The sequence below is a fragment of the Tasmannia lanceolata genome, unplaced genomic scaffold (genome assembly GCF_043159265.1).
Source record: "Tasmannia lanceolata isolate RefF3 unplaced genomic scaffold, GAP_Taslan_0.1 ptg000015l, whole genome shotgun sequence".
In the NCBI taxonomy this organism is placed as follows: Eukaryota; Viridiplantae; Streptophyta; class Magnoliopsida; order Canellales; family Winteraceae; genus Tasmannia; species Tasmannia lanceolata.
In genome coordinates this window covers 30,358,459-30,502,637 of record NW_027518692.1, presented here as the reverse complement: position 1 = coordinate 30,502,637, position 144,179 = coordinate 30,358,459, and the positions used below count along the sequence as shown (strand labels likewise).

Sequence of the window (144,179 nt, the reverse complement as noted above, 5' to 3'; positions counted from 1 at the left end):
TGTAGTCCAACACATTAGGAGATCTGCCAACACTGAGGTTAATCTTTTGGCTAGAGACGGAGTGTTTAGGGCCAGAGTGGAGCTTTTTTGATAATTTTCCTCGAGATTTCCGGTTTTGTAGATTTTTAGTGTTTCTTCTTAGCTTGATTTGTTAGCTTGCCTTTTATTGTATTTACCCCCCCCCTTCAGGCAGTGTCCTCTTTCTCTTCTTTAATAAATTTCTTTGCCAGTCAAAACGCGAGAAAGAGAATAGTTTCTTTCTCTTCATCTCCCCTTCATCTTGAGCCTTCTCTTTCCACCACAGCATCTCTTATCTCAAACAGCTATTACTTTCTTCCGCCTCGTCTCAATCCTGATCTATCATTGGTTGTTGCCTCGTCGTTTCTCCACCTCCGACAGAATGGATCTAAGTACCCATGGTTCCCTGCGCCACTGCCCATCACCTCTCATGTTGCAATGCCAAATTGACCCCCATTGTTGCCGCCGCCACAGTCGATCAGCATACGCAACTGAATTTTACCAAAAGGTCCAGTAACACAACTTTCTTAATTTATAAATCTTATGGATATTGCAAATGCCTTTTACCGTTTTTAATAATTGCAATTGTACATAATTTTACAAACACACTCATAGCGTACAATGAGAATTTAAAATATAATTAATATATTGATAATACATTAGAATATTAAATAAGAGAGCTTTCATATTAATGATAGTTACATAGTTAATTCCTTATGGTTCTAAAGGATAAAAGTATCATTGTGGAGAATGCAAAGCAGCTACCATACAAAAAAAGAAAAGAAAGAGAGATTAAAGTATTACGAATATACGTGTATATGAATATGCATTAACTCTATATTTCTTGGAGTTTTTCTGTTAAAACATTTTATAAACCATTATCTCTTTTTTTCTTTTTTTTTAAACAAGCTTTATAAACCATTATCTTGTGATTGTTCAAAACAAAAACCAATATCTTGAAAATATATTTGATTTAAGTAAAGCTTCTGATTATATATAAATTATAAACCTATGAACAAGCTATAAAGAGAATAATTAAACAGTATTAACTTACCAACTTCTCCAATAGCTTAAGCTGTTGGAGAAAGGCGTTATTTATTTTTTTATACTTTAACACTCCCCTGCACGTGTGGCCCACTTGGCAAACACGTGGCACATGTGGTCCCACTTTGGGCTGACCATTGCATGTGGATTTTCGCTATCCGGGAGGTTTGAACTCGAGACCTTTGGCTTTGATACCATGTAAAATTTTCTAGTAATTTCACTAAACTTGGATCTCTGCAAGTGCTGCCACAGATTTGCCACCACCATTGGATTATTGTCAGAAATTAAATCCTTAAAATTCTCTAGAAATCCTCTATCCTCCACTAGCTCGGCATTTATATCATAAAGTTTAGCAACACATATCGATGCTGTCTTTCGAACATAAGGATCATCATCCTTAAGACATCTCTGAAGTGGATCGCATAAATATGCTGTAATTTTATCAATGCGGATGCATCCCATAGTCCTGACAGCTAATGCACGAACTAAGGGATTTGGATCCTGTGAATCCTTCACGAATGTATTTACAGCAAGTATAGCTAGGTCAGGTTGACTTTTCGCGTAGTTTATAAGATATAAATAGACAAGCTTCTTCAACTTCAAATTCTCTGTCTGCATGCAGTTCACCACGTCCGTGAACAATGATGAAACATCCTTCCCAACAGTCATTGCAGCAATTACCTTCTTCACGGCATCCTTTTTCTTATCCTTGTACTGAGAATTGAGCTCGTCTTTGAGTTCAGGGATTTCTCCCTTCTTGGTGGTGGAAAAGTACTTAGAATCGTGGCCACTTATCTTCTTCTTCTCCTTTGCTCTCGATTTTTTGAGGTAAATGGAGAAGAAAATGTGCACAAGACCCCAAAAAAAAAAAAAAAAACTGCATGCTCGTCAAGGTAAGGAGGTTAAAAAAAATAAAAATAAATACTCGATCCAATGGATCGGTGGGAACGAGGTGTGGCCGGGCGGACGGACAGCAAGAACGGCCGTCTGCCGGAGAACGGAACTTGAAGAGGTTGTGCTCATGCCAACAAGATCGATGGCTCTGATGCCATATTAACTTACCAACTTCTCCAATAGCTTAAGCTGTTGGAGAAAGGCGTTATTTATTTTTTTATACTTTAACAAACAGTTTTAACTTTTGTAGGTTAGTGTGTTGAGAAAGAGATACATCCCCATTTGATCCCTCAGAAAATTGCAAGAGATGTCTACATCTGGTCGTGTGACTATTAATGATTATTTCTACCCATTTAAAGCCCGCATACTAAGATTAAAGAAGCAATAAGCACACCATTATAAATATATTAATATGCACGATAAAATATTAGTAAAAATATAATTTATTAAAAGAAAGACAACAGTGAAATTGAAGAAAAAAAAAGAGAGAACCAGCCATAAATATATTGATACATTGCCAAACGTGTCATAATATAGGCAATAATATAAAGAAGGTGATAGTATCACCTTTATACTGGATAAAAAAACATATCACGGTATATTGTCGATATATTGGAAACCTTGTGTATGAGAAATATGTGGTTGCCTGGGAAAATGCTTATGTTTTGTAACAAAAGATTTGATTATAGGAATAAGCAGCAAGCGTCAGCATCTTTCAGCCATGTCCATAAGATCTAGAAAACATGTTAACCAGTTGCAAAAACCAAAAACAAGCAATGAAGTAGCCAAACAATACCTAGGAAGGAACATTTCATAGTTGACGTCATCACAAGCATGTGACAGGAAAAAGTGGGTGTTTTTAGTGGCCATACCGATTTCCATCCATCAGGATCCAAGCAAGCAGTAATCTTTGTGTTGATACCAGGTAAAGGCCCTGGCTCACGGGTGATCGTTCCCCCATATAGTTTAATTGCTTCGGCAGTTTTATAAACATCATCAGTGCCTATAGCGATCTGGTAAGATGCAAGAATCATTTACATAATAAGGGAATCCATTAAGATGAGCACAGTTCGTGCAGAAAACAAATTTACCAAAAGGGAAATGATATCAGCACAACCATGTTTTAATAGTTGCACGGTCCCAGCTCGTCTTTTCTTGTTTAATTGGCTTGTGAGAGCTTTTTGGGAACTCTAATAACCTTTTGACAGCTCTTCAAATACTCAGAGACAAGATGCTTTAGTGGAAATATCAAAACATGGTAGTGCTGATATCATTTCCCCAAAAATGGGAACAATAACATACTTGAATAATCAGTGATAGGAGTTTTAAAATAAATAAATTGCAATGTACTTGATGGAATTTAGTTGACAGAAATGCTACTTGGGATCTCCTAGACCACTAAACGGTGATAGAAGTTTAAAAAAAATTAAGCTTTAAAAAAACTAAACCTCAATGTACTTGATGGAATTTAGACGACAGAAATGCTACTTGCGATCTCCTAGACGACTAAATTGTGATAGAAGTTTAAAAAAAATTAAACTTCAATGTACTTGATGGAATTTAGTCGACAGAAATGTTACTTGGGGTCTTCTAGAGCACCGGTTTGAGAACAAAATAACATTTTACCTGTGCATAACCATTTCCTTTGTCATATTCTTTAACCCCATAGTTGTATGTCAACTCCAGTACTGCACTCTTATCTTCAGGACCATAGCCCATAAAAGCGATTGTATACTGAAAATTAGTACAACAAAATGTCAAAAGCAGGAATAGGCAAACAATACAAAGCGACATTCACATGATTAAGAGTGCGCACACACAAAAGAAAAATATGAGGACATTAAAAAACAACTTTGAAAATGTTAAATAAAATAATGAATCAACAAAGACCAGATAAAACATGTCGACACTAGAGGCAATCAAAGTCTCCCACATTCATAGCTAAAGACCAGATAAACATATCCGCACTAGTTTGTAGAATTTGAAAATAATTGGGGCCACAGATTTCATTGTCACTCATTGATTCGGATGCCGCTTGCACCTAGTTTCTGGAATTTGCAAGGTATTAAACAAACATATATTAAATATTCTTGAATAATGATAGGATCAGACTCGTCTAACTGGAATAAAACAAATTCCATGTGATAGGCACATACAGCAAGGCCAACCCACACGCAGCCAAAAGGCCCAAAACAGCTTACATAAAGTGCATAGGAACTAACCATATTTACATGAATAGTCTGACCATATCATTCCTCTACATATGTACACATGGCTTGCATATTTACAAAAATATGTCACATTTTAAAACAATAATATTTCAAGTAAATATGCAGCTGATGGTTTTGTCTTCCCATGCAAGCATAAAAGAAAGTTTCAAATAAAAAGATCCCAACATTTTTTTTCAAGCTTACACGTACAGAGAAAAAGAAGCAAAGGAAGCATAGCAACCACCACTCTTATTGGAGGAGGAACCTATACGGGTATGGGTGTACATTGATTGTACATATATACATGAATAGCTAGAGAAAAGATATGAATTCAGTTGATAGGTAAAGATGTAATGTTACCTTGTATTCAGGATTATCTTGTTTGCGAAGAAGCACCATGCCAAAAGCCTTAGGATTGAAAGTAAGCATGGTTTTAGAACCTCAGACAAAGAAAAGTACATGAAAGAAACCAGAAAACAAGCGTCTTTCAATCACAATGCATCAAGTCATTCGTAATTCCGGTTGATAACAATACTCACCTTTTCGTAGAAATTTATGGAGCGATCAAGGTCTCCCACCCGAAGCATTACTTGACACAAGGGCTCTGGTGAAGGCCCCCTTTCCAAAAGCTCAAATTTATAACCATCAGGATCTTCAATAAAAGCAATGACAGTATTGCCCCCCTTCACAGGACCAGGTTCTCTGGTCACTTTGCCCCCCTTAGCTTTTATAAGATCCACAGTCTTTGAAACCTACAAAGAGTAAAGGGACAAAAATCAAGTATCGAGCTATGGTAAATAAAAAACATTGTTGTGGTATATAGGATGATGATAATAATACTTGATTAATGGCAGATCGATATAAGAAAAACTTGGTTCCTATCAGTCTATCACAAGCTAAAGTTTGTCACCAAAGTAGTAGTCACCCAAGAATCTACACATGCTTTGGCAAGTACATTTCAATACCATTGTTGATTAGATAAAGTTTCATATCACTTGTCAGCAGGGTGTCAATGGGCCGGACTTAATCACGGAAAAATGAACATTCTAATTGTGCCCGGTTTAATTACAAGGTAGATTTTGTATCCAATTAACAAGTGGGTCCAGCACGTTGATACCCTACTCAGGTTCATATTCCTAGTTACATCATTTTTGACACAATAAAGAGAAGAATTTTATAAAGAAATGCCAGTTTCAGACAGGGCAAGATTTCCCCAGACACAAAGATTCTCCATTCACATTGCTTCCGGCTAAAATATCAGCCAGCTCGTTTGGACTAGAGTGTGTGATGAAAAGCAAATTGTAGTGTAATTTATTATAAATATTTATTATATAATATACATTTGAGTATATTATATAAATACAAAGCAGAGGTAAGGCTGTGTAAATCTAGCCCTCCCCAGACCCCGCAATCGCAGGAGCATCGTGCACTAGGCCGCCGGTTTTTTTATTCGAGTATAGTATACTACGAATAAATAAATATTTATAGAAATTACATGTGAAATATAACATTACTGAATTATTAGACATGTGTGATAGCATTTGTCACTAGATGTTTAACATTGTTAAACCATTATGGGTAGTTTTTTTCCCCGTGTGATCTTTGAGTGTGTATTTGTGCTTATTCTTGCACTTCTTGAAGTTTTATCTTAAATGTCCATCATTCCCAATATGTTTCCATACGTTTCTGTAATTTTACAGGATTTCCACCGAAATTTCATCTGAAAGCGACATGTTTTCATTTCCATCGTGACTAAAATGCATACCAAAATCAAAATCTGAAACCTTCTAAGTGATTGCAATTCTCCTCTTCAACTATGTATCTATTAGCCAAGAAGCATCTCTTTCGCTAGAGAAAATAGCCAGTGTTAATCTTTCCTTGAGCCACAGTCCATCCAAAACATTGGAACTCGGGTGGGACAGTCCGCCAACCAGATCCTTGACCAATTCCTAGAAGGACAGGACCCCTAACAAAACAACAGAAAAAACGAATGCGCGAAGATCTCACATATAGGATTCAGAGCTCAAATCCTACGGTCAGCAATGCAAGAAGCAACCCTCCCCAAACTTGCCCATAATGATCCTTCTCCAGAAAAGCGTTATTCCTCATACAAATGTTTCTAAAACCGAGGCCTCCTTGCAATTTTGGGATGGTATAAAGTTTCCCATTTCACAAGGTGTTTCATCTTCCCCTCTTTATCTTGCCAAAGGAAATCCCATTGAAGTTTGTTGATAGTATTAGCAAGCACCTTCGGGATCTTGAAGATGGACATAAAGTACACACGAAGGTTCACAAGGTGGCCTTGATTAAAGTTATCCTTCCCCCAAATGAAATGTAAGAACTCTTCCAATGACCATGTTTCTTCTCGATCCGCTCCAACATTGGGTCCAAAAGGGCTTTATGAGGGATCCCCATACCGGCGGGTAAATCAAGATATAGTATATAGCAGGGTTTTCAACCTGACAACCAAAAGAGACCACAAGCTCCCTAGTTTTCAACTCTCCCACATTAACTATCATGACGAAACCTTTGAAACATTCAGCTTTAAACCTGACACTCCTCAAACCACCATAGTGTACCTCTCAAAATGTGAAGCTGGATAGAGAAAGCACCACGGAAAAACTAGGTATCGTCTACGAATTGAAGGTGAAGGATGTATGGATTGTTCCAACCCATATGGAATCCATCGAAAAGGCCCGCCTCGATCGCTCTTAGGAGTCAACTCAAAGCTTCTCCCACTAACGTAAAGAGGAATAGAGAATAAGCATCCCCTTGTCTTAAACATCCAGAGTTCTTCAAGAAACCAATAACTTTTCGACTACTAATAATGGAAAATTGTGAAGAGGAGATGCATTCCATGACCCACATCTGCCACCTCCACCCAAACTTTATTCTCCCCAATAGATAGTAATGAACCCACAATCCACGTCATATGTTTTCTGCATATCCACTTTACAAAAGATCCCAAGGGTACCATCACTTTTCCTAGAATCAAGGTATTCATTAGCCATTAAAATTCTGCAGGCCCTCCACAAAGGCCCCTTGATTTTGAGAGACCAACTCCCCTCTAACCAAGTGATTTTTTTTTGCCTCCCCTATAACCAAGCGAATTATAGTGGCCAAAACTTCTGCAATAATTTTATAAAAGGCTACCTACCAAGCTAATGGGCCAATAGTCCTCCCTCCCTCCCTCTTCCGGCTGGCCCTGATTGGTCAATGCAGCCTAAAAACATTTGAGTTTGCTGGGGTTGGGCTTGTAGCTCAATGATTGAGGCATAGTGTCTCACCCTTGAGGTTGCAGGTTCGATCCCAGCTTACCTAACAAAAAAAAACTGTTGAGTTTGCTAGTATTTATAAGAGAAAACAGAGGGCGGGGACCACCTTGGGCATCACTTCTCCTTTTAATTTTATGAACGGATTGTGTGTGTGCATTGATGGATGGAGTCCGTAGGACATGTATTGGTACAATAGAAAGAGTGAAAAATAAAGAGAGACATAAAGAGAAAGAGAGATGTAGTGGTTCAGGTAGAAGTGTAGATGTAGCTTGTTTAGGTTAAATTTTGAGGACGGATTTTTTTAAGGGGAGAAGAATGAAATACCCTAAACTTGTGTTTAAGACCATAATCTTGTGATTTAGCCTAAATCAGAGTGATTAGTAGCTTAATTGTCATTGGGGTCCAAGGGAAAAAGAAGAAAAAGTAGTTTTTAAAGTAATTTTGGGTTTTCTGTGTCGCACAGTCGACCGTCCATCTGTGTTGTGTTTGGATTACTTTCTTTCTAGTTTGAGTTTGTGAATGCCGCTTGATGTGTATGAATCATAAGTAATATGGGTTGTGTTCTTGCTTTATTTGGGGTGTAGTTGAGCGTGTCCAGTTGTGAAAAGGGAAGGGGAAGGTCGTGGAAGATAAGTGATATAGCTGACCTTTAGCATGTTCTGCATGAGTATATTATTACGAGAGCACTGCTAGGAAAACAGGAATCCATTTTGAAAAAAAAAAAAATGGGCATCATTTAGTGGAGCCACGTCCACTAAAATACAAAAGGAGTTCAAACCCCCATAAAGCAATAAAAACTCTTTGAAAACGTCAAATCAACGGTCACATCCATCCCTTTTTATTTTCAACACGGAATCCCGTTTTCAAAGTGTTTTCCTTATTATGAATTGTGAAAATTGCATTGTTTCCTAGCATGTTAACTTAAATATTTGTAAGCAAAAGAAAAGGCAAGGGAACTTGAGCCAATGAACTGATGAGAAAGAGATAGAGATGTGTAGATGAGGATCAAGACGGAGGAAAATAATCAAAATATCTCTTCTGCAGTATAGATATTTTGGAGAAAAGGAAGTAAATAGAATCGGCAGTGCTGGACGCGTGGTAATCGGGGGGAGAGAGAGAGAGAGAGAGAGAGAGAGAGGCAACGGAATGTGGTGGAGAGAGCTCTACGTGTTAAATCCACAGAATTTAGAAATAAATCCAAAGAATCCCTGCTTTTTTTTCTCTTCTGATCTATAGTGTTGCATACTCTGATATATACCCAGAGAATTCTGAAGTCAGGATTCTAATTTTCATCCATTTTTCATCTTTAATAATTGCATAGACCATGCTCTAGTTGTGATATATTGCTTACGGGCTCTCGAGCTTATATGCGGTTTCATTAACTTTTTCAGAAATTGAGACTGGTCGTGATGAGGAATTCACCCTGTACTTGCGGGATTTTCTGGATTAATATATATGTGAGTATTTGTATTGTTAGATGGGTGTTGTAAATAATAAAGGGAGAGAGGATTGCAGACAGTGTAGATATATGTATATATTCACTACTTCAAGTTAATTCTTTTATTTTGTGTTTTCCTGCTTTATCTATATGGTGGTTGATATTGATTTATGCATGTTACTATTGGTATCTGACAGAGGCCTTGCATGTTTGTGAGGCTCCGCCTTGCAAGCGTGCGGCACCTGTCATGTGCCTCAGGTGAAGGGCGTGACATACGTTTTGATAGATTAAATGTACCCCTTGTGTTTGATTGGTTTACTTTAAGAAAGGGCGGCCCAGTGCACGAGGCTCCCGCCATTGCGGGGTCTAGGGAGGGCTAGATGTACGCAGCCTTACTCGTGCTTTGCAGGGAGGCTGTTTCCGTGACTAGATGTACGCAGCCTTAAGCAAGAGATAGATTATGGGTACGTTGGAATCATTTTGACCTCAAATTTATATGGATAATGATTATAAATGGTTTTTATTATTCCCTTCTCCCCCTCTTCTCCTTCTCTCTGTCATTAATGTACTCCCTCTGGATAGTTTTGCGAACAATTGTTTTTTTTTCTATTGAGAAATATTTATGTAGTTAGTTGATAAATAGTATTTAGAAGCCATTAAAAAAACAATAGGATTTAAAAATTGGGAGATGAAGAGATATTACGATCAACTGTCGAAACGGATTGAGGCATTGGACGCACTAGATGCTTCAACGTGGAGGACCCCAAATCATCATGCTCTTTCTAAGAATCAGTTTAGAGCCTTTTATTTCATGAGATGAAATAATATGATTCTATATGATACTATCACCCTAATACTCTGGAAAATAACCTTGATGTTGGTAGATTTTTTCCCAAATTTGAAAACATCGGTTGCTGATAATCACCATTTTGTTGATTCATTGAATTGCCCATAGATGATGGTGACCCTAATACTCTGGAAAAATAACCTTGATGTTGGTAGATTTTTTCCCAAATGTGAAAACATTGGTTGCTGATAATCACCATTTTGTTGATTCATTGAATTGCTCATAGATGATGGTGATTTTTCAATTGGGACAGAGAAAGAGATACAACAACTCAACTCAACTAAGCCTTTGTCCCAAACTAGCTGGGGTCGGCTAATGAATCCTTTAGAAAATTTTCATGAAGAAGATGAAGGATCTACCCGGCTCAAATTGACTAAGTCTAATCCTGACACTAATTGGGTTCGTCTACATGGATCATTTTCTTCCATTCAGAGAAAGAGTTAAGAGATACAAATGTCCCTGAATTCATCTCTTAGAACACCTTTGACTCCAGACAGACATTGGTCTTGGCTACATCTAGAGGTTCCATCAAAATTGAGCTTCACCGAGTTGGGGAGAGTAGGGATCCATCTCACCATCTTTTAGCATGACTGGATTTGTCACAAGCCACTTCATACCAATTTCTAAACATTTCTGAAATAGAAAAAATCAAGCTTGGGTCAGTATCTTTTGCCCAAAGAATGATGTCAATCTTGATATTATTTATGAGAGAACCCAATTCATTTTCCCTTCAAAAATCATAGAATTGCTTCCTTCCATATATCCCATCCACAGCATTTTCACATCTGCCTAGCGTCCTCAGCCTTTAACTTATTAAAAAGTCGCCAATATTTTCTAAGAATACCCACTTCATGCCGAAACATCTGAAATGAAAATGAAACACCGTTGTTGATTCAGATTCTCAGACACCTTCCAGCACATCACACACCTGCTGCCCAACCTGGTCTTTTTTCCACAGCACATATCACAGGTAATAATGTTACTCTGACTCCTTCAGATAGCTACTCTGTATAGTTGAAATTTCTGCAGTAACATGTTCCCTTTAATGCTAATATAACTTTTGCGGTCTAACTCGGACAACCCAAAATCTCAATTTTACAAAGATTGGAAATACTGATTCCGACAATACTTTGTTTTTTTTAATGGCCCGACAAAACTTTGTTTTTCAAGAAAAAAAATATGGAAATTGGAAATACACATCCCATATTGCATAGAAAAAAACATGCATAATAATCCACATCATAGTCACAAATATTTGTCTTGGGAGTTACATGGGAAGGCTGGTAGAAATTGAAATCGCTCTACTAGATTTCTAATTTCATTTGGATTCCAATTTCTAGCATGCCCCATCAACCTTCCATCATTTAGGGCCGTATACCATCTGTTTGAAGGAATTGTGAAATCAATTCAGAAGTTTAATGTTCGGTTCGGAAGCATACCACCTATTTGAAAAAATTGTGAAACCACTTCGAAACTTTATAGTTCAAAAACAAAGACGACGACTTTTGATTCTTCCTCGAGGAAACGTTAGACAAAGAAAATGAGTTCTTGTTGCCCGACAAAACACCTTGTTGGTGGATGTTTCTCCCTCACTGATACATGAGTTAAACGAAGAACTTACTGCCTCTGTAACATTTTTCTTCCATATTTTGTCTGCTCAGTTGCAATTCTCTTGTGGCGTGTGAAGAGTGAACAACTGGTGGGGATTCATAAAGTTAATGCTTTCTTGATCAGTGCATGTACATCCAATTCATCTTTGTTTATACTTAGAAATCTCTCCTCTTTTTATTAAGAAAAAAAAATTTCAATCTGTCCCTCCTCTTTCTCTTCTGCGCTGTAACTCCACATATTAAGATTCTCTATTCCTTTCCTTCTCTCTTCCATTCATGCTTTTTCTTCTCTTTTCCTCCACTCATGAAAAAGAAGGGTTAATTGCCAATACGCTAGAGATGTTTTTCGTGTTGTGTTCTAATAGATGCCTTTTCTTCTTTCCCTCTTTTGTGTTCAAATTTGCATCAAGGGGGCTATAGAATTGCAATATTAGAAGAGCTTTCTTAAATTAATCCTAGTTGATAAAGGAACATCCATCTGTTTCATATAAGTAACTTTTCCAATTTCACACCAAACTTTACCTTTTTTAGGGCTGTAGAATTATTGCCAAAACCAAGGAGGGGATAAGGGTTCTATTATTGTTGCTTTCATTTCATACATGGGTGCACTGGTTTCCAAGTGACATACCTTTATGAAAATTTACAGAAATAGATTTTGTGTGCTTTTGTTATTCATGTTACATACATTAGTTTGAAATTTGAAATTTCATATTATTTAAATTAAAATAATCAGATATTATTTACTATCTTTAGATTCTTTAATAGATTTTGGAAATTAAGACAATATTATAAGTCATTATGACATAACTCCATTCTCAATTTCTCATTTAAGTTCAAATTTCCAAAAATATGAATGAACTAACGAATTGGAGAGAACCAAACTAGGAAACCAAATAAACCATAGAAGCGAACCAAGAATGCGAATTGCCCATACCAGGAAAACCAACAAACCACGTAAAATAGACATGAACTTTTCTTCTTAATCAGTATTTATACATTTGATTTGTAACCATGGATTCCCTCAATCCGTAGCCATCATAATAAAAAAAATACTTTTCCCTTGGAAAGCAAACATCCATTGCATCAGAAGCATGCTGAGAAAAAAAATAATAACTTAAGAAGCATCCTAGTCAATCAATAATCAGTGTGTCAAGGGAAGACCTACACAGATTTAAATAGCTTAAAGCTTGAAAAGTAGTGTGCATGTCATATTTGTCAAAGGTGGCTTACGTGTGGGCAGAACCAAGTCGACATCCAAAAAACAAGAAAAGAAACCTCTACATTTATGCAAAAAGAAAAGGAAAAAGCTTTTTTAGAAAGTATGGCATTTTTCAAGTGATAGAACCTTACATCCTCGACTGCAATCCCAAAGTGGCCAAACGCAGTCCCAATATCATACTTGTCTTCTCCATAATCTGCCAAAATTTAAATGATGCACAAAGCCCATGAGATACCACCACAATCTTATGTTCATGGTTTAATTTGCAAAAAATGAAGTGCAATGCACCTTTGAGCATCAAACAAAGTTTGGCAAAACATTGAGGAAAAAGGGAAATGATATATTCGCCCCCTTTTCTTCAATGGGACACCCCCTTGTTTGTGTAAAAAGAATAGTCATAAATAGTTAAATACACAAGTGGGGAGTGGCCCACGGAAGAAAAGGGGGGAAATATATCACTTCTGAGGAAATAAAACCTGAAAATACTTAGCTTTCAATACAAGGTGGAAGGGTTACAGATAGCTTACTATAGGTTAGTTCAACAACGAAATGTGAATCTTCAGGACCGTATCCAAGGAAAGCATTTGTGTATCTTTCCTCGGGTATGTCACGTTTCCGTAACAACTTCATTCCCAAGCACTCCGTATAGAATCTGCAATCAACATAAACATAAACAAGCTCTGAAGAAAGCAATATGCCATAATTGCTATGATTTGTTGACACGGACACGGAGTGTCGGACACGCAAACCCACAAAATTTAGAAACGGGGACACGGCTAAAATAGATAGTATGTATAATACTGATTTGTCGATACGGATTTCTGTCGAGTTTCGACATGGATACACGTTGTATGACATGGCAACATCTAAAAAATCTAGAAATGGTAACACATACATATAAAATTACAGATTACTATCATAATTTGGAACAATATAAATATGGTATTCATTTAACAAACTAATAAATCTTAATAAACTATAAACTAAAATAGACATGAGATAACAACAAATATTAGTTAAAGAAGAGCTTATAATAAAAGAAGAGTTAATGATATTCAATAATAAAACAGAATCTCACACTTGACACGGTACAAAAACATGTCCACACGCTCACATTAAGTCTAACACTTCTAGCAATTCATTTAAAAGTATGTAAAGGAGTGTTGACAAGTGTGGACACGCGTGTTGTGTTGGACACAGCACGACACGTGTGTCGGCAATAAATTCAAAGTGTCTGTTAAATCATAGCATAAATGTAAGATGAGCCAATGAAGTTTTGATTCATATACTGAAGAGACTTACTTTATAGTCTTGTCCAAATCCCCGACACGATAAACAACATGGAGGAGTCTCCTCCTATCCTTTTTCACCCACTCTAAAGCACCTTCTTTGCTAACAGAAGTGCTTGCTTGCGCCATATTTCCTGCTGTGACAGCTTCTACACCATGTCCTGCTCTTAAAAAGTTAGATGTTTTGATTCCAAATGATTGTACTTTTGGAATAGCTGGACAGCGATAAAAAAGAAATGTACAAGTTAGTTTTTTTACTTCATGATCATTTTCCTCACTCAAGTCTACAAGAGAATTACAAATTGAACGTGTTGTCTACAATCTAATATAGCGAGCTATTGATCAAGCAGCAATGAGAAGTAACACATTTCATTACTATTATAAAAAAAATTGTATTTTTTGCTACTCATAAAGCCACCACATTCTCACCCTTTCAAAAGAAAATCTCATCTTCCCTCCCTCCTCTCTCTGTCAAGAAAATTGCATACAGTGCATATGAGAAATTTAAAATAAATGCAGTCTCTGATGCAGGAGCAAGCATAGCGGATAAATTGATGGCATGGATGTATTATCCAAAACGGAAGAAAATTCATTTGTGCATGTTACACACATGGAGCCATGGAATGACATGCAATGCTTTTCACATGCACTCCCTTGAAGCTTGCTCGATTATTAGGAAGTATCTTTATTAGACTTACCTTCTATGATTTATGGACATGGACAAGAGTGTCGCGTGTCAATACAGACATGAAGTGTCAAACACAACCCCCAAAATTTAGAAACATGAACATGGCTAAAATAGAAAGTATACATAATCATCATTTGTGGATATGGATTCGAGTGTCTATTTCGACACAGACACGAGTTGTTTGAAATGGAAACATCTAAAAATCTAGAAATGGCGACACACACATAAAATTATTGATTACTATCATAATTTGTAATAATATAAAAATGGTATTCATTTAACAAACTAATAAATTTTAGAATTAATCAACTATAATCTAAAACAAACATGAAATAATCAAATAACAAATCATTCATCAATTTAATCTAGTTCTCTTCTGTCTTGGAATAAGAGTTTGTTTAGGGTTTTAGGTTTAGGGGAGAGGATATAGCAGCAAATATTTGCAAGAATTAGTTAAAGAAGAGCTAGAAAAAGAGTTTATAATAAAAAATGAGTTTATAACAAAAGAAGGCTTAATAATAAAAGAGGTAAACACAATATTCTATAATAAAATAGATTGTCCCACTTGATACAGTACAAAAACGTGTCCACACGCCCACATTAAGTCTAACACTTCTAGCAGTATATTTAAAAGTGTTCAAAGGAGTGTCGACAAGTGTGGACACGTACGTCATGTCGAACACGGCACGACGCCTGTGTCGTGTCAGCAATAAATTCAAAGTGTCGGCTAAATGATAGCTTTCCTTCTTAGTTATGACAAGTTGATTTCATCAGCTATCTAGTCATAGGAAGTTTCTCATTTTACATAGTAGTTTTAGTAAGTTAGGACTCCATTAGATAATATACTGGGAATATTCTTATTTTAGTGGAATTGCTCAAAAAAAAAAACATTCTTATTTTAGTGTATAGTTGTTTAAATAACAACTACCCGGTGTGGTCAATTTTCTTTCTTAGACTACGAGTCCAATTCCCTTGTTGCAAGTTTCTTTAATTTCTTGCATTCTTTATTTAGAAAGTTATTTTGTAAAATGTAACGATAAAAGAGAATGGAAGGACGAGAAAGGGGAGATTTTCCAAGGCTTCTTTGTGCAATTCTTTGGCACTTTCACGCTCGTGTTATGTCTTGTGAAGGAGTTCACTTTTAAACCGTGATAAAGGCATTTCAAAGCCCCATGAATTTTTAGCAATTTCTTGCGAGATTTCTACTTATGTTGGTCGTATGCCGTTTCCGACATCAGTCTCCTTCTAAAACCAAAGTTTATATTGCATGGAACACAAATATATTTACGCAAATTGAAGTATTGCATAAGCCAAAGCATTAGTTTTTCTTTGTTTTTCTCAAGGTTGCCAGAGCGGGAAGAGAGAAACGGGAATCGAAGTCTCCCGGGATGGTGGGAAGCGTGAAGGGTCAGAGGAAGCGCCCGGGTAAGTACCGGGGAAGCGTGACGGGGAAGCGTGTTTCCCATTTTTGTGATTCCCATAAAATTAAAACGATGAGAAGCGACGTGGAAGCACGTTCCCATTTTTTGGATGCGCGATTCCCATTTTTGGGAAAGAGTGATTCTCATTGTTGGGGAAGCGGGATTCCCATTTTGGGAAGCGTGATTCCCAATTTTTGGGGAAGCGACGAGATTCCCGATACGGAATTGGGTTCCGGGGAATTGCGATTGGTTTTTCTTATACGCAAATCAGGCTTTAGTTGTGAATAGAAAAATAAATGCACATACATGCCTATTGGGTTTGCTTCTATAAAATTTCGCTATTGGCAACCAAAATTATTCAAGCTTTTATTTCAGTAAAGCTTTACTATAGCCAAAGAAAAAATATTAAAAGAGCAGCCTTTTCCATCCCATAGAAAGAGTTTGGAGCATGCAAAGACATAAACAAGTAAATAAGAAGTCATTTACAATTGTTACCAGAAACTTCCTAGTTGGTTGGGAAGCTCGTTTGCCCGGAATCTCGCTTTGGAAGCTAAGTACATCTCGCTTCCCATGTTTAGGGGAAGCGTGCTTTCCAATCCCTTCCTATGCGTTTCTTCTTAATTGAGAGTACATTTCCTGTTTAGGTGGTTTTTTCTTCCTAAAAGAATATTCTTCACCTTTTGATAACGTTGAAAGAGTGCATTTACTTAAGTTTCAAAGGAAAATTGTGTGAATCTTTTTCCAAAAGCTTAACATTAAATACACATGAACAAAACGTGAAACTTTAAATTCATAGAACTTATAATTCTAATTAGTCGAGAAGTCTTCTTTTCTACTTGTAATTCTTACCTATTTTAATCCTTCCTCCCTAACTTACTGCAAACCTACTCTTTCTATGTACTTCGTGTTCGCTTCCAATGAGACCTATTACATGCTTCATGTTGAGTTTCAATGATGATTCCCACAAATTTTCTATTTAGTTTTTTAGAGCTTTTCATTTCCCGCGTTCTCTCTTTTCTCACTTTTGCTTCCCGCATCACTTCTCGCACTCACTTCCCACTCTTTCAACTACGCATTTTACAACCGAATCGCCCTCATCAAACCCAAATATTAAAAGACTAATGTAAATATATTATTATCTGCCGTTATATTGTGAGTCAGCATTTAGCATTTCTAATCCTGAGCAAAGAACCCTTCAATCATTGAAAAAGGAAATTTAAATAGAGACGTTTCAAAACTAGTCATAACAAAACAGAAATCCAAAAAGCAAGCTCACTGAAAATGGATTTCTTTGAGTAATGAGACTATTCAAATTACAAGACTCGTAGAGAACAAATCTCGATAAATGCAAAAGAGGGAGCATCTAGTAATTTGTCGAATAATGTAAATATATTATTATCAGACGTTATTTCACGAATCAACAATTGGCAATTCTACTCCTAAGCAAAAAACCCTTCAATCATTAAAAAAAAAAAAAATTGAAATACAGACGATCCAAGACTATTGTAACAAGACAGAAATCTAAAAAACAAGTTCACTGAAATTGAGCATTGTGATAAAATCAAACCAACAGCCATAAAAAATAATAACAACTAGTGGCTCAAAGAGAAAGAAGAGAATATTCTCATGATAAAGAGAGAAGAAATAGGGTTATTTGAGGCCCTAAACAGGATTAAACAGTTCCCACACTCATAAACATAGAATCACGTTGCAGATTTATAGGTAAATAAAGGAGGAGACAGAGAGATCTAGGGTTTTGGAAAAGACACAAAAGCTAGGGATTTTTTTCAGAGAAAAGAAGATTACCGCTGCCGAAGAGAGTGAGCCTTCGAGAAGGATTGGGAGCGGCGAGAGAAAAGCCAAATCGAGGATTTGGTGATAGTCTGAAGGGGGCGAAAGAGGAAAAAGAGAGGGGGCGAAAATATGAGAGAGAAAGAGAGGAAGACGCCATGGGAAGAATCCTCACCATCTCTTTTGCGCTCCTTCCCTTCTTCTTCTTCTTCTTCAAGTCTTATAGTACTGTTATAGCTCGCGTGCGACTATTCTTATTCTCCTCTTTAATATCTATCCTAAAAAAAGTGTTTTGTTTTCTTCTGATTTTCTTAGCTGTTTCTATTGTTGTAGAAACTAGAAACAAAGATGCTAAATTCTTTTAAGAGGAAGTCTAAGCTGAAGGGAGCCCTTGCAAAAAAGAGATGAAAGGGCTCTCCCATTGGCTGCACATCACCATCATGTTTGATTTTCAGCCGTTATTAATGCATGATGGTGGTGTGTAGCCAATAGGAGAGCCCTTTCACCTCTTTTTTGCAAGGGCTCCCTTCAGTCTAGAATTCCTCTTCTTTTAAAGAACATGACAAAAATACCACTGTTTAGGGCTAAATTTAAAAAAAAAGATTTATGGTCTCCAAATACAAGTATAAAAAATTCATGATCATACCATCACAGGATATGAGAATCTTTTGGTCATTTAATATAAGATTGCTCTACGATTCTTTTATTTTTTAGGATTTTTTTTTTCCAATTTTATCTCAATCTTCCATGAGCTATGGGTATTCTAGTCATTTTTTATGCCATAAGAGTATTTGAGGATCCTTTCCTTTTTTTAGGATTTTTGTCATTTTTTGGTCATTTTCCATAACGAGTACAAAATTTTCATTTTAGAACTAGAAACGGTCGCTAATACCCCATAGGCTGAGGAGCAAAATGAGGATTTTGCTCGAGGAGGGGCTCGCATCTAATTAGCTAGTTCGTGAAGGGCTTGCTTCTAGAAAAGGGAGTGGATTCCCTAATCAAATTAGAAGTTACCAAGGAACCATGCATAGCATTGAATATGGACCACCGAATACACCAGCTACCCCGCAGGAACATGAAGGATCTTGTTGTGGCTGACGCACGCCTTTCTCTTTCGAGCCGGATAGGTAGCCATTCTTTCTATTTTCCACTTTTTCTATTTCTCTCCTTTTTATGAGATAAGGGCCCGTTTGGATGCCAAGAAGATTTTGATTTGGATTTCTCACATTTGCAGCCCATTTTGCGTTGTGATTTGGATCCAGATCAAATCCTTGGATTTCCAAATCAGCGGCTAACTGTGAAAAAAAATCAAATTTCCAAATATGCAGTGGAAATAAGTAATTGGAAATCCACAGGTCTGGCAGTTTCCTTCGTCCTCTTTGCTCCTCAACCTCTCCCCTCCGGTAGGAAGTAACCCCTTCGCTCTCTGTCTCCCTCAACATGAGCCGGCGGATCTACTCATTTTGTATTAAAAACTCAATTCCAAATCCAAATACAAAATATGAGGTATCCAAATGGGCCCTAAGGGTATATTGGTATTTTCATGAGGGAAATAACTGCCTATTAGAACTTTGAAGTTCTACCTATTTGAGAAGGATTTTCGGGTGAGCATTTTAACAAGAGAATGGGATTTTGGATGCCGGATTACTTGTTAAACTCTCCTTCCGTGATGAATTAGCGGGGCATAGAAACTTGGGTTGCCATGGATTGCATCCAACATTGATAATGCTTTAGTAGTGAAGGCATATAGAGACTTGGGTTGCCTTTGATTGCATCCAACATTGATGATGCTTTAGTAGTGATGACATTTGTTTAAAAATTTAGCTCTTATATAAGAGAATATTTTCTTATTTCTATCATCAGCTTTTATTACCACAATAGAATCATGCTTTAAAAGCATTTAACAAAATAATATCAAACTACTTAGAGGGCCTTTCTACCTTGCTTCTTGAGCGGGGGATGATGATCATCTTCGCTTCTAAGATCGCAAATGTGTAGGTCAGATTTCTTTTCCCCAAATTTCTTCTTTTTATTCTAACTAGGGTTTCTTCTGACAATCAAAATCTAAGAATAGGGTTTTAAGAGATAATGGAAATTTTCCAGAGAGAATTCATGGAATGTGATTCGTGGGGTTCTGATATCTCGACTTCGTCCAGACGCTAATTGACCTTCCAATCCCAACCTACTTTGTGTCGAACCAACCCCCTCTCTTGATCGTTGATCAAGTTATTTTTTGGTTATCTTGGTTTCTCGAATATGTTTTTCATCGTACATTTGGTCTTTGAGACACCATCAAATGTGAATTTGTATTGTTATATCATTTATTTATGGTTGCGGTTGCAAATTTATACATTGGATTCAAAGAGATTGACGACGACGATGATCCAATGGAGAATTTGGTTGATTTTGATGTCATTGATCCGAGCTGTCATATCAATGTGAGCATCCTATCGAGGCGATAAACATGGTATTTCTTTCTCTCTGTTAAAATTTCCATTTTTTTCTCGTATGTTTTCTTAAAGATAATGAAGTGATTAATTCCTTTTTGTAGTTAAAATATACATTTGTTCGTGATGCAGTGTAGCGCTGTAGAGGAAGTTCGGATTAGAGTTAAGGGTGGGTACAAGCAACAAGTGTGAATATTTGCATTGCAAGGTTACATTAACAGTGGAAAATGGGGCAGTCTTGCTGAATCATTTGATAAAAGCTTGCCTTGTGGTAGTTCTCCTTGTTGTTTTGTGTGTTGCATGTGGATCCAAATCATTCGGGCCCACCAAAAAAATTCAGTTTTGAACCCTCAAAAATAAAAATAGGGAGATGATAAATGCGCACCCCTGTAGGATAAGTCGCACCCCTTATAACGTGAATTGTGGCAGACTTCAACGCATTTCGACTCAAATCACATTAACAAGATTGCGAATTATCCTATGTCCTATAGGGGGTGCGAATTTATCATCACCCTTAAAATAATAAAATGAAAACTCTACCTTGGTGGCCAACTTTTCAAGAAGTTCAAACTTTATTTCTATCAACAAAAAGGGCGCTGACGTTGAACGTTAGGATATGTCACTCTCCCCCCCCCCCCCCCCCCCTCTCTCTCTCTCTCTCTCTCTCTCTCTCTCTCTCTCTCCACACACAACAGGAACAGTTGCTGGGCCCAACAGAAACCGTTGGTGGAATGGTGGGCCCATCTTTAAACAACATAGGCCCCGCCCATACCACCGTAGGATAATCCAAACCGCCCATTTGATGGGCCATAAACGTAAATAGGTTGCTTCCCAAAATATCATTTCCATAGGCTGATCCTAGCCCTCCGATCTAAATAGAAACTACATCTTATGCAACCTCTATAGATTGTAGGGTTGTGATCATCCTATGGAAATGATTTTTGGGGCACAACCTATTTACATTGTGGCCCATCAAATGAATGGTTTGGATCATTCTATGGAGTTAGTCGTAAAGTAACATTAAGGCCCGTCCACAACATAGGACGATCCAAGCCGTCCATGGTTTGGATAATGCTATGGAGTTGATTGTACAGTAACATTAAGGCCCAATCGTAGGCCCCACCGATAGTTTTTCAAATTGAAGCGTACCGTCCACAACATAGGATGATCCAAGCTGTCCATGGTTTGGATCATCCTATGGTGTGGTTCGTACAGTAACATTAAGGCCCACCCATATTTTTTAAAATGAAGTGTACCGTCCAGACCATAGGATGATCCGAGCCGTCCATTTGATGGGCCATAATGTAAATGGGTTGTGCCCCCAAAAGGGTTGGCCCATCAAATGAATGGTTTGGATCATCCTGTGGTCGTACAGTAACATTAAGGCCCGTCCACAGCATAGGATGATCCAAGCCGTCCATGGTTTGGATAATCCTATGGAGTTGGTCGTACACTAACATTAAGGCTCAATCGTAGGCCCCACCGATATTTTTCAAATTGAAGCATACCAACATAGGATGATCCAAGCCGTCCACAGTTTGGATCATCCTATGGTGTGGTTCGTACCAATTTAGGCCCCACCCATATTTTTGAAAATGAAGTGTACCGTCCAGACCATAGGATGATCCGAGCCTTCCATTTGATAGGTCACAATGTAAATAGGTTGTGCCCCAAAAATCATTTCCGTAGGATGATCACAACCCTACAATCTATAGAGGTTGAATAAGATGTAGTTTCTATTTAGATCGGAGGGCTAGGATCCGCCTATGGAAAAATATTTTGGGACGCAACCTATTTACGTTTATGGCCCATCAAATGGACGGTTTGGATTATCCTATGGTGTGGTATGGGCGGGGCCTACGTTGTTCAAAGATGGGCCCACCATTCCACCAATGGTTTCTGTTGGGCCCACCAACTGTTTCTGTTGTGTGTGGAGAGAGAGAGAGAGAGAGCGGTCAAATGGTGGGAATACGTTAGCCAGATGTCAACGAAAGGGGGGGGGGGGGGGGGCGCATAGCCTACAAGGGGGGGGGGGGGGGTATCAGCGCCCAACCAAAAAACTCTAAGACAGATCAACGGATGGAAATAAGCAGATTTTTTTTAAAAATCGCTAAACACCAACCATAATCTTCCAAATTTATGCATAAAATACCAAGATTAAAGAGAAATAAGTAATAAAAAATGGGATATTTTGACCATAAAGCAGACATATACAAAAACCAGATCAAATGGAGAAATAGTAATGCAAAATAGACCTAAAAATGTGGATAGAGAAAAGGTTTATCAGAAACTGAAAATCTACCACGATTCAGCAAAATATGCAACGAGATGAGATTGTTGCCCTCTTTTTCTTGGATCTGTTAGGATAGGAGATGATATCGGCTCAGATCTTCCTCTTGGATTCTTCATTTTCCGTAACCCTAGAGAGGGTTTGGCGTGGAAGAGAAGATGGAAAAGGGAGAGGGGTTGGCGCGGGAGAGAAAAAAGTGACTATTTAGAGGTGGTTTAGACCGCCTGTGTTTCCTTCCGCTGTAGCCAACTTACAAAAACCATGTAGCAATAGACCGCCTGTAAATATTACTTATAGCGGCGGTTTCTATGACCGCCGCTATATGATCGCCTCCCAAAAGTTAAACTTGAAAATATGAGATTTTATACGGTGTAAGGCCTTCTAACAATACGGTAAGGGTATCGCCCTTGATATTTGATCCAATAGCAGCTCACGAGGAACTGTTGTTTGATCAAATGTCAAGGGTGGTACTTCCACCGTACAAAGGTCTTATTGCTGTAAGGCCTTACACCATATAATTTGAAAATATGTTCAAAATGTTGGTTTATGTGTGGGGCCCACCATCTCTATCCGAACCATGCATAGGATGGGGCCATCATTTTACACCTCATGTTATTGGGATGGGACCACTGCACCTTATGTTTTTTATTGGCATGTTTTGATGGGGTGGGACCCACCATCTATAACAAACTCATGCATAGGGTGTGGTCCACTATTTCACTCCTATTCTTATTGATGGGTGGGGCCCACCATTTTACACGCATGCATAGCATGGGCATGTAATGCTAGTAAGACTATATTCATATAATAAAATTAGGTCACTGATATTTCCCTGCTCCTTGTAGGCTATTCACCTCCCCCCCCCGGCTTGACGGGTGGCTAACGTTAAACGTTAGGATTTAACGTATATGTCACTTTCCCACCATTTGACCGGTCTCTCTCTCTCTCTCTCTCTCTCTCTCTCTCCACACACACACAACAGAGTTGGTGGGCCCAACAGAAGGTGGAATGGTGGGCCCATCTTTGAACAACGTAGGCCCCGCCCATACCACACCATAGGATAATCCAAACCGTTCATTTGATGGGCCATAAACGTAAATAGATTGCGTCCCAAAATATCATTTCCATAGGCTGATCCTAGCCCTCCAATCTAAATAGAAACTACATCTTATGCAACCTCTATAGATCGTAGGTTGTGATCATCCTATGGAAATGATTTTTGGGGCACAACCTATTTGCATTATGGCCCATCAAATGAATGGTTTGGATAATTCTATGGAGTTGGTCGTAAAGTAACATTAAGGCCCGTCCACAACATAGGACGATCCAAGCCGTCCATGGTTTGGATAATCCTACGGAGTTGGTCGTACAGTAACATTAAGGCCTAATTGCCGGTATTTTTTCAAATTGAAGCGTACTGTCCACAACATAGGATGATCCAAGCCGTCCATGGTTTGGATCATCCTATGGTGTGGTTCGTACAGTAACATTGAGGCCCAATTTAGGCCCACCCATATTTTTTAAAATGAAGTGTACCGTCCAGACCATAGGATGATCCAAGCCGTCCATTTGATGGGCCATAATGTAAATGGGTTGTGCCCCCAGAAGGGTTGGCGCATCAAATGAATGGTTTGGATCATCCTGTGGTCGTACAGTAACATTAAGGCCCGTCCACAACATAGGATGATCCAAGCCGTCCATGGTTTGGGTAATCCTATGGAGTTGGTTGTACACTAACATTAAGGCCCAATCGTGGGCCCCACCGATATTTTTCAAATTGAAGCTGACCGTCCACAACATAGGATGATCCAAGCCGTCCACGGTTTGGATCATCCTATGGTGTGTTCGTACCAATTTAGGCCCCACCCATATTTTTGAAAATGAAGTGTACCGTCCAGACCATAGGATGATCCGAGCCTTCCATTTGATGGGCCACAATGTAAATAGGTTGTGCCCCAAAAATCATTTCCGTAGGATGATCACAACCCTACAATCTATAGAGGCTGCATAAGATGTAGTTTCTATTTAGATCGGAGGGCTAGGATCAGCCTATGAAAATAATATTTTGGGACGCAACCTATTTATGTTTATGGCCCATCAAATGGATGGTTTGGATTATCCTATGGTGTGGTATGGGCGGGCCTACGCTGTTCAAAGATGGGCCCACCATTCCACCAACGGTTTCTATTGGGCCCACCAACTGTTCCTGTTGTGTGTGTGGAGAGAGAGCGAGAGAGGTCAGATGGTGGGAAAACGTTAGCCAGCCGTCAAGGGGGGTGAAAATAGCCTACAAGTGTGTGTGTGTGTGGGGGGGGGGGGGGGATATCAGCGCCTCTAAGGATGCTTCGCACCCCTCAAACGTGAATTGACGGCATAATATATATACAAATAAGTTTTGGGCAGTGATAAATCGACTCCCTTTTATCTTAAATCGACTTCTTTTACGTTAAGGGTTCTCTTTTACAGCCGGTTACACTATGACTTATTACCGGGAACTCACAAAATCTCCACTTTGAAAGTTTTTTGGGCTCGAGTGTGTCTGCTCAGTGCTCACCATTCCTTCCTCAGCCCAGCCCACCTCGTTCCTCATCATCTCTGGAGAAGAACTTCGAAGGTAATCTCTCTCTGCAAAGCCTCTTCCCTCTGCAACGCCTCTAGCAAAGAAAGCCCTGATTTTTTTAAGGAAAACCCTAGCAAAGAAAACGAAACCCTAACTTGTTTTCAGTTTTTGTTAGCTTTAGGTTATGATTTTGGCAAAAAAGGGAGGGTTTTTGTAGGGTTTGGGGAAAATGAAGGACACATTTCACTCCATACAATTTCCCCCAATATGTATCCATGCAATTTTCCTTGATCTGTGTTCTTTATTTCCCCCAATCAGGGTCCATTTGATTTTCCCCAATCATTGTCCCAGTAGACAAAGCAATATTTACCATATCATTCCATACGATTTTCTTTCTTTTAATGGTGGCTACGGTTGGAATACCAACAGCAACAATGTAAGGGTTTTGGTTTATCTTGCTTTGGCTATTGGGAGAGTAATTTAGAAGTAGAACTTATGGATTAGAGATTTAAAAGCATGATTTTTGGTGAACACCCTTTCCTTCATTTGACCAAGCCAAGTGGGTAGTTTTGGAGCATCGGCAGTATACAAATGTAATATCAATTATTAGTAACGACTGAAATGACTGATATAGCTCGTTATCGATTTGTTGTGTTCTCTAATTTATGATACTTCATACTGATGTTCAATATTTTACAGAACAAGAACCAATGTGAATATACTTGTTTTTAAATTGGAATATATATATATATATATATATATATATATATATATATATATATATATATGATCTTGAGCTTGTTTCTTTATATACCCACAAAACAAATGTATGAAATAGATGTACATTATTAAACCCACTAAAGCAAAACAGAGTGATGTCACTATCTATGGTTAATAAAGTACGTACTCGAAAATACTGAGTGGACATTGATTTTCCTTATTAGTATTACGATGATGTTGGCATTCAACATGTTCCCCACTCAAAGGTGCATTCATCACAGCAGCCTACACATCTAGGCCTACTTGAGACGATGAAGAAGATGAATTTCTCAAGCCTTATGATGGGAGTGGCACTATAGTAAGAATGGAATGGATACCTTTGTTTAGAACTTGGCATCTCATTTTGCTATAGGGAATGGCTACCTTCTCTTGAGAACTTGAAGTTGGGGAACTGGGAGACAGACATCTAGAATTCAAAACAACAATAGCAATGATAAACTTTATTAGCAATATAGTATGGACTATGGACTATGGCATCTACACTTCAAATTATATCTGGACAAATCAAGGAAGTCAAGGGGCACATCTCATTTATGAATGCACATGTTCAGTTGTCTCTATTTCTCTTAAGAACTAAAATTTGTCGCTAATTTTCACCACTCACATTCTGTAATGGGGCAATAGTTAAGGGTGTCTCATACATGAATGCCCATTTTCATTTGCTGTAGTAGGTATATTAGGTGCATGCATGACTTGACTAAATGCATATTTTTTTAAATGATGCTTCTGTAACTTATTACAGGTTATAAAGTTCCACACCTTTGATGGACATCCAAAATCAAGAAGAATCCCTTGAGCACAAGGAAATGCTTCCACCTCCAATTACACACTTTCAAAGTCGAGAAGAGCTTATTGAACATGTTAGTAGCTTTGCAAGGTCTACATAATAACTATTAGGAGATCAAAAGAAGAAAAGAAACTTGTCCTTAAGTGTGATAGGGGAGGTGTTTACCAAGATACTTGTAAGGCCATCACGAATCAAGGTAAGAAGAAAACACGCTTACGTCTTACAAATTGTCCGTTTAGAATTGGCGGTAGAAGGAAAAGTTGTGGTTCATGGATATTGATGATAAAAAATTTAGACCACAACCATAAAGCTTCAACAGATATATCTGGTCATCCTTCTAGCCGTCTTCTTTCAAAGGAAGAGGTCTTACGGATTAAAGAAATGACTACGGCTGGTATACAACCACATCAAATGCTTACTTCTCTTAGGCGAAGTAACCCACAACTTTTAGCCATATCAAGAGATGTTTACAATTGCACAGCCAAGATTCGTAAAGATATCCTTGCAGGTCGCACCCCAATCCAAGCTTTACTAGATGAACTTGCTGATGGTGGATTCTACTATTCTGTTGAATATGATGAAGGTCGTTTGACACATCTATTCTTCGCTCACCCTAAGTCGATAGCATTAAGCAGGAGCTATTCGAATGTTTTTGTGATGGATTGCACTTATAAGACTAATAAGTACAAGATGCCATTACTCGATGTTGTTGGCGTGACAAGCTTTAATTCTTCTTTCTATTCATGCTTTGCTTTTTTACAAAAAGATGAAACTGAAAATTATGTATGGGCCTTGAAAATGTTCCATGACATGTTGGACAATGTTTCCAAACCTACAGTAATTGTTACTGATAGGGAGTTGGCCTTAATGAGAGCCATACAGGTAGTCTTTCCAAGAGCCATGAATCTTTTGTGTGTGTGGCATATTGAGAAGAATATTTTATCAAAATGCAAACGTCATTTTCAAGATGGAGACATTTGGGATAGATTCTTTTCTTCTTGGAGTACTTTGATAGAATCTCCAACTGAAATGGCATATCATAAAGCTTGGGAAGATTTTCAAGATGAATTTAAATACAAAGTGATTGCTCTTAACTACATCTCTTCCACTTGGCTTCCTTTTAAAGAATGCTTCATAAAGGCATGGACAAAGAAGTATCTTCATTTTGGTAATCGTGCTACATCAAGGGTAGAAGGAGCGCATTCCATGCTTAAAATATACTTGCAACTTTCAACTGGTGACTTTTATTTGGTTAAAACTAAAATATGCATGGCAATTGAAAATCAATTTGAAGAAATCAAGACCAAGCTTTCAGCTGAAAAAATTAAGGTTCCTAGTGACTTGCGTATCTGTGGACCCCGATCCGAGAGAGGCGCAGCGGTGAGGGACGTGCCCCCATGCGCGCTAACAGTCTCGATGGATCATCCACGTGAATGGAGAGCTCTACCAAGGAACTCTCGAAAGAAGTGCCCCTCACAGCATGAGTGGCGATACAAAAGGTGAGATACCTCTCGATTCGGGGACTAGCCCAGATTCGAGGCGTACCTTAAACAAAGAAGAGTCGCCATCCAAGGAAAAAGGCAAATGGGCCTTGGATCCCATACTATGCTCTGTTGCAACGGATAACCAGAGATATAAAATAAGGTTCGTGCCTGGTTACGAATTCGGAAGGTCTAAAGAGCACCTCATCCGCCCAAGTGCAAACACCTGGTCTCTTATGCCATTTACTTAATAATTTTGAAGAGCTTTGGGGGAAAATCATATGAAATGGGAATGAATATCTCCGAGAAGACGTCTATCTAATCATGCATGTCTCGGAGATGAAATCAAAGGCACACAAGATAAAATAAAAGAAACATGTGTCACCTAAGCATAGCTAGGTTATAAGTGACATGCCTAATGGGTGTCTAAGTTCTGATGAACAAACACATGCATGACACACCAAAAAAGTATAAGGTCTGCGCAATAAAGTAAGAAAACACTGCAAAACATAGAAAATGACTCGATACCATACAACCCTAAAACTCTAATCTATACCTAGGCCCGAGTCTTTAGATGATCTGATGTTCATCCAAAGAAGCCTACGTATCCCCGCCTCCACGAGAATCAAGGCAACGTAGTTCTTCGCACCTATTCTAAGCTATGATGCCTAAGACATCTAGACCTCTATCCTAGACTCGATCTAAAAGACCGGACTAGTTCTTAAAGCTTCTTGTATGATTATTTAAATTCCAATGGATTGTAGATTTTAGGACACCCTATATGCCCTAACTAAATGCAGGTTAGCCCTAAGCTAATGCAGGTGATTCCTATAATCTAAGTGTAGCTAGGCTGTATATCCTAAGAAAACAGTAGGATCTATCGCATCTTAGACCTAGTCATCAATTGGCGATGTGGATCGCCAACTGACCGGACGGAGGCGTAAAACTCCTAGCTATGACTCACTCCTAACTCTAACACAAACAAATAAAACACACAACAAACAAACAAATGAACGAGGGAGCAACTCCCGACTCAAAAACTCTTTAACTAGGACAAGCTCCTAACTCTAGAGGAAGATCCTTTCGAAGAAAACAATATTTTGAAAGATTTTTGTAATTTTAAAAGATTTAAAATGCTTATTTTTAAAGGTTTGGCTGGACTTGGGATGTGGATCCCAAGCTGCACTACGTACCCTGTTGAAAGGGATCAAGCCAACGTAGTTCGGAACAGATTTCCTAACTACTCCTAATGACTCAAGATTTTTGAGATTTTTTTGGTTTTTTAGATGTTTTTGTTGTTTTTAAGTATTTTTGACTCAAAGGGGACAAATCCTATCATCATAAGGGGAAGACAGACTCATATCCCGCAAAGGTTAGACAACATCCTATGCTTTGCGGAGGGAAATGAACAGAATAACAACTCTGCAAGGGTTGGACAGCATCCTATACCTTGCAAGAGTGGATAGAAAAACACATGATTTGATGAGAGGTTGGAAAGAATCCTGACCCCTAAGATGATAGAATTTGATTCCTGAAAGAAAGACAGACTCTCTAGCTAAGGACAGACTCCTAGGCTAAGGACTGACTCTGAAAATAGGATTCTAAGAAGGAGGTGCTAATGAGACAAAGCCTGTCTCCTAAAAGAAAATGAGATAAAGAAGGGTGCTAGTGAGACTATCAAGCTAAGATAAAACTCACAAGTAACAAGGAAAAAGAGACCTTATGCATATTTAATAAAGGTAAAACATCCAGCCGGGCCGGACAGCTACCTAGCCCTAGGGTGCAACAAATGTGCAACCCAATACCCATAAGGGTAAGGGGTATGTTGCCAAGCCGAGTAGGATGTTCTCCCAAAACCAAATGATGCACAAAGAGGAGGTTTAGCAAGAAAATGAGACTAGGTAAGTCTCTTAGACACAGAGGTAGGATAGAGAAAAATATTAACAAGAAAAAAAAGAGACCTTGTGCATATTTGGTAAAGGTAAAACACCCAGCCGGGCCGGACAGCTACCTAGCCCTAGGGTGCAACAAATGTGCAACCCAATACCCATAAGGGTAAGGGGTATGTTGCCAAGCCGGGTAGGGTGTTCTCCCAAAACCAAACGACGCACAAAAAAAGAGAGATTAAGACCTATGAGACTAGAGGTAGTCTTCTAGAGGTTAACTCAGGTTGATTCATTAATGAGACAATGCTTGTCTCCAAAGATTTGGATCTAAAAGACTAGGCAAGTCTTTTGAGAAAATAGAATGCTATTCAGACTGCGCAAGTCCCCTAGAGATGGGCTTGGGCTAGCGCTTTCATCGCCCTTACAATGAGAGGGGATTCTAGTATCTAAAGAAATTTAACAGAAATCTATAAGACTGTGTTAGTCTATCAAAAAAGAGAAGAAGAGGCTACCAGATAATCGCAAATTCCATTCTATTCTTATAAAAATAAATCAAGTGTTAAGCAAAGAAGAATTTTTAATAAAATAGCAATCATAAAATGGTAAACAACATTAATTAGTCCAGACCAGCCGCTGGATAGCCTAATAAAGTAAAAGAAAACAATATCAAACACTTCTATGCCCAACCACAAACACCACCCCAATATGGGGATTAAATCAGATGATGCTAAAGTAATCATCTGATATCATAATACACATGATAATATTTCCACATCCCGCCTTGAAATCAGACAGTACTCATGTCGATAACATCGAATAGAGTAGTCATCTGATTTCCTTCTTCCTATTTAACAATTTATTTAAATAAAAAGAATGAGTATAATAAGCTTCGAGATAAACTCACCTGAACAATCCATTTATTATTGAATTTAAGGTGTCCAAGAAGATTGTATAGAATATTTTAAAATGATCAAATGAGATAATGATATAAAATAAAAACTGCAGGAAGATCTCGTTAATATAAAATGAAATATCATAAACATTAAAATAATGAGATATCAGCAGTCTATACTTTTCTTAAAGAAATGACATCATCTCAGCTTAAAATATTATCAATGACAAGTCTCTTTTAGAACATTTAAACAAGCATGAATTATTACCTAAGAATTTAACCACTTACAAAGGTGGCAGCTATGTGCAATAATGGGCATCAAACAATGAACCACAATGAACACCAACTATGTGCTAGTGAAAAGAACCAATAGACAGCTTGTTTATACAAAATAATGGGCAGCAATTTATACAAGATAATGGGCAGCAAGCGGTGAATAAAAAATGGACAACAGCTTTGTGCTTATGAACCAAATCTATGGGCAGCAGTTATACACAAAATGAACAGCAAGTAGTAAGCAAAAAATGGACAATATCTATGTGCTTGTGAACCGAATCTATGGGCAGCAGTTATACACAAAATGGATAGCAATTAGTGAACAAAAAATGGACAATATCTATGTGCTTGTGAACCAAATCTATAGGCAGCAGTTATACACAAAATGAACAGCAAGTAGTGAGCAAAAAATGGACAATATCTATGTGCTTGTGAACCGAATCTATGGGCAGCAGTTATACACAAAATGGACAGCAGATAGTGAGCAAAAAATGGACAATATCTATGTGCTTGTGAACCAAATCTATAGGCAGCAGTTATACACAAAATGAACAGCAAGTAGTGAGCAAAAAATGGACAATATCTATGTGCTTGTGAACCGAATCTATGGGCAGCAGTTATACACAAAATGGACAGCAGATAGTGAGCAAAAAATGGACAATATCTATGTGCTTGTGAACCAAATCTATAGGCAGCAGTTATACACAAAATGAACAGCAAGTAGTGAGCAAAAAATGGACAATATCTATGTGCTTGTGAACCGAATCTATGGGCAGCAGTTATACACAAAAATGGACAGCAGATAGTGAGCAAAAAATGGACAATATCTATGTGCTTGTGAACCAAATCTATAGGCAGCAGTTATACACAAAATGAACAGCAAGTAGTGAGCAAAAAATGGACAATATCTATGTGCTTGTGAACCGAATCTATGGGCAGCAGTTATACACAAAAATGGACAGCAGATATGTGCATTCTTATTCACCTCAAAATCATCATCACAAAGTAATGAAACTATGGGACAATAGCTATGTATTGCAGGACAGTGGCTGCTCACTTATACTGATTAAAACCTATTTAGAACGACTAAAATGTTTGAAAGTCGACTAAGCATCAAAGCCACCATATTTTTAACCAAATTCAAGTAACATTGATAAGACTTTCCTCACAAAATAATTATTTTAAATGAAGGACTCTTATCAATCCATCTTGGCATACTGAACTCAAATCCTCTAATCCAAATGAAGTACAAGTTTGTTTCACCAAGCTAGAACCCTTTTAAAAGAGTATCTATGAAAATTGAGTTATGCCCACAGTCACAAAACGAATAGAGTAATAAACAGTCATGTCTGTATAGATATTGAATCCATGGATCTTAAGTCATCTCACATGATTCTGATAAACAGCGATTTGCTACAGACCATTTTGTTTTAACTGACATCAAATGAACCCATCTTCGAAGAGCATTAGAATTATCACAGCATAAAAACATTTTAATATTTAAGATATGCAACAATCCAAGCAATAAGGCATATGTGACTTTAATGGAAAAATTAGAATCAATAAGAAATACCTATCTGTGTAAATCATTGATGCAAATTTTAGGCTTCACATAGAAATCATTCAATGAATTTAAAGCTACTTTGTAACTTCTCTCTTACCTTTTGTCATAGGAATATATACATCTCAATAAAGCATTGCCCAGTTTAAAAGTATCAAAAGCATGCACTCAAACACCTAACTTATCCTCATATACTATGAAAATCAATAAGAAATTAAACCAGTCAAAAGCCGAATAGTATTTATACTATGACAATCAGTGAAGAATATTAAATATGTGCTTTTATCCTATCCACAGTTCTAAAAATTAAATGTATGGTTAATGAGGTCGCAGGCGTGTGCTTTTATCAAACAAAACCTAGGCTTGCAGGATAGTAGCCATAGTAAATGTTCACAATGCAAACAGATGGCATGTATGAACTAAAATATGAATTGATGTATGCATTGATGGTCAATTCCAACTACTATGAAACTGAAATGTATGGAATCCAAGCAATCAAATATTTAAGAATCTTGACAGGCATGACTCCAAACTATTCTAAGAATTAAAACACAATAATTGGGAAATACACATAGCAATAAAACGTACAGTAGACACTCATTTTTTTTTATAATTAAGACCATAACAAAAAAAATAAAAATAAAAAATAAATCTTCCCATAGATTGTGTGAAAAATTTCACACTAGCATATGACACTTCAAAAATTGAAATGAAATAAGGGAGAAGGAAAGTCAAATATGAGGATAAAGAAATCGAATTCGAGTGAAAATTTTTTAAGTTTTCACATTATCAAATCCATCAGTTGTTGAACTAAAAAAAAAAAATGATATGATACAGTACAGAATATCCCTAATACTTCTCTGTTATAGCATGCTTTGTGTGAAATAACCATTGTATATCCTCTCAAACCAGTCCTATGATTTTTCTATGAGGAACACAACATTATTGAATCTATGACTTAACATTATTCCCCCAGCCACCTATCAAATCTTATACACAGGCCCTAAAATATCCAACATTTTGAGCATTTCAATTGAAGAAATATTATCCAACCTCAAACATTCCATGCAGATTTTTTTCTAAAAAAAATTCTAATAAAAAAAAAAAACTTCTCTTAGCCACGAAACTAATGAAAGTAATGATAATACTACAACAGATAAATGAGCATCCTTCAGCATTATCATCACCTGTCTATTACCATTTTTTTTTATTGTCATTTTTTTTAGAAATTAGAGACTGATAATAATAATAATTATAAATGATTAGCATTTAAAAATTCAAAATCCTTCTAAAACATAGCATATAAGTAAATCAAACATAAGGATAACGAAAAAATAATAATAATAATAATAATAAAAATTAGATACATTTAAAGCTTTATTAACTAGAAATAGAAATGAAAATAAGAAGAAATCAAAGAATACTATCAAAAATACCTGAAATATAGCTTCAGCAGATCTCTTAGAGAAAAATTTCTGACTTCAATGGATCTTTGTTCAGATCTGAAGCCAATCCTTGCTCGTCATAGTAGGATTTAAGAGAAGATCAATCGATTAAAAGAGATTGGCCAGAATCTTGTTGTAATCGGAAATAGGCCTGCATCTAACCGGGATTTGATCGAAGAAGACTAATTGCTAGAGTTTTGGAACTAGGCCGGAAGCTTGACGGAGAAGATGACCGGAAGAGATGGGGAAAGCTAGGATTTCGATCGGCTCTCTCTTAGATCCTCTCTTTTTCTTAAAATGCTCTTCTTCGGAGAAGAAAGAGCTTGCCGGAGAAGTGAAATAGGCCGGATTCCGATCGGATCTTGGCCAGAGAAAGAAAAGGGAGAGGGTTAATGGATTTAGGAAAAAATCTCTCTTACTCTCTCTCTGTTAAGATCTGCAACCGGAGCTCCACCGGAGCTTGAGAGAAGACGAAAAATCAGAAACTAGGATTCGGATTTTCTCCCTTCTCGCTCTTCTTGATTTTCAGATCTAGAAAATAAAATCTTCCCCCTTTTACACGAATTTTTCTGATTTTTATAAAGAAATATAGGTGGTGATATTGGCACGCCAAAATGATGAGCGCGCTGACTTTTGATAGGCGCGCGAAATTGTGCGTCTTTTTCGGCCTAAACTGTATTTTCTAAAATAAATTCGCCCCCCCTCTCAGATAAATTCGCCCCCTTTTCTGATTTACACAACGTCCTTTCTCGGCTCGTTCTCTGGGCAAACGCACTCGGAATTCAATGAAATTTTGCAGGGGCCTTGGTGGAACCCTAAGCTAGCTCAGGGTGAAATTTGGGATCCTAGTTGATTGATTTGGTTGGGTTTTTGTTCAAACAAGGGAGGCTCAAGGTACGGTCAAAATGGGGTGTCTACAGTATCTCGTTTTTTGATGAGCTTATTAATCATGTATCAATTTTTGCATTAAGAGAGCTTTTCAAGCAATATAAGTTGGCTACAAGTAATCCAAATTTGCCTACATGCAAGAATCATTTTACTGCAACTATGGGACTTCCTTGCACACACAAGATGAGAAGCTTGTTGGATGAAGGCAAGGTACTACATCTAAGTGATATTCACTCACAGTGGAGGATAGATGATCGAACGTTCAGTGATATTGGAGTTGTGAAAAATAATAAAGAAAAAATGAAAATGATACTTGATGACTTCCAGGAGGAATATACAAAATGGCCTTCTTCTCAACAAGAAGCTGCCTTAAATCAACTTTCTCATCTAGTAGGTACTTCGATGCCTATGCTTCGTGAGCCTAGCATTCAAAATCCTAGAGGACGTCCGCCGACATCCAAGAATAAAAAATCAATGAGTAGCACAACAAGAAAACCTTCAGAATTTGAGATTGTGGGAGCAAGAAAATGTAGTACATGCAATGGCATTGGGCACAATAGACGAACATCACCACAAAATGATATGACCAGAATGACAACACCTCAGTTTTCTCCCCTCATCCCCACTAGTGCTGGTAGTGAAATTAACATTTCAGATTTCAATATTTATCCTAATGGGACTGCTAGCTTTTGCTAGACTTTAGATGTACCTCTAAAATTTTGTTATACGGTTCTTTATCGTATTTCCAATTGGTAGAATTGTGCTAGTAGTGAAAGGTAATAATAAATTATCATAAGCTTTACATGTTTTTTTATTTTATGTTTTTCATTAAGACATTGATTTGTTTCTTTTAATTATTTTGCAGGAATATTGGTTCATCAAAGTTACCATTTGCACCATAGGACTCCATCGTATATGTCGTTCATTTTGTTGTTTTTTTATGAAGTCTAGTTCTGTAAATGAACCTTTGGGTTGTTATTAGTTAATGAAACTTGATTTGAGTTTTTTGAATTTTTTTTAATGGAATGTCAATCAAGTAATTTACTATTCTGGGTCTGCACTTGGAATACGTAGTTGGAGAAGCAAAATAAGACCCATATTCATGTAGTTGAGAATACCGTGTCAGACAACATTTTCAAAACCTTCTTCAACCCTTTGTACTTCTGTTTCTTGGTGATCAGAAGATAAACCATCCATACATTCCAAGATTGAAATTTCCATGTTTGTTTGGTGAGTGCAATCTCTTCCAACCAATTATCCGTCTTTCTCTCTCTTGTAAATAAATGGAAAATGATTCTAAAAATTCTTTTTGGGTCGGGAAAGGGGCCTCTGTATTTCCCATTCAAACTGTACATGTGTACATTTTTACTCTCTATAGAATTCAGAATTCCTTCAGGATAGAGCTCCACGGCCAACATGCAAAAAACGTACCCAGTTTTTTTTTAATCTATTTTTTTGGGTTTCTTTAGGGCAGTTATAAATCGACACCCCTATTATCTTTCGAGCTCACTGTACTGTTCTTATGGAAATCCTTCTGATTTTCATTGGTTCGTATTGCAATTTATTTTTTTGCTTTGCTGATAGAAATCTTGATCATGAATTTTGCATCTGTGAATCTAGAATGGATATTTTTTAAAAGAGGAATGCTAATACCATTTGTGCATCGCATAAAATGAAAGGCTTGAAGAACCTTGAGCAATCTGGTCATTTTAAATAGACCTGGCAAACGGGTAACCCGCACGGGTACGGGTACCGGTGGGTACGAGTAAGAAATACCGACGCGGGTACGGGTAGCCTTTCATGAACCCGGAACCCACCCGGGCGGGTACGGGTATACCCGCGGGTAACCCGGCAAATTTAAAGAAGAAATTATATATATATTTACCAAAATAAATTATATGATGAATGGGTGTATGAACACATAAAGGTGGTACGATGGATGTACAAGCCTTGATATTTAATCCAACAACAGCTTCTTAACAAGTCAGCTGCTGGTGGATCAAATATCAAGGATGGGATGATGAGTACATGTTTAGACGCCCATTCATCATACAATTTTCATTTACTTAAGTGTTTGTTTTGGTACAACCAAAGATACCACTCACATAGTCTTATTGCTTTGACTTGTTTTGTTGGCCCACCCACATAGTCTATTTTTTACTGTTTAGTGTTTAGGGCTTAAGAATAAAAAGTTGAAAATTGAATGACGGGTAATCCGCGGGCACCAACGCCTGACCCAGACCCACCCGCGGGTCACGGGTACGGGTATTTTTTTTCGCAGGGAATGAAATTGGTACCCGTACCCCTGCGGGCCAGGTGTACCCGCAGCCTGTGGGTATGGGTCCCATTTTGCCCGGGTCTAATTTTAAAGCCCAATGTTGGCAGCATAAGAATTAGAGGAAATCCCCAATTTAGGTAAGGGCAATATGGTCATTTCATGATGTGGGTGGGCATTTTCGGGAGACGCATTGTGGGAAGACATGGCCCCACCCAGATTACATCTTTACGATATTTATCAGTTTTTGTAACCGACTGTATGGGTAGTGCTTTAACGTATAACGTTAAAGTGGTCAACGTAAAACGTTAAAGGAGTCGATTTAAGATATACGGGAGTCGATTTATCACTGCCCATAAGTTTTAGACGTATCCCAAGTGCCCAAGTATTCCTCATCATTCAAGTTCGATCGCCACATCCAACTTGGTGTATGCACAATGTCAACAACGTTAATGCAATGTGGAGGGTTGATATATCTTAAGGGTTTCAAAGTGAAAAATGACATATTCACCCCCTTTTCTTCCACACGCCACCCCCTTATAGTGGAAAAAGCGGATTCTTAACTACACTACCCCGGCTTGGGGAAGAAAAAGGGGCTAATATATCTGTTGCAAATTAAATTCATATATTTCTGCAGATCATAATAAATTAATCGAAAAATTTGTACTAGATTTAGATTCTAAATTAGAAAACCATGTAGTTTCATTCATACCTCAACTCAACTCAGCTCAACTAAGCCTTTGTCCCAAACATGTAGTTTCATTCATACCTCAACTCAACTCAGCTCAGCTAAGCCTTTGTCCCAAGCATGTAGTTTCATTCATAGCTGTTTAGAAAAATTTAGATTTGATCACAATGGCTAAGTGTAGAGTATGGACTGATAAAAAACACTAGATCTAATAGAAGATGAAAAATAAAACTACGGTGGAGGTGACGTGAGGCTTGCATAGTTGCATGAGATTGATAAGATACTATATAAATCTAACAGACATGTAGAACATAACATATGGTATGAATATGATTTATAAGAGACTGATGGCCACTCTATTATTAGTAGCATTTACTTTTATTTATTAAAGCTCGTGGAACGTGCTATCACTCACTATTTCAATGTCAAAGCCTTCCCCAAGTAACAACAACCATTGAAAAAAAAAAGGTAACTCATCATGGTGTAGTGGAGAATGGAGGGAGGGCCATTGGAAGAAAACCAAAAGAAATGAATAATGAAAAAGAAAGAAAGAGAAATCTCCCTCATTTTGATAATGACACTTCTTAATTTATCAAAAACATTGTTAATAGATAAGCCTTTAACAGGAACTGAAATAATTAGCCTTTAACAGGAGGGTGGAACTCGGACGGGAGGGTAAACCTAACCCAACCCACTTCTATTTCTCTCACCCTCACCCAACCTGTCTGACTTGTCTCAAATTGGGACGGGTTAAGTCGGGTTGCGTTCGGGTTTGCCCGAGGAAAAAATAGAAAAAGTACAAAAAGAAAAGAAAAAACAAGACCCTAAGGACATGCACGTTTTGGCTACCTTGATTTTTTTTTTTCATGATAAATTGGTGTCTCCAAGTGGAGCAAAAAACTCGACTCAAAATAGGTTCAATTTTTTCCTAATTTTTAACTTTTAAGCCACTTCTCAGGCACATTGAATCGTTCCCTCTCAAATTCCTCTCCTCCCACTGCCCTACCCTTCTCTCACCACTTGGAAATGAGAGAAAAAAAAAAAAAATCATGCTGCCCGGCATGGCCCAAGATTTTGAAAATTGGGATAAAATTTGTGGATGGGGCCAGGTTGAGTCGGGTGGGGTTGCCCAAGGCCTCAACCGTAACCCAGGTCAAAATCAAATCGGGTTCGCTTTTTCCAGCCCAGCCCAACCCAACCCAACCCAACCCAACCTACGCCTGTTTGGGTTGACCCCGGCCCAAGTTGCACTCATATTTAACAGCTAACAAAGAAATTAAAATAAAGAAAAACCCATAAAAAAAAGAAGAAAATAATAAAAAAGAGTATTATTGTAATGAGAAGGAAGTGCATATATCAATCAAGTCTCAAAAGCAGAATAGAAAAGTGAAGTGTGAAATGAACTACACGACAAACTCAACACTACACACTCATTAGAAAAAAGACATCCTTATCGAGATGCCTCATTATTCGGCTCTGCAGTCGTGGAGGAAAACGATGGTCGATGACTCGATGGGCATGATACTAAACATACCAACATCACATTACTTAGTACTTACCAATATGCTACTGTTAGTTTCACTACCACGTTTTAATAGTTGCGCAAACTCAGCTTGTCTTTTCCTTTTAAATTGGCTTGTGGGAGCATTTTGAGAAGGGTAATAATTAACCTTTTCAGCTGTTTAAATGATCCACTTTTTTTCTTTTTCTTTCTGGTAACGAAGGGTGTCCCCACCCCCTTCGGGGGTGGGACTATTTCCCTACAGATGCGCGCAATCACCCGGAAACCACGCGCATCGGGTAAGCAAGGGGGATTCGAACGCTCGTCACTGGGGGAGGAAACCCATGACTTTACGCCAAAGAGCCACACCCTTCCGGGTAAATGATTCACTTTTGACTTAGCAAAGAAAGACTAGCTACGAACTACGGCTGCCCTATCTCTAAGTAAAGGTAAAGTCTCATCCAGCAATGCAAGGAAATTGAAAGAAGCGGAAAAGGGCCAGACTCGGTTTCTAGCATCGAAGATTGCTGTCATATACGACACAGTGGGAGTTTGGACTTGGTGAACGAGCTCTTGCTGCAGATTGGTATCTCATTGATCCAATATGCTTCGTAGGGTCTTTTTTTTGGTGATTCTTCGTAGGGTCTTTTTGCCTAGGTGCAAGCAGTGGCGGAGCCAGGATTTATACATAATGGGGGAAGGTTATACATAAGGCTGGCCCCAATTGAGTTGGCCTATAAAGGAGTTTGGCCCAACTCAAGAGGGGCAGCTGCCCCCCTTAAGCTACATGTAGCTCCGCCCCTGGGTGCAAGTAGTTTGTATCTTCACAAACGTCTATTTCACTGAGTCTCTCTTCGAGACTGTGCCTAGATCGTTACACTTTTTGTGCGGGTCGGAACTTACCTGACAAAGAATTTCGCTAACTTAAGATTGTGACTGTTATAGTTACAACCGCTGCTCACCGGGGCTGCAGCCACCATCTCCTTGTCACTTGTCTTCTCCTTTAAGACTACGAGCTGAGTTTAGATAATTGCACAAACTGAGCTGTTCTTTCAAATTGGCTTATGAGATATTTTTGAGAACAATAATAACCTTTTTTTTAAAAAATGGTAATAACCTTTGGCAGCTATTTGAATAATAAAAGACAAACTGAGTTTGTGCAATTATGAAAACCTGGTATTGCCAACATAAGTATCCTACAAATACACCATATATCGAATACCGTGTGAATGTCAAAGAAATAGGCTAATGATATCCACACTGCTATGTTTTCATAATTTTACAAACTTGCCTTTTATTATTTAACCAGCTGTCAAAAATTATTACACTTCCAAAGAAGCTCTCAAAGGTCAATAATAAAAGGGAAAAGACCAGGTAAGTTAGTGCCATTATCAAAACATGGTAGAGCCAATATTAATATCCAAGGAAAATTGTTCTACTAAAAGTATAATTAAGTAGAGGCCACTTGTTATAATGTTCAAACCATTTATCTTCTAGCCCTTACCACATAAATGGTCATATACTAAAATTATTTGCACTTCAACTCTTGTATGTTTGTCTATAGGAGATTTTACATGATGAGCATCCGCTTGTATTCATCATCCCACCCTTGATATTTGATCCCACAGCAGCCCATTTACTAAGATGCTGCCGTCGAATCAAATTTCAAGGGCGGTACTTTTGTCGTACGCTGAATACGTGCATGTCCTCTCGTTCAGCATATACTTTATCTATCTATAGATCATTTACTCGTAATCACTCAAAAGGAGCAGTTGATCTAACAAAAAAGAAATTATGCTTTCACGATCAGTAAATTCTTTTTTCTTTCTTTAATTAAATTTGCTTTTGTGATTGTACAACAAAAGGATATGGATGGACGTATAATACTGTACTGATTCCCATATACACCCATCATGACTGTCGAATAAATGATATTGAATTATTGACTCAACTCAACTCAACTTAACAAATCCTTTGTCCCGAACTACTTGGGGTTGGCTAAATGAATCCTTTAGAAAAATTTCATAAAGAAGGTGAAAGGAATCTATGCGCCTCTAATCATAGCTCTAGTTGTGTGTGGATCATTTTCTTCCACTCTATCCTATCCAAGATCATGTTCTCTGTTATATTCCTAACTATCAAGTCTTTCATCCATTGGTGCTCTCTCATCTTTTCCTCAATTGGTGCTACCTCCACCTTTTTACGAATGTCTTCATTTTTAATTATATCTAACCTTGTGTGGCCGCACATCCATCTAAGCATTCGCATTTCCGCTACACTCATCTTATCCACATGCTGCTTTTTGGTGGCCCAACATGGAGAGTTGCATTATGTTAGAATAGATCAGATCTAATAGGGTTTCATCATCTTGGTTGTGGTAGATTAGGTAAATTGGATTAGGATAATGTTCTCCAAATCTTACCTTTATCGCTTTCTACAAGTGCTTATTTAAGCACATGTTATGTTAGAATATGTGGGATCCAACGGTTGGATTGTGTTAAGATCTCACCGTTGGATCATCTTGGAGGTAGATTTGGTATGTTGGCTAAATGAAGCAGCTAGATAATAATTTGATTTGGTGGCAAATTGATGTGGGTAGGTTTGTTAGGAAAGTAGATTAGATTGAGATTATATCTTTCCATGTTTATCCTTTTAAGTGTCCTATTTAAGCACTCATTACTTCGTTGTAAATCGTCCAATATTAGTGAAATATTCTCTGATTTTATCATGGTACTCTTGATGAAAATTATCCGAGATTAATCAAATTCCAAAATTTATCACTCTATGTGTTGACCCAGGGCTCTTAACATCCAAATGGTGGCCAACAACAAATCACTATCAATTTTTCTAAAGTTTTGGCAATTTCTGTAGTTTACCTAAAATAACAAGGGTAATTAAGTAATTTAACGCAAAAATAATTTACCTATCTCTAACAAAAAAATAAGCTACGGGGTTCGTGCAATGGAATCTCTGTACTTGTTTATAGATTTATTCTTCCTATATAAAGAGGCAGTAGGGGTGCCCCGAATAAGCAGTGGGAGATCCAATGGCCAGGTGAAACAAGCACTCTTTTTCAAGACTTGCTGAGTAATTGCGGGGTTAAAAGGATTTTTACTTGTTTGAAGCAAAGAAGAAGAGAGAGAGAGAAGATGGGGAAGATCGCGTTGGGAAGCACCCAAGAGGCTACTGAGCCGGACTGTCTCCGGGCCATCGTTGCCGAGTTCGTCTGCACCTTCCTCTTCGTCTTCGCCGGAGTTGGATCAGCCATGGCTGCCGGTATGTTCGAACTTACACCTTCTATGCGTACGCACTTAACCAAGGCTAAGTCCTGTTAAATGTTCATGACTTGTCATTGTTAGTGCCTCCATGAACAAAAAGTACTGTAAGGCCCACTTCATAGGATGATCCTAACCTTCTGATCTATATAGGGATGACAAATTAAGGAAACATGTACAGATTGGAGGGTTAGGATCATTCTATGGAGATGATTTTTGCAACATAACCCTTTTGTGTTGTGGCTCTACAAATGAACGGTTTGGATCATCTTTAAAGTGGGCCGTATAGTACTTTTTGAAAAATAATGATTTATACGGCCATTCATCCTATAAAATCTCTAAAGCTTATCCGCACTCGGGTGCAGACACTATTTTTCCACAAATCTGCCCATTTTTGAGCTAGGATGATCCTAAGCATCAGATATTTTGTGAACACCCTATATTGGTAAGCTCGTTATGGGCAGTTCTATCGTGCGCCAGGTGGGTTGACTATCTTAACCAACACCCCATGATCTAAGCTGTTGGAGGAAGTCGTCGGATTTTATTCATATTTCTGTTCAAGACACATGATAGGCAATTTATGGGTTTCCTAAGGATCTGTTCATTTTTTATTCAGTAATTTGACTAATCTTATTTGCAGGTTAAGGCCACTTTGAAAACTACCACCCTCTTTTTCTAAGGAACCCATAGTAGATACATAGATCCACTCTTGTTCGGATTGCAAGAAAAATATTTCTGATGGAAATTTTTTTCTTGGATTTTTCCTATGATTTAGTGGGGAATGGAATGATTATGGCCAATTTAGATGAATACCATCATACATTATAAGTCCCGAGCTATAGCTCAGATAAGCTTATCTGAGCTATAGGTTAGGATGATCCTATAGGGCTGATTTTTGGTACACACCCTTTCAAATGAATGCTTTGGATCCCTCAAATATGTAGGGCCACATGTGTTTTTGAGCTATAGCTCAGGAACACTTTCCTCATAAATAAAACTAGAATTGGGATGTTACAAATTATCCTTTTTGTGCACAAAAAAAAAAAAAAAATTGGAAAAGTTTAGAAATATTTTTTCCATTCCAAAAAAGTCGATCCAAATTGAAAAATATGATAATAGCGTTCGACAAATCCAACCTGTTCCACTCATTTCTCCATTCTTTTTGCGGTGATTTACAATGAGTTCTTCTATGGAACCTAATTTTTGATGCCCAACTTGTAAAATAAAGAAAATGATATCCGCACTCCATTGTTTTAAAAATGGCCTCCCTCTCTTTATTGTTATTTAAAATTGTCTATTAAAGGCTATTATACTTCCAAATAAGCTATAGAAACCCATAGAAGAATCAAGAAGTGTTAAATAAAAAATTGGAGGCTGGATAGGGAGATGATAGCTCTCATCCCATCGAGGACAAACCACCACGGCAAACCCTTGGGAACAAACCACCATAAGTTTGTAGTATTTTTGGATCATTCGAGTCCTTTATTTTCCCTATCTAATGTGCCTCTGATAGGGATGTTGGCATTCATACTTAAATGTGAGTTTTTATATGGTGCCCGACCGTCAAGTACCGTGAAAGCGGTACCACCCTTGATATTTGATCCAACAACAGTTCAATTTTTAAGAGGCTGGTGTTGATCAAGGGTACCTTCTCTGTATTTCACGGTAAGCCACCGTATAATTTCTCACTTAAAAGAACCATCTTTCTTTTCATTTAATAAACAGGTGGGATCCCGCCAAACCCAGCTCACCCACCACAAAAAAGTGTCAAATAAAATGAGTGTCGTTATCAAAACAAGTGGGGTGACCATATCCTTTCCCTTAATATAAGCATGCTCCTTAATCTAAGAAAAAAATTGAGCCTCTTAACTAATCAATTTCATATCCATTTTTTGTGTGGGAACAGGAAAGATGATCGGAGGAGCTGACTCGATAATGGGCTTGACGGCAGTGGCCGTGGCCCACGCTTTGGTTGTTGCTGTGATGATCTCCGCTGGATTACACATTTCTGGTGGCCATCTTAATCCGGCGGTCACTTTGGGGCTCTTAGTGGGCGGCCACATCACCATCATCCGTTCAATCCTCTATATCATTGCTCAGATCATCGGATCATCGTTCGCCTGCCTTCTACTCAAGTATTTAACTGGAGGACTGGTAAGTCAAAATTCCCCTAATCCGGTTCGTATTACTGTTGGAAATGGAATGGAAAAAAATTAAAATTAAAATTTCATTCCGACTAAGGTGGAATCAGATTACAACCTATTGGGGCGGGAAACAAATTCCAGTATTTTCCCCATTTAATTGCACCAGGTGTCATTTCCGCCCCTTTATTCCGTTCATTTTTTTGAACCAAACGTTGAATCGGAATAGAATACCAGTTCAAGCTATCTGATTCTGGCCATCCAAACGCATCCATAAGAGAATCGATCCGACCGTTCATCAATTAGGCCCCAACATGGTCAATGGATGTGCCACCATCTAAAAATTTCACAGATGAGACAATCCCAACCATCCAAATTAACTAGGGATTTTTGTTATCAACCATCCTCATGTGATTTCTTTTATAATTTTGCTGAAAATTGATTTTTTTTTTTCTGTTTTTGTGCAGGACACTCCAGTGCATACACTTGCCAGTGGGATTGATTTCTTACAAGGGGTGATAATGGAGATAGTTTTGACCTTCTCTTTGCTCTTCACTGTCTATGCTACTATAGTGGACCCCAAAAAGCTGACTCCTGCAGGGTTTGGCCCTACACTTGTTGGGTTTGTTGTGGGGGCTAACATCTTGGCTGGTGGGTGCTTCTCAGGGGCCTCTATGAACCCTGCAAGGTCCTTTGGGCCTGCTTTAGTTAGTTGGAATTGGACAGATCATTGGGTCTACTGGGTGGGCCCTCTCATCGGTGGAGGTCTTGCTGGTCTTATTTACGAGAGCTTCTTTATCACTAGGACTCACGTTCCTCTCCCTAGAGAGGAAGAAGGTTTCTAAGGAGATAGTTCTAAAGACCTTTCTTATTAATTGTATCTTAGTGTTGTTTATTGTGCGTGGATCTTGGGTTTCCATTTGTGGTAAGCTTATGTCTGTGATACCTACATTTATGCAGGTTTTATTAGTTTAATCTTCGTTCAGTTAATTTAGAGGGCATTTGGATTCACTGATTTTGCATTAGCTGAAGTTTTTAAATTCATTCGGGGCATGTTTGGTAACCATGAAAAAAATATTCCATGGAATATTTGTGGGGCCACTTGTTAGAGATGGTCGGAAGTGGGAAAAACTTGAGAAGGCTGAGTGAGAGGAGCATGAACATATTGAAAACCCCCTGAAGAATAAGTAAAACAAAATCAAATTTGAAGCAACATATGTTTTTTCAGAGGCCCTCGTTCTCTGTCCAAGTCTCTCCTCTCTCTCCTTCACCCTTCACACACAATTGGGCTCATGAATATTCCATGGAATAAATTTTCATCATTGACAAACTGTTACGAACCTAGATCGGTTCGCAACTGATTTGATCTTCTCGGAGCGAAGATCGGCCTCTTGATCCACTTCGAGGGAAGGATCAATCCTCCTTTGCGCACAAAACACAATTTCTGAATAAGTTTTCTTCCTTCCTCAAGAAAGGCTACGTACAAGTTATTTGTAGAAAATCCCTAATCTAGATAATTCTTATCTTTAGGACTCCTACACATCACAAACAACTACAAAGCAAATCCTACCAACTAATAAATCTAAACTAATTTATTCTAGCCCAAGTGGGACCCATAGAGGCACGTAACATTCCTCCCCTCTTGGAATCAACCTTGTCCCCAAGGTTGGAGAAGAAGCGCAGATCAATTGGTGAAAAATCAGATCTTGTGTATTTTTTGAAAGTCTTTTTCTGTCTCCTTCATTTTCTTCTTCTCTTTGTCTTGCGATTCGTCATCATTTCGCATGTCATCGCCAATGGTCGCGGCAACTCCATCTTCAAACGGTTCTTACCTGTGGACCCCGATCCGAGAGAGAAGGCGGGGGACGTGCCCCCACGCGCGAACAGTCTCAGGATCATCCACGTGAATGGAGAGCTCTACCAAGGAACTCTCGAAAGAAGTGCCTCTCACAGCATGAGTGGCGATAAAAGGTGAGATACCTCTCGATTCGGGGACTAGCCCAGATTCGAGGCGTACCTTAAACAAAGAAGAGTCGCCATCCAAGGAAGTGGGCCAAGGATCCCATACTATGCTCTGTTGCAACGGATAACCAGAGATTATAAAAAGAGGGTTCGTGCCTGGTTACGAATTCGGAAGGTCTAAAGAGCACCTCATCCGCCCAAGTGCAAACACCTGGTCTCTTATGCCATTTACTTAATAATTTTGAAGAGTTTTTTTGGGCGAAAGTCATATGAAATGGGAACGAATATCTCCGAGAAGACGTCTATCTAATCATGCATGTCTCGGAGATGAATAATAAGCACACATAAAAAGAAATGAAAGAAGTGTCGCCTAATAATAGCTAGGTTATGAGTGTCATACCTAATTGGTGTCTGAGTTCTGGTGTGCAAACACATGCATGCTACAGCTAAAGGTATAGGATCTGTACATGAAAGTAAGAAAACATAGCAAAACATACAATACAAATCAATTCTATACATGACTGGATAAAATGAATCCTAAAACTCTAATGCATTGACTCGGACCAAGATGGCCGTCCATCCCAGCTGCTCTACGTATCCCGGCCTCGGGAAGAATCGGAGTCAACGTAGTTCGATGACCTGTTCTAAACTATGATGCCTAACCATCTAGAACCGCTATCCTAGACTCGATCCACTAGACTCGACTGATTTTTAAAGCTTTTTGCACAATTGCTTACGTTCAAGTGAATTGTAATTTTTAGGACTCTCTATATGTCCTAACTAATGCAAGTTGATTAGCCTTAAGCTAATGCAGGTGGGCCCTACATCCTATGTGTAACTAGGCTGTCATCCTAAAAAAAACTATGGGCTGACTATATGCTTCCCAGTCTAGCCATCGGTTCGACTAAATGTCTAACCGATCAACTTGAGGCCTCCTAACTCTAGGGACACTCACACGACATGACATACCATATCAATACAAATCAGGATAGACTCCTAACTTTAAAACACCCCAAACAAACTAGGACAAACTCCTAACTCTAGGGGAAGATCTTTTTGAAAAGGTTTTGAAGAAATTTTGGTATTTTTGAAAGATTTAAAATGTTTTTTTTTTTTTTTTTTTTAATTTTGAAGATTTTTTTGGTTTTTCAAGTGTTTCTGATACAAGAGGATAGAATCCTATCATCATAAGGGTAGGATAAACTCCTGATATCCCGCAAAGGTTTGACAGCATCCTATGCTTTGCGGGGGAAATGAACAAAATAATGGCTCTGCAAGGGTTGGACAGCATCCTATACCTTGTAAGATTGGATAAAATCACATGACTTGATGAGAGGTTGGACATAATCCTAACCCCTATGATGATAGGACCGACTCCTGAAACTGAAAGACTGACTCCTATGCTAAAGACTGACTCCTAGACTAGTGACTCTAAGAGGGGGTGCTATCTAGACAAAGCATGTCTTCTAGATAAAGGGGAGACTATGAAATGTGCTAATGAGACTAGACAAGTCTCCTGAAAGAGAGGTCGGCTCTAAGTGTCCTTATCATTGCCCATGCAATGATGCAAGGAGAGGCAACTAATAGACCAAGTTGGTCTTCTAGTGAGGGTACAACTACTTGTGAGACTCGGGTAGTCTCCTAAAAGAGGGTATTCACTAATGAGACAAAGCCTGTCTCCAAATGACTCTTCTATTGAGACATGGCTTGTCTCCTACAGGGGCTTTAGATGACTCTTTCATTGCCCTGACAAAATAAAACAAAAAAAAGAAAGAAAAAAGGAAAAAAGAAGAAGAAGAATTGATACGAAAACCTCTTAAAGACCCCATAGATAAAATAAACATCATAGTAAAATCATTGTCTGAATGTGCAATCAAGGCAAAAGGTCATATGAATAATGAGGCCTCCCATATTAAGAGATATCAACCTGAAGTCAAGCTAGTGGTCACTAATGAATAATCATTTCTACCAAATTGACCAGACATTAACATGTCCTTTAAACTTGTAACACACAATCATGAAGTTGAGAAAAAGACCATGATAGGAATCCTAATTCTAATTTCTTTCAATTAGACAGCCCTCAGAAATGAAATCCAAAATCACAAAAAGAATGACCTTATGTAGTCACATTTGAAGCATATACATAAGAATTTATCAAATTACATTCTTTCACACACTGTTTGCCAGTAGGCTATTAAGTAAGCACCCATAACAGAATACTCTTATCATCTCAATATTATATCTTACTAAAACCATTTAATAAATAACATTCAACAAGTTATTCCACAAATTCTCAAATTTTTACTCATTCATCCCATATTCATCGGCTAACTACTTGAACGAGTATACATATCCTAAGTTATTTGACTAGCTATTTTAACACATCATCAGGTTACATATTTTCAGGTAACAGATTTTTCGATAAATATTTATGGAGCCAAACTATTAATGCTAAACTATATCAAGGAAGGTTGTCCTAAAATCAAGTATCTCAACAGATCATAATTGTGCTATTGATTTTCATGGTGAACTAAAAAAATACAAAAGATGCCATCTCAGAGGTCATCTCACCCTTTCAAAAAATTTTTTTTAGACCACTGAATAAGCATGTAAAAGAGATGTTAAAAGAAATAACATACATTACCCTATATAAAAATAATAATAATGATAAATAAACACAACATATTCCTATCAGAATCATCATGACCCACGTCCATGTTTGAATTAAATGAAGTGAATTTTGATCATCAAAATCATGTCTATCTAATGCTTCTGACAAGATATGTAATATGACTATGTGAGTAGCCTTTGTAAACATACTATGATACTTGTCAAAAAAAAAATCCCAAAACATGAGACCAGTACAACTATTAAAGCTAGAATACCCCGGCATCAACAATTGTTCTATTGCAACCCATTCTTATCAATTGCAATTGATACTTTTATGCTCCAACATGAACCCATTAACCAATAAAACACCATATACAATCATGATAAACAGATTACGCATATACATGTTATTTTCTCTAAAACTAAAATGTCAGGAACAAAATCATTAGTAACAATAATGAAACCTAAGAAGCAAGACATGACCTCTTGACAGCAGCTAAACCTGAAATTTATAAGGGATTACAATTTCTTCAGTAATCATTTTCAACCATTTCTAAAGGAGTAATACCACCATGAACATTGTTTATTAGTAATGGAAACCCAAGCTGAACATGACGTATGGATCTAAGGCTTCAACATTTTCCAAAACTAAAAAGAATAAGGCTTGCCAAAGATAAAAGTGAAAGAAGGGCTGCTCTTATCAAAAAGGTATGTGGCTGTTATTATCAAAGAGTGTGTGGGCAGCAGCCATTTTCAAAATGTGAGGGCTGCCACTATCACAAAGGGTGTAAGGGCGGCTAATAGCACAAGAGTGAGGGCTGTAAATATCAAAGTGTGTGTGGGCTTTCAAAATCAAGGATGTGGGGGGGGGGGGGGGCTGCCATTATCATAAGGATGCGAGGGCTGACAAAATCAAGGGTGTCATCATTCAAAGATAGCTAGTGTGGACATCAGCCCTCTATATCACAACTATAGCTCCACTCTAATTTTTCTTTAACCATAAAGAAAAGTTATTACACTTGTCACAATTTTCAACTGACTGCCATGACTAACAAAGTTTAGGAATAGAAGAATAAAATGAACTACATAGCAATTGTGATTTATGCCTGGGTAGTTATTTAACTCAATGAATCATATTGTACTAACATAAACGATGACACACAATAGCATTATTATCCAAAAGGGAAAACAGTATGTACAAGCCAACATTTAAGACATCTACTTAAAAAAATTTAACTACCCAGAAGCCTACCAAGATACAAACCATCTATGTGCACAAGAATCAAAATTTATTATGATAAGAAAAACTGCAAATCATTTAATTCGTAAACAACCATTCTATCAAATCCACATGAATAGGGAATGTACACAACCGTTCCATCTTGGACACCACCCATGTTTTTGGACTTTGTCCATCCTACTAATGTTGATCGACCATAAAATAAAAACTGAGATTTAATGACAGACTATTAATAGCTTTTCAAAACAAAATAGTCATAAATAACCAACGAAATGAATTATATGTAGCTTGAGCTATCAATCTACCTGTAATTCATGCCCATTATGAAAGAACATTTTACTTGTTCAGTAAGAAACACTGCCCCAAACTAATTATATATAAATCCTATCTTTTACAATTGGTTTTTGTGTACTCGTGCAAACTATCCCCAGTGGAGTGAACAAGCTGCTCCTATGCAATGTTATAAATTGAAAGCACTAATCTAGGAATTCCCTTTTTTAAATCAATAGATATTGATGTTTCCAATAACAAGTTAAACCACAAGTATTCAAATGATCCAAGACTATTATCATGCATTTTACAAGACCAATATCTTACCACTCAGTAATCAAAACTGAAACCCAATGACTATAGAAGAAGATACGTCACTATTACTTAAATGAAAACATTCAACACAGAGAACTCTATAGCATAAGACGCAAAAATCAATTTACAATTCCAATGACTTGAAAAAGAACACTCATCCAGACATATATGCAAAAAGCAATTTTCTAAAAACAAAAATCTCAAAATTTCTTCTAATAAAATATCCAATTCATACATACTATAACTGTTAATTCATTCAATCAAGACAGGAATTATAAAATCCAAAGGATAAAACTACAGCTACATATCATAGATCTATCAAAAATTACACATCTATTTAGCTCTAAACAAAACAAGAATCTATATCACACACACCATTTTTCAAAGAAAATCAATAGTAAAATTAGTAATGAAAGATGAAACAAATTGTTACCTTTTCTCTTTAGCTCTTGATTCTGATCTTATTATTTTTTTTTTTTCGGAATTAAAAACCTCCGGTGGAAGAACTAAAAGTCTCAGCAATTCATCTTCTCTCTTAGAATTCTAGCCCCGATCTTGCCTCTTGCTCTGAATTTCTTTCACCTCTGCTCGGATCCGAGCCCTTTTTCCTCCTTTTCTTTGCTCTCAGATCCAAGATCTATGATCTGAGATCTCTCTCTCTCTCTCTCTCTCTCTCTCTCTAGCTGGAAAATGTTTCACCGGAAGCCGGCCGGAGTCTTGCCAGAATCGGACCGAAGAAGATGGAAAGGAAGGTTAGGGTTCGAGAAGAAGAAGTTGAAAGAAGATCTAAGCTACTGATGAACTTTAGGTTAGGAAAACAAGATTTGAGGATATATGATGACCAGAGTTACAAGAATCTCCGACGAAACCTCCGGAGAAGATGACCGGAGTCAGGGTTTCAAAGTAGATCTGCAATAAAGTAGGGCTTTGACAAGGTAGATGAAGGTAATGGTGATGATTGAAGTGTTTCTAGCATGGAGGAATGATAGTCGACCGGAGGAGAAGAGCGGAGACCGGAAAAACGATCGGAGGGTTTGGGTTTGGACGAGATCTGGTTTCTCTCTCCTCAGAGTATCTCTCTCTAAAAAAAATTAGGAAAAGCTCAAGAGATCTGTAAAATGAGGCTTAAGTTCTTATTTATAGGCAAAAAATAGGGCGCGGATATTGGCACTCTAAATTGATAAGCGCACAAAAGCGCAACTCAAACTGGATAATGCACCCCCTACTGCTTGATAACTGCACTAACTTGGCTTGTCTTTTTTCGAATTTTCTTGGCGGATTTTTCTAAAATTTTGCCATGACATTTCTGAGGTCCTAAGGCTTCTAAAAATGTATTCATGGGCACTTAGGGTCTTTGGATAACTGGAATTTTCCCTAAAATACAAGATTTTTAGGGTAAAATGAAGATCTAGTGGGCCACCCCCCATTACACTACACACACCATTTCAGCCCGTTTGCTGGGCAAACACGCTCAGATCATGATGAAATTTTGCAGGGGGTTAAAAGAGATCCGAATCCAGCCTAGGGTGAAGTTTGGGATCCTAATGCTGAGATTTGGACGGATTTGGTATGAGCCGGGAAGATTTAGGCTTAGTCAAAATGGGGTGTCTACATTACCGTATTGTTCATCAAAGCTCCTTCATTGTGTCTTTTTGGCCTTTTTGGAATGATTGGAACGTTGACGCACGAACGGTTGGGGGTGAAGATCTTTTCGATGGCATTCGATAGTGTGAGAGGAACGGCGTCGAGGTTTTTTTGCCTTTTCTTCTAGCTGAATTTTGTTCTCTTTCTTCTCTTGTCATCTTTTTCTGTTTCGTTGTTTCCTTTTCGTCGTGCACGCCGTTTCGATCGTTGTTCCGATTTTGTTCAAGCCTTCTACAAACCGTCGATGTCCTTCCATCGTTTCCAAAATGAGTGCTTTGATCTTCTCAAGATCTCCACGTATGGATTCCCAAAACTCCGAAGACGCAGCCATGTTGCAAGATCGACGGCTCTGATACCACATGTTACGAAACTAGATCGGTTCGCAACTGATTTTATCTTCTCGGAGGGAAGATCGGCCTCTTGATCAACTTCCGAGGGAAGGATCAATCCTCCTTTGTGCACAAAACACAATTTCTGAATAAGTTTTCTTCCTCAAGAAAGGCTACGTACAAGTTATTTGTAGAAAATCCCTAATCTAGATAATCCTAATCTTTAAGATTCCTACACATCACAAACAACTACAAAGCAAATCCTACCAACTAATAAATCTAAACTAATTTATTCTAGCCCAAGTGGGACCCATAGAGGCACGTAACACAAACATGCACTCAAAGGTCTAAAACCATGAAAGCTTTTTCCTTAGCAATAAGGGTGTAAATGGGCCGGGTTCTAAAAGGAAAATTTCTTACTGGTCCTAGAGCTGTAAATGTCCTGACCCAAATGGGTTGGGCTAGTCTTTACACAGAGAAAGGAAAAATAGGGCTTGCTAACTCTCAAATAAGGCCTAAAATCTACAACCAACCTACCCTGTGCTGGACAAAACTTCAAAGGCCCATCTTGATTATGTGCTTAATAAACTATGTTTCGCCACATGTCACCCCCACGTGGCACCCCGAAATTTAAAAACGCTTGCATTCATTTATTTAAAAAATGTCTTTTAAAAGGATAATGCTGCAAGGAATTCCAAAAGTTACTCTTCCCAAATTACATGGCACGTTTGCTAATGCCTTAATCAAACACGTTTCATATTCCTAAGCAAAAGTCAAAACCCAAACGACACTTCTCTTTCTCTCTATCTCAACGGATACGCTCCGTGCTTCGCACGGAACTGCAACTAGTATTAATTTATTAAGGAATAGTTTTGAAAATTATGGATTTATGTAACTTTAACCTTATTATGAAAATAAAGTATATTAGACTATCATAAATGTGAGGTAAAATAGTTCAAGGGAAATGATATCTGCGCCAAGTGTTTTGCTAAACATGCGCTCCACTTGTTGTCGTGTAGTATTTAAAGGGATGTTAGAATTACGGTTCTCAAAAAGCCCTTAAAACCCTTTCAATTCTAGACGACAAACAAGTGGAGCGCATGTTTATCAAAACACTTGGCGCATATATCATTTCCCATAGTTCAATTGTGGAATTTAAAATGCTAATTGAGACATTGCATGCTTATGGGGCGTGACAATTATGGTGCGAGTCTCACGTGGACCCATTGACTCGTTCGATCGTAATCAATGACGATCGATCCATTGCTCGCAGCTACTTTGGCATGTAACCTTTTATAACTTTTGAAGGTTCGGGCTTTGGCTGACAAAAACCTGATATAAAGCCAAACCAGTGATGGGCACGAGGACAATGTCACCATTCTATTTTCTCATTCATTTATATACTCCAAACAATTATCACATGCATTGATTGAATGTGTGGCCCATCAAATTAGAAACAATAGAGATAAGTGGTTCAACTAAAGCAAGCCAAAGTATATGACAATGTCTAAAAGAACAAGGCAAGAAAAAGTGGCTGGTATGAAGCTGAATGTGGTAAGCTGGGGCACCCCCACGTGGCACCCTGAAATTTAAAAACGCTTGCATCCTTTATTAAAAAAATGTCTTCTTTAAAGGATAATACTACTGCAAGGATCGGAATTTCAAAAGTTACTCTTTCCAAATTATATAGCACGTTTCCTAATACCTTAATCAAACATGTTTCATATTCCTAAGCAAGAGTCAAAACCCAAACGACACTTCTCTTTCTCTCCATCTCAACTAGGGGTGTAAACGAGCCGAGCTTAGCCAGGCTCGGCTCGGCTCGTTAAGCTCACAAGTGAGGCTCGGCTCGGGCAGGCTCGCGAGCCTTACCGAGCTCGAGTTATATTATGTTCACACCCCTCATCTTCCCTGGACAGCCCTACTAGTGTAATTTGACTACTTTTTTTACACTATAGGGGGTGGTCCTAGTAACAAATGGGGTTCCAAAAATGAAGTGACATATTTTGCCCCCCCCCCCTTCACTCCGTGGACAACCCTTTTAATGTATATATTAATATATAATATATATATTTAAATATATTAAATTCTTAACGAGCCTTAACGAGCCGAGCCGAGACTGGCCTAACTCGGGGTCGGCTCGTTAAGGATTCGAGCCGAGCTTTTTTCGAGCCGAGCTCGAGCCAAAATTGACACCCTTAATCTCAACAGATACGCCCCGTGCATCGCACGTGACTGCAACTAGTATTAATTTATTAAGGAATAGTTTTGAAAATTATGGATTTAAGGATAACTTCAACCTTATTATGAAAATAGAGTTTATTAGACTATCATACATGTGAGGTAAAATAGTTCAATTGTGGAATTTAAAATGCCAATGGAGACATCGCATGCTTATGGGGTGTGACAATTATGGTGCGAGTCTCACGTGGAATCAACGACAATCGATCCATCGCTCGAAGCTACTTTGGCTTGTAGCCTTTTATAAGTTTTGAAGGTTCTGGCTTGGGCTGACAAAGATTGAATGTGTGGCCCATCAAATTAGAAACAACAGAGATACATGGTTCAACTAAAGCAAGCCAAAGTATATGACAAGGTCTAAAGGAACAAGCCAAGAAAAAGTGGCTGGAGGCCACTCACGGTATCCATTACTAGAAAAGGCAGCATTCTTTACAGCTAGTTACTGACCATAATAAAAAGTCGCTAAAAAAATCAAAGGAAAGAAGAGTAAAAAGAGCACTCCCCCTCTTTTTATTAGAGGAAAATGCAACTGAAATTAGAAGTCACTAGTGAAAGGAGCATGATCAGATGACATGAACAGATTGCCATAGATGAGACCTGCTAAGCCTCCACCAATAAGGGGCCCAACCCAGTAGATCCAGTTGTCTTTGAAGTCCCCACTGGCGACCGCGGGTCCAAAAGATCGAGCAGGGTTCATTGAACCACCGGAGAACGGACCCGCTGCCAGAATGTTTGCACCCACAATTAAACCTATAGCTATGGGTGCAATGGTGCCCAATGAACCCTTCTTAGGGTCCGCAGCGGTCGCATATACAGTGTAGACCAAGGCGAAGGTGATGATGATCTCCATTACCACACCTTCAATGGCTCCCACTCCAGCAGCTACACTGTGAGTTGGAATTGCCTGCAAAAGAGCCATAAGAATGTATAAATTTTCAAAATCAATGTGTATCCTCCTCTCCAATTTCAAGTAACTTTGGTAAGAGATTAGATTTAAAGAATATCCTAAAGTTTACCAAAATAAATAAACTTAGATTTGTACTATTTTGAGTGAAAAATCTCAAAAGTCTACAACAAAAAAGAAAGGGAAGTGATATTTATGCCCCTTTTGATTACCAGGGACACCCAACACTAGTGAACGGGGCAATCAACCCCACTGGAATTTTCGGACGTCTTAGTACATTAGCCCCCTTTTAGTCATTGATACACTGGCGCTGGGTGTCCCTTGTGATCAACAGGGGCGTAAATAGCACTTCCCAAAAGTAAGTAATCTTCCTCAAATAATGAGAAAACTTGTGATCAAATAATCAATTTTAAAGATAGGGAAATGTTATCAACACTACTGTATTTTGATGAGGGCACTCCTCACTTTATTAAAAGTATGGTATGGCCCGCACCATAGGATGATCCAAACCGTCCATTAGATGGGCCACAACCTAAATAGGTTGCGCCCCAAAAATCATTTCCATAGGTTGATCCTAACCCTACGATCTGAATGTTAGAGGGTTGAACCCTCCGATCAACCTATGGAAATAATTTTTGTGGCACAACCTACTTAGGCTGTGGCCCATCTAATGGACGGTTTGGATCATCCTATGGTGCGGGCCATACCGTACTTTTTATAAAGTGAGGAGTGTCCTCATCAAAATACAGTAGTGCTTATAACATTTCCCTAAAGATAATGTGTAATTATTACTTTTGGATGGTTTTTTTTAGGGCAGTGATATACCCCCCCCCCCCCCCCCCCCCCGCGGTCCCTTTAACAGAAACAGTTAACTTTTAAGCCTTTTGGAGTTAACGGTGCCTCGTCCACCCCTTTGTATATCCTAACGATATCGATAAAGGCGCGGGGGGGGGGGGGGGGGGGGGGGGGGGATATCACTGCCCTTTTTTAAATGTAGTCGCATGGACTAATTATTTGAGCTAAGAGAAATCTATGTTTTAATAATTGCACAAACCCATCTTGTCTTTTAGTATTTAAAGTGCTGTCATAGATTATTACGTTCTTGAAAAGCTATTAGAAGCCAATTTGAAAAGAAAAGACTAGTTGAGTAAGTGCAATTGTTAAAACATGGTTGTGCTGATATCATTCCACTTATACAAGATGCAAAGAAGCATTATGAAAATGCAAGTGAAGGCCTATAGAAACAAAACCCATATGATTAAATTTGAAAACATTGGTGAGATCTTACCATGCCTCCAGTGACTGCCTTGAGGAGGAAACATGCAACAATGGCACCCACAAGTTGGGCAATCCAATAGAAGATCCCAGTGAGGATGGTGATCTGGCCTCCGAGAGCCAATCCGAAGGTGACAGCTGGATTGACGTGGCCACCGGAGATGTTGGCGCCAACGGAGACGGCCACAAATAGGGCAAATCCATGGCAAATTGCGATCGCAACAAGCCCTTCGGGATCGAGAGCCGCATCCGATGTAAGCTTATCTGCAATACCCATCAATAATTTGTTATTTCTTGACTTTTAAGGCCATGTTTGGCAACCATTAAATTTTTTTGCTTGGAAAATTAGTTAGGGAGAGGTAAGAAGGATTGGACAGAGTGAGGAGATGGTGGAAAGTGGCTAAAAAAGAGAAAAAATCTATTTTGAATACATTTTTTTTTCTCTCTCCTGTTTTTCAACAACTACTCTCGGAGTCCCCACTCATGCCCTTTCAATTATGTTCCTCTCCCATTCTCCTACCCCTATCTCACTACTTAGACCATGTTTGGCAGCCATAAAAAAAAAAATTCTATGGAATTTTAGTTTATCCAGTGATGATAGAGTGGCAAAGAGGGTGGTTGAGGGAGAGCATTGAGACGGGATGAGCGAGGAGAGGGTGAGAAGTGGCTGAAAAATCAGGGAAAAGAAAAACTCCATTCAAAATAGAGTTATATTAAACTCTATTCAAAATAAAGTTATTTTTTTCCTATTTTTGAAAAACTTAGCACCATCTCCTCACTCTTGCCCTTTCAATTCTCTCCCTCTCCCTCTCCCTCCCTTTCTTCCCCTCTCTCACCACTTGGCAAACTAAAATTCCCTGAAAAAAAGAATCATGATTGCCAAACATTGCCTTAGTAAATTAATATCCTTTATAGAAAATTTTAATGGTTTTCAAACATGGCCTAAAGCTAAAGTAAATTATTCTACAATTCCCAATAGTACTACTAACTGTAAGCTATAGCCGATCCAACTCCGGCAAAAACAAATAGTAAGGTGGATATGAACTCTGCAAGGTATGCTTTGAAGGAGCATAAGCTGAAAGAATCATCAAAGCGCCCAAAAGCAATTCCAGCCATGAGACCTCCTAAAATAAAGCTTTAAGAAAGCTTAGAGAAAAGAGATTGGATAGGAAAGATGTGGAAAATCGATGGATAGGGCACAAGCCTCTTCCATCACTTTATATACACATCTTTATGTGAATTTAATATAATGCCTTCTGTTCTCATAATATAATGTTGGAGATGAGGAATGAAGTGTAGAAATTATCCGTTTCAGACAAACCCAAGCTGTCACCAACGTGCTTTGATGGAAATGTCTGGAAGCAAATAAATGATTCGTCCATGTGACCAACCGCTATGCCTTGTAAAAACAAGAGGAGGGTGAGGTCCCACATGTGAGGAGAATAATGAAAAAGTATGGTGAGAAATGTCCCACGCATGACACCTTTTTAGGCCTGCACCGACCATGTCGTAATAATAACATGGAAATTTTGGTTTTATGCATATTTTGTCGTGGTGCAACTTGGGTCAGGCTCAACACCAAACACGACGGGTTCGATTCGATTATGGCTGGGGTTGGGTTGGCATTTCCTTGGGTCAGGTTAGGGTTGAGAAAAACTAACCCGATTTAAGTTCAAGTTGGGTTAGGGTTGAGGTCACAGGCAATCCAATCCGAACCGAACCCGACCACATCCTCTAATTTTATAGTGATTTACAAAATCTTTGGGTTATGTTTTTTTTCGTATTTTTTCTGTTTTTACCCTTGGCCAATCCGACACGATTGTAAAACCGGGTTGTGTGGGTTAGGTAAGGGTTGTGGGAATGCTATCTCGGGTTGTGCTTGGTCTCAACTCTAACCAACCCTACCCAAGTTGCATCCCTAATACTATGTGTAGCTTATTGATTTTATTTACTAGTGGGAAACTCAGACCCTATCAAAATTTTGTCAGACACGCGTCGAGTCGACCAGGTGACTCGGTGGATCAACAAATTGGTCACGTAAGTTCTACCTTCATTTTTTTATCACCACAAATACTAAAACGTGAATAAAAAGGAAAAATTCATTAAAAAGAACATCATAGAGAAAAGGGTGGGCTAAATTCATCCACTAGGCTGCTTCAATTGGGACTTCTCGAGTTGACATGGTGGATTCTTAAAAAAGATACCGAGTAAAATTTGGCCAGACTTTCTCCACTCGTGATGCAATTAATAGCTGAGTCAACTCGAGCAACCGAGTTTTTGAACCTTATGATGTTTGGTATTTGAAATTATGAGAGAGGGAACCTAGAGCTTACTATGGGACAAACACATGGTCGGCATGGATAGTGATGGATAGGGAGGAATCTCAAATTCAAAGGGGGTATTTGGTGGCTAAAGAGTTGCCTGGAAATGGATTTTTTTTTATCATATTGAGATAAGTTTGTTTAATTATTCTTCCATGTTTGTATGTCGACTTCTTGTGATTGTGGTAATCCTCTTTTTGATCGCTTTGTCCGCTTAGACTGAAAGAGGAATCCAAGATAGCTATGGGAGTGGGAAAAAGGTCCACACCACACATCCCCTCCCATATACTCACACGCCATGAACGGGTTTACCCATTTGATTCTGTCTTTATTTTGTTCTCTTGATACCTTTCTCCTTGGGATTGATGGATAAAAAAACCTGTGAAAGTGTTTACCCCTGTTTTTGAGTTTGGTCAAGAGGGACTGAGTTACCAAATGGTGACCCAGTTGGACTAGGTCAAGGCAATGAAATCCAGCCCTCGCTTGAGGGAAGGTGGGGGTAACAACCATTTAGAAGAGAGGAGGGCATGCAAATAAAGGAGCTTGAAATAGGCAGTTTGTTTACACCTGTTTTTAAGTTCGATCGATCAAGAAGGATTCGAATCACTAAACGATGACCCAGCTGGACTAGGTCTGTCACTTGATAGAAGGTGGGGTGATAAACAACTGGAAGGTAGGAGGACGTGCAAATGGTGAAAGCCTGAAGTAGGCAGTTGAAGAGTCTCCTTCTTGAGAACGTGGGGTAATGGGGCGTGGTTACCCGAATAAAGCTATAAAAGGAGACGTTTTCTCCGAAGCAAAGGTCTCATAACCAAAATCAAACATGTCTAAGCATTTTTTTTTTATCATTTATCTTTCTTCACTGTCTTTTACTTTTCCTAGTTGTAGCTATTCCGAACCAGATTCATCTTCCCAAGTAAGTCTTTCTCTTTAATTCCCTATCCCTCGCACTGGCGTCTATTTGCATCGTTTAATTAGCTAGTTAATCAGACAGTCTGTCAATCCTGAGAGTCCTTTGCTTTTTGTGTGCATCGGTGGCGTCGGTTGTGTTCTGCGTGCATTGGCATTACCCTTACGAGTCATTCACATTATGCATGCGCGCTCTTCACATTCTGCGTTTGTGGTTATCCTATTCCAACTCAAACTAGGAGAATGATGGAAAATTGCCTTTTTGATGGTGGACTTGAAGTCAAAGAATACTTCTTTCCATATATAAGAGAAACTCTCATTTTTCTCCTCTTGTTGTATTTTCTACCAATAGGAAGCCTCCACTTGACTTGTCATCACTTCTCTTGATTTTCCACCAATCACAAAAAAGTATACCTTGTCCGGTGCAACCTCAGTTTGTCATGTGTAACCTATGTGTGACTTGGCAACCAATAGCATTCCTTCACTAGTCAAAACACACCTCTCTTAGAATGGTAAAAAATAAATGGGGCCACCTCTATCTCTGGTTGTGGTGCCTCGCATGGCCCACCTTGATCAGTGAGGCCCTAAAAAGCGCTTCTTAGATCAACATTTGATCAATGGGCTGTGGGTCTGAGTAGAACTCGCCCTTAAAAGTTAGCCGTTAATTGAGGGGAAGAGTGCCCAAGTCCTTATAAGCCCTTCTACATCAGTTGGTCCCAGATCATTGTGAGAGTACTGCTACAATGAACTAGGTTCTTTGTGGTTCACCAGAACAATGGAGCCAATTACACACACGCTGGGCATTATGCAAGAACTGATTAAATTTGGTGAAATTAATTTAGACATTTTTAAAAGAAAACATTGCAGGGGAAACTTTCATGATTACGAAGATTTGATGCTTTATCCCTTCTCTACTGTGAACATAGTGGACAAGTTGGGGTTCTGCCTTAGCTTCCACTGTTTAATGGTTGTTTGTGATGTCTCTTGTCCATAGCCATTTCGATTTCGTGGTAGAAGGGCAACTCTTCATGTTTGCTTCACAATATAAAAAAGCTGCCTAACCTTCTCATTTATCCCATTCGTGTGCCTTCCACTCAGGCATCCTTTGTATAACGACCTGCATGAAAAAAATATCATATCCAATCAGAAGGAGAATATGTATCACAAATCATATGTGAACACATGAAATTTTAAGGTTTTTATCTATTGGTAAGGCCATGTTTGGCAACCGTGATTTTTTTTTTTCATGATAAATTAGTTTCTCACGTCGTGAGAGAGGGGTGGTGAGCGTGGGAGAAGGAGAGACTTGAGAGGGTACGAATTAGTAGAGGGTGAGAAGTGGCAAAAAAACAAGGAAAAGATCAACCATATTTTGGGTGGAGGTTTTTGTTTCCTTATTTTTCAGGCTTTTCTTACCCTCTCCTCAGTCCCTCTCCTACCTTCCCTTGGGCATGCTAATATTCCAGGAAAAAAATTCATGGTATCCAAACGTGCCCGAAGTGTAGAAAATAAATGGCTCAATCAAGCCATGTGATCTCCATTGAATTTGCCACTTTGTTTTGTTAGGATCCTACGACTTTTCTACTTCTCATCTTAGATCTTCATTGAGTTTCTCACTTCGTGTTGTTAGAGTACTATTACTCTGCTATTTTTCATCTAACTGAAAAACCAGTGCCATGTTTGATAATATATGTTGAGCCAATTTTGAGCGTGTAAAACCTTTAAGGACGCTGCAATTAGCTGCAGATTAGCAACCACCCCTATTCCGCTTGTATATGTTTTCCCATTGGATACCAAATCTTTTACTGTCAGTCATGACTTCCAGTAAAAAACAAACTTTTTTCCTTGTACTCCAAGTCGTAATGATTTTGTATGTATGATGTTTCTGTTGGAAATTGTAAATCAAAATCAACATTTGTTGGTTTTATGACAAGTCATTCCGGTCTTCTAAGGTAGTTATTATGTATATATGGAAAATGTAAATGTCTTCTACATTTTCTATAGTCCTTACTGTTTAGGGTAAAATATCAAAAAGTCAATGTGGATTTCCTATGTTGTTGCTTAGAATTCCTAGAGAACTAATGAAAACTACAACAAGGTGTTATTTGCTATTTTAGGTGTGTCTTGAATCTATCAGTATGGAGTGATTGTAAGCTTTGAGAGAAGCTTCAAGGGAGAAGAAGTGTAGAGATTTCTTCTAAGTTGTTTTAAGATATATAAAAGTTATTTTATTTTGGTGTTACAATTGTGTTTTGGTGGAGCTCTACATGGGCCGTTTAGTTGTGAATCTCCCAAGCTCCATTTCCTTGCTCTTATGATCACAACACGACATTATCGAACCATTCAAAGTGGGCCAACAATTTCATTATTTCCATATTCTAATTTATACTATGTATGCTTTTTAAATTATAGAAAAGAAATTCAAAGCCGTTTTGAAATTTAATTTTAAAATTCAAGTAGAATGTAGAAATCTTACCATGTTATGATGCAAATTTGAGCATTACTCTCACTTGAGCTCTTCTTTTCATGGAAAATTAAGATTGTATTTTCTTTTAACAAGAAAATGGCATGAGCTATGTGCGAACATTGCTAGTGCTAAACTATGTACTTTTGTCACTAATTTTCTATGATAAGCATAGAGGTCTCAGCATAAAAAGGAAGGTATTCAAAACTCGTATAGAAACTTACATCCATAAAGCATTTTAATAGTAATAGAGAAATTACATCAATAAGGTAGTTTAGTTATAGAGAAACTTACATATATAAATAATTAATAACTAAAGAAAATTTACATTCATAAGTTATTTAATATCTAAAGGAAACCTTACATTTACTAAGTTTTAATATTCTAGACGCTACCCCAATTTTCCTATTATATAGAAAGATTATATTTATAAGATATCTAATAGATATAAAGAATGTTACTTTTGTTAGGTATTTTATAGATAAGGCTCGTTTCTTTCGATGTAGAATATGCCTAAAACAAATTTTACGCCCATTTTTAAGTGGAAAAATGGGTGTAACATTTGTTGTATGCCCATTTTACGTCGAAACGGATCCTAAAGGATACTTTGCGTTTGCAAGATTTTAAATAACACCGGGCCACCAAAGCATCCTAATCCTTCGATCCCTCTAAAGATCGGAGGGTTCGGATCCTCTGATGGAAATGATCTCTGGTTTACAACTTATTTACATTGCGGCCCAACAAATGAACAGTTTGGATCATCCCGTTGAGTGGCCCCACTGTACTTTCTGAAAAATACTAGACTCCACTTAACGTGGGCACACAATATAAAATCTCTACAAATAATATCGATAATAAAAGTTACATGTAAAGAGGAGTTAGTAGTTATAAAGAAATTTACATTTCAAAGATATTAAATAGCTATGACGAAATTTTCATTATAATCTATTTAATAGATCAAAATATGAATACGTTAGAAGGCTTTAAATAATTTTTTGGAGCACCCAATTTTTCCCATTATATATTTTGGGAAGTGATATCTCCGCCCCCTTTTTTTTTTACTGGGGACAGCCAGCTACAATGTATCCATGACTGTAGATCGAGGGGCTGATGTACTTCACGTGGAAAGGATTCAACGGGCCTGATTAAGGGTGGCAAAATCAACCGAACCGAACCAAAAATTCGGTTTCAGTTTGGTTAAACCAAACCGATTCAAATTTCAGTTCGGTTTTGGTTCGGTTCGGTTCGGACAATGATAAATGCGCCCTTTTTCATAGGAAAATGATAAATGTGCCCCTTTTCATCGGTTCGGTTCGGTTTGGAGTGTTTCGGTTTTGGTTTCGGTCTGGTTCAGTTTCGGTTTGGAGGTAAGCATGTTCGGTTCGGTTTCGGTTTGGGGGTCAAACCGAACCGAAACTAACCGTTGCCACGCCTAGGCCTGATTGCCACGCACACTAGAGCTGGCTCTCCCATGTAAAGAAAGAAAAGGGGCGAATTTATCATTTCCCTATATATATATATATATATATATATATATATATATATATATATATATATATATATATATATATATATATATATTTTTATATAGATTGGGAGAAATACTAAACTGAAGGGCACCGTAGAAAAACCCACCTGCCAGGGCGCCCCATTGGATTTACATCGTCCAATTGTGTTTATCATTCATAATTTTGCATTTTTTCAGTGTCTATATAAATTTGTTTAAGTGATGTGGATCCAATGGAGTGCCCTTGCAGCTGGGTTTTTGCAAATGCGCCATTCGGTTCAGCACTCCTCATGGATACAATACCCTAAGTATAGAATAATAATTGTGATTAAGGTGAGTAATTAGTACAAACCTGGCCTCTAGTGTCTTCTTTACCGACCTTTGTTTGACAAGCAAGCCTCCATGTCTTGGGTTTCTGCCGTTTTCATTCAAGAAACAAAATAAACTTCTCTTTTTAGAATCCATGCAAGGAAAGAGTATGAGAAGAACCGAGGCATTTTACACTTGAATAAGAATCATAAGAATGTGAAGGTCAAGAGTAGACTTCAATACCTTTTTGAGCGCTTCCTTCTCTTTATCTGTACGTGGACTTAGAAGCTCCTTACCCGCAACAACCTAATTGCATCAAAGTATTCATTAGGAGAGAAAACTAAAGTTTCAAGACTTAGGCCTCTTTGGAAAGCAATTAACTAAGATACAAAACTATTTATGATTATTATATATGTAAATAAGACGTTATGTATATAAATAATTTTTAGGAGTATCCCAAAAAGAGTCAGAATTTAATTGCCTACAACCAAGGCCCAGTTTGTTTTGAATTTTGAGAACAGATTGTTGTGAGTCTAAACTGATTATTGGAGTAAAAAACTTAAATTTGGGTCCAATAATCACTTTTAGACTTACAATCAGTTCTCAAACCAAAACAAACATGGCCTAAAACTATAGTCAGAATTAATTAGTCAATATATCGAAAATAATGGGAATGAGTTTATCAAACGAATCATTTATATATGCACAAACCTCTTGGACCCTATTTGTTTTAGATTTTGACAACCGATTGTGAGTCCAAAGCCAATTATTGTAATCAAAATCACATCTAATTTTGAGTCAAATAATCGGTTTGGGTTATCAAAATCTAAAACGAATGGGCCATAACCAGGAAGTGATAGTGTACCACTCTCGTGGGACCTCATTGCAAATTTGCAATACAATAAGATGCACCCATTATCTCTTGTAGTGCCTATAATTGATCCCAACTTTAGTTAATTAGGACTGCCCTTAATTTGGGGGACCCTGTTTTGCTTGTGACAATTACATACATGGGCCATATAAAAACAAGTGAGATTTCTACCTCCACAAGACACGTCCCACACGTCCCGCCGCCTCCGCAATTGAGTAGGGCCCTTGCCTGATCAAAATTCCGAACAATGCACTTATTGTTCTTATTGATAAGCAATGCAATTACGCTCAATGGTAAAATGCAAATTTTTGGTCCACATTGGGTATTGGATGGTATTTATGAGAGATCAAGACATTTGATCCTGATGCGATGACCCATATGGTCTTGGTCCTACTACAAAATAATCCCATGCATAAAATAGAGGACTACAAAAATCAAGGTTTCAAATTTTTGTGGAGGAACATCCCATCCGCATTCTTGTCTCGGCCGGCGTTTGTCCGCATTTTGCCCTACAGAGTCAATTAAAACTCCTTTGATTCCCCTGAGTTATGGCCGCATCAACCAAGTACTCGATTGCATCGTGCCGAGTCGACTAGGATTTGCTTTGGCCCGCCTCTGCGTTTTGATACACCGGCTAAATTAAGAAATGGTTGTGAGTCCAAAACTGATTTTTGAGTTTGAAAATCAATATTAGACTTGCAACGGGTTCTCAAAAATCCAAAGCTAATAGGGCTTATTGGACTCTAAGTTATGTATAATTTTGAGTCCAATAATCAGTTTTTGACTCAAAATCCTAAGGCTATGGCCCTGTTCCTTTGAGATCACGCCAGCCAATTATTGGACCAATAATTGGTTTTGGACTCACACTCAGTTGGCATAATCTTAAACGAACAGGGCCTATGTTTGTTCTGGATTTTGGGAACCGACTGTGAGTCCAAAACTGATTAACGGATTCCGAATTGCCTATAATTTTGAGTCCAATAATCAGTTTTGGATTCAAAATGAATTCTCAGAACCCAAAACGAACTAGGATCAGTATGGTATAGATCAATCGAATGTGGAGCCCACTATCTATTGTCTGTGCATCATTGTACGGTTAGGATCGAATGCTAATTCAATTATACGGCCCATATATTCAATCGGGACCGTTGATATTGTAGAAAATCGTAAGGTTTCCCTCAGTGGAAAACATAAGAATTAGATAGAGAAACCAAGAGCTCCATATGAGAGAGAGAGAGAGGGGGGTTTACATATGGCCCATAGAGATCGATATTGGAATCGAGCATTACATCCCTAAGTTTCTGCCCCCCACAGGCAGACCGATAGTGAATATCCGGCGACCCGTCCGGAAGCAAAACTGGCTGCAGATAATACAACCCAACTTATATTATTCCTACTGAAAACTCTAACCATGTTTGGATTGCAAGAAAAACATTATGACCGTAATTTTTTTCTCAGGAAATTTTTTCCTTTCCACAATTTAGAGGGAAATTATATTATTAGGGGGGGAATGTTATCAGCACTGCTGTATTTTGATGAGGGCACTCTTCACTTTATTAAAAGTAAGGTATGGTCCGCACCATAGGATGATCCAAACTGTCCATTAGATGGGCCACAACCTAAATAGGTTGGGCCCCAAAAATCATTTCCACAGGTTGATCCTAACCCTCGGATCTATAGAAGATTAGGATCTCTCTCTAAGCACTGCCTATATAGGGGTCGATTTAAGATATATGGGGGTAGATTTATCACTGCCCTATTACCATAGTTATTTGAGCTGGATATCATCATAAATGTGAGGTCCTTTTAAAATAAAATTTAATAGGATTGATTCAACTTATCTTTTGTCATGTGTAAAAAATGTAGGAAATGTTAGGGTACATTTGGCTGCCAGGAATCCGTTTTGATGATAAATCTGCATCTGGAAGTGGAGATGAGGGTGAAATGCCTAAAAATCAAGAAACCAAATCCTGGAAACACCGGTGACCAGAAGTTGCTAGAATTCCAGAAACAAAAAACTCTACTCTCTTTTCTAGATTTTTAGCAACAACTCATCGTGTTTCCGGGATTTGGTTTCTTGATTTTTAGCCCCTCATCTCCACTTGGAGACGCCGATTTATTATGAAAACAAATTCCTAGCAGCCAAATGTGATATCCAGTGATATTATGAAAGCAAATATCACTTAGTGATATTTTTCCTATCCAAACTTTTCCAAAAAATTCTTGCAATCCAAACAGGGCTTAGAAAAGAAAAAGAAGCCCATCTGTTGAAACTCTTACACTAACAAATGCGAAATCAATGGAAGGAGGTTCTTCTTCTCCTTCTTCTTCTTCCATTTCTGCTGCTTCCACCTTTTCTGCTTCTAGGGAGATAGCTTCTGATTCTCTTCCAGAGATTGTTTCAACTGCTCTGATTCTTCCTTTAGAAAAGTTCAGATGGTTAGTGAATGTAAGACATTTGTGGGTTTTTGTGTTATAACACAAGTTAGAAGGTAGTGTGGGAGAAGAGAGGCATGGATAATTCAATTGAAGAACACCCATTTGAGAGGAAAATGTCAGCTTAGATAGAATTTGCTGTTTTTGTGAACTGGGTAGTTTATATTTTGCACTGGAGCAGCCACATGTGGCCCTTCTTTTCCTTATCCGATATGAATATATGATTGGGAGGAGAGGATATATGTTGGTCATTTCAATAGAAGAATTGGCACCAAGGCCATTCTTGTAATTGTAGGGCTGTAAATGGAAAATTATTTGAAGGTAGAGGATTTTTGGACATTTGGATAGTTTGAGGGCCCATATGCATTTTGCTAGCTCTCATCCAATAGACACACGAGATCCGTCACTAGTAAAAATAGAGGTTGTTGTTTCACTTCCATCCGTCGAGGACTCGAGGCTAAGCGGGTGGCATAAAAATCAGCCGTTCACTAATTTGTGAACATGGTTTCAAATTTCGTTTTTAGAATGCATTTCGGGCTTCACCAAAACCGAAATTTTGGTCCAAATTTGACGAAATCAATAAATATAATATTTCATCTTTTCCCAAATTTCAGCCGAAATTATAGAAATTTCAGGAAAACATTAAATAAGTTAAAAAATCGAGATTTTTGGTTGATTTTCCTGAAATTTCGTGAAAAAAAATGAAATTTCGACTGATTTTTTGAAATTTTGGCCGAAATAAAGTAACGTTTCAGGTATTTACAATTTTGGTTTCGTGGTCGACCAAAATCCGAAATTTCGGTCCAAAATTTAAAACCATGTTTGTGAATGGCTAAAATTAATTCTACTAGACAACATGTTAATTAATCTGAACCCTTCGCAAAAAAATAAAATAAAATGAAAGGCTTATTTTTAGTTGAGGAAACAACCTAATTAAAATGTAGAAATTATATGGTGCCCGAGCATGAAGTCCAGTGTAGGCCGCACAACCCTTGATATTTGATCCAACAGAGCAGGCCACTTTTAAAATGCTTTTGTTCTCATACCTACTGCCTAAATGGCTATACCAGACTTCGACTTCAAACTTGGGCACATATAAAATCTAATACAGTGGGACACACATTGTTTGAGTGATGCAAACCGTTCATTCGTTGGGCCCTTACATAGATAAGATGTGCGTAGAAAATCTTCTTCACAGGATGATCCCAACCGTCTTTCTATACTGTGCCGTCAATTTTAAACCCCCATAAATCGGGAAGGTTAGGATCATCCTATGGAGATGATTTTCTGGAAACCAATGAAATGAACGGTTTGGATAACCCAAACAATCTGAACCCCACCGTATTTTTAGTCTACACGTGCGTGCACGGCCGTCTCTTCCCTTCACAAATTGTGAGGCACTCGATTCGGGACGAAGGTGAAAGTGAAACAACCTAATAATAAAATTGAGGCAAAGATAAAGTCGCACCCCCTGTAAGATATTTCGCATCCCTGTTACTTTAAAAAAAGCGTTAAAGGCTGCCGGATAGTCGGATACCTTCCTTTACAGGTGTGCGAATTTATCGTCGCCCTAAAAATGATTGTAAACAACAGCATGTGCACAGTAATGAAAAATTTACCCAACAGTAACTACCACGTGTAGCTATCTTGCGCACGTAGCGAAGACTAACCACCTCGCTTAATGACCCGTGGGCACCACTAGTCAGTCCACCAAAAAACCCTCCTCTCTCTCTCTCTCTCTATATAGAATTCCCTCCGATTTTCCCCTAAATCCCTAATTATCAATCTTCTGTTCCAATGCTCTGATCATTTCAACTTATTTCCAATCTATAGCGTTTGTTACTCTCAATTATCCAAAAGATTACTCTTCCATTTCAATTCATGCCATAGAAATCTTGGACCGACATCATTTGAATTCTCGATTTCAGAAATTTCCGATTCATATAAATTTTCTCGATCCAGACCTCTGATTTTTCCTCATAAAATTGAAAGAGTGGGAGGAATTAGGGTTTCTATTCAAATTCCACTCCGAAACCCTAATTTCACCCCTCAAAGAACTCGATCCAATGAATTTATGATATTGCCTAGGGTTTGTCTTTGATTTGGAGCACTGGCTTTATAATAATTGGATTTCAAAGGTGAGAGGACTTAGGGTTTGTGATTTGCCGCCATGGATTCTAGCAGAAGAGCTGTTGAGTCTTACTGGAGATCTCGAATGATCGATGGCGTGACATCGGATGAAGATAAGGTCGCTCCCGTTTATAAATTAGAAGAAATTTGTGAGCTTTTACGAACTTCTCCCGTCGGTATTGTGAAAGAGGTTTCTGAATTTATATGGAAACGGCTCGATCATAAGAGCCCTATCGTCAAGCAAAAGGTATAAAACTTATTTGTTTTATTTGCTCTTTTCTAGTATTTTAATGCACTTTCTACTTACAAGGATACAAGGACCTGTTATTTGAATATAATGCCTGTAGATTTATTCATTGTTTAAAATTTCGTCGGAAATATGTTGTTTCGGCCAAGACCGCAATGAATCGGTTTTTTGCAAGATTTCCGAAATTTAGTTTTCACGTTTATTTACAACATTTCCACAGAAATTTTAAAGATTCCCACTGAAATTTTAGACATTTCCACTGAAATTATAAAAATACCGAAATTTTAACCAACTTTTTCATGATTTCGGCCAAAATTTCTACCAAAACCGAAATTTAAAACCTTGGATTTTTTTTAATGTTTTTTTTTTCTCTTATTCCTTTAAATTCTAGTTCTCCCATGCATATTGCATTTAGTTTTTCAACGATAAAGCAGAAAAAAAGGAAGGTAAAAGTTTTAAGACAGTCCAAAAATCATTTCAGCTTGAGAAGCTTATTGCTAGGGAAATCGTTTCTCAGAATGTCATTTGTGTGAAACAACCAATTACTTTAATATTAAGGAGTTGTTGGGTTTTGAACCCAGGACCTGTCGTGAGGTAATGGCTCTTACACCATGTGAAAACAGCCAATTACTCCAAAAGCTTAAGCTGTTAGAGATGGCGTTATTTAATCATTTATACTTCAGCAATCTGCATGTGTTAATTCATGTTTATTAGAAGCCTTGGAACCATTCTCACATGCATTCATGTAGGCCCTGAGGCTGATCAAATATTCAGTAGGAAAATCGGGCGTGGAATTCAAGAGGGAAATGCAGCGGCATTCGGCCGCCATACGTCAGTTATTTCATTATAAGGGCCAATTGGATCCATTGAAGGCAGATGCTCTTAATAAGGCCGTTCGGGACACTTCCCATGAGGCGATCACAGCAATCTTTGCATCTGAGGACAACAAACCAGCACCGGCAGAAGATATCAATAAGAGGATTCAAGGTTTCGGGAATACAAATTTTGAGATGCCAGTGGAAGATAAGAAGTCGTTTCTTAGTGAGGTAGTGGGTCTTGGCAGCGCTTCAATAAGACAAGGATTGAGTTCAATTAGTGCAGCTCATTCACCGAGGAAAAATGACAGCGGGAGTTACAAGAGCCCAAATCTACGAAGGTCACTTACTACAGAAACAGATAATGGTGGTACATATGAGAGAGATGAACATCCTTTGGGAAATTGGGGCTCATCTGAGGCCTCTAAGAATGTGATGTCTGGGTCTTGGAGTCTGGATTCGAGGCCAAGCACGGCAGAAACAGTGAATGGGAATTCTGGGTCTAGTGGTTCAAGTCATACAGGGGGGAGGAGTCGTGAGGAGAGGCTGTTAGAGAGCATTGTTACATCGGGCGGTGTGCGTTTGCAACCCACTCGTGATGCCCTTCAGGTTTTCCTTGTTGAGGCGTCAAAACTGGATGCAATGTCTTTGAGTCAGGCGCTCGAGTCGAAGCTCCAGTCACATTCATGGCAGGCATGCTCTTATCCTCGTATTTCAAATTCATTGTTATGTTTACTTTTTCCACATTCTCTAACATCTTGGGTGACGTTTATTGTGCCAAGTAGATTCTAAACCAACCAATCTTTCAATTGGTGTTCGATACATTCATTTGCAAATTCGATAATAAAAACTATGATAGCCCATCCCAATTTATTTGCAAAGGCACATCTTTCCACTGAATGAGCTGGAAATGAAATCAACAAATATCCTTTTCAATTTTCCCTAACAAATACTTGGGAAGGAAAAATGTCTCTTGTTCCATGTTCACGATGCTAATGTTAGATCTTACTGTCACTTCACAACTCCTTCCTACTTGTCTTCTTCGCAAACTTGATAAATCCTGCGCTGTTGTAGAAAGTAATGAGAGGGGAAAAAATCTGCCGGATTATTTATCAATAAACTATCATTTCTCGATCGATAACATTTATGCATAATCAGCGAGCATAATCGAAGGATATCATCCAAAGCCTTCTTCTGTTAAATAATCCTTAAGGCCTGATTTAAATTCCTGTAAATTAAGGGCTGAGCGATGTGCGCGTTATCTCATTCACATATGGGAAAAGAAGTCTGACTTATTCACATGCCATATGGTGCAATGAGTCTGACTTTGGCCTTAAGTAAAAGTGCGCCCACATCATTTTGCAGCTACACAAATAGTTGGAGCTGTTCCAGGAAACGGTTCTGACTTTATGCAACCCATTCTCAAATTCCGTTCTTCACAAGCAGGCTGACTGATTTTACAGTAAGGAAAACTGAAGGTAAGAATATCCAACCATCATGGGCTATTTCTAGACTTCGAGCAGACTTCATATCATGATTCTCTTATCAATAAGAACATTTCTGAATTCTGATTGTTGATTTTGTATACTAAGCCGTCATCTGATGTAGAATCGGATCAATTATTGGATATCAATACCGTCTTTTTTTGAATGATTTGAATATCAATATTGTCTTCCCATATTTTTTTTTTTTTTTTTTTGGTATAGGGCAATTAGTTGCAGATCTTTTTCTTTTGTATGCCTAGATTTTCACATTGGTATTACATGTATTTGTAGGGACAATGTTATGCATTCTCATACAAGTTGCATCCTGTGTCTGAGAACACTGGCGTTGCCTTAGTTATTAGGATTTAGTCTTCATTTTTTGAGATTTAAGAAAAGCTTGAATCCTAAATGCATCAAATGATCCAATTCCCTCTAGTGCTTCAACCTCAACACCAACATCAGCTTCTTCTATCTTTAAGCCAATGTATTTGTTAAAGTATAAAACATAAATAACGCCTTTCTCCAACAGCTTAAGCTTTTGGAGAAGTTGGTAAGTTAACATGGTATTAGAGCCAAAGGTCTCGTGTTCAAACCTCCCGGATAGCAAAAATCCACTTGCGATGGTCGGCCCAAAGTGGGACCACATGTGCCATGTGTTTGCCAAGTGGGTGACTGTCCGTGGGAGTGTTAAAGTATAAAAGATAAATAACGCCTTTCTCCAACAGCTTAAGCTTTTGGAGAAGTTGGTAAGTTAACAGTAGTGCACTTGTGCTAAATAATCGATGTATTTACTCTTTAGATCATATGGTGATGAGGTTTTTGCAGCAGAAATAGAATAACAACCTCAAGTTCCAAACTTAAATTCATACTAAAACAAAACTGAGCACATACTTGATAAAAGATAAGGAGGAAGAGAAAATTAAAGAGAAATGAGTAAAACTCCTTTTATATACTTCAGCTCTTGTAATGGCTTCAAAACCAGCCCAGAGAACCCTTAATATAGTTGAGCTATTATGACTCCAAAGCCTGCTAATTCTAGACACTTTCTGACTTCAGAATAACAAACACTTTCCGCTTTAGATATAAGCACGCTTTGTGCGTACACTGCCATAATAAATAGATACATAAGGATAAGGGATCCCCTTGTCTTAGACCCATTGAGCAGCTACTAAAGAAATCAGCGGGCGATCCAGTCACTATGATGGGAGAAGGTAGGAGATGTTATACAACCTTTTGACCCAAAGAATTTCACACAAACACCGCATCAAATTTGAACGGCCTCGGCTCCCATTCATAATCTTTCATCTCCAAACGTAATGGGCAATGGTTGAAAATTGGCCTTGGTAATGCTCTTAGGATGGTGAAGTAAAAAATTCTTCCCATTCTTTAGAAATAAGCACGCGGTCGATTATGCAGGTGATAAGATTATCTTGGTCATTTGTCCAAGTGGGTTTTGCTCCTCTAACCAAGGTTTTAAATTTCGGTTTCAGTCGGCATGGAAACTGAAACATTTCTGTGGAAAACTTCTAAAATCACGAAATCGTATGGAAACATATGCAAATGATGAAATTTTAAGATGAAACTTTGGGAATGCTAGAATAAGCACATATACATGCTTAGAAACCATCACATAAGCAACAAAATCATCCGTAATGGCTTAATCACATCGAACAACTAGTGACATGCGTTGTCGCGCTTGTCTAGAATAGTAGAGTCAATAAAGAAGTACAATATAATGAAGTATAAGAAATTAAAATGACTAGTCTTACCTCTAAGGACCCCAACTCTATGTCAATATTGAAGTATAAGAAATTACAATGACTAATCTTACCTCTAAGGACTCCCAACTCTATGTCAATACTGAATACCACATAGAGTTATGAGATATTATTAGTCCCATGCTGATGTGGCATCCCATGCATAAGATACAATTACTTTGTTGTGCAGTTCAAAGATCTCATCTTCCAAATATCATTCTCTACATTAATAAATTGAAATGCAAATAATAACATCTTTCCATTTTTTTTTATTCCAACCATTTTGGTCGAGAGGGCGAGCCTTGGCGCAACTGTAAGGTTGCTCCATTGTGATCTAGTGGTCACGGGTCCGAGTCACGAAAACAGCCTCTCTACAAAGCAAGGGTAAGACTGGGTACATCTAGCCCTCCCTAGACCCCACAATGGCGGGAGCCTTGTGCACTGGGCCGCCCAACCATTTCGGTCTAATTTTGGGAATTTTGTTCAAAATTTCAGGAAAATAATGATTTGAAAGGAAATCGTGTAGATTTCATTTTGGTGGGGATGGAAATGGAAACATTTCGATCGTTTCGGGGAAATTGAAAACCATGCCTCCAACAAGTCCATCAATTCACACTTTTAGATAAGATTTGACAATTTTTTCATGTTAGTAGTTGTTCTTCCAGGTCGACTTGTCTCGTGTGTAAAACAAATGGTGTTGAAATCTTTGTTAGTCATGACATCTATTGGGTGCTTATAGGAGTGTGTGATGTGCTTATTGACACACATCCCTCCTTAGGCAACATAGCAGGAATGGTTGTGCCCATGGATTCATAGCTCCTGAGGGGCGAGGAGATATGACATTCCATTTCTTTGCAAACTTGAAATGTTTTTGGTTGGGGTTGAGACTGAACATCTCTTCCTGAACACAACCAGCATCAGACCTGCTTCCATAATGAGTTGGGTGGCTTATCTCGGTCACTCGGTGCTCGGGCTGTTGACCCTAAGTAGGTAGAATGGGTGCAGTGAATGTTTCACAGATTGAGCCGGATCTTTTTCGGAATAGTCGGTGGACACGGATAAGGTTTATACTGTCAGTCAAGACCCTTTATATGTCCTTTTAGACTTGAGGGGTTATATTGGGGGCTTTGGTCTATCTCAGAGTGGTCCCGGGTTCGGGTCAGTTACATATAGTGCTTACATATAGTGCTGGGCCTTAGGGTAACCCATGGGATCAATAAGGTTGCCCAACTAGGAATCCTCCATTTAAGAAGAAAGACTTTTACAATTTCAATCTCAGCTAAGCCTTTTAAATATGTATGGCCTTACTGATTTGATAGTGTTTATCAAATGGTTTTAGAAAACAATTGCTTGTTTTTCCAAAGGATTTGCAAATTCATTTGCGGGCCGAGGCTGATAGATTGGAAAGGTATACCATTGAGTGGGCTCCCGGGGGGGTAGGACCCAACCTTGTAAATGACGGATTGGAGGAACACGACTGGCATTTTACCTTTGATTATTTCCTTTGATCCACTTGAACCGTCCGATTGGATCATTGTATCGGGCCTCCTTGCCATAATGGATGGATCAAACTTTGTCATCTTCGTCGCTTCCTACACCCCCCCCACCACCCACAGTGACCCATTCAGCCGTGTGCTTTTTCTCTTCTACAAATTCCTTTCCAACTCCTATGGAGTACCCATAATCCTCAAACCTATAAGTGAACTGATGATCGTAAAAGACCCCAGTTGGGGCCAGCAGGTGAATGTGATGCGAATGAAGTTGAAGTTAAAGCCATGCTTTTTGGTCTTCACTGGCCTTATGAGCACAATATGAGGCTGCTAATTGTGGGACTCAGCTAATGCAGTAGCTTGAGCTCCAAACAAGTCTAAGGGTCCTTGGAAGATTCAAGGTGAAATTGCGGAAATATTGGATGTAAATTTCTGAAACCCAAGGTTGAACATTGAAAGAGGTCGGCAAATGAGGCGGCGGACATTCTGGCAAAAGAAAGAGTGCTTAGGGACTGGTCGTGTCGTCCATCAATACTCCAATGTTATAGGTCCTGTAATGGATCTGAGGATCATCTTGATGTATGTGATGTGGGACATCTTGTCCCCGCACAACTTTTTTGAATATTAATGAATTGTCGCTTTTCAAAAAAAGGAAAAAAAGAAGTAAAAGACCCCAGTCCGCCCAGACGATTTGAGCCCTTGCATACTCCAAGCTACCACCATCTTCCGCCTCAATTTCGACTTTCAGCACACTTTTGAAAAAGCCTTTCGAGAGCTTGCACAGTAGATTTAGCCCACGCATGGAGCGAGATTCAGAAGAATCACACCCAAATAGACTTGGCCCTATTTCTGAAGGCCGAGTTCCATGGGTGTGTGGATTGAAGTTGGTCTCTGAGCACTCGATCATCATTTCTTACAATCTTGTTGGCTCGTGCAGAGAACTGGAATCCAAACAATCCTCCGTTCTGGTTGAGCTTACTAGCTGTGAGTAGATTTGGGTTGCCCCAACACCAAGCGGCCCACTGGCATATTTCCTCCATCTTCCAAATTTCTCTTTTTACTCTTCCGATCAACTATGCCTTTAGTATCTGAACTTGTTCTGCTGCCACCTCTTTACCTGAAACTATGATCGCGTGACAGTCTCCTTCTTCAGAGATTTTTTTAATTACCATCTTCTTGTCATTTTTTCCTAGATATCTCTGACCGTCTTCTCTGAACTCATGCTAATTGACTTTTTTTCCTCAATTTCTTCAGGCACCACCGGCATTCCTCTCTTTGTTTGAGGTTGTGGTAGCCACATTCCTCGCATATCCAATCTCTCAGGAGGAAACTGATACGGATAGGGGGCGTCTTTAGGGTATCAAATCTCTGTTTTTCTCTGATGGTTTCAGTCTCCTTCCCTATTTCCATTTACTTGGTTTTCTAGTTGAAGATCCTTCTTTCAGTGCGATCTATCTAACAGGGCTAGCAAGCTTTGGTCGCAACAATCTCTTTCCAACCTAAATTCCTCTAGAGCTTTTGAGGGTGAGTTCCCTGACTAATTTAGATCCAGAAACACATCTTGGATGCTCCGGAGATCCCTTCTGCAGCTATAAGCATACCTCATCTTCTCAACCGACCAATTTACCAAAGAATCACAAACTCATTCAATCCTTAACTTGTAGCAGTCTTCCTATGTGTGAAGAGTTATTCTGCAATCGCTATTGGGTATTGGGGTTTACGAATCGATGCAGCATAAGGCTCAATCTCAGTGAGATCATTCTACCACTTGCAATACCCTGTCGCATATTTAAGTTGTCTACAAAGGATTCAGCCCAATGTTCGATAGGAATTACCCTTCAAGGCGGCCAAACATAGCTCATCTATCGTGGAGGCGTCACCAACAGCTCATGCCCATAGGTCCGAAAGTCGCCTACTATGGGTCAACAAACAAACGGCGGCACAAGTGCCACTTCTTTAGCTTGGATTCATGCTTAGAGGTGTTCAGTCATGATCCACCACACAATAGCTTCTTTTTTGTTGAAGGCATTGTCTTCACTTGAACATGATGAGTTTTGTTTCCCAAAATTGCAACATGCTGATTTCTACCAAATTGAATCATGTTTCCATCTTTCGTTTGTGTTGGGGCATGAATTTAGCCTCGGACAGCTTCTGTTGGTGTAGACCCAACTAATCCTTGTCACAAAAGTAAAGTCGAATCTCGTGCATAACTCAATTCTTCTGTCTCGTCAAAGCATCTACTTGTTTTTTTAAACCATTAACAACTAGTTTGGGAGAAAGGCTTTGTTGAGTTGAGTTGAGTATTGATATACCCCGTGCTTCTCAATTTCCATGACCAAGATTCATTACAGCCATGTTACTAGATGCAAGTCCTAAATCAAACTTGCTATGATATCAATTATGGTGCATCAGAAATAGAATAATGAGCACAACTTCCAAAACACAAACCCAAAACAACATCAAGTGCCTACCTCAATAAAAGATAAGATGGAGAATAGAATATGTTGCTGCTTCAAAGAGAGAACGACATAGGAAAGAGTAAAATTCCGTGCATAAACTTCGGTTTTCGAAATGGGTACAAAACTATTTTTCAAAAAAAAAAAAGGTACAAAATAAAACCAAAGTTCTCTTTTATAGATCATATATTTGCCCTAGTATGACTCCAAAACCTTCCTAAAGTAAAGACTTAATGCTGGACACTATCCACTTTTCCAGCTCTGATTCTAAGTACACTTTAAAATAGAAACTTCCAACCTAAAACCATTTTCAAACTGAGACTTTCTCAAAGTGACCACTTTAAATTCAAAGAAAAATAAGAAATAACACCTCTTCATGATGACGTCTACAAGGTGCTGTGCTGAGTGCTGACATCATTATAACTGCGATAAGGGTCAATTTCAACTCATCATCTTTCCCCTCCTTGGGTATTAGCTTAGACTACATCACCATAGCTACCAGAAGCTCCTGTGGTAGGAACTGGAAAGCATGATTAAGTATTTGTGCTTTGGAAGACAAATTTGACTAACTGGTAAAGTTTAGGGACACATTTGGAATCAGGGTTCCCACTAATGTAGGTCTGTGCTTCATGGTTGGCAGTTCACTTTCCAATGAATGATTACTGCTCTTTTCATTGATGAGAAACTCACTTCTTGTTATGCCAAATTGTGCCTCCCATTAAGTGGAAACTTATGAGTATCACCATCACACTTCCTATGAAGGTTACATGACTGATTTTCTCCAAAACTATCTGAATGTGTTTATTTAAAACATGAGTCACTTGCTAATGTTCTCGCTTGACTCGCTTATTATATCTGTTCTAACTTTTCATGTTGCTTCCCATACGTTTTTCATATTGTTTCCTATATGCTTCCCATATCGCATCCCTCCCAGGCTCCCACTTCCTTTTTTCCACCCCTCTCGCATCCTCAGCACTTCCCTCAAATTTTCTCTTATTAGAAACCTCACTTCTTGCTTGCCCTTACCATGGTCTCTACCTCCCCCATCCTCCCTCACAACCTTGCAAAGAAAGATAAGGAAAAGTTAAAGTTGGGAGGAAAATGAGGCCCAATCAAGCAAGTGATAATCCATACACTTGACTACTATCTGGTTTTGATCAGATGGTGGGGACGAGCACATACAACAAATTTTCAATGCATATATGCTATGCACCCGATCATTGTCCTTAACAATGTGATCAAGTGGTGAGTGGAGAGTGATAAACTGGCCATTGTTGGGCGTTTTATCTTCTTGTGGCTTGATTCATCATTCTATGTACCTGGAGAATGTACATCCTGGTTTAGTATGATTAGACTGGAGCTACTATTATATTTATTGGGGAAATTTTCCGCTTCCGACAACAATTTATTCTAGTTGACAAAATTTCTTTTGCATAATCTCTGAGGTTTGTTTTGTCTGTTTCTATTCACACAATTCACTGAAAATTGTCAATTTGTTGGTTCATTCAACTATGGACACAACATCATTTTGCGTGCTTATCAACCAGGTTATTTGACGCAAAATGATCTAATAAGGCCTGTTTTGGGTTTAATTAATTTTTCAGGTCCGCATGAAGGCTGTTTGTGTACTTGAGTCAATTTTGAGAAAAAAGAACGATGCACATTTTGCTACTATTGCATCTTATTTTAGTGAAAAAAGAGATGCTTTGGTCAAATGTTCCGAATCACCCCAAGCTTCTTTGAGGGAAAAGGCAAACAAGGTATGCATCTTTCATATAGTCACTTTTTGCTAGATACATTGAACTTACTGTTCAGAATGCCTATGTCTGACATTTCCTTGGCTTCCTTATCAGTGATCATGTATTTGGAATAGTTCAAAAAATTTTATTCCCCTGTCTGAATTTTAGCAGACACATACTAAGTTCAGTACATTTGACTTTCAGTTGACATCATTCACATTTTGTATCTAGGATCTTAGTTATATAAATAAAAGGAATATAGGTAAACATTGATAATACTTCTGTTTGGTTTACAGTTTATAAAATTGATCTTGTGTCAGTGCCCAACCTCAATTATTTCAGGTGCCTGATGGGTGTAAACAATTATTATGCTGTCTCTTGTTTAAATATGCTTCTTTCTGCCTGAGTGCAATTAGTTTCATAGTTCACCAATTGCTGCCTGAGGGAAATTTATAGAATTTCCAAAGCATTAGTTGTGCCTTTGCATCTTTAAGCAATGTATGAAGGGTTGACAAAAAAGTGCTCAAAAGTTATTATCAGTCCAAGAAGGACGAGTTTCATTGTACTGGTAAGTATTAAAACATAGTTATTTTGGGCTTATACTTTTCTGGTTAATTCGCTCAAGCGGGTGATAACATTGCTTTAGAGGAACTGTTGATGTATTCTTAGCTTACACTTTTAATCGCTACAAAAATGTTGCTGGACTAGAAAAGGCTTGGCATGGTTTATCTCTCTGTGAATGTCTCAATCCTGATGTTAATGATCCATTTTATGTTTTTTTGTCTCTTCGGAGACATCTGTTTAAACTTTAAATTGGAACAATACAGAGAAGATTAGCGTGGTCCCGGCGCAAGGATGGCACGCACAAATTGATAAATGGCACAAATTTTTTCCTTTAAAAAAAAAAGACCCATTTAAAAAAATTGCTGCTGTATTTGGCACTTATATTTGTTTACAAAATTTGTGCCCTGTTATGTTTCTCTTGCCTTATTTTTGAGACATTTCGCTTCACTAGTTGTAAACAGTTTGCATAAATATTTATCCACTAAATTTTGATTACTTTCACGGATGGAAATTTACTTGTCTTATACCGTAGCTGTTATTTTCTTTTTCGTTTTCTACTATTCATGTTCATAAAACGGTAAAATAAATTTATCAGTTGAATTTTTTTCCTTGTGAAAAGAATATGATATTTACAAAATTTCTCCATAAAAAGCCTAAGTTGAGATGTTTCAGGCATCCAAACCTTCATTGTTGTCTGCAGTGAAACTCCTGTGCTTGTGCATATGTGCGTGCACGTGTGTTTGTTTGTCCATGTCCAGACGTTTATGTACAAGTCTCTGTGCAGTTTTCTTGCATCATTAACTTGTTGGTAAAAAACGATCCTTCTAATCTATCAATTAACTGAGCATTGATGATAACAGGAGTCTTCTACTAGACAGTCTAGACTGAAGCAAGGTTTTAAATTTCGACTGAAATTTCGGATTTCGGTGGAGACCGACACCGAAATCACGAAAACCCGAAACGGTATTTTATTTAGGCCGAAATTTCAGAATTTCGGTAAAATTTTGATTTTTCCGAAATTTCACCCAAAAAACCTGTTTTTCTTTTAATTAATTTAATATTGGATAAAATATACTTTTCTTTGTTTCGCCGGATTTCGGCCGAAATTTCACGGGTCCGAAACTGGTGCCGAAACCGAAATTTTAAACCATGGACTGAAGTATACCAATATGATACCCTGATATAACTGTATAGATCCTGAGATTTATCTAATTAAGTTTAATATGATTTTATTATTCTTCCAGCTTGATACTTATTGAGCTCACCAACATGGGTTTTTGAAACCTCCGTTTGTTTTATAGGATACCATTTTTCATCCGTAACCCCTTTTTTGGAATTGTTGAGTTCTATCTTCAGCACCCACTGGAACTGTTTCTCTTAATAAAATGCTTTTCTTAAAAAATAAAATAAAAATCTAGGCACTGTTGGCAAGCATTAGCTATTTTTCTTTATTGCATTACTTCCAGGTCTGCATTATTTTATTCACACTGTCTCCTTCTATTGAACATGTTTTTAGACATTTTTTTTTCTGATTTTCTGTTACTTTCCTATTTCATCTTAAATCAAAGCAATGTTTCTTCCTTGTTGAGATGCATGCTTTTACCATATAATACCAGGAATCAACCAGTAATAATCTTTACCAAGGAATTTATACTTAATGGTTATGTATTACTCAAGTTGGTTAGATTGCAACTGAATGAACGTAAATCTATCTGCATTTTTGTCTGTCAAATTTGAGTAACATGACTTTTCGGGCATTTAATTGATAGGTCCTAGGCCTTTTGGATGGAGAGCATGCCACAGGGGCAAAAACCCTTATAGGAAAGTCATTTACTGCCAAAACCGAAACAGCTACAATTGTTCAGATGCCCAACTTGATAGACACTGGTGATCCAGATGATTATGTAAGGGTAAATTCTACCGAAAAGCAAATTGATCCAAGCGATACCAATCTGTCATCAACCCCTCATGTAGTTGATGATCTGTTTGGAGATAGCTTAGTCACTGGTGTGAGCACTAGCGGAAATATGAAGGAAGATGACCCATTTGCCGATGTATCATTTCACACAGCTCAAGATAGAGAACCTGTTGATGACCTTTTTTCAGGATTGACTTTAGATGATAAACAGTCCTCTAATGAGCTCAATATGCCAACAAATAAATACGGGGCTGAGTTGTTCGATGTTTTTAATTCGAACTCCGGCCAATTTCCACCGGAACCGTCGGTGGAGAAGAAAGATTTGAATGATTTGATTGCTGGTTTATCTAACAAACAAGGAGCTATGGGTGGTGGTGCTTTTTCCGAAGCCGCCTTTTTGGATCTGAGTAGCCAATCGAGCCATCTCACTTCAAGTGTATCTTCTCATGGTGTCCTGGGTATGCAAAACCTCAGCTTGAACCCCCCACAACCAAACCCTGTGTTTCCATTTGGGAATATGCAGTACAGCATACCTCCCAATCTAATGTTCAATCAAACCTTTCCTTCTCAGCCAATCAATTACAGCGCGATGGGGAGTTTGATTGCCCAGCAGCAGTTGCTAGCCACAATGTCCAACTTTCAGCAATTTGGAAATCTCAGAGCTCAAGGAAATGCTAATGATATGGAAGGAGGATATGCTTCCCCTCTCCCAGACATTTTCCATCAGACAATTAATCACGCTCAAAGTCTTACTACTGCAACAACCAGCGCAAAGAAAGAGGATACAAAAGCATTCGATTTTATCTCGGTATGATTAATATCAATTGCATTTGAAAAAAAAATATATATCAATTGCATGAACTGCTAAACGTTGCATTTAGAAAATAAATCCATGTCACATATTCCAACTTATATAACATGGATTCTTTTGAATCGGTGAAGTACCCATGTTGAACAGATGGCTTACAATAGAGGATTCACTGTGACACTTCTAGATCTCTATAATCTATTTTTTATAAATACTAGAGCAAAATTATGATTATCATACGAGTTGTGTCTATCCAAATAGTTAGTTTTTATACGGAAATAAAGCATTATATTTACTTAACCTACCACATTTTTTCCCAATGTATAACCATATTATCATGTAAAAAAATTAAAATTAGCTGAATTTATGAATACTTTTTCTGAGGTTAGCAGAATCTAACACTAGAGACCTCTGTTGGAATCCGACACCCTATCTGCACTCACACAACATAGATTCCAACTAAAGTACACTAATTTTCGTCACACAATCTCTGTCTTGCAGGATCATTTAGCGTCTAGAGGTTCGAAGAGAGTGATTTGAAAGCTTTTTCCGATTCGAGTGTCTAGTGATGATTGCTATCAAGGCGAGCGGGTTAAAGCAGGTAGCTTTGTTTAATGAAACTGTTTAAATATTCTTTTGCAATAATTAGACTATGCCTCCGACTAGACCATAAATGGGAGGTTATACCTTTTTTTACGGGTTGCCATATTGCATTGCCATTTAAGAGGCAGAAAACACAAGCAGGAAAATAACAAAGAAGAAAAATTAAGGGGAATATGATGGGTGTTGTGTCATAAGATAAAAGAAAGTCTACACAGTTATCTTTGTTGGCTTTTTGGATTCTATCTTCTGTTGGTGTTGATAGTATTTACTTTCCATATTTTTCCTAACTGGTAAAATATGCACGTGCAACTAAGGTATTTTACAATTTGTTTATTTCAATATTTATTAATGAATTAGTATAACTTTTTAAAAATATTGTTCAATATTACTACGTAATTATTGTTAATTTCAGAAGAAATTTTATATTAGAATAATCAAAGAAATGGCAACATGATCAATCAGTAGAAGAAACAGGGAAAAAATTTCTTTGAAAGAACAAATAAACTTCTCTGATTTATTGGAGGAAGAAATAAATGTTGTTGGGTGGCATGGATCGAATGTTTGCCTGAAACTGAGTTTTTCCAGAGGCTCCCTTTAATTCAGCATTCTTCTTGAAAGAAAGGGGATATTTTTTTGCAAGGAGGAGAGAGTGTTTGAGAGGCTGAGAGATAAGACTGTAAAAGTATCATATACATATCACAAACCTAAGCAAATCTGCATCAAGTTTCGAATCTATAAAAAATCAAATCATAATGATAGTTCCAGCAGAACCTAATTCTATTATTTCAGCAACCTATCAACATGCAATTCTCCAATTGCCAGCTTCCACCACCGAACAAGATCTCGCTATCTAGCGGTTTTTAAGAACCAAAGAACAAAAAGCATGATAAAAATCTCCAAACCCTATTTCAAAACATCAGCAGAACACGCACTACTCTTCCCGAAGCTTTTGATCCATCGGAGAGACTGGGCTCTTAGTAGCAATTTTACCTACTAAGATTGATAAAAATAAAATGTAAATCAATTTAGAATAGATATTATACAGTCTATACGGATTTTCTTTTGAAACCATAGGCACCTGATCAGGATTTCCAATTGAGAAATAAAAAAAATATACAGAAATAAGAATCCCACAAATAACATGGCAAATGGCAGGGACATTGCAGCAGTGAAATGGCGAAAGTACCCGAGACAAATCCGACTTAGTGAAATGGCAGGGATATTGCAGCATTGAAGGCAAGGGCCCCGTGTGATGCATGGGCCGACAAAGAATTGTACAGACCACATCATCCAAACCGTCCATGAGATGGAACACAACATAAATATGTTGTGCCCGTAAAATCATTTCCATAGGTTGATCCTAGCCCTCAAATTTATAGAGGTTTCCATAATTGTTGTTCCTCTTAAGGTGCACGGAATTCGTCAATATTTTTACAGGTGTCTTGCATTCGTAATATCAAACTTTCCGTAATTTGACCATCACATAGTGAATAAGGAAAAGTAGTTTTTTCATCATAGTTAGGGGTGCAACTCGGGTCGGGTTGAGGCCAACCCAAGGAACCCATTTTTCCAACCCAACCCGGTGTTGAACCCGGCTGGGTTCAACCCGACCCAACCCGATTTGCAATTTCCTCAACCCGACCCAACCCGATTTCCAATTCGGGCTGGGTTGGGTTGGGTTGACCCAATTTGATATGGTACCAATTGTTGACCACCTCAACTCAAGCCGGGTTGTTTTGGATTTTGGGAACTAATAGTGAGTCACCAATAATAAGTTTTTAACTCACAATCGGTTCTCAAAATCCAAAACAAACAGGGACTAACAATTAACAAAGGGAAATGTTATCCGTAGTACTATATTTTGATGATCATAGTCCTCACTTGATTAAAGTACGGTATGGCCCGCACCATAGGATTATCCAAACCGTCCATTGTAGACTGTGGAGACTATTTCAATGTTGAAAAAGAAAAACACATATACAGAACTTCTTCAGATGGAACCCAAATTCGGGTTTCGGGTCGGGTCGGGTCGCCCGACCCTACCCAACCTGATTTCCAATTCGGGTTGATTTTTCCCAACCCAACCCAACTCGATTTGCAAAAATCTTAACCCGACCCAAGCCAACCCAAATTCGGGTTGAACCCGACCCGCGTGGGAATATCCAAGAACATCGATGGTTTCAAATTATATATAGTGCTAATGTCCTCACTGCCATATTTTATAATGGGACTTCTCACCGTATTTTGATGATCGCACTCCTCACCTTGTTAAAATGTACGGTATGGCCCGTACCATAGGATGATCCAAACCGTCCATTAGATGGGCCACTGCCTAAATAGGTTGTGCCCTAAAAATAATTTTCATAGGTTGATCCTAACTCTCCGATCTGTAGAGGGTTATAGGTTGATCCAATCCGTCCATGTGATGGAACACAACATCAATCGTTGTGCCCGTAAAATCATTTCCATAAGCTGATCGTAGCCCTCCAATCGATAAAGGTTTCCATAATTGTTGTTCCTCTTCAGGTGCTGGGCATCCGTCAATATTTTGTAACTTGTCCCGAATGCGTCATATAACGTAGTTTTTTCGTCATTGTCATATGTCTATACCTCTTTTTGGTAGTTTTTTTTCGTAATTGTCATAGTACCATATGTCGGTACTTTTCGTATGCAATTGACTATTGTACCCTTAAATCATTTCTCATTCCGAGAAACTTCTAGCATCAAAATGACTTAAATGCCCCCAGCTAATAGGATACAGTAGGAAGTTTTTCTAAAAGAAGGGCATGGAATTATCATATATAATTATTTTTTGGGAACAATCAATTTATACTGTGGCCCATTAAATGGACGGTTTGGATCATCCTATGATACAAGGCGTAGGATTCTTTTGAAAAATACTTGATTGTACGGACTTACACCATAGGTTGTTGCCAAAAATCATTTCCATAGGATGCTCCCAACAGAGTTGCGGGGTTTCCAAATTATGTCATTTATCTATAGATTGTAGGGATGCGATCATCATTTTGAAATGATCAAATGGACGGTTTGGATCATCCTATGGGGTTTAGGCGGTAAAATATTCACTCCAATTTTTTATAGGTAAGTTGGGGTTTTGTGGGGACCCCTACCGGCTTATTAAAAAATAGTTCACTACATGGGCTTACACCATATATATTGTAACAAGAATTTTGTGACAAAGCTTGCAAACCAAAAACATATTTCTTACACTCCCTATTAAAAAAAAAGTACTGTATAACTTACACCATAGGATGATCCAAACCGTCCAATTGATGGGCCACATCGTAAATAGGATGTTCCCAAAAAACACATTTTCATGCAATGATCCTAGCCATGCAGTCTATAGAGGAACGGCATATTTAGGAAACATTTATTGATTAGAGGGTTGTAATTATCCTATGGAAATGAATTTTGGCACACAGCCTACTTACATTGTGGCCCATCAAATGGACGGTTTGGATCATACTAAGATGTAAGCCATACAGTGCTTTTTGAAGAACAATACTCACTGTAAGGACTTATACTATATATAAAAACTCTCATAATTACATCATTTCCCTCTAAATCATGGGGAAACGGGTCAAAGTGATGCGAGAAATTTTACGGGTCATTGGGCCTGGACCTGCACCCGGCCCGCGGGTCAACCGGTTTTTTTACGTATGTTTTTAAGATTTTTTTTTTTATAGGGATTTGCTAGCCACCTTCGCCGAGCGTATTTTTCTGCTTGTTCGCCCATCCTTTGCTGCCAAGTACTAATAATAATAGCAATAAAATATTACGAAAAAAATACCAAAGGAGGGAACTAAAATATGACAATTACGGCCAAAACTACAAATAAAATTGAAAATTATGACAATTACGAACAAAAAAGGCAAAAAAGAGACAGCTGGCGTCTTTTTTTTAAACTCTTGTGGAAGGGCATATGAGAAGCGGAAATGACGAAAAAGTAGTAGGAAAAAGGACATACTTGGGAGTTTTATGGAAATTAAGTCGGGACGCATAAGGAAATTTCACCTTTTAGTAGTAAAGGATTTGCTTAGAAATTTTGAGTTTACCCTCTGTGACTCTGTGAGTGGCCTTTTTCTATGAGCACATTGACATTGAAATAGTGGGGAGCTGTGTAGGAGGGGGGTTCAGAAAAGGTGGACTAGCTTTCACCGGCCTGATCCTTTTCTGACATCTTAGGCTAAAAGTTGCCCTCGTGTTAAGGAACTTCTTTACAGCCCTCCCTTATTAGACCACTTACGAACTTTGTTTTACTGACTCTAGAATTTTGGTAAATAATAAATATAAGAAATTATATGATGTGTGGTCCTATAAAGCCATATTTTTTTAAGTACGGTACGGCCCACTCCATAGGATGATCCAAACCGTCCCTTTGATGGTCCTTACCCCTCCAATCTATAGAAATCTCTATAACGTGCAGTCACTCTATGGATCGGAGGGTTAGGATCATCCTATGGAAATCCTTCTATGGATAGGAGGGGTTAGGACTAGGGTTGCAACTTGGGTCGGGTTTTACCCGACCACATCGACCCGAAAATAACATGGGTCGGGTTTAGAAATCATGGGTCTTGGGTAGGGTCGGGTTTTAAATTGGAAAACCCGACTCAATCTTGGGTAGGGCCGGGTTTAAAGAAAAAAAACCCGAAACCCGACCCGAGAAACTATCTTGGGTAAGGTCGGGTTTAGGAATCTCGGGTTTTCCTGTAAAAAATTAGACCCAACCCGACCCGAGATAATTCTCGGGTAGGGTTTTGGAAAACCCAACCCGTCCAACCCGAGTTGCACCCCTAGTTAGGACCATGGTTTTAAATTTCGGATTTCGGTGGAGACTGAAACCGGAAATCCGAATTTTGGCCTTTACCAAATTTTGGAATTTTGAGAAATTGTAATTTATATATATATATATATATATATATATATATATATATATATATATATATATATATATATATATATGTTTCAAAATTTCGAAATGAATTAAATATTCTTTTTTAATTATTTCCAAATTTTGACCGAAATTTTCGAATTTTGGTCGAAATTTCATTTTTTTAAAGGTCCAAAACCAGTACCGAAACCGGAATTTTAAACCATGGTTAGGACTATCCTATGGAAATGATTTTTGGGGCACAACCTGTTTACTTCTATGGATCGGAGGGGTTAGGACTATCCTATGTAAATAGGCCTTGCCCATAAAATCATCTCCATAGGATGATCCTAACCCTTCGAGTGTAGACAGACGACACCCTGTATATAAACTTACACAGATAGGTGAGCTAGATCATCCTTGGAGATGATTTTTGGAGAATGGCCTATTAATTTAGGACCGAAAAATGAATGGTTTGGATCCTTGAACGATGTAGGCCCTAGTGAATTTTCTAATAAATGCGCATTATATGATGTTTGTACATAGGTTCAAGCATTTTTTTTTAAATATATATATATATATAGTTGGCACATCCGGTTCAAAGATCTAAACCTCTCCATAGGATGATCCTAATTTTCAATCTGTAGAGATTTCAATATGATGTAGTTCGTCTGCATATTAGAGGATTAGGATCATCCAATAGAGATGATTTTTGAGGGACTAAACAACTGACTGGTTTGGATCTTCTAATAAGGTCAGCGTTAGTATATTTTTAAAGAAGCTCGCACAACTACTCACGTGCGGGTTCCTTATAGTATCTTTCTTTGTGCCATACATTGGGTGGGCCTCATGGACATATTTTTTGAAAAATACATTGGACCTGACCTTGTTCGAAGATTCAAATCATTCAATGTTGGGGCCAATATAAATGGACTCTGCCCAATAATCATCTCCATAGGATGATCGTAACCCTCTAATATGTAAACTATCTACACCTAGTATAAGTCTCTAAGGGTCGGAAGGTTAGGATCATCCTAGCCTAGGCAAGGTTGACGTTGGGAACACCAGCTGAATGGTTTAGATCTTTGAACGAGGTGTAACCCTCTATTTAAAAAACAATAACCCTCTGAAATTGGTCAGCAGTCTGTGGTCTCCAATTCTAAAGTTTAAATTACTCAAATAAAATGTTCATGAAAGTAGTACCAACTTCCAAGTGCTGAAATAGTCAAAAGGGTCTCAACATCACCTCTTTCTTTACTATCTAAGACAAAAACGGTGAGTTTAGATCGCCAGAATCAAGCGCTTGAATCAGCATTCTATTCTGATTCCCGTTGATACTGACATTTGGGTCAAATAAATGAATGAAATAAGAGGGGACAGTAGATGGGTTACTACTTACTAGAGTATGTTTAGTGGTATTTTGATTCCTTTCCATCTAGAATTAAATTTTTATTAGAGTTTCGTATTGAATTTTTTCCCTTCTATTTACAGGAAATGGGAATAGTATGTACTGATTCTGATTCATGAATTCGATAATCCAAAGGGCAAACACACCCAAAAATAATTCTATTTTTATACTAATGTGCATGCATCTTCAACTTATTTTCCTAATTTCAGTCAAAATTGATTAGTACAAGATAAGCTTCAAAACCCTAATAACTAAACCTACCAATTTTTATTATTTACACTCCTTTTTTGGGGCATGACAAGATAAAGATTGGATATGGGTCCCACCCGCTGACAACCTAATGTTTAAATAAAGATAAAAGGGGTTGAATGTTTCCAAAACAAGATTGAAATATCAAAACTACCTTCGTAAGCTTTAAAAATAGAAAAAGGATTTGGTTGAAAGTCCTAAAATCTCTGAAAAAACGCCTCTCTCTGTCTTCCCTATCTCAACACCTTTCGGTTTTAGTCTTCATTATTTTATGGGAGATGATAAATTCTCACCCCCTGTGGGATAATTCGCACCCCATAAAACGTGAAATTTTACAAGACAACCATCGTTACTAATCCGGGGATAAGATTCCCATGCAGAGGAAATACCCTCGTCCATGAAATTGTCTACTCAATCCTTTTTAATTTTTCAGAGAAGATTAAAAAACAAAACTTTAGCCCCGTTCTTCAACGCTTCACCTTATGAGAACATGGTATGGGTCCCGCCCTTACTCTGCATGGGGTGTAAAAAAATCCACAAAAACAAAATTTCAGTAAATTTTTTTATCCAAAATTTACATGAGAGAGTGTTATCCAAAATTTTACAGCCATCAATGCCTCTATTAACTTGAACCTCTTCATGAGAGAGTGTTACTAACCTAATCGGTTCGCAACGTAATTGAACTTATTAGAGGGAAGTTCGTCCTAGACCCACTTCTAGGGAATGGCCAGTCCTCCTTTGTGTGCAAAAACATAATTTCCAATATAGATTTCTTCATTGAAATGAAAAGGACTACTTACATATATGTTATTTAAAAAAAAAAACTGACTTCACCACTTCCTCTTAAAACTCCTACCCAAGTCAATTTCGAGAACCATTATCTCTAAGACTCCTATCGGTACTGAATAACTAGAGAGAAAATACCATATAATATAAACTAATTTATTCTATTCTAGTGGGACCCATCTAGGGGCTAGTCAAAAATAGAAAAATAGCTGGTGCATTTATGAGCTTCCTTTATTTTTAGGGGTGCAACTCAGGCCGGCTTGCATTTGGTTGATGCCAATCCTAGCCCAACCCGGGGTAGCATTACCTCAACCCTAACTTGACCCAACCGATACCTCGGTTGAGGACTATCAACCCTAACCCAACCAGTCCTCGGGTTGGGTTGGCTCGGGTTCGGATTGGCCCGGGGCAAAGTCAGAAAAAAATATATACAGAAAATGGATATGACGACAGGTTTGGGTGCGTCTCAACCCTAACAAAACCCTCAACTAAATCAGGTTGGTTGATGCCAATCCTAGCCCAACCCGGGGTAGCATTACCTCAACCCTAACCTGACCCAACCGATACCTCGGTTGAGGACTATCAACCCTAACCCAACCAGTCCTCGGGTTGGGTTGGCTCGGGTTCGGATTGGCCCGGGGCAAAGTCAGAAAAAAATATATACAGAAAATGGATATGACGACAGGTTTGGGTGCGTCTCAACCCTAACAAAACCCTCAACTAAATCAGGTTGGTTGATGCCAATCCTAGCCCAACCCGGGGTAGCATCACCTCAACCCTAACCTGACCCAACCGATACCTCGGTTGAGGACTATCAACCCTAACCCAACCAGTCCTCGGGTTGGGTTGGCTCGGGTTCGGATTGGCCCGGGGCAAAGTCAGAAAAAAAAATATACAGAAAATGGATATGACGACAGGTTTGGGTGCGTCTCAACCCTAACAAAACCCTCAACTAAATCAGGTTGGCTTTTCCCAACCCAACTCATGGAAGGTCAACCCACGCGCAGGTTGGACCCGATCCAAGTTGCACCCCTATTTATTTTGGTAAAGATTTTTACGGTTATCTTAGATGCTTTTAGAGTTGTCAATGTAGCGTGGGTTAACCCGTTACCACCCTAATCGGAGCGGCCGAGGAAAAATAGGGGGCCCCATTTTTCAATACATTTCATATTGCGTATTTGGTGATAAATTCAATATATTCTTAATAACCAAAAAATGGAAGTTCATGGTATTTTGGTCATTTAGCAGAAAGAAGCAGATATAGAGTTTCTCTCATTACGTTAACAGCTATACAGATTACTACTTTCTATATATGTCTCTCCTTTATCCATACCCTCTTCCCAATTATCCTCTCATTTGATCCCTGTTTATAGATATCACTCTATTTGTGTCTTCTTTGACTCTGGCAAGGAAAGATTTTTTGTTTATATCTCTCTAAGTTTTCTTGGCCAAAAGAACAACATTCTTTGAGTTTCCGGACTGTGCTTTTGGACTGATCTGAAAAGGGGTCTAAGAGCTTGAAAAATTATAACAATGGCAGGAGGTTTTGCAGGTAATGGAATGCCCAAAAGAGCAGAGCTTTATGAGGGGAGGATTACAGGGTATTTCATTCTTGCTTGTATGGTTGCATCCCTTGGTGGATCTCTTTTTGGTTATGATCTTGGAGTTTCCGGTTAGTTCTCATCCATCTTTCTCTAAATTTAACTTTTTAATATGATTAAAGATCTGGGTTTTTTTCATCTTTATATAACTTGGCATGTTTTGGAATTTTCTCCCTCATTGAACCATTCTCACAGAATGTCAGAAACTGTTAAAGGGAGCGATTTATCCGTTTAGGGGGGGATATCAGTTCCTCTTTTTTTCGTAATATCTTTAGGGAAATGACATCCCACCCCCCCTTTAACGCTTTTCTTTGCCTTTATAACTTAACGAATAACGTTAATTTGGGGGATTTTTATCGGTCAAGGTGGGTGGGAATATCATTCCCCGATCTTTATCATACGTCATGGTTGTTTGGATTGCAAGAAAAACATTTCTGACGGAAATTGTTTTCCTGGGAAAAATTTTCTTTCCGCTATTTAGATTAAAATGATATAATTATGTTTATTTAGGCTCTGTTTGTTTAAGATTGTGCAAAATAAATTGTGAGTCCAAAACCAATTATTGGACTTACAATCGATTGGCATAATCTTAAACGAACAGGGCCATAGAGGGATTGTATCATGAATTGAAGGTCCTGTTAAGTAAAATTTGAATAGTGTCTATTCAAGTCATCTTTTTTCTTGTCACACAAGCGTGGTTTTAAATTTCGACTGAAATCCGAGACCGACACCGAAATCAAACAAACCCGAAATTGTATTTTATTTTGCCCGAAATTTTGGTCAAAATTCCGGAATTTCGGTCGAAATTTCGTTTTTTTCCAAAATTTCACCCAAAAACCTATTTTTTATTAATTAATTTAATATTTTACTGAAATTTTGACCGAAATTACCAAAATTTTGTATTAAATAAAATAGTATTTTACTTGTTTCGCCGGATTTCGGCTGAAATTTCAATTTCAGTGGGTCCGAAACCGGTACTGAAACCGAAATTTAAAACCATGCACACGAGTAAGAAATTTTAGAAATATTTTTCCTTTCCAAACTTTTCCAAAAATATCCTGTATTCCAAACAAGGTCTAGGAAAGTGAGAGAAATTGCAGGAATTTTATTTTTAAAATATTTAGAAAACCTAATAAATGGTATGTGAGTTTCCTATCTTTTACATCACCAACTTAGGCCTTGTTTGGATTGCTAGAATTTTGTGGAAAAGTTTGGAACGGAACAATGATTGTAAAATTGCCTACTTGTTTTACCCATGTAAAAAATAACTTGAATCAACCCTATTCAATTTATTTTGAGGGACCTTCAATTTACGATGATACTCCTAAATTAACCACAATCATATTATTTCCCTCTAAATTATGAAAAGAAATTTTTTTCCAAAGAAATATTCTGTCAGAAATATTTTTCTTGCAATCCAAACAGAGCCTTAATAAATGTAATTTTTTTTCCTTTTAAGCATATGCAAAATCTCTAGATTTCCGAAATCTTATCTGAAATCTCAAAATGATTTTGATTTAGCCAAAACCCAAGTGAGTATTTTTTTCATATTTGTTGCCTTTAATTAAATACTTTCTCATTTAAATCCTTTCATTACTAAGTAGAGCACCCTAATTTTTACAAGATTTCCACTATCCAATCAGTGAAATATGCCCATCCAATTTCTCCATATTTTCTAATCTTATTTCATGTACATTTCCTTACTTCCAACTTGAAAAATTATGGACCAAATAAAGTAAAAGCAGCCCTCAAATTTCCCCTTCTAATGCACGTAGTTTTGTAATGTTTCCATGAAAAAATCAACTCAATTTGGCCTATTTTTACCATTCACACAAAACCCAACTGAAATTTCCATAATGATTTAGGTGGTGTGACTTCCATGGACGATTTCTTGAAGGACTTTTTCCCAAAAGTGTATAGAAGAAAGCAACTCCATCTTCGTGAAACAGATTACTGCAAATATGATAACCAAATACTCACTCTCTTCACATCTTCCCTCTACTTTGCGGGCCTTGTTTCAACATTTGGGGCCTCATATTTGACCAGAGCAAAGGGTCGAAAAGCCAGCATTCTCTTCGGTGCATGTTGCTTCTTTGTCGGTGCAGTCTTTAATGCGGCCGCAGTCAATATTTGGATGCTGATCATCGGTCGTATCCTTCTCGGCGTCGGCATTGGATTTGGCAATCAGGTCAGCCATTTTGAATTACATTTTTTAAGCATTCTTGAAACCATTTCCATTATTTTCTGAACAAAATGCTCATAGACAATAGCTAAGGTCTTGTCACAACCCATGTTACATTGATTTTACTGACGAAGTACCCATGTCGGACACGTCTAGGATTCTAATACTTCAGGTTTCACGGAGACACTTCTAGATCTTTTTTTTCTCTCTAAATACTACTACGCCAACTTTACAATTATCGCATCTTATGAGTTTTACCTATCCTAATATTAAGTTTCTTAAATAAAAACAAATATCTACTTTAACTTAGTAAAATTTTCAATATATTACATGTTATAACCATATAGAATTTTAGACCTGTTTAAAATATTTTGACGAATCTACGCATCGTGCTTTTTTAGGTTAATTTGACAAATCTGACACTATTGGATTTCGACACTTGTAGCCGTACTCATGCAACATAGGTTACAACATTTTAGGACTGACATGAATTTTTAAAACATCTTAAGCATAGTTTATAAATTGAAGATCAATAGAGTTTTTTGTTCTTTTTTCTCTTTCCCCAGCTGATGACATTGTCTTCTAGTTTTCTGAAGAAACTTTTTACGACGACTCCATAATTAACTGTGCATCTTTACCTCTTTAGGCACTTAAAATGGGCATAAAATTTGTTTTACACCTATTTTATGTTGAAAGAAATGGATCTTAGGAAAAATATACAATCATGACTAGATCACTTGTGTCTATTCTTGTTGGTTGCAGGCAGTACCTTTGTACCTTTCGGAAATGGCGCCTGCAAAGAAACGAGGAGCAGTTAATCAATTGTTCCAACTAACAACCTGCTTGGGAATCCTAATCGCAAACATAATTAACTATTTCACTGAGCAGCTCCACCCTTGGGGATGGAGGTTATCTCTTGGTTTAGCCACAGTACCAGCAGCTTTAATGTTTATTGGAGGACTTTTCCTCCCTGAAACACCAAACAGCCTGGTAGAACAAGGCAGACTAGAGGAAGGAAGAAGGATTTTGGAGAAAGTTAGAGGTACGCAGAGAGTAGATGCAGAATTCGCGGACCTCGTGGAAGCGAGTGAAGCAGCACATGCGGTTCGGAGCCCATTTCGAAACCTTCTCAAGCCGAAGAACCGCCCTCAGTTGGTGATAGGAGCGTTGGGAATTCCCGCGTTCCAGCAACTCTCTGGAATGAATTCTATACTCTTTTACGCTCCGGTGATCTTTCAGAGCTTGGGTTTCGGGTCTGGTGCCTCATTGTATTCATCTATCATAACCAGCTTAACGCTCGTTCTCGCTACATTCGTTTCGATGTATTTGGTTGACAAGAAAGGAAGAAGGTTTATGTTCTTGGAAGCAGGTTGCCAGATGATACTATCAATGGTACGTATTTTGCAACTGTTTACTTCAAATATTTGTTTACTTATGTTCTATGTTACACGGATTCTTCTGAATGGCAGAAGTACCTATATAGGATTGCAATTCTTCAAGCTTCTTTGGGATACTTCTAGATCTCTTTTATCTGTTTTTTTCTGACTACTACCACAACTTTATAATAGATCACTTTTTTTCTGTTTTTTTTTTCTCAATACTACAACTTCATTATAGATCTCTCTTATCTGTTTTTTTTATGAATACTACTACAACTTTATAATGATCCTATGTTTTGAGGTTTAAATATCCTAATAGCAAGTTTTTATATGACAATAAAATATTATATTTACTAAACCTATTTAAATTTTTAATATATTACTTGTTATAACCATATTATTATATAAAAAAGATAAAATTTGAGAATTGATTAAAATATTTTGACTAATCTAACAAATCTTTGTATTTGAGGTTTGCCGAATCCGACACTCATATCTGTACTAATCCTACATAGCATATGTTCTTCCAAACACTAATGCAGTTAGATATTATTTTTTACTTAACCTATTTAAATTTTTAATATTACTTGTTTTTTCTTGGTGATAATATATTACTCGTTATAATCAAATTATTATATAAAAAATTAAAATTTGAGAATTGATTAAAATATTTTGACGAATCCATTCATCTTTCTATTTGAGATTTAGTGTCTGTACTGATGCAACATAGCATTTGTTCTTCCAGAAGCTAACGCAATTGGATATATTTAAATATGCAGGCGGTCATTGCCACCATTCTAGCTCTGAAATTCGGCCGCGGAGTAGTCCTCCCAAAGGCAGATAGTGTGGTGCTGGTGATTATGATTTGCTTGTTTGTATCCGCCTACGGATGGTCGTGGGGTCCTCTTGGGTGGCTAGTTCCGAGCGAGATCTTCCCATTGGAGACGAGATCAGCGGGCCAAAGCATGGTGGTTTGCGTCAATCTCTTCTGGACTGCAGCAATTGCACAATGTTTCTTGGCGTCACTATGTCACCTTCGATATGGCGTTTTTATACTGTTTGCTTGCTTGATTGTGATCATGTCTTTGTTTATTTTCTTCCTCTTGCCGGAGACGAAACAAGTTCCGATAGAGGAGATGTCTTTTCTTTGGGAGGGTCACTGGTTCTGGAAGAATTATGTTCTCTCGCCCGAAGGAAAACCAAACCAAGGAGATGTTTAGCTTGATACCATTGACATAAAAATGGCATTGGAACTTTGCATTTTAAGTACATTTATTTCATTAAATATGAACTTTACAATTGATGTAGACACCCTTTTATTATAATTGCTCGAAATTTTGTCCGAGGACGGATTTTCATCCTGAATTTCTTTTTATTCTCTGAACTTATCTCAATTCTTAGTCAATTGTATTTATTTGAATCTAAGGAAATTAGTTCTCTGTTTTCTCTTTTGTTTTTCAGTTACTTTCTAAAAAAAAAGTTCTGTTATTGGATCAAATGCATAGCTCTAAAAGCTTCTGAAACGTCTGGCCGTACCTGATACCCAATCTGCATGTCTATATGACATACCAATATATTTGCGAACCTTCATGTAGCAACCTAAAATCTGCATGTCTATATGACATAATTAAAAAACACTACTTCTCAGCTTAGGCAACAGAAAAGAAAATAGAATGATTAAAGGATTTCTTCTATTCTTTAACAAAAAAAAGCAAAAAATTGTATCAAGCCAAGAGTTTTGCAAGTTCATCTACTCTCAAGACTCCCATGTGGGATTATATCAATATAAGCATCTTTGAAACCTTCCTTCTCTGATCACTAGGACTCTTCCTCTAACTACCCTTATCTGTATGAGCCACAACTTCTTTCACCTCCAAATTCTCACCCCCTTGCATCTGAATCCTCTCAAGCACAGCCTTCCTAATTCTCTGCCTGAAAACAGCCCCAGGAGGAGCAGTCTTGGCAAGAGCTACATCCCTTTCATAAACAACATTAGCATACAAGGAATCATCATCCAAAACCAAAGCATTTCCGTTCTCCATAGCCACCCTCCAAAGCAGTAGGACTCTCTGTACAAGTTCGAGTTGAACTGCTGCTTTGACTCTGGAAAATTTCCACCACTGGCACCAGCTCATAGACTTTGCCATTCTTATGCAGTAGCTAGATGCTCTTGAGATACTCTGCTCTCTGGTAAGGCAACCATTCCAGGAAGATGCTCAAAGACCCTCTGATATTTCGGTCGTTCCATTTCGGTTTTGGTGGAAATTTAAAACTATGCTTCCCTCTCCTTGTTTGACTCTTAATAAAAACCCTAACGCCTCGACCCTCCACCCTCAAATTTTTCATGAATATATTTATATGGGATTTGCTAGCGTCCATCGCTGAAGGCATCTCCCAGATGGGTTGTTGCATGTCAGAACAGCCACCTCATAAATGAAGACAAAATCTGCTGAAAAGTGAGCCTGTGTGGCTGCTCTCACATGCAACAGCCCATCCGTGATATGCCTTTTGCGATGGACACTAGCAAATCCCTGGAGGTTTGTCGAATCTGACACCTCGAATCCGTGTCAGATCCTGAAACACGAATCCGAATCCATGCAACACAAGTTAAAATGTTTACAATATATTGCCCCAGTGGTCTCGTGGAACACATAGATCATCAAGTTTGTGAAGAAAATTACATGTTTTCTTCACATTGATTTTAAACACTCACATGAAAGAGACAACGGAAAACAAGGTCAATATAAATGTTGAAGAGCTCTTGAGAGTTGAGACAGATATTTGAACAAGAAATTTAAGGTTTGGAGAATGTTCCAAAGGTAGTTATTTTGGAAGTGTAGCAAAAGGACTCATGAAAGAGGCCGAGCGAAACGCTTTAAGTCATAGCTGTCTTTTCTTTTTCATTTTCTTGTTTTGTTCGTAGAGTACTCATCCTCATCTTTTGCTTGTTTTTGTTACTCTGTGCGAGAGGGGGTTTCGAGGATAAAAGACAGATAGTAGGTACAAGAGGATTTGTAATTACATGAGGAAGAAGGGGAAGACACCAATGGTTGTTCATTGTTCGACCCAATATTACCAGGGTCGGTACTCTCCTTACTGTTTTGCGATCTGGGCCGCACAACCCCAAATGCTGCATGTTTTCAACTGAGATTGCTAAAAATGACGACCCCAGCCACTTTTTGAATTAATATGCATGACATACATGAGGTTTTTTCTTTTCTTTATTAACTCTAGGTAATATGAACTATAGAGTGATATTGTTGTAAAAATGTATGGAATTTTATTAACACAGTGAGGACCAAATAATAAGACTCAGACAGTATAGAGAATCCAGCACCCCCTATGAGTAGGGCATTTTGTGGCTTCTCAATAATGTATTATACTGGAAAGTGTAATAACAACTCATCAAGTGTTTCGATTCGTTCAAAAATTACCAGCTTACTAACCTTTTCATACGCCATTCCAGATACTTCTTTGAAAAGTTTCTACATTTTTCAGAGTGATACTATTTGAGACAACCAATGCATTCCTTCTTGTCCTGTGACATGCTTGTGAAGCCTAAATTTAGTCAATATGAAAATGAGTGAAACAACAAGAGCTTATAACCTATTATGGTCAATGACTCAATATATTCATTCATTAATTACAGTCAAGTGATATTTATGATGATTCAGAAATCTCTGCCATTTTTGCACCATCGTAAAATATCACTAGCTAATAATTAAACAGAGATTTAGGAACTAGCATTCTAGCGGAAATTTTGAAGTAATAATACCAAGTCACACTCATGCAGGTGATCAAAAGGGAATACACCTTTTTCTGGAGGTACTGGTCTCAATCCCCTATTTCCACCAAATGCACCACCTGCCAAAGCACAAAAATCTCGTTCACAAAGTAAGAATGGCTCAAAATCTGCATTGGAGAATGCTCATCGATTTCATCTGCAAACGTGAGTCATGCAGAATCATATGACTCGGTCACTATTGGCTGCTATTAACTCAAATCTCATAAGAAAGTCAAGATTTTTAACTTGATAAATCTAGACCTAATCAACATATAAAGTAAATATGATGCAGACAAAGCCCACTCCAATGAGGAGGCTGAGTTCCACATACACATTTAATTAGGTTGGTCCTTTAATGGTAGAAAGTGATTCTCCTAATGATATAGGATGGGTTTCTTGTGATGTTGCATTGCCTTAAAGAGTTGTGAATATTGTTTATAAGACTAAGTATCTTTTTTGTCCTCATGGGACATCTTGTTTAACATCTCCATATGAAGTAAAATAAGACCTTTATTGCCAAAAGTATCTAGACTCTACATCACAATTCATGACTCAGTCATTCCTGTTAACTCCATTACAACGATCTTGTACTTAATTGGAGAATATATCAGATGTAGAACTTAGAAACTTCATGTAGATGAACAAAACAATCTTGGTAACATTAGGGACTCCTATCTCCCTAAAAGGTTGAATTCCCCTGCTTCTCTATATAAATTTACATATATTCAAATGACAACAAGGTCGGGTTGAATCACTTTTGTTAGGAAATCAGAAACTTTCTTTTTTTACCAGACTTGCATATATAAGTACTGAAATATTCCCAACAGGTCAAAAAAGGAATGAAATTCTAATACTTTTGGTTGAGCCTTTTGATTTTCTGTCCATAAGTTGCCCCATTTTCAAGTATGATCCCTGAAATCTCTTTTCACTTCCTAAAGAGTTCAGTGTTTTCTGGAAATCAACTGGGGTGACAGAGCATCAGAGCTAGAGATGCACTCAACTTGAGTTAATCCCTCTCTTTCATCCTCAGCCTCACCATTACCTGCTAAACTTGTTCCCTCACTTTTTAGATTATCTGATTGGTTCTCATAACTGACAAAAAGAGTCGCGGGCTCAATAAAACCCTCAACTTCTATAACGTTCGCGTGTCTTGATTTAGAAATGATGTCCAAATATGTTTCCACCAAGGGTACATTGTTATCTGTATAATTGGGCAAATCAAATTCGAAATCAATTGGACGCTAAAAAACACGCCGATAACCTCCTGTCATATTAGTTATTGAGAATTCTTATTATTATTGAGAACCTAATCTTTTTGCATTCTGCTTGAAAACAGTGACCCTTTCGCTTGATATAGAACACTTGTCTGTGGTACCTGCAAATCCAAATGATCTTTGCTGGATGCCTAGCATCATCCCTATCACTCCCAAAGCCTCTTGTGTATCCTTATTTTCCTTGTAAAGATGAAACATGAGAAACTTGCCGATATGCTCTGGCCAATCATTTTCAAAAAAAAAAAAAAAATGCTCTGGCCAATCAGGCAAACCTCTGCTATCAAAAAGCTTGATCTCTTTGAATCTTCAGAATTACCTCTATCTTTCCTTTTCCTAAAGTTCCTTTCCTTGTCGTGCTGTGCCCCCGAACAGAACCTCACTCGAATGCATTTCGAACCATAGTTTTAAAACTCCCCAGTGTCATCATGTATATGGTTTTAAGTTTCCACTGAAACCGACATGAAACGACCCATTTCCATCCCCACCGAAACCGAAACTGAAACGACCAAAATGCATAAACCAAGATAGTAAGTGTAGTAGTGATATACTATATTGCTACATATTATATAATTATATTTATACAAACTGCATACAAAATGCGGTGCATGCATTATGAAAACATATCTATATGAAATTCATGTGAAATTTGGAATGTACTAAATTATCACACATGCGCAACAGGCTCTCTCTTTCTCTCTCTCCCTTTGTATTTTTTGAGTTTCGCCCTCTCTTTCTCGTCTCTCCCCATTGTTGGCTTTCTCTCGTCTCCCTCTCTTCCTCTGTATTTTCTGAGTCTCGCCCTCTCTTTCTCATCTCTCCCCATTACTGGCAAAAGATGAGTTGTGGAGGCCGGATCTAGACCGTGGAGGCCAGGTTTGGAGTATGGCTCTTCCGTGGTGGCTAGATCTAGGGATGTGGAGGCGGGATCTGGGGCAGTGGAGGCAGGATCTAGAGCCGAGGAAAACTGTGGAGGTTGTCGGAGGTCGTGAAAGGCCGTGGGTTCCTGGACCTGGAGCTGTGGAAGGCTGGCTATAGGTGGAGCGAGGCCGTGGAGGATTTGAGAAGCTGTGGATTGCCGGATTTAGCAATAGGGTTGTTGGGTTTGGTAGCAGGAGGTTGTGGTCTTCAGAATCAAGATCGTGGGTGGTGGTCTGAGGAAGGGCGTGGTGGCCAGCAGCAATGGAGGTTGCCGGATTCTTGATGACGTTGGTGGTGGCTGAGACTCCCCCGGCGGAGATGATTTTTGTGGAGGAGATGTAGGAGGGATTGGAGGTGGTGACCGTGGAGAAGAATGTGGTCGACGGTGGGGAGGATGACCAGCCGTTGCTTGATGGTGGTACGAGGTGGAGGCCGCCGGAGATCCGACGATGTTGTTGGGTGGTTGGCTATCGTGCACAGTTAGGGGTGCACGATAGCTCTGGGCCTTCGAGCAGGATTTTTAAAAATCGAATTCGGAATGTGCTGTCTATTGACATGGCAGGTCACAATCTTGACCTGGTGGGCCCCACAATATGGCACTTTTTGTTGGATTCGATACAATTGAGGCTATTGGGTAATGTAAGGCGAATGTGGTGGAGAAGTCTGTGTGACATGGCAAGTCACGATCTTGACTTGGTGGGCCCCACAATATGGCACTTTTTGTTGGATTCGATACAATTGAGGCTATTGGGTAATGTAAGGCGTAATGGGTTTTTCTTTTGGGCCAGGAAGAATGCTCCTGGGCAATTCATACTATGTAAGTCTGGTGGGACTACTGGTCCATGTGTTTCCCAAAGTTTCATCTTTAAATTCCATCATTTGCATATATTTCCATATGGTTCCTTGAGTTTACAGGATTTCCACCGAAATTTTCATTGAAACGAACATTTCCTTTTCAGTGGCGACCGAAACTGAAATTTAAAACCTTTATTGTGGACTCCGCCGAGTCGACTCCCTCTTGTCCTTCTATCCTTTGGATCAAAAGCTTCCTCTTCCCTTTCCTCATTCCTCTCCGAGGGCAAATCAAAGGAGGTCAAGTGAGCAACATTTCCACCGTAATTGACTTCGTTTACACTAAAATCCTAATACCTATGCTTTAGTACACCGTGAAAGTCAGGGAGGTGAGATACATAGCAATAGATTCCGACATCTACATCGTCTAGGGTTTTCATGACTAGGGTTTTATTTCTGGTGGAGTTGCAGTAGGGTTTTAGGCTCTAGGGTTTTTTTTTTTCTGTTCTTTTGGGGGTTTAATCACTGACCGTCTTGCTCGTGCCTAATTTAGAAACCCCATTTTTTGTGAAACCTAGTGAGATTTTGAAAACTAATGAACCCCAATATCAGTTCTACAACAGTAAATGGAAACCTGAATTTCCAATTTTGGGAGAAACCCCAACAAAATCTCATGAAGAAAAAAAGGCTTCAAGAATCTGATTAAGGAAACCCAACTCGATTTCCAGTAAAACATCAACTCACGTTGTCTTAAAAAAGGGTAAAAGGGTGCCCCATTGGTCAAATGCCATTGCAAATGGCTATTAACAAATAGGAGCGCCCTTTCACCCCTTTCTCGATATTGAGATATCTTGATCGTACGCCCTTATCAAATGATATGTGCCCTAGAAGCTTTGGTTTGCCCCAATGAATATAGAAGTTTTGGGATTACTCCATGAACATTGTTCTCTGCAATTGGCAATACATCATGATGGGTAGATCACCTTGGACAAAATTGGTTGCTCCTCCAAATCAAAAACTACAATACACACACAATCGCACCCAACGTGATGAGAGGCTGCAAATAAAACACAAAGGAAAAGAAAAAAAGAGACAGAGGCAGTCCTCATTAACGAATACCCTTTTATGCATACACCATTGATATTGTTTCATTTGGGGACACAAATAACGGGTAGAGCAGTAGAACACCTGACTAGTCCTTACCATAATCACAAATATCTGACTTTTTGAAAATAAAATTTCCGAGGCAAATATTTTTTACTATAGTCCTTATAATATAAATTCTAAATCTGAAAGGGTGCATAGCTCTGTGGCAGTGAGGGTATGTAGGGGCTTAGCGTTTTAATAGTGAGGGAATGTAAGGGGATATTGAAATCCGAGGGCAGAAATCACCTACAAACCGCATGGCCTACAAAAAACATCAAACAATCATCAAAGAAATATCTTCCCTCTGGCATGATATTATCACCAGCTTTGCTATTCAAAATTAATTTATAATTAACAACACAAATTTCTAAAATATGCTGAAAACATACACAGAATCATTCCCATTTTCATACTAAGATACTCTCAGCTGTATGTTACCCGAATACTTCTCAAAATGGGTATTATACCTACAGTTGAAATGTATCCTAAAACCCAACAGGTACAAGTTTGTTTTTTTTTTCCTGATCAGTAAACATGGTCATCATCTAGGTGGCCTTTGAAGGGGCATCCGGAACGTGTGATTGTAAGCTTCTCCGGAGGAAATCAGAGATCTTTGCGCTTACAGAACAGCCTCGCTCTATGCAGAGTAGATAGTCGTCCACTGATTACAAATACCACAAACGCTAAATCAGAAAAATTAATAAGTATGGGGTAAATGTATTTTATGGTGCTTCTATTTCCCCTGTTTCTACATGACTTTAATCTGTTCTGGAAGAAAGTAAGCCATATTTCATAGAAACTGTCCTGGATGAAACTGTCCCTCCATATATCTTGCTATGTTTATTTAAAAAACTCATCATTTATAGTTATAGGAATGGCTGCAAATTTTGACATCTAGTATTGAGAGATTATGACGAAAAATAAATATACATATTATATATATAATACAAAAAAGAAAAACAAAAAACAAAATAAACACTATAATAAAATTCAAATTTAGATCATTGAAAAAAAAAAAATCAAATTTAGATCATTCAAAAAATAATTCAAATTTATGTATTTAAATATAAGAATGACAAATATCAATATAGTATCAGGATCATATGTGCTTCTCATTGTGACCTGGTGGTCACGGGTTCGAGTCATGGAAACAGCCTCTCTGAAAAAGCAGGAGTAAGGCTGCGTACATCTAGCCCTCCCCAGACCCGTTGGCGGGAGCCTAGTGCACTGGGCCGCCCTTTTTTTTATGTACTTCTCATGATGAACTCAAGTCATCGGCAAAATTATTTGGATAATATCATTTCAAATCGTTATTTTCATAATATTGGGATAAATTGAAATTATGAGAGATAATTGGTGCGTAGCTTAACTCTTACGTTACCTAATGTGGATATAATAGTAGGGAGACTAGATAATAAAAATCGTGACGTTATCGCTGATATACCAACAAAAGTAATGTGACAATAATGGAAGTTCTGATGTACTAGATTATGTAATTTCATTGCAGTTTCTCATTCCAGCTCAGCAAAGGATGGTCTCTCTCTCTCTCTCTCTCTCTCTCTCTCTCTCTCTCTCTCTCTCTCTATATATATATATATATATATATATATATATTCTTCTAAATAACGGAACTGTTAAGAGGCATAAAAAGTAGGTTTTAAAAAATACCTGGCATCACACCATGTGTCACAGAGGTGATGATCCCATGTTCCAAAGGTTGATTGTCAGCCCCTAATGGTTTTTCTGGCAGGACAGAGAGAGCTGAGTTGGGGAAGACCAAATATGCAAATGCTTGCATTTTCTGTTACATCACAAGAGTATGCCGTTAACCATTAAAAGTTCCCTGTAGGACAGTACAATTTTAACATTGAAAATCTATAGGCCAATGTGGTCTGAAAACGGATAAAATGCCACCAACTTGCCATGGGTTAATCCATTCTTATGAAACCAGTATAAACAATCACCCTAGGCTCTTTTATTCTGTTTAATTAAACCACTTGTCATGGTGTGGTTCTATGGAACCTGGTGGCTTCAAAAAAAAAAGACCATTTTCACGGTGAATTGTCATTTATTAATGAAATAACCGTTTATAATAACATTGTTTTTTTGAAAAAAAAAGTAATAAGGTTCTATGGAACCTGGTGGTTCAAAAAAAAAAAGTCCATTTCCACTGTGAATTGTCATTTATTAATGAAATAACCGTTTATAATAACATTGTTTTTTTGAAAAAAGTAATAAAGCAATCATAGAAAGGTGAATAACAGCATGTGAATGGCAGTTCTGAATACTATTGTTCATTAGTATACTTCTAAGAAAAATGCCTCCATCCAACTGAAGTGTTGTTAGGAAACAACTGCCATAGGTTAGAGAAACAGAAAGACCAGATACATGAGGGAAAATTATGATGGAATAATAAAAACAAAGCAATATTAGAGTTTTAAATGCTATTCTATTTATTAAAATACCCTTATCATATTAAGTGCAATGCAAATCACATTTATGTGGGTGCTACTCTGCTTTGCAAGGAGCTCCATTTGTAACACACACACACACACACACACACACACACAGAGATGGGAATGCTAATACGTTCACATTCACAGACATGTTAGCAACGTCTCCCTTCTTGAAAAAAAAAAAAACACTTCAAATTGTGTTTCCAAGAAGACTACTAGAAGGCCATTTTTGTAATTTTACTAGTACCGATTTTATATATATTTTATAGTTAGACCAGGAACCAGCATTGTTCCTACATTGGTAATTTCTAATACTTAATAAAGAACTCCAGAAAAATCTAAGTGATATAAGATATAAGAGTATCTTAGAAAATGTTGTTCAAAGTACATGTATTTTACTATATGTTAGTACAAAATAGGAGAATGAAGAGAAAAAACGGTGGTGAAAGAGCATTAAGAGTACACTCATCTCTCTCAACTAATTTCTTTCTCTCTCAAGCATACTTATAAATTTCGTTTTGTTTCGTCCGAAATGGACGAAACATTTCGTTTTCGTTCCAACGAAATCTTCAAAATTTCGTTTCGTCCGAAATTGGCTATAATGACTAGTTTGACTGTTTTTTGCAGAAATTACATCAATGCCCCTCTAACGGCTCTTTTGGGTTTTTGACCATTTTAGCCTCCAAATGTGACCGTTTATAGCTGTTGTGAAGGGTATTCTAGTCATTTTTACTTGCACAAACAATAAAAGAACTCTATAAATAGCATTTCCCCTACGTTCTGATCATCCACCTTCACATAAGTGATTCTCCTTCTCTTTTCTACTTTCACTTACACTATCTATTCTAATAAATTTCCTACAAGTCTACACTCTTCTTCAACTCAATCCAAGTCCATTTTGGAGCAAAGGGAAGGCCTACCTTCAACTTACAACTACACGAACTATTTCCTAAGGCTTGCAAATTACAAGTTACACTACAAATTTCAAGTGAAGGCTTACAAGTTACACTACAAATTTCAAGTGAGGGAAGGCTAATATTATCTTATTCTCTTCAAATCAAGTTCAACATCAAGGTTCTCTTTATTTCTTTCAATTTCCTTTCTTTTATTTCTTACTTCATTTGTCTCCTACTTCATTTTTTTGTAATTTGTTTCAATTTTCTTTCTTCTAATTCATTTTTCCCCTTCTTCTACCTCATTTCAGAATGAGTGGGTAGGGCTTGGGACCTTCTGCAGGAGCATCCTCTATTGGTTCGGCACCCGCTAGATCGGATGACCCAGCATGGGCTTACGGTACATTGGTTCCGGGTCAAAAATAAAGTAACTTGCATATTATGTGGCAAAGTCATATCGGGTGGAGGATTAACCCACTTGAAAGAACATTTAGCGGCTGTTCCTGGTGAAGTAGCATCATTCAAAAAAGTGACTGAGGATGTAAAATATCGAATGAAGCAACTTTTAGATGCAAAGAGAAAAGAAAGGGCTAGGATGAGCCTATCCAGAGCAGAGGTTGGAGGTTTTTATGGCACACCAGACGAAGAAGAAGAGCGGGATGAAGAAGACATTGGCACACAATTGCTTCAACGAAAAGGTAAGGAAGTTCTTGTAGAACCGAGTGGTACAAAAAGGAAGAAGAAGGGGATCAGGAATTTCTTTGCACCACGAACAACCCCTGGAGCCCAGCCAAGCATTAAAAGTGCTTTGGCTACTAAAGAAACAATGGATAGAGCAGACATGGCGGTTGGCATGCTTTGCTACGATGCAATCTCCCTTTCAACGTTGCCAATTCACCTTTCTGGCAACCTATGTTTGATGCTGTGAATGCCGTGGGTTCAGGTTATAAGGCACCTACTTATCATGCTTTAAGGGGTTCCATTTTGAAGAATACAGTGGATGAGGTAAACAACTACTTGGAGGAGATTAAGATGTCATGGAGATACACTGGCTGTAGCATTATGGCAGATGGATGGACAGACACCAAACAACGTTCCCTAATCAACTTTTTGGTGTACTGCCCTAAAGGAGTCATATTCCTCAAATCCGTTGATGCATCTGGCATAGTGAAGAATGCCGATGAATTATACAATATCTTTGAAAAGATTGTCGGAGAGGTGAATCCGGAATATGTGGTGCAATTTGTAACTGACAGTGAGCCAAGTTACAAAGCTGCTGGGAAAAGACTAGAAGCCGCGTTTGGTACATTCTTCTGGACTCCGTGCGCAGCTCATTGCTTAGATCTCATCTTGGAGCATCTGTGCAAACCGACTATATTTCCTCACATAGCAACCACAATTGAGAGGGCTCGGACGATTACAAAGTTCAACTACAACCATAGAAGCCTCTTGAATTTGATGAGGAAGAAGTTCACAGGTGGGAAGGAGTTGTGCCGCCCTGCTGCAACCAGATTTGCTACAAATTTCATTAGCATACAAAGTCTGGTGTTGAATCGGAAAGCACTTCAGCAGATGTTTGTGTCTGATGAGTATAGTACTAGTAGGTTTGTCCAACACCCACTGAGTGAAGGGGTAGTTAATACTGTGTTGAATAAATCTTTTTGGGACCAATGCAAGTACATTCTAAACATCAGGGAGCCTTTAGTGAGAGTGCTGCGTTTGGTAGATCGGCAGGACAAACCGGCAATGGGTTACCTATATGAGGCCATGGATAAGGCCAAACAGAACATCAATGAGAGGTTGAAGAGAAAATCAGATTACATGCCCATCTGGAGGATCATCGACCAAAGATGGGATAGGCAACTCCACAGTCCCCTCCATGCAGCAGGATATTTTCTTAACCCTGCTCTCTTTTTCACTCCTACCTTCTCTAGGCACAGTAAAGTAACCAGAGGCTTGTTGGCATGCATCACTCGACTGGTACCTGATGAAGCCTACACAAGACCTCATCACCAATCAGATTGAGGATTATCGAGAGGCTAAGGGTATGTTTGGAATGAAGCTTGCAATCCGCAACCGAACGAAGTTGGGATCAGGTATATTTGAGTTGTTTATTTAATTAAGTATAATTCATTTTAACTTTCAGTTTCTCAACAAATAATGCTTTACTATTTGTTACTTTACAATTGCATGGTGGAATCAATTCACAGACCTTTGCGATCAGAATCCTCAGTCAGACCTGCAGTGCGACTAGGTGTGAAAGGAATTGGAGCACCTTCGAACACATTCACTCTGCAAAGAGAAATAGGTTGGAGCACCAGAGATTAGATGACTTGGTGTTTGTCCATTACAATCTTAAGTTTCGAGAAAGGTGTACAACGTAATATAATATTTTCAATTCTCACCTCATCACCTTAAGCTTTTAAGTTTAACCTTTGACATTAAACTTAATGTTTTCCTTTTCAGGAACTTATTGAGGAAATCATCTACCACTAGTGACCCTTTGAGCATAGACCATCTGGATGTCATGATGGATTGGGTTGCAGAAGAAGATGTCATATTTACGCCGGAAGACATTGGGTGGGAAAATCTTGAAGCACCTACTGCTGTGGTTGGGGCCGGGACGACGACGACTTTCTCATGCCTCTTGAAGAAGATATCCCTACTGGTGGTCCAGGTGGTGATGACGACGGTGACGAGGATGACGAAGAAGATATTGAGTATGATTATCCGGGTTGTGATGACTGAGAGTTGTTGCTACTAGCTATTGTCTATGTTTCACTTTCATGTATCTTTTTTTTTATGTTTTTCTATGTATCAGACTATCAGTTGGACTTGTGCAAGATTTTATGTGTTTAAGTAATGAATATGCCTTTTGGGACACATATTTTGGACTATTTATTAGTTTTTCATCTTTTTCTATTGATTTTTTATTTTTTTGGATTTTTCTCATATTTTTTGTGTGAACGAAAAGTTTCGACCGAAATACACTGAAATGACCGAAATCCCACCGAAATTTCGTTCCGGTGGCCAAAACGAAATGGCGACCGAAACAAAATTTACAACTATGCTCTCAAGTGTAAGACCATTAAATACCTATAGGCAGTCACGAGTCATCTCTCTTTGAAATGATAAGTGTAAGCCCCATCTCCTTCTCTTTGAACAAATGTCAGGCTCTCTCTCTCTCTCTCTCTCTCTCTCTCTCTCTCTCTCTCTCTCTCTCTCTCTCTCTCTCTCTCTCTGTGTGTGTGTGTGTGTCAACATTTAAAAATAAATGTAAAGTGTGATAAAGTGCGGTGAAACTTTGAGAAAATTCCGGTGAAAGAATATTTTTCTAATACTCTGTAAGTTCTAATATTTTATACAAAAATAAGCCACTGAAAATATTAATTATAAGAGCCCTGACTGTACTTTTCTCTTATTTTTCATGTCCTTTGACCAATCTTCTCATCTTACTTTCCATAACTCATTCTTTCTGTTTTCCTTCCATCAATCATCCTCTCTTCCTAGGGTTTTTTCCACCATATGAATCTCCTTTTCCATGCCAAAACTAAAAATGTCGATATAAGAATCTTTAGTAAACAAGCATGAAAATAGAGCAAGAAAAGACATAGTTTCCCGCTAGAAAAAATTCAGCTTGGAAATTGATCTTGCAACACCAAACAAAAATGACAAGTTGCTTTACCTTTCTTGAAAACAAAATAGAAAGCTTTTTTGTCAAGAAAATAGGACAAGTTGCTAATATGCCTGTGAAGGCAGGACAAATTAGCATTCCCTAGAGAGAGAGAGAGAGAGAGAGAGAGAGAAGTGTTTCTAGTCTGCCGACTAGAGATCACTCTCTAGTCTGGCGACCAAAAAACATGGGTCCCACCTTATTTGGGTGATGCAAAGCATTCATTTGATGGACCCTGACATAGAGAGGGTGTCCACAAAAAATCAACTCCATAGGATCATCCCAACCCAGTGATTTTTGGAGCTTAAAATGGATGGCTATAAATGGCACAAATCTGTCCATTTTTTAGCTCCACAAATGGAAGGGTTAGGATGATCCTCTGAAGCTGATTTTTTTGTTGACACCCTATCTATGATGGGGCCTATCAAATGAATGCTTTAGATCACCACAAAAAATGTGGGACCCAAGTGTTTTTAGTTGCCGGACTAGAGAATGATCTCTAGTCGGCAGACGAGAAACACTTTTCTCATATATATATATATATATATATATATATAGAGAGAGAGAGAGAGGAAAGTTTTTCTAGTCGGACGACTAGAGAAGCTTCTCTAGTCCGCCGACCAAAAATACAGTAGGCCCATGTTGTTTGGATGATCCAAAGCATTCATTTGATGGGCCCTATCATAGATAGGGTGTGCCCAAAAAATCAGTTCCATAGAATCATCCTAGCCCTTCGATTTGTGGAGGTTAAAAATGGACAGTGGAGGTTAAAAAGACAATGACCCCACGTTGTTTTGATGATCCAAAGCATTCATTTGATGGGCCCTGACATAGATAGGATGTGCCTAAAAAATCGTCTCCATAAGATCATCATCCTAACCTTTCGATTTATGGAGGTTAAAATGGACGCGTATAAACTCCACAAATCTGTCCATGGTCCCTAGCAAATCCCATATATATATGAGAGAACGGTTCCTACACACATGTGTAGATAAGTTATCTACACACTAGCTTAAAATACAGTGGGGGCCACATTATTTGGGTGATCCAAACCATTCATTTTTAAGGCCCTCTCATAGATAGGGTGTCCACAAAAAATCAGATCCATAGGATCATCCTAACCATTCGAACTTTGGAGGCAAAAAATGAACTAATTTGTGAAGGCATAAAGACATCTATTTTACCTCCACAAATCGTAGGGCTGGGATGATCCTATGGATCTGATTTTTTGTAGACACCCTATCTATGTGAGGGCCTTTAAAATGGATGGCTTGGATCACCGAAACAATGTGGGCCCCCACTGTATTTTAAGCTAGTGTGTAGAGAACTCTCTACACATGTGTAGGAACCGTTTTCTCATATATATATATATATATATATATATATATATATATATATATATATATATGTGTGTGTGTGTGTGTGAGGAAAAGGATTGTACGCTCGAGTGTACCTAACCTTAGGTACGCTCGAGTGCCAAATCACATGGGTCCCACATTTTTTGTGGTCATCTAAACCATTCATTTGCAAGGCCCCATCATAGATACGGTGCGTACCAAAAATCAGCTTCATAGGATCATCCTAACCCATCCATTTGTTGAGGTTAAAATGGACAGACAGTGTTTGTCCACAAATCTGCCCATTTTGCCCTCCAGTTTTGGAGGGGTTAGGATGATTCAATGGAGCTGATTTTTGGTACACACTCTATCTATGACGGGGCCTTGCAAATGAATGGTTTAGATGACCACAAAAAATGTGGGACCCATGTGATTTGGCACTCGAGCGTACAATCCTTTTCCTCTCTCTCTCTCTCTCTCTCTCTCTCTCTCTCTATATATATATATATATATATATATATATATATATATAAGAATAGTGTTCCTGCGCAGCTGCTCAGATAGCTTATCTGAGCAACTGCTTCAAAAAATCATGTGGCCCACATTTTTGGGGTGATCCAAGGCATTCATTTGAAAGGCCCTTCCATGGATAGGGTGTGTACCAAAAATCAGCCCTATAGGATCGTCCTAACCCAATCAAAGGTGGAGGGAAAAATGGACAGACATGGTTTCTGACCATTTTTTCCCTCCACAAATGGCAGGGTTAGGATGATCCTAAAGGGCTCATTTTAGTATATATATATATAGGGATTTGCTAGAGACCATCGTAGAAGGCATTTGGCGGATGGTCTATTGCATCAGAGAGCAGCCACATCATGAATAAAGACAAAATTTGTTGAAAAGTGAACCTATGTGGCTGCTCTCTGAAGCAACAGACCATCCGCGAAATGCCTAGGGACCATCACATAAGGCATTTCACATCTGGGTAGCCACACAGGCTCAGATTTTCTCTTATTCATTTAATTCATTTGAGGTGGCTGCTCTCACATGCAAAAGCCCGGCAGTGAAATGCCTACTGCAATGATCCCTAGCAAATCCCATATATACGAGTTATTAGCAAAAGTGACATGACAAAAATTAATGACATAAGCATAACCTGCTCTTCAAGCTTGGTGGGATCTAGAATCACGGATCCACTTTCTGTCAGAGCACAACAGACTGCAACTGCAAAGGTTGGCAATAAACAGTTAACAAAAATGTAAAGTAACTTGAAAACAAGGAAAAAATGCTTGTACAAGCTTACCAGCAAGATGACTTAATGGAATACCAGCATCTACTAGAGCTGCACAGGCTGCATTAATGGCACAGGGGAGAAGCTAGCAAAAACTTCCATCAAGGAATTTACAACACCCCAAGATGAAACAATGGACAGATAGATATCTTATGAAAGGACTGGATGCCTAATGACCGTTTGGGTTTTCGAACATGGAGTAGAAGAAGAGAATAGAAATTCTAAGTAGGTCACAATCAAGTTCTCATGTATATATTTTTTCTTTATTTTCTGAATGGTTCATATGCAAAAATTCTACCAAAAGCAGTGTATTAAATAGTACCAAAAGTCTTCAAAGATACAGCCCCATCGTCACTGATAACCTGCATACAAAAGAAACTATATGTTCACAAGAGAGTATATAGGCAGGCAATTACCTCATAAATATCCCACTATAGTAATAAGGATTTCTAGCGTCCATCACAGAAGGCATTTTGCAGATGGCCTGTTGCATGTGAGAGCAGCCACCTCGTGAATGAAGAGAAAGTTTGCTGAAAAGTGAGCCTGTGTGGCTGCTCTCACATGCAACAGCCCATCCGCGAAATGCCTTTCGCAATGGACAATAGCAAATCACATAATAATATACGTGTGTGTAACAAAAGAATCCTTCCAAGGAATTTGAACAAGAAAAAACTTTTCTAGCACTATATACCCATTAGTGAGGATTGCTGGTTCAAAGAAGTGTCTGTCCATTACGTTCCCAAATGTGCTACATCCAAGATGCTATAAGTGACATGTATGGGGCACTAGTGGTGCAACAAGCATCATTAATTACTAAAATCTCACTTTTCCTGACTATTGACCCATGGGTAATACATGATTAGAGATAAAAGGATATTTTTTTTATAATTTCAAGTTTCTTCACTATTGCAGCTCCCAGCATGTCGCAATTACGATACATTGTTTAGCAATGTCCTTTTATTTGTTGAAGTGTACCTACGATTTAGGAATGTGACCATCTTGAGAGGTTATAGATTATTGAGGACCATAATGCACAAGTTTAAGGCCAAGATGATCTAAATTAGTGAAGAAAATCAATATCAAATGACTATAAGATTGTTTTAGAAAATGCTTATAGTAAAAAGATTAAAGAGTACACAGAATGCATCATTGTAAAAGGTAAGGTAGGAATTTTCATAAAACTGCACAAGGACAAACTAGACCAAATAAGGTAATTTTGAAGGCAATCACCACCCAACCCCTGTGATCTCTCAAGGATTTCAGATGATGGTGAATTTACATGCACTGCTCTGTCAACAGAGAGCATGTGACTTCTACTTGTTGGCAACAAGTATGGCTCTGCAAATCATGGTGTTCCATATATGATTGTTTTAGTGACATCAAAGCAGTAAGACTTTAAAACCAACCCAGCGCTGGAAGTTGGAGCTTCCCTCCAAAAAGTCACAGGCATCTGGATGGTGCCCAAGGCACTGACAGATCCTTTTGTCAATCATTCTTCAAGATAGGATTTGGTGATTTTAAGGTGAAGTTCTTCAGTGTGGTATTCCTAGATTCTTGCATCAATTCCCAAATTTCAAAGGCCAAACATTAAAGAGAACAAGGTGAGCCAACTCCTGACTCCTTTGAAGACATCAATAAACTGCCTTGATGAGGCATCAGGCTATTTCCATGATGCATTCCTCCGAAAGAGGAGCGGCCAGGTAAATATTTCATTATTAGAAGCAATTCTTCTACTTGATGTGAGAGGATCCACTGAATCCAGAACAATCTAGGAATGATCTCATGCCCCCGGTTTCATCTAAGCTCACTACTGCATAGAAAGGAATCACTTCTTCTCAAAGTAGCCCTCTAAGACTGTCCTATAGGCAGTTGATGCATCCTCTGATGGGGGTGAGATTCAGTTACTTTGAAGCTTCAAAGGAATTGCTTCCTTCTTCACACCATACCCCTTGAACATGGAGACGGAGTCAATGTTGGTAAAGGAGTTATGAGAACAAATAAGAAGTTTTTTTTTTTTTTTGGATAAATAGCCATCCAAGTTTAGAATAATTATTCCAAAAGACACCGAATGTGAGAATGAATCTACCAAATACAGTATAGATCAAAAAGATCTTAAATATGCAGGGTCAACAATGGTAGCAAACTTTTCCTTTTTCTATTAACTATAAAAATCGGGTGGGTTTAAGCACTCCTAATGGGCTTCACTTTTCTTTTTATATTTTTCAATGGGGACCTGCCTTCACGAAAATAATAGAAATAGGGCCAAATATAAAAGTGAGGCCCATTAGGAGTGCTTTAGAGTTTTTTTCATTCGTAACAGCATGTTGGTCATCTTGGATATTTGAATGCAATTGGGATGGGTTCGGCGTTGTGCCTGCCTCATCCGCGTTCCACGTTTTGCCCAACAGAGTCAATAAAACCCCTTTGACTCTCCTGAATTATAACAGCGTCAACCGAGTACTCAGCCGCGTCAATCGAGTACTCGACCGCGTCGTGCCAAGTCGACTAGGATTTTCTTCGGCCGCGTTCCGCGCCCCATTCGCATTCGTAAACACCGGTTTGTTCTGGAGTTAGGGTTTAATATTCACATCACTATTCACATTATAACTCTCGTGATGCTATTCATGTCACTATTCACCCACATGTTGGTGTTTGTCATTAGTTTTTATTTTCATGAGTTATTAAATAAGAAGCTTCTAGAATTACGGTTTTTACCACACGTTTGAGTTTTAGTTGTTTAGAAATTGCTAGAAGTTGTGGGAAAAATTATACATTGAAAACCTATGGCCTTGATCATCTTTTAGGGTGACAGCCTAGGAGCCCTTGGTGCGATGCCATGGGACTTATTGGTGTGATTCCAACACAACTATCTTTGATTTCCTTGTGTTTGATGTCATACAAAAACCATGGTCTGATGCTTTTGGTCTCATTGGTGTAACTCAAAAAAAAAAAAAAACTCCTACTCCAAGGTACAATGCTTTGAACCCCTTTGGTACGATGCCTAGGGTTACATTGGTGTGACGTCATGGACTCTATAGTGTGATGCTCTTAGAAGCACGAAGCGAGTGCGGGGGCGAGGAAGCGTGGGGTTAAGAAGAATCTACTGTTGAGGGCGTCGTGGGAGCATTTATGTAATATTTTCTTTATATGATTTTCAAAATTCAAGTATATCAGAAAATAGTAATTTCTAACCATCTTCACATTTACCTTTCAAATTTTAAGTACATCAAAAATATTAATTTCTAACTATCTTCATTTTGTGCCCTCTTTCCTCCTGCCTTTCTGAAGATGCCTTTGTGCTTGCTCCAATGAAGTACTTTGAAGAGTTAGAGGAGTTTGATACAAGGAAGTTGGTGATAGCGGGACCGATGGTGTAATAAGAGCAGGTTGAGAAAGTCATGGGAGCGGTTCCAGTCCTAAGGAGCATCGAATCGCGGTTCTGACATGGGAGTGGCACCCATGAGGAAGGTTCCTGCTTCTAAGGTGATGCTAACACATCTATCATCTTTATTCTCCCTAGTAGTAATTTATTTATATAAAATCTTCTATTTTCTCTATTTCTCATAGTTCTACCATTTTTTGAATGATGTTCCATAGTTCTATACCCAAGGAAGCAGGATTCTTCCCTGGGAGCCTTCGATTCCTGCTTCAATTCCTGCTTTCGATTCCCGCTCTGGCAACCTTGAGTAGGATTCTTTCGATTCCCGCTCTGGCAACCTACTTCTACCCTTAGATCTCAAGTTTCAATTTCTTTGTTTTATTAACAACTTCTAGAGCTGTTTAGAACTCATTCCAATCCCCACAAACAGTTTTTGAAAACTATGTTTTTTCTTTGTTAGTTAAAAACCCTCTGTTTCAACTCAACCTTTTGAAACTCTGGATCCCTTCCGTTTACAACTAAAGTATTCACCCATTTGTAGGTACATCTAAATCCTTTAGGTGATCGTTTACCATTAAGTTCAGTTTGGTCAACCCCCCACGATCAGTTTTTGAAACCCTTGCTTCTTTGCTAGTTGAACCCTTCATTTTCCAATTCTGCTCTTTGAAACTCTTGATCCCCTTTACAATAGAACTATTCATCCATTCCCGGGTACATCTAAATCCTATAAGTGATTGTTTTAATACCATTCAATTCAGTTTAGTTAATCTGTTATTACTTCGTTAAATCTGAACCAGTCCATTATATAGCCTGCCCTAAGGTTCAGATCTACAAACATTTTTGAGTTTCTTTCCCTTCCCTGATTGGTTCTGCATTCCAAGCTATGATCTCACATGAAAACATCAAGCCCTGGAGTTTTCTCAATACTTGAGTGATAATTTGGATAAAATTTGTTCAATAGAAGCACAGGCCTCACAAAAACTCTAGCTTACAGCCTTACGATCCAGCTAGGTTTGTAAGACAGTTAATCGCCTGATTGGTAAATGTGTCTAAGGCACCTGTGTGTGAATGAACAAAGGATCTTCTTGCTGGAATTTGAGTGGTCGCCAGGTTATCTCCTTGGTTTAAAATTCCTCAATTACACAATAATAGTGGAGTTTCTGCTCTTGCTGGAAATGAAATTTTCATGGCAGCATTTGGGATTTCATTGAGAGATAGTAGCAGCTAAAGTATATGTTGGGACTGGTTATTTGAATGTCCAGCTTGGCTGTGTCTGTTAGGTGAAGGGACTCGAAGTTTTGTTCCAGCAAGTTGCATTATCACTTGTTACTAGTGGACTGATAATCAATTCCTTAGGGTATCTGTAATTGTTGATCGTTCAATAGTTGGGGATGGTATTGAATTTCATCCTTGAAGTACTTCAGGCTATTAACTACTACCAGCAAATGGTGATCCATGAGCTTCAGTTGATCAAAATCTCCTCCCAACTATTGAATACCTATTAAGCTGTTGACATGTTCATAACTAGTTGTCTAAAGTTTAAAGCAGCCTCGTATATCATTGACAATCATGCCTGTGATAATGGAGGCTTCCATGGATTTTGATCCACATTTTGGAATGTCAAACATTGTCTGAAACAAAGACATTGATGCAATTTTATGAACAAAATTCTGTTAAGAAATCCAAGCCATTTCCTTTGTTGGACTTCACCTTTCCCAGGATCTAATATTCTTATATTTAGTTGTGGCTTAAGAATAGGATGGGTTGATGCATTTTTACCACCAATGATAGTTATGCAAAGGCTGATCACCCATACCTCAGTTTTATATGTCTACCTATCTTACATCGATTTGGTATCTGCACCCCTACAAGCATTTTACCTTGCATCAGAAATACGAAAGGTGAGATTTATAGGCCACTTAGCGCATTCACAGTCGAGCAGGAGTTTGACCACGGCACACAACAAGACCATGACCATGAAGAAAATGACTCCCTAATTGCTCATTCTCGCTATGACGTTGATAGTTTTAACTTAGCCCGGTTGACAATGTGAACATTGAAGATGGGATTTCACGGAGTGTTGGAGTTGCAAACTCCACCGATTGTGGTCCATATCATAGTTATAAAACTCCCCCGCGTCATCATGGACTCCCTTTTCCCTTGACTGTGTTCTGCGTTTTGCCGCCATGTTCCGTGCTTTGCCCTACAAAGTTAATAAAAAACCCTTTGACTCTCACGAGTTATGGCCGTGTCACCGCGTCAACCGAGTACTCGACCGCATCGTGCCGAGTCGACTAGGATTTTCTTCGACTGCATTTTGACCCGCATCCGCATTTTGAAACACCGGTCCATGTAGTTATACCAATTGATGCATCTTCTGAGAATAGATGGGTTTGACTCCTTATGGGTATGGTTATGTTTATAGGTACCCATATGACACTAACACCCAAACGTAGTCACAGAGAGTCATATGGGTATGGGATGTATGTACACATACACATGGGAAGGGATCATCTCATACAAATCAGCACCGACAGCACCTGGCCCTACTGCCATGTACCCATGCTTGGGAGCAGTATGTCTTTGATTATTATGTCTGGCAATACTGGCAAACATGTGGTTAACATGTCGTGGCAAGACTACTACTTGTTCATTGAAGAGCAAGTTCATCAGCACATACACCATACCCATCATGACCGAGGGATGGGAGACGGATCTGAACCGCCTCGTAACTCGATTTGGTATTGACATAAGATTGGGGACCTTGGCGGAATGAATGGTGATTGTGTTGTCTTTACATTACTTCATTACATTGTACTTCTTTACTTTGAGTTTAGAATTCGCCATTCAAAAAAAATAAAAAATAAAAAACTTTAGAGTTTAGAATTCACTTTATTGTTCCAGACATGTGCGATAGCACATATCATTAGGTGTTGACGCTGTTAAACTAGTATGGATGGCTTCTTTGCTTATGTGATGGTTTCTATATGTGTATTTGAGCATATTATACTACTTCCTAAAGTTTCATTTGCGTATGTTTCCATACGTTTCCATGAATTTACAAGATTTATATCGAAATTTCAATCTGAGAGCTGAAATGTTTCCGTTTCCATGATGGCCGAAACCGAAACTGAAATCTAAAACCATAATAATCTTCAAATGTACTAATATCAATCAAAAGATTACAACTTTTCCACTCTACGATGGGCCCATCCTACATGCACAAGCAATGGATATATAAGCCCATCTCTTAACAATTTCCATAATATAGTGACATGGGGTCAAATGCACAATGCATCATTGTATTCTCCTGCTAGTGAGGAAACATAGATTATCTTTTTTATTAGAAATCTCTTCAGTTGTTCAAAATACTAAAAACGAGCAATGTTTTATTATCTATATAATTACAAGAGGTGACTTTTGTTAAATAGAGGAATGATATTTGCAAGTGTGAACAACCTCAAGCGTGCTTCCAAGCACCAAGGAAATCAGCCATGTCACAGAAAAATCAGGTAGGAAGTTTGTACCACATGATGAGGCAATTTCAACAGTGCTTTAAAGTGATTTAGAGTGACAGATACTTGCAAATATCATTCCCTGCATATACATTTGTGTGTGATCGCGAAATACATTCAAGCTATTGTCCTTATATCCACTAATATATTGCAAGACAATATGCCAGACTTACATGATCTATCTACCGAGTCAAAATTATATTAAACAATGAAAAGAAAAGACCGATGTAGCAATTTCTGCAAGTTATTTCTCCATTTAATTACAGAAAAACCATCTCACCTGAAGTATTACAGAGGTTGTGGTATTTGGATGGATCGTCAAAATACAGATACTTTGCAAGGTTCTCCTTAGAATCATCTCATACTCCTTTTCAGATTTTCCTAACAACAGCAGAATATATTTCGCAAGATTAGAGAAATGAGAATTTTTTATTTTTTATTTTAATTTTAGAGAAATGAGAATTCTATACCACACTCTAAAAGTCTGAATATGACTAACATCCTAACTGTTTTAAACTACACAAATTTCATTAGCAATTTGTGTTGTGAGTCAAAAATGTCAAACTATGTTGTTGATTACAAAGCTGTGCACAAAGAAGTCTAAGCCATATTAGTTAAACATGACCATGTAACACCAGCCAACAATTCAATTAGCGTTCAGGCCAAAATATGAGAAAAATATTCAACAAGCCTTTTAATACTTGGTGGCGCTTACATTTAAGCAAATGATACGACAAATTCACTTTTCTACATAAAACTTATTATGATAATTGATGCAAGTAATTACTAGGAATCTACCAAAAGTAGAAAACTTGCTAGACTATTAAAGAATCAAAATAGGCAATACAATATATCTTCACAAATGATACACAAGAGAGAAGATAGAATGACAATAGATTTGATCAAAACATTAACGAAAGAAGGTTAACACCCAAAACCTAATAAGGAATAGTTATTCATTAACATCTTGAAAAGTACATCAAAACTTCATATATATATATATATATATATATATATATATATATATATATATATATATATATATATATATATAGAGAGAGAGAGAGAGAGAGAGAGAAAACGGTTCCTACACATATGTGTAGAGAGCTCTCTACACACTAGTTTAAAATACAGTGGGGGCCCACATTGTTTGGGTGATCCAAGCCATCCATTTTAAAGGCCCTCACATAGATAGGGTGTCTACAAAAAATCAGATCCATAGGATCATCCCAACCCTACGATTTGTGGAGGTAAAATGGATGTCTTTAAACCTTCACAAATTAGTCCATTTTTTGCCTCCACAGTTTGAATGGTTAGGATGATCCTATGGATCTGATTTTTTGTGGACACCCTATCTATGTGAGGGCCTTAAAAATGAATGGTTTGGATCACCCAAATAATGTGGCCCCCACTGTATTTTAAGGTAGTGTGTAGATAACTTATCTACACATGTGTGTAGGAACCGTTCTCTCATATATATATGGGATTTGCTAGGGACCATCGCAGAAGGCATTTCGCAGAACGGTTGTTGTATGAGAGGGCAGCCACATGGGCTCAGATTTTGTCTTATTCATTTCATTCATCTCGGGTGGCTGCACTCTCATGCAACAGCCATTCTGCCAAATGCCTTCTGTGATGGTCCCTAGCAAATCCCTACACACACACACATCCAAAACACCTTAAAAGCCTAGGTTATTTCTAACCTTTTTTTTTTTTTTTGAATGGCATTTATAACCATTGTTATAGAATCATTTAAAGTGCTTAGATAGACCAACCTAAATAAAACCTGGTAATATTTAGAGGACACCATAATAAAAAAAAGTGTCTTTTAATGGTAAAATAGAAAATATATTGCCTAATAAAATCTAGAACACCAACCTCTAAAACAATAGGACTTCTAAAATTAGACTCCCTACTTGCAAAATTGAATTTAGAACTCTTCCCCACGTTACGAGATACTAATCACTGTCCAAATACACCAATTACTTGACTTGAAAACTTTCAAAATTAGATAGTTTAAGCTTCCACCCAAACAACTCATGTTTTACTTTCACAAGACCTAAAAAATACTTAAACTCTACCTTGAATTTAAATAAAAATCACTCGCTACTTAATTGAATTTAGGACTCTTCCACTGTTACAAGATACTAATCCCAGTCCAAATACACCAATTATTTGACTTGAAAACTTTCAAAATTAGATAGATTTTAAGCTTCAACCCAAACAACTCATCTTTTACTTTCACAAGACCCAAAATAAAATACTTAAACTCTACCTAGAATTTTAATAAAAAACACCAAAAATCTTCATAAACCACAAGGTTGCAAGTTTCTGTGATACAGGGAGCCTTGAAGGGCCCACTATTGACTTTAGCATAATGTGTCAATCACCTTTGATCCTACTTTTGGATCTCAATCAACCTTCTTCTCCCTTAAATCATGGTTGAAGCATTATAAGCTGTACATGAGCTTTGCTTGAATCAACAATCATTGTCAGCTAAACATTGCATTAACTAAAAATATACTAAAGTAAAGGGTAACAGAGCAAGACTCATTTTGCAATGTTCAACTCTCGGAATCAATTAGTTCTCTATACATTGAGTGAGCGTAATTGGGAAAAAAAAACAACAATATTCGCAAAATTACCACTTAAAAGCATCCCCTTACCAAGATACTAAAATGCTTGACTTTAATTGTAATTCAGACAACTATGGTAGTACAATCAAATAATTATGATGTATCACACTACGCTGGTTTCAAAAATAAAATAAAGCAAAGCAAATAAAAAATATAAAAAATTGACTCAGATGCTAATCTTAAATCACAGCCACTGTGCATCTATTATTAGAAACTTAGTGATACGAAACATAACAATCAGATTATTCTCGATTCTGAAAGGGCACTTAATAGAAGTTTATTAGATAGAAGTAAATTGTATTTAATCAAATGATTTTTCCTCATCCAGAACAGTGCCATCCAAACATTTAATGAAGAAAAGTGTGAGATTAAGCTCACCCCTCGTCAAAATCTAATCAACTTGATTAGGCTACTTTTATAGGAGCCCAAGAAAAATTGATTAGTACCAAATTACCTACAATTATGCAATTCCTTACCTGAAAAAGTTACGTATGTGTACTGGGTGTTTATAGAAGTTCTCATACATAGAGAAACTAAAGGACATGCATCAGAGTTTGGAAATTTTAGACTAACCAATCTGCCCTGTTTTGGGCTTCCAAATAACATCAATTGAGGCCTTCTCGGGGTTTTCATTCTTTCTTGTCCCAGCTTTAGGTCCATAAACAGCAGCCAATACTGTAGTATCGCCTACATCAAAACCACCAAAAGAAGGTTAAGTACCCATAACACAAAACGAATAAATTAGATCAAACCCTGCAAAGCAAGGGCTAAAAACTCATCTATAAAAAACTGTTACAGGATCATTAAAAAAAAATTGTTACAGGTTTAGACCTAATGTAGGAAGAAAAGTTTATATGATTTTTTTTTAATGGCAAAAGTTTATATGAATATCTATAAAGGAAATTTTATAGACACAGAAGAGCCAAAATCAAGTCGACCTGAGAGAGTCAATGACTGGCTTGAGGAGTTTTACTATAATGCTATGCCAGTATGCCTTATGTGAGAAGACTCAGAACCAAAGTCTTCGTTGACTTCTTCAATATCCTGAAATCCTTTGATACTAGCAATTTGGAGGAAATCAATGTATTTTCCAGATAAACCTACGGAGACAGCGAGAAACCATGCCTTAATACTCCCAACAGCGTCTCGATCAATCAAAACTCAATGAAAAGTCGGTTCCTAAACAATTTTTAACAAAGAAACGCAGAACTAGTTGCACTTGTGGCAACATATTGATCACACGGGTCATAGGCCACAAGCATATTGTTTGCACATGTCACTATTTTTTTATGTTGTTATACCTTATGGGTGCTTTTGCTTGGATGCCAGGCAAATACGACGACTCCGCTATGACGTGTCACTGCATGTTTACTCGACGGAGTCGAGTTCTTCCCACCCGGGGAGAACTGATGTGATCCGACCGTTGGATCACCATTTTATTATGTTTGCACTTATTTATTTTGGTTTATTTGGACTTATTTCACATTATTGGATTACCCTAGATGTGGGGGATGTCCACATTATCTAGGGCCCACCCTTGCACACACCACTTTTGCCTTTTACACTTTTGTTTAGCTAGTTTTTCCTATTATGCCCTTCTGCTACTAATTCTTCTTCTTTGTGAGTAGGGGTCTGGCAGTCTTTTCACCTTCATTTAAGTGAGCTAGCAAAGGGGCCCACCAATAAAGCAATACAAAAGAGATAGCAAGAGGGGAGAAAACCTAGTTTTGAAACATTGTGAAAGAAAAGAAGAAAAAAGGAGCCGACGGCCTCCCTTCTCCAACACGCCCTAGGGCGTCACTATCTCTCTCCTTCCTTCCCTCTACAGGGTGAGTTCTCCCTCTTTCCTTCCCTTGTTCTTTTTCCTCTTTCTCCATCTATCTCTCATCCGTCTCTTTGATTTCTCTCATTCTCTTTGTCTCTCTCGTCTCTCTCATTTTTCTCTCGCCCTCGCCACCCTCTCTATCTTTCTCTTAATTTCCTCTCTATTTCTCCTTTCTTGAATCTCCCAACTCTTACCTTCTTTATCTTCTTCTTCCTCGTCTCCAACTATTTTCTTCTTCTCTACTCCTCTTAAATCCTCCTCATCAATAATATTTTGAGAGGTTGCTGCTGTCCGGAGTTTTGGAACGCGACCGCGGGCTTCTCCCCCATTCTCTTGGTCTCTTTGCTAGCAAAATTCAAAGTGAAAGGACTGCTGCGATTTCCAGATATTATTCTTCCATATTTCAGCCACTTTTAGCCATGTTTTAGCCTCTAGAACCCTTTCTAGACATCCCTAATTAGTTACCCTAGCCCAGTTTAAGTCTTTCGTCATTTTCTAATAAAATTTTGGGCCCTAGATCTATCTTTTATTGTTATGGACAGCAAGCACGCATGATTTGTTTCAGTTTATTTGGACCTTTAAATATCATGCTTAATGCGATGGGACTTATTATATGCAATGGCTGCTTTTTATAGAATCTCTTTCCATTGATGTTCTAACTTTAAGGCTAGCATAAACATGGTTGTCAAACTCTTACGAGTCAACTCTCGAGTCGGGTCAAGTCGCTGGGCTTTCGAGTCGAGTCGCATGGTCGAGTCACCTCTGATGAAGACTCTTACGAGTCGTTTGCTGACTCTTACGAGTCGAGTCGAAAAAATAAGACTCTTACGAGTCAAGTCGAGTCGCTGGCTTGGGCTTTCTTGTTTTAATGGTTGAAAACTTGAAAGTTGGAACTTAGAACTTAATTTTTTTTTAATGGCAATTGCATTAAATGCGAAAAAAAGCGAGAGGAGGTCTATACAAATAAAGAGACAGGAAAAAAAAAAGGAATACAACAAGCCCCGCTGCAAGGGTCGATGCATCTCCCACCCTGTCTTGGATCTTATCAAAGAAAGAGGCAAATCTCCAAGGGAAGGAATGAGAGCCATTAAGCCACTTTATCACATTGAGCAAGTCTCCTTCTACCACTACCTTATTCAAATCTTTATTCTCAAGATACCTTATTCCTTGGTAGATAGCACGCATTTCAGCTTCATTAGCGACAATGACTCCATTGGGACCCGTAAAAGCCCATTTCATAGCTCCAAATTCATCGCTCAAGACTCCCCCAGATCCAGCAAGGCCAAGATTCCCCATGCTAGACCCGTTAAAGTTTAGCTTCAAAAAATCATGTGCGGGACGCTCCCAGTCTTGGACATTCTTAGGTTCTTAGCCTGAACCACCACAAATTTCCTTCCAAACATACCATAAATCATAGGCAGATACAAATCTAAAGCAAGGAACGGTTTTCACCCATGATGAAGTTCTAACTAGAACTTAATTATTTTTGTGATGCAAGTTACAAGTATATAGTTATTTATATTTTTGGCTTAGTACATTAATTATGTGCTATTGGGGTATATTTTTTATACGCTTCATCTTTTGATATATAATTATATTTTTTCAACTACATTTCTGTTCTTGTCAAAAACTCTTAGGAGTCACGAGTCGAGTCGAGTCACAAGTTATAAAAGTAAGAAATCGAGTCACGAGTCGAGTCACGGGTTGACAGCTATGAGCATAAATAGGTTGCTTTGCTGAAATTAGTCATTTATGTTTGTTTATTTGCTTTCTGGAACATGGTATGTTTACATGAATTTTGAAGTTTAAGTCCCATTGAGCTCCTAAAGTCCTGGTAGTTATTTACGAGCCTCCAGGTTTGCACCAAGGAGGGGGCTCCCAATCTTGCACTTTTTGAGGCTGATGATCCACGCTAGCACAAGCCACCTGCCAGCCCTCCCACAATTCAAAAGCCAAAACAAACCGGAATAAGGGCAAGCTACGAGCCCAAGCAATTGACGGTGCAAGATCTCGGTCTTCCTCTTTATTGAATGAAATTGTTACCATTCAAAAAACAAAGGTGTAAATGACAGAATGTGGAGAAGACACCAAACTTATGTTTGCGAAAGAAAATCCAAGTGAGAAAAAGTAAAAGGGTTTTGCTAACGAGTGCCCTAAGGGCACCCGTTAATGTGCATTGGAAATGATATTTTCCACACATTTTCATAAAGAAATCTTAAAATAGATGTAAAAGCCTGAAAATACGTGTAAAATGATTGGAAAATATCATTTCCAATGCACCTTAATGGGTGTCCTCGTTAGCAAAACCCAAAGTAAAATCATCCACAAAAATAATGTACAAGCATGAGACAAGCAACAGAGGCAGTCACCACACATCAAAATGAATTAACAAAAACTCTTCATTTTATTGGATGAAACAAAAAGATAGTTCATTATGGTTCTCGAGTTGACAACTATAACAGTGTCTTCTCAAAAGCTTTATTACACAGAAATAAAAGACTAAGACACTCACATCTAAACAATCATCTGTATGCAATAGATGATGATGCCAGTTGAAGGTGACAAAAATAATGCTGACACAAAGACTTCTATGCTTGAATTGAAAAAAGACCTCAAAGCTACTGATGTATATAGAAGACATAGATTGTCTCAACGATTTTTATTTTTTTTGGATGTTTTTTATATCAATGAATTCATTAACGAAGAGATTCCCTGAATGCAAAACCTTCACAAATAGAGACAAAGGAAAGAATATAAAATAGCCTTGAAATTGTAAAACCAATCAAGAGATATATGGTTGCAAGGAATGCTAGTTAACAACATAAATGTCAGGAACTGTAAATGAACCAAATGAAGACAGAATAGATGTCGAACCAAAATGTATGATGGGTAAAGATGACCCCGGCAAAAGTGATGCAGCAAAAAAAGTTAAATGAGGGGAGCAAATACTGCCAACTGATTATGTCATTTTAGTGTTGCTATACACGTGAGTATTTGATCTGAAATTTTTGCTAGTTTTCTGCTATCATGATACACGCAATGCATTGGATTACCCTTGGTCCTCATCAAGTTTTACCTAACCGAAATACTTCCAAAGGCTTCTAAAGATTCTCCACCTAAGTTATGCTAGATCTATGTTACCCGGTTCACTTGGTTCGTGTTACTAAGTAACGCTCTATGATACCTAGTTCATGGGGTCACTTGGTCCATGTTCGGAAATACAATTTAGCTTCACAACTTCTTACAAACCAGATTTGCTAGGGTTAAGCTTATATAATTCATGTTTTCGGTATGCTCAACTTTGCATTACAAAAATATTAATTATTGTCTACGAGAGAAAGAAAGAGAGTGGGAACCATTTGAATCACATAAAAATCTCTTTCATTTTAATTCATATTCAAATAAATACTTATAGAGAGACTTTGGGAGCAAATCCCTTAAAATTTTCTGAATTTCTAAGTTGCAAGAGAGTGAAACTTTATTTTTATTTTTATTTTGAATATGTGGAGTGAAACTTTATGCGGTCCCAAAATTTTCACAAGGGACCATTGTATCGTCGTTAACTGGTTTGTAGGGTATTGGTTTGCAATTCGACAACCCGATAGTGTTTTAGGTAACTTAGCAATAGATTTCGCTAGGTCCATTAAAAGAACCAAAACTAGTTAGGTTGTGCAATCTAGCTGGATTTTGGGTGCAATTTAAGTATAAACTTGTAACCTAAAACTTTTCATATTGCAAGTTTACACACGACCACCCACAATCCAATAAGATTACACACCCAAAGTAGCCCTCACGGCTTCATTTTCACTCTATAGAGACTAACTACCCAACAAAATGGTAGAACTAATACTAACACTAGTCTGATTCCAAAAAAAAAAAAAAACACATTAGTTCTGTTGCACCCAATGATGCATGAGTAATAAACTAATAATAACCTCCACTTTCAGAAAGCATGGCTTATAGATAAACAAATTAAACGAAAAGCATAAAATATTAATAGAATGTTTGTAACCAAAGTGAAAGATGAAAGAATGTAAAAGACTTCTCCTAGAAACCATTAAAAATAATCAAAGCCCAAGACGACCCAACATCAGAACAAACTAGTGAGAAAGAAACACGAAAATCAAACCCTAATAGACAGAAATGATAAAAGACAAAGGATGGGTAAAAATCCTATCAGTGGAAACAATAAGAAAATGAATTGAGAATAAAAGGAATAAAATAAAGGGCTTATATTTTCACCTTGCGACCAACGAGCGGAACCATGAGCCCGGTGAAGCACATTGCGAGAACATGCGAGCGGCCTTAATTGATTCGGGGATCGACCATCAGCCCTTTCAACTTCCATCGTACCTGCAATCATTCACATTTTCAAATTTTATCGAGAAAATTTAACCCTCACGAGCCCTCACTATGCAAATTACAAATTTAGGCAGTAAGAACAGATCCAAGTTTGGAAATCGCAGTAGTCTGTTAGATACTAAATCAGGGTTTTGACTAGGGCTGCAGGATTTATGAATAAATTTTGTACAGTCCACATGTACAAAGTTGTAAGAATTAATGAATAAAATAGTATCAATGAACACAAAAATCCCAATATAGAAAATCTAAAGAACGTCGCTCGATTTGCACACAATGCAACAACAAAGGGCGTCACGTCATGGTTTAGATTAGGGTAAACTTACTGGATATTGAAACCCTATTACCCAAAATCCTGTAAAAATTACAGATATTAGAGTTAGGGTTTACAACAGATTACAAAAAAACAGATAGGTAGAGGAGGAGATGAAGTTTTCAAAAACACCTAACAAATTACAGACATTGGAAGGAGATTTAGTTTTTTGGTAAACAATAATACAGACACGGAAGAATGAGATGGAGTTGTTAGAGAGAGAAAGAGAGATGGAGTTTCGAACATACCTTTTAGATTCAATTTTTGGGCGAAGGGAGGTGAGGCGGGAGAAACCCTATTTCCGCTTGTTTTTTAAAACCGTTTATTTAAAAAGAGGGATTTGATACACAATTTTGCCCAAACCTATTTTGGAGCTCACTTTTGCAAGAGATAGCAGCAGGTTAAGGCCTAAGGGCGTGTTCCCCCTTTTTTTAGGGTTGGAGAACGAGGAAAGCCCAAAAACATCTCAATAATCTTGTTCAGCTTCTAAGGCCCGTAAATAACCGCTTCTCAGTTCTCACCATTCCAATTCTCCTACTTTTTCGTTTGTATAATGCAAAAGTGAGCCCCGAAATGGCTTTCCGTGAATTTGCACTTGATTAATAAAATAGAAAATTATCAAAGTGTGTAGGATTTTAGGTTAGGAGTTAGGACCATGGTTTAAAATTTCGGTTTCGGTAACCGTTTCGGACCCACTGAAAATCGAAATTTGGGCAAAATTTTGAACCATGGTTAGGACACATGGAGATTTTACATGGTGTAAGCCCATATATAGTCGAGTATGGGCCCACTGTGTTTTTGGTAGTGTTTGGATTCGGGTATGGGCCCACATTGTTTGGATGATCTAAAGCGTTCATTTAATGGGCCCTGACATAGATAGGGTGTGCCCAAAAAATCAGCTCCATCGGATCATCCTAACCCTTCAATCTGTGGACGATCCATCAACTAAGGGGGCCTACCTTATACAAATTGAAACCACAGGGGTTTACTTTTAACTTTTTAAACATTAGGGGTTAAGTTGAATGTGTCAGAAACCACAGGGGGTCTAAGTGTATTTTTCCCTCTCTTTTTTTAAATGGTAGTGATATATTCATCCCCTTTCTTCCTTGGACCATCCCCTTTAGTTTATTTATGACTATGCCTTTTACACTAGAAGGGGTGGCCCAAGGAAGAAAGGGGTGTGTTTCCTTAAAAATTACACTTTATATCGGGGTGTTAGGGCTGCAAATGAACCGAGTCGGCTCGCGAACATGTTTGGGTTCGGCTCGAGTTTGTTCGTTTACTAAATGAGCCGAACCCGAGCCCAAAAATTAGGCTCGCCAAAATAAACTAGTTGAAGTTGAGCTTTATATAGTTCGGCTCAGAAAAGCTCGTGAGCTTTTTAGGCTCGGTTCATAAACGAGCCGAGCCGAGCTTTAAAGCTTGGATTATGTTTGTTTTTTATATATAAAATAAAAGAATGTGGGTTGTTTATCACAAAAGAAGGTTTTGCCTTAAGGCGCTGGATTTAGAGGGGGCTTGGGTTCAAATCTCACAGATGTATGTTTTTATCATTCTTGAGACGAGACGAGCTTAAGCCGAGCTGAGCTTAAGCTTGCTTCGTTCCCCATAACGAGCCGAGCCGAGCCCGAACACCCCAAAGCTCGGCTCGGCTCGCTTGCAGCCCTCCGGGTGTCAATGGATCTAGACGGTCCGATGGATCGTCCGAAATCCGAACGTTAATGAACGGGATCTAAACACATGAATAGGATCCATGGGCATATTTCGGATCATCAAATCTAGGATCCGAAAAATTTCAGATTGTGTATGGGCACGCCACAGATGCCCATTGGATAGTCACGATCCGAAATGTTTTACAAAAATACCCTCCAAATTTTATTAATGCTAACCTTTCTATGAAGGGCATTTTGGTAAAAACCTCTCTTATCACTTAATGAATTGGATGGGAATGCGATTTCACTCATTTCATTTCATACTTTCACGAAGGAAAAGGAGAGAGGGGTTTGAGGGTAATTTATTTGTTGATAATAGTTATACATTATATCCGTGTATGTAAGTTTGATTAGTTTTATTGTTTACAAGCATTATTTTACACATAGATTAAACATAGATAAATTTTTAATCTAATTTAAGAAAATGCATAGAGACACACTAATAGTGGACTGCCATTCTAACTCTTTAGAAAAAAAAAATTGTTTACTTAGCTTAGTGGGACCTAATAGGACACTCCAATGGACGGTCCGAATTAAAATGGATCGTGATCATGACGTGGAAAGTAAGATCCGAAGAACAATCCGACTCCGACCCGATCAATAAGGAATTTGAATGGATCGTAACTGTGACATAGGTGGATCCGACCAGAAGTGGATCCGTTGACACCCCAGTAGTATGTGTACATAGGAGATTGGTCCCCTTTTATAGAGTTGGAGTCATAGGCCGCTCGGGAAACTTGTCTTTTGCAGAGTCATTGTCATAGGCCGACTTGCCTAAGAAGTCGGTTTCAATGTTTATCGTCGCCGCCAAAGAGGGTGCCTATTGGGGCACAGTTTCTAAATTTAGGGTTTTTGGACGAGGAGTGAAATAACCTTTGTGCCATCAGTTGCCACTCTCATCGTCTGGCCCGACCATCTTGGTGCCATGTGTCGGCGGCTTATTGGAGGTTGAATTTTGACCCCAACAAATCTTAGGCCCTATTTTGATGGCAAGAAAAACATTTCTGATGGAAAAAATTTTCTTAGAAAATTTTCTTCTTTCCACGATTTAGAAGGAAATGATATGATTATGGTTAATTTGGACGGATATTATTATAAATTATAAGTCCCTCTTAATACAATTTGAATAGTGGAGGCAATTGCCCCCCTTGCCTCCGTCCTGCATGGGTGTCTCATCAATTGGAGCTTAAAGGATCCACTAATTCAGTGGTCCAACCATGGAAATAAGTGACTGATTAAAAATATCTAAGCTACTTTTTTGATGGATTGACTAGAAGCCCAATAAAGTTTTAATACGAAAAGAAAGAACATGTGATGAGGACCCAAAAGAACCAGCTGTAAGGTAATCTAGTCCTTGACTTCAAAAAAAAGTATCCTTTTAAAAAGAAATTGAGTTCTACACCTTTTCTCTCGGTTCAAAACAAATTCCAATCCTCCAACGTTGGCACACAATCTATTCTATACTTTTTAAATCTAATGGAAAATTATTGAAACCCGCCTACTTTACTCTGATAGAAACACTTTGACACGATATCTTGCAAAATAATACTTTACACCTCTCACTCCCCTTTTCTTCCTCTTGTTTGTGTGTGTGACATGTGGCCGCTACGAATTCGGTACATAGAGACTCCATGTTAAGTATCAAAGGGCACATTTCGGAGACCCAGAGTGGAACCAAACAAATCCCTCCATGACACATTTCATGCGAGGGGTAGTTTTGATATTTAAGTATTAAAAAAGCAATATATATAATAATAATAATAAGGGAGAACTTATATGGTGGCCGACCGTGAATATAAAGCTCAGAGAGAGAGAGAAAAACTCTCTCCCTTGATTTTAAATCCAAGAGAAAGCCCTGTTTTGACTTTCCCTTGGTTAAACAACCAAGGAAGAAAGTTTTGTCTGCTTCCGCCCTTTACATTCTCACGGTCGGCCATCATATAATTTCTCATAATAAGGAACCAAGATTGCTAACTGTAGACACCCCATTTTGACCGGACCCAAGTTCGTGTTGCTGGTGCGAAACCTCGCCAAACCAGTGAGTTAGGGCCTCAAATTGCACCCTAAGCTAGGTTAGGGTCCCCCATAGGTCCCTGTAAAATTTCGTCGAAATCCGAGTTGGTTTGCCCTGCGAACGGACCGAGTCAGTGTCGTAGTATAAATGCAGAAGGGGGGCAAATTATCCGCACAGGGGGGTGTCCTTTTGTAAAATAGCCGAGGTTTTGCCTTTTGTCTAATAAGACAAAGCGGGAAGGGTGCAACTAGTAGTTCGCGCGCCTTATCCAAAAGTGGAGTGCCGATATCAAAAAAAAATTTTATATATATATTCAAAAAAACCAAAAATTCGATTTTACTGTTGATTCTCGTCGAAACAGCTGAGCGAGAGAGAAAGAGAGATTTGGGGTTTTTGGTTTTCCGCCGATCGTCTTCTCCAACCTACCTCCGGCAAACCTCCGGTCGAGCTTCGATTTCCCTTTTCTTCTTCTTCCAGATCCCTCCACCACTACCGCTATCTCCCTCACCTTCAAACTCCGACCGATCATCTCTTCCGGCGAGCTTCTAGCCAGAATCCGGCAAATCTGCCGGGCATCTGACCCATACCCGCTTCCGATCGTCTCCTTCATTCTCTTCTCACCGACTAATCTAGTGACCTAAACCTTATCATCTTCTCAGGTATGTCTTGCCGGAATCTGGCAGTTAGATCCCTTCTTCGATCTTTATCTCCGGTCAAGATCTGCCCTAGTCTCTTTTTTTCTTCTTCTTCTTTTTCTCCGGCTAGAATTTAACCGGATTTTGGTCGTTGTTCTAAGTTCTGATCTTCATTAAACCTATCTTTTCTGATCCAAACCCTAAATCAAATTTCTAAAACCTAAACTTCAGATCTGTTATCTATCCTTCTTCGGAAATCTTAGCTTGTAGCTTTAAATCTCAGATCTGTTGATTTGAAAACCTTATTTCCATTTTCAAATCCGAAAGGGAAATGGATCTAAGAAAAGAAATCAGATCTGGTGGAGAATTGAAAGAGATCTGAGAAAGGAATCAGATCTGAGATATATAGAAGACAAGAAGGGGATTTGAAGAAGGAGAATCTGGTGAAATTCTGGTTAAGATCAAGTCAGCAATCTTCTCTAAGCCACTTTTGTTTGATCTCTACTTAAGCATGATTTAGAAAGCACAAGGATCGGATCAGAGCTGGAAATCTAAGAGAAAGGTAAATCTCTGAGGTAAAGTTGTTTTTAGTCTCCTTGTTGTAAATTTATTTCGGTGATTTTGTTGACATGCTTTGTGTGTGGTTAATATTTGGATTTTAATTTCAAATTGATGCGAAATTTATAGATCTGTGATTTTTCTCCTGGTCCTCATTTTATTCCTATTTTAATTCAATGGTTTTTTTTTTTTTCAATCAATCGATTTCTTCATTTTCTTGGCATCTGGGGGGGTTTAATGGAAATCTAAATATCACGTGGGCATATATTAGTTGCATATTCATTCCATTTTTGCCTTCTATATCTAAAACTAGTGGCATAATCTCCAAGTTGTTTAGATCAATCTCGTAGCTGAAGAACCAGAATGTTGTATTACTCATTTCTCTCATTATTGTTCCCTTGGTCTTGATTATTGATTAATCAATTAATTGAGGCACTATCCGTAACCCCTGTGAGAGTTGTGATTATATGCATCCATGCTTAATCTCAAATGCTATGATAATAAGATATGTTTTCTTGTTCGAATGATTTTACTTGATCATTTGATTTTATTTTATTGTTTTAAGGAATTGGATTGTTCTTAATAGATTCAGAGGCTTATTTCTCCTATAACAATAGATATTGTCATAATAAGCTACTGAAAATTTGCATGGAGTTGTTTCTATAGTGTACTTCTTGATTGACCAGTGTTTCAAGATGATTGCATGTGCATAAGTTTTGATGTCTGAAAAGAGTTGATTTCTAAGATAGCTTCCTTCATCTACTCCTTTTCTAAGTTACTTTGTTCGAGTCTAAAATATAAGCTATGTTGTTGAATTAATTGAAAGTGAAAGCATTTGTCTCGAATATGTGTTGTGTGTGATCCATGTCTGATTTATGTTAATTATTTTGTGAGAAATGATATTGTACTTAGATTAATTTGTGGAATAGCTGGAATAATTAAAATAATGGGTAAAGATTTGGCGTCTAAACCATATGACTAAGTAGTTCCTTTATATATATAGCACCTCTATGGCAAGTCATTCTGGGTATAAATTGCTTTATTAAAGGTTACTTTTATCAAATTTTATTACAGAATGCAGTATTTTATGTTTCAGATCTTATTCTCAATAGGATGGTTATCCTTGCGCACATTTTAATCGCTTGTTGACTGTGATAGTGGGTAGTGAAATGAATAGGTGTGATAATGATCTTGTCTTGCAAATTGTTTGGGTTTCACCGATTGAAGTGAAACTTGCCCAGGAATGAATATGCTCTGATTTTCAAATGAAGAAGGAAATCAGACGATTTGCACTATTCGATGTCCTTGACACGAATATCGACTGATTTCAAGGCGGTTTGTAGAAATATTATATGTGTAGGAAATCAGATGATTATTTTGGCATCATCTGATTTCATTGGAGTCCCCGTATTGGGGTTTGTGGTTGGTTTTGAAGTGTTTAATATCGTTTTTACTTCATTAGGCTACCCAGCGGCTGGTCTGGGCTAATTAATTTTATTTTAAATAAATTGTTTAATTGAAGAAGGAAATCAGATGATTTGCACTATTCGATGTCCTTGACACGAATATCGTCTGATTTCAAGGCGGTTTGTAGAAATATTATATGTGTAGGAAATCAGATGATTACTTTGGCATCATCTGATTTCATTGGAGTCCCTGTATTGGGGTTTGTGGTTGGCTTTGAAGTGTTTGATATTGTTTTATTTCATTAGGCTACCCAGCGGCTGGTCTGGGCTAATTAATGATTGCTTATCATTCTATAATTGCTGTCCTGCAGTTTATAGGCTTTGAAGTGGTAATTTAGTTAAGTTTGCATGATATGAAATATTGTCTTTGAGTAGAACTCATTCCTTTGAGTGCTCTGAATATTTGCAGCAATTGTTTAGTCTTTTGGTGTTGCTTCTCTATTCATTTGCAAGAGGGCCATGATGGCGATAGTTGGAGCCTCCCCTTTAGAAAGGCAATTTGTGTTTCTGTAAGGTTAGTTTAGCCTCAGGGGACTTGTTTAGTCCATGTAGTGTTCCCTTCTCTTTTAGCAGACTTCTCTAGTTTTTAAAAACCTTTAGATGGTAGTTTCTTTTTCCTGTTTTAGGAGACCATTTGGTCTTATTAGAGAGTTCCTTTCTAGGAGACACGTTTTGTCTCGTTAGGCAGTTCTCCTCTGGGAGCAAGCCTCGTCGCTTAGAGCCCATCTTTGTGTGTGTTTGGGAGAACCACCCGATTTCATTCTCTCGTTAGTCCTCTTTGTGCGTCGTTTGGTTTTGGAAGAACACACTACTCGGCTTGGCTTCATACCCCTACCCTTATGGGTATTGGGTTGCACAGTTGTTGCACCCTGAGGGCTAGGTAGCTGTCTGGCCCGGCTGAATATTTTTACCTCTGCCAAATATGCACAAAGTCTCTTATTTCCTTTTAGACCCGCCCGGTCTCATTTCTCTTGCTAAACCTCCTCTTTGTGCGCCGTTTGGTTTTGGAAGAACACCCTACTCGGCTTGGCTTCATACCCCTACCCTTATGGGTATTGGGTTGCACATTTGTTGCACCCTGAGGGCTAGGTAGCTGTCCGGTCCGGTTGGGTGTTTTACCTTTGCCAAATATGCACAAGGTCTCTTATTCCTTTTGCTTGTAAGCTTCTCCTTAGTCGATAGTCCATTCGCATAGGAATCAGCCTTGATTAGAGAGTCTTTGACTCATTCATCCTTTAGATAGTGTTATTAGAGAGTCTTTGACTCATTCGCCTTTTAGGTGGCGTTTTTAGAGAGTCTTTGACTCATTTGTCTTTTCAGTAGTGTTGTAGGAGAGTCTTAGACTCATTTGTCTTTCAGGTGTTGTTATTAAAGAGTTCTGACTCAATCTTTCTCTTTTAGAGAGTCTTTGACTCACTTATCCTTTAGTCGGTGTTTTTTGGAGTCTTTGACTCGTGTTTCTATCTCTTAGAGAGTCTTTGACTCGTATATCCTTTAGTCGGTGTTTTTGGAGTCTTTGGCTCGTGTTTCCATCTTTTAGAGAGTCTTTGACTCGTATATCCTTTAGTCGTTGTCAGTGGAGTCTTTCACTCGTGTTTTCTCTCTTAGAGTGTCTTTGAATCGTGTTTTCGTTTCTTTCAGAGAGTCTTTGACTCATTCGTCCTTTGGGTGATTTTATTAGAGAGTCTTTGACTCATTTGTCCTTTTAGGAGTGTTATTAGAGAATCTTTGATTCGTTTACCTTTGCTTTTGATAGTGTTATTTGTTTAGGGGTTTCCCCTATTTGCCCTAAGGTTTAGCCCTAGAGTTTTGCTTTGTGTATTTCTCTTAAGTCTTTGACTAAAAAGGTGAAAACAATTAAAATCCAAAAACATATTAAAGCATTTAAAAATCCCAAAACATTAAATATTTTAAAACTCAAAAACATTCGAAAAATCTTAAAAAAGCCTAAAGTATTGAGTGTTTTAGAAGTATTAGTTAGGAGAGTTCGTTTCGAACTACGTTGGCTTGATCCTCTTCCACGAGGTACGTAGTGCAGCTTGGGATTTACATCCCAAGTCCAGCCAAATTTTTTTTTGTAAATAAACGTTTTAAACCTTCTTCAAAAACCTTTAAAATCTTGTTTTCAAAAGATCTTCCTCTAGAGTTAGGAGTTTCTCCTAGATAGAGAGTTTTAGAGTTAGGGTTTTTTCTTTTGATAGGTTGTTTGATTATTTGTTTGCTGTGTGCTTGTTTTAGAGTTAGGGGTCTGTCCTAGAGTTATAGGAGCGCCTCCGTCCGGTCAGTCGGCGATCCACATCGCCGAGTGATGACTAGAGTAGGATACGGTAGTCCACCTTTGGTTTTCCTTAGGAAATACAGCCTAGTTACACATAGGTTGTAGGAACTACCTGCATTAGCCTAGGGCTAATCTGCATTTAGTTAGGGCATATAGGGTGTCCTAAAATTCACAATTCACTGGAATTTAAATAATCGTACAATAAACTTTAATAATTGGTCCGGTCTTTTAGATCGAGTTTAGGATAGAGGGCTAGGTGTCTTAGGCATCATAGCTTAGAATAGACGCGAAGAACTACGTTGCCTTGATTCTCGTGGAGGCGGGGATACGTAGGCTTCTTTGGATGAATACCAGACCATCCGAGGACTCAGGCTAATAATTTAGAGTCTTAGGATTTGTTGTGTAGTTATTGTATGATTTGATATGTTTTTCTCATTTTTTTGTACTGATCTCATACCTTTAGCTATAGCTTGCATGTGTTTGCACATCAGAACTTAGACACCCATTAGGCTTGTCACTCATAACCTAGCTATGCTTAGGTGGCACATCTTTCATTTTATTTTATAGGTGTTTATTATTTTTATCCTCAGGAAATGCATGCTTAGGTAGACGAGTCCTGAGGATTGTTCCCATTTCACATGACTTTTATTCAAACTTCTTTGGAGTTACTAAAAATGGCATAAGAGACCAAGTGCTTGCACTCGGACGAATTGGGGGTGCTCTCAGACCTTCCCCATTCGTAACCAGGCACGAACCCATATATATTTTTGGTTATCCATTGCACAGAGGATTTGATTTTAGGGTTCCATGGCATATCCATGGATGGCGACTCTGAGTTTATTTCAGGTATGTCTCGGTTTCGAACCTCGGTTCCGGATCGAGACATATCTCTTTCTTTTTATATCGCCACTCGTGCTATGCTATGAGGGTGGCATCCGTTTTGAGAGTTCCTTGGTAGAGCTCTCCTTCACACGTGGATGATCCAGATGGTGTTAGGGACCCGTTCCTTCGCCCCCTATCTCGGATCGGGGTCCACACTAACGTGTGAAGAGGCTATTTGTTCTCACCAAACTCATTTACAGTATCATTATTCTAATTATTATATACACAACATTGCATGCATATTTTCTTTTTCCTTATTATAACAAAGTTTCATATGGCATATCTATTCCACACTTAGCTTCGGTAAGAAAAGGAGGTGAATATATCACTTCTGTTAAGATTTATTAGATCGGATATGGTAAGAAATGAGCGTTGGATCATTAGAGGGTGAGATTAGGCTACCTAACTAGATAAGGAATTTAAGATATATTAGGATTAACTCCCTCCATGGCTATCATTATCTATTTTGTTCATCTCTTGTGTGCTTTATATAAGCATACATTAGAGATCAATTTAAATCAACAAAAAATTAGTGAAAATCTACCTAATTTATCAACTTCCCTATATTTAAAATGTAAAACATGGTTTGCAGAAATAAAATTGTTGAAAATTCTCGAATAATAATAGTGAAAATGGAGTGTCTATAGTGGCTTAAGGGTTTAGCCCATTTGTGATGAAGATCAAAGAGAAGGGAGTAAGGGATATATAAAGCCTGTGTTCATTAATATAAGAGATAAGGATTGATCAAGTAGCCCTCTATTATTTTGGGGGCCAGAGATCAAGCTTTCTCTAGTGCATGAGAGAGACCCTTCAATAATTGAGCACTATCACCACCACCACTCTCGCAATAGTCATTTCCCCCTGCTTTTCTCTATTGCTCTATGTCAACATGATTATTTTAGTTCAATCCAATCATGAACTATGCAGCTACTACACATGAATAAACCCTATTGGTTAAATACATGTGACTATGGTTTTAGATATTTCATCCACACACAGACATATGTGATTTGCTAGGGACTTTAGCATAAAGGCATTACGCGGCTCGTTGTTGCATGAGAGAGCATCCACCTCAGATGAATTAAATGAATAAGACAAAATATGCTGAAAAGTGAGCCTGTGTGGCTGCTCTCTCATGCAACAGCCAGATGCGAAATCCTTCCTGCGAAAGTCTAAGAAATCCTTATGCTCCATTTTGTGGAAGGTTTACTTTGTGTACAATATATTTCTCAACCTTGGAGAAGTTATAAATCGTCCATGCCCAAGCTCACATGGGTATATTTGCTCCATTTTAAGCTTATGTAAAAGTTTAAAAATTGGGGAAATGATAACGGCACTCCCTTTTTTATATGGAACCCCATATTATTTAACACATCCTTTATTGGTAATTAATAGATATTTGGTTTTGTAAAAGCTTATAACAGCTAATTGGAGAAGTTCAAAATAAAGTGAAGAGTGCCATTATTAAAATATGGGAGTACAGACATTATTCCCCTACAAACTTTTATATGCATATAAATATGTATTTATGACCTAAATTTAAGCCTAAATAAACTAACATTTTGCATGTTTATTTCGACATAAATAAAAAAGTTCAGAAGTAAATATTTTTTGATCAGCCAAAGTTTTAGTGCTTGGTGCCTTGACATAAATGTTTTTAGGCGTAAAATATTACCCTGTTCACTTTTTACTTTTACCTCTGTAAACTTTTTTTCTGATGACGTAGGATGTCCCCACCCCCTTCGGGAGTAGGACTAGTCCCTACTGATACACGCAACGACCCACCCACCACGTGTATCAGGTAAGTTGAGGGCGGGATTCGAACACTCGTGACTTTATGCCGAAGAGCCAACGCCTCGGTGGGCTACCTCTGTAAACTTGTGTGGCCATTTTGTTTAGTTTATGTAGAAACAAAAAGGCAAAAAAGAGAAACAGAGGGGGTTTAAAAAAGTAGAAAGCGGGTGGAATTAGCTATAAGAACTACTGAAATAGTTTTTGGTTGTTTCCACTCCATTTTCATTTCAATTGTGATTTTTAAAATATTAAATAAATTTAAACTCTATGAGACAGATAACAAATCTCTTTCTCAGGTGTGCTAGTTGATGTGATAATAAATAAATAAATAAAAATCAATACAATAGGAAGATAGAGAGCATTTGGAAATTATCATTCCATTGTTTTGATATTTGCAATAACCATCATCGTATTTTTAGACACCTATCATGCAAAGTGATATATTCAGTCCTTTTTCTTACTTGGAACAGCCCCCTCTTTTGCACTAGAGGGGGCTGTCCCGACTCCCAACTAAGAAAAAGTGGCAAAGATATTATTTCCCTCAATGATTTACCATTTAATTTCAGCTCCGTTTGGTTGCCGGAATTTTTTTTGTTCTTGGGATTTTTGTGGAACAAAAAACTTCTTGGCAGATTGGTGGGAAAAAAAAACTCCCTGGAAGTATCCCGGTAAAATACAAATCCCATGTTTGGTTGACCGGACTATGGTGGGGTTGTTTGGTTGCTTGAACTGTTGGGAAGAAAAAAACTCTTCTACAAGCTTATTTTTTGGTTCCTGGGAGTTTTTTTTTTCTTCCTGGAGTTTCGTGCGAGGTTATTTTGGTCCCTGGGATTATTTTGGGCCCACGAACCAAATGTGGGTTTCCTCCAGAAATTCCACAAAAGTCCCAAGAATCAAAAAAATTCCGGAAACCAAACGTAGCTGACTAGTAGAGATTTGGGTGCCAATATCAAAGCAAGTGGTGCGAATAATAGCTTCTTAGCATTATAAACCTTGGCATCACACGTGGCGTCTGTAGATGAAGCTTGCTTTGGTGCAAAGGAAGTTCAAAATGTGACTAGTGGCCAACTTTTAATCATTTCTCTGTACAATGTTTTTTTGTTAAATTTGTCGTTCTGTGTTCTTCCTATTCTTATCGATTCGGAATCTATTCCGATTAAAATAAGAGGAACGGTAATAATATTAGGAGCCATGATAGAGGCAAGGGTGCCCTTGCTTATCAACCGAAGAAGGGCCCTCCGTTCGCGCCACCTCATTTTAAGCAACCGGTTTCACCATCCGAACCGGTTGCTATTGATAGATTTTTAATGGCGTTATTTTCGGTTGCATTAAAAAATCGTCATGCTTACCAATCTTTTCCTTGGACCGAAACCTAATTGGTTTTTCTCTACATATCAAAGGAAAGCTCGACTCTAAAAATTGGGGAAAAACTTATGGGGCTTTTCCGCTTTTGATCTCGACCGAGCAATCCAAGAACCATTTGAGGAGACGTTGTTATTTTTTTATTCTGAGGTCTCCGGTATTTGCATAAAAGAACCATGGCCGCTCAGGAGATTTCAGGCAGCCGTATGATTCATCATCAGCCGTTGCCATTTTTTCATCATTTCCCTTTCAGAGAGAGAGAGAGACAGAGAGAGAGAGAGAGAGATTGCCTGGAACTCTTTCTGGTTATACATAACCGTGAGATTGCCTGGAACTCTTTCTGGTTATACATCACCGTGTCTTCGTTCTGAGAAAATATTTTATAATTGAGTTGTGCTTTTGAAACTTTGAATGTTTTTTAGTTTTTTTAATGGGTTGAATTTTAGAAATATGGTAAAGGACCCATGGATTTTATTAATTTTAGAAATATGGTAAAGGACCCATGGATTTTATTTCTACAATGAATTTGAGATTGATCTAGAAATACCAATTTAAAATACAAACATACTCTCCAAGTGATGGGTGATGGGTATGGCATAACGAACGCTTGCAGCCTCTTCCCAAGTTTGGATTTTTGGGGGCCTGTTCTGCCTGAAATGATTTTGCTCTCTCTCTCTCTCTCTCTCTCTCTCTCTCTCTCTCTTTCTACGGCTCTACCTGTTTTCAATGAGAGCAGGAAGGATCACTTTACCGTTTGATTTTGATCGAAAAAATGCTATGGAAGAAAGGATAATATAATACCGGTTTTTCAACACATTCGGTACCTTAAATCCTATGTGAAGTAATTTTCATCTTA

The 144,179-nt window shown here is 38.1% G+C and overlaps 8 protein-coding genes and 3 pseudogenes across 11 annotated transcripts in view; 5 read left to right on the top strand and 6 right to left on the bottom strand.

The window, feature by feature from the left end:
• The window catches only part of LOC143846326 (putative lactoylglutathione lyase, chloroplastic), a 20,625-nt gene extending 2,613 nt beyond the window's left edge, over positions 1-18,012 (bottom strand). The window contains exons 1-8 of one of the 3 annotated variants that reach the window (XM_077354751.1): positions 17,760-18,012; positions 13,858-14,059; positions 13,083-13,207; positions 12,687-12,751; positions 4,706-4,918; positions 4,527-4,574; positions 3,583-3,690; positions 2,829-2,969 (exon numbers count right to left, since the gene is read on the bottom strand). In XM_077354751.1, the coding sequence (XP_077210866.1) occupies positions 2,829-2,969; positions 3,583-3,690; positions 4,527-4,574; positions 4,706-4,918; positions 12,687-12,751; positions 13,083-13,207; positions 13,858-14,059; positions 17,760-17,922 (1,065 nt within the window). In that variant the 5' untranslated portion in view covers positions 17,923-18,012. The remainder of the gene's footprint in view (positions 1-2,828; positions 2,970-3,582; positions 3,691-4,526; positions 4,575-4,705; positions 4,919-12,686; positions 12,752-13,082; positions 13,208-13,857; positions 14,060-17,759) is intronic. The other 2 variants (XM_077354754.1, XM_077354752.1) reach the window with 2 other exon arrangements.
• An 8,977-nt stretch (positions 18,013-26,989) lies between these two features.
• Positions 26,990-35,939, top strand: LOC143891927 (protein FAR1-RELATED SEQUENCE 5-like). The gene is made up of 3 exons (XM_077396420.1): positions 26,990-27,490; positions 35,794-35,813; positions 35,903-35,939. The coding sequence occupies exons 1-3, from the start codon at positions 26,990-26,992 to the stop codon at positions 35,937-35,939; spliced, it is 558 nt and encodes a 185-aa protein (XP_077252535.1).
• A 6,568-nt stretch (positions 35,940-42,507) lies between these two features.
• Positions 42,508-45,928, top strand: TIP4;1 (tonoplast intrinsic protein 4;1). Its single transcript, XM_077354837.1, has 3 exons — positions 42,508-42,777; positions 44,683-44,930; positions 45,385-45,928. Exons 1-3 carry the CDS (start codon positions 42,651-42,653, stop codon positions 45,760-45,762), a joined length of 753 nt encoding a protein of 250 aa, XP_077210952.1. The 5' UTR covers positions 42,508-42,650; the 3' UTR covers positions 45,763-45,928.
• A 9,973-nt stretch (positions 45,929-55,901) lies between these two features.
• DELTA-TIP (delta tonoplast integral protein) lies at positions 55,902-59,025 on the bottom strand. The gene is made up of 3 exons (XM_077354746.1): positions 58,697-59,025; positions 57,721-57,971; positions 55,902-56,432 (listed from the first exon to the last, which is right to left on the bottom strand). The coding sequence occupies exons 1-3, from the start codon at positions 58,821-58,823 to the stop codon at positions 56,064-56,066; spliced, it is 747 nt and encodes a 248-aa protein (XP_077210861.1). The 5' UTR covers positions 58,824-59,025; the 3' UTR covers positions 55,902-56,063.
• A 2,715-nt stretch (positions 59,026-61,740) lies between these two features.
• On the bottom strand, positions 61,741-68,735 carry PNSB3 (NDH-dependent cyclic electron flow 1). The gene is made up of 6 exons (XM_077354745.1): positions 68,369-68,735; positions 67,339-67,449; positions 66,260-66,316; positions 65,461-65,523; positions 65,261-65,323; positions 61,741-62,054 (listed from the first exon to the last, which is right to left on the bottom strand). Exons 1-6 carry the CDS (start codon positions 68,627-68,629, stop codon positions 62,004-62,006), a joined length of 606 nt encoding a protein of 201 aa, XP_077210860.1. The 5' UTR covers positions 68,630-68,735; the 3' UTR covers positions 61,741-62,003.
• A 1,500-nt stretch (positions 68,736-70,235) lies between these two features.
• Positions 70,236-84,775, top strand: LOC143846313 (protein MODIFIED TRANSPORT TO THE VACUOLE 1-like). Its single transcript, XM_077354744.1, has 5 exons — positions 70,236-70,901; positions 71,651-72,409; positions 80,508-80,663; positions 82,976-83,932; positions 84,434-84,775. The coding sequence occupies exons 1-5, from the start codon at positions 70,695-70,697 to the stop codon at positions 84,470-84,472; spliced, it is 2,118 nt and encodes a 705-aa protein (XP_077210859.1). The 5' UTR covers positions 70,236-70,694; the 3' UTR covers positions 84,473-84,775.
• Positions 81,424-81,533, top strand: LOC143847704 (U6 spliceosomal RNA; annotated as a pseudogene).
• An 8,537-nt stretch (positions 84,776-93,312) lies between the features above and the next one.
• LOC143845573 (sugar transport protein 14-like) lies at positions 93,313-98,479 on the top strand. The gene is made up of 4 exons (XM_077353951.1): positions 93,313-93,541; positions 95,336-95,658; positions 96,415-97,044; positions 97,811-98,479. Exons 1-4 carry the CDS (start codon positions 93,403-93,405, stop codon positions 98,249-98,251), a joined length of 1,533 nt encoding a protein of 510 aa, XP_077210066.1. The 5' UTR covers positions 93,313-93,402; the 3' UTR covers positions 98,252-98,479.
• A 1,982-nt stretch (positions 98,480-100,461) lies between these two features.
• Positions 100,462-100,963, bottom strand: LOC143891926 (uncharacterized; annotated as a pseudogene).
• Positions 100,964-100,995: 32 nt separating this feature from the next.
• On the bottom strand, positions 100,996-105,350 carry LOC143891924 (uncharacterized; annotated as a pseudogene).
• Positions 105,231-131,180, bottom strand: LOC143846312 (Ribosomal protein S5 domain 2-like superfamily protein). 2 transcript variants are annotated; one of them, XM_077354743.1, is made up of 10 exons: positions 130,871-131,180; positions 130,636-130,664; positions 130,193-130,303; positions 124,699-124,812; positions 121,770-121,870; positions 114,937-114,957; positions 114,608-114,680; positions 114,461-114,528; positions 106,614-106,746; positions 105,231-105,606 (listed from the first exon to the last, which is right to left on the bottom strand). In XM_077354743.1, the coding sequence occupies exons 3-10, from the start codon at positions 130,296-130,298 to the stop codon at positions 105,491-105,493; spliced, it is 732 nt and encodes a 243-aa protein (XP_077210858.1). In that variant the 5' UTR covers positions 130,299-130,303; positions 130,636-130,664; positions 130,871-131,180; the 3' UTR covers positions 105,231-105,490. The 2 variants fall into 2 exon arrangements, with proteins under 2 accessions (XP_077210858.1, XP_077210857.1); XM_077354742.1 differs by lacking the exon at positions 130,636-130,664 and having other exon boundaries at positions 130,871-131,179.
• Positions 131,181-144,179: the final 12,999 nt, after the last annotated feature.

Coding starts and splice junctions, on each gene's coding strand:
- LOC143845573 (XM_077353951.1), top strand. CDS start 93,403: ATGGCAGGAGGTTTTGCAGGTAATGGAATGCCCAAAAGAGCAGAGCTT. Junction 93,542..95,335: donor TTATGATCTTGGAGTTTCCG/GTTAGTTCTCAT, acceptor ATAATGATTTAG/GTGGTGTGACTTCCATGGAC. Junction 95,659..96,414: donor GCATTGGATTTGGCAATCAG/GTCAGCCATTTT, acceptor TGTTGGTTGCAG/GCAGTACCTTTGTACCTTTC.
- LOC143846313 (XM_077354744.1), top strand. CDS start 70,695: ATGGATTCTAGCAGAAGAGCTGTTGAGTCTTACTGGAGATCTCGAATG. Junction 80,664..82,975: donor TGAGGGAAAAGGCAAACAAG/GTATGCATCTTT, acceptor TTTAATTGATAG/GTCCTAGGCCTTTTGGATGG. Junction 83,933..84,433: donor AAGCATTCGATTTTATCTCG/GTATGATTAATA, acceptor TCTGTCTTGCAG/GATCATTTAGCGTCTAGAGG.
- LOC143891927 (XM_077396420.1), top strand. CDS start 26,990: ATGACTACGGCTGGTATACAACCACATCAAATGCTTACTTCTCTTAGG. Junction 27,491..35,793: donor CCTTAATGAGAGCCATACAG/GTAGTCTTTCCA, acceptor TCCAATTGGTAG/AATTGTGCTAGTAGTGAAAG. Junction 35,814..35,902: donor AATTGTGCTAGTAGTGAAAG/GTAATAATAAAT, acceptor ATTATTTTGCAG/GAATATTGGTTCATCAAAGT.
- DELTA-TIP (XM_077354746.1), bottom strand. CDS start 58,823: ATGGCTGGAATTGCTTTTGGGCGCTTTGATGATTCTTTCAGCTTATGC. Junction 57,972..58,696: donor TGGATCGGCTATAGCTTACA/GTTAGTAGTACT, acceptor TGGGTATTGCAG/ATAAGCTTACATCGGATGCG. Junction 56,433..57,720: donor AGGCAGTCACTGGAGGCATG/GTAAGATCTCAC, acceptor GCTCTTTTGCAG/GCAATTCCAACTCACAGTGT.
- LOC143846312 (XM_077354743.1), bottom strand. CDS start 130,298: ATGGAAGTTGAAAGGGCTGATGGTCGATCCCCGAATCAATTAAGGCCG. Junction 114,958..121,769: donor CAACCTCTGTAATACTTCAG/GTGAGATGGTTT, acceptor TTTTGTATGCAG/GTTATCAGTGACGATGGGGC. Junction 114,529..114,607: donor TCCATTAAGTCATCTTGCTG/GTAAGCTTGTAC, acceptor CAACCTTTGCAG/TTGCAGTCTGTTGTGCTCTG.
- PNSB3 (XM_077354745.1), bottom strand. CDS start 68,629: ATGGGTGTTCTTCAATTGAATTATCCATGCCTCTCTTCTCCCACACTA. Junction 65,524..66,259: donor GTGGGACGTGTCTTGTGGAG/GTAGAAATCTCA, acceptor TGATGCAATTAG/GTTGTTGCGGGTAAGGAGCT. Junction 62,055..65,260: donor AAGAAGACACTAGAGGCCAG/GTTTGTACTAAT, acceptor TTTTTCATGCAG/GTCGTTATACAAAGGATGCC.